This window comes from Uranotaenia lowii, chromosome 2 (assembly GCF_029784155.1).
Source record: "Uranotaenia lowii strain MFRU-FL chromosome 2, ASM2978415v1, whole genome shotgun sequence".
In the NCBI taxonomy this organism is placed as follows: Eukaryota; Metazoa; Arthropoda; class Insecta; order Diptera; family Culicidae; genus Uranotaenia; species Uranotaenia lowii.
Genome location: NC_073692.1, coordinates 248,345,946 through 248,463,011, shown reverse-complemented (window position 1 = coordinate 248,463,011; position 117,066 = coordinate 248,345,946). Strand labels below are relative to the sequence as shown.

General features: G+C 36.3%; 3 protein-coding genes and 1 long non-coding RNA gene across 4 annotated transcripts; 3 read left to right on the top strand and 1 right to left on the bottom strand.

Moving 5' to 3' along the window:
• The first annotated feature begins 8,520 nt into the window (after nt 1-8,520).
• Nucleotides 8,521-33,971, top strand: LOC129747976 (putative ammonium transporter 2). The gene is made up of 5 exons (XM_055742422.1): nt 8,521-9,041; nt 31,465-31,860; nt 32,143-32,375; nt 32,438-32,694; nt 33,442-33,971. Exons 1-5 carry the CDS (start codon nt 8,626-8,628, stop codon nt 33,844-33,846), a joined length of 1,707 nt encoding a protein of 568 aa, XP_055598397.1. The 5' UTR covers nt 8,521-8,625; the 3' UTR covers nt 33,847-33,971.
• Nucleotides 33,972-47,471: 13,500 nt separating this feature from the next.
• On the top strand, nt 47,472-53,283 carry LOC129747089 (putative ammonium transporter 2). Its single transcript, XM_055741105.1, has 5 exons — nt 47,472-49,605; nt 50,601-50,996; nt 51,066-51,298; nt 51,374-51,630; nt 51,695-53,283. The coding sequence occupies exons 1-5, from the start codon at nt 49,175-49,177 to the stop codon at nt 51,908-51,910; spliced, it is 1,533 nt and encodes a 510-aa protein (XP_055597080.1). The 5' UTR covers nt 47,472-49,174; the 3' UTR covers nt 51,911-53,283.
• A 336-nt stretch (nt 53,284-53,619) lies between these two features.
• LOC129746452 (synaptic vesicle glycoprotein 2C-like) lies at nt 53,620-82,994 on the top strand. The gene is made up of 8 exons (XM_055740101.1): nt 53,620-53,890; nt 69,426-69,877; nt 69,956-70,458; nt 70,522-70,809; nt 70,873-71,084; nt 71,153-71,370; nt 71,431-71,590; nt 81,320-82,994. The coding sequence occupies exons 2-8, from the start codon at nt 69,445-69,447 to the stop codon at nt 81,495-81,497; spliced, it is 1,992 nt and encodes a 663-aa protein (XP_055596076.1). The 5' UTR covers nt 53,620-53,890; nt 69,426-69,444; the 3' UTR covers nt 81,498-82,994.
• A 6,540-nt stretch (nt 82,995-89,534) lies between these two features.
• LOC129749759 (uncharacterized) lies at nt 89,535-90,569 on the bottom strand. The gene is made up of 3 exons (XR_008738156.1): nt 90,371-90,569; nt 90,088-90,303; nt 89,535-90,025 (listed from the first exon to the last, which is right to left on the bottom strand). It is a non-coding gene; the product is annotated as an uncharacterized LOC129749759 (long non-coding RNA).
• Nucleotides 90,570-117,066: the final 26,497 nt, after the last annotated feature.

Here is a 117,066-nt window from a genome sequence, read left to right as displayed (position 1 = left end):
GACCAGACACAGATAAGTTGGAGTCTATTCGCAATTTTCGAGAGCCATGTTCCAAAGAAGAAACCCGAAGTTTTTTAGGATTAGTCAATTATGTGGGAAAGTTTATACCCAATTTGGCGACACTAACTGACCCACTTCGACAGCTTCTAAAACAACAGAGTAAGTTTGTTTGGAACCAAATGCACCAGGCAGCGTTCGATAATCTGAAGAGTTACATGACGAATCCTACGACTCTAGGATATTTTAACATAGAAGACCGTACTCAGCTCGTAGCTGATGCCAGCCCGGTTGGCCTCGGGGCTGTCCTTATACAGATTAACGACCAAGGTCCTAGAATAATTTCATACGCCAGTCGAAGTTTAACGGAAGTGGAAAAACGTTACGCTCAAATAGAGAAAGAAGCCTTAGCTCTGGTTTGGGCGGTGGAACGCTTCCACTTTTATTTGTATGGGCAGTCATTTGAATTAATCACCGACCATAAACCACTAGAAACTATTTTTGGTCCTCGTTCGAAACCCTGTGCCAGGATTGAAAGGTGGGTTGTTCGCTTACAGGCCTATAAGGGTACAGTAGTCTATCGACCCGGTAAATCTAACATCGCTGACCCACTTTCAAGACTTGCTGTTACATCCCAAGGAACTGGTAAGGTTTTCGAAGAATATTCAGAGCACTATGTTAACTGGGTAGCCATGAATGCTATTCCGGTTGCCTTAAAGATATCCCAGGTAGAAAAATAGTCCTTTGAGGATAGTACACCGAAAATAATTTTCACTTTAAAGGTAAGTGACATCTGGAGTGAATTTGCGCCATACGTAAATTCATGTGAATTTTAAGTGACCGGTCAAGTGAAATCACTTAAGTGAGCGATCAAGTGAATTTCAAGTGAATGGCAAAGTCAATTTCAAATGTTTGCTCAGGTCATTAATATCTTTCAATTGTAGTGGTTTTTAGGTGAAATTTCGGAATATCAAACATTAATCAACTTTGTTTCTACAAAACAATTATTTATTAAAAATACAACGTAAAAAACGTCACTTTTTCTTCTTCAAAAAGATTTTTCGGCTTCGAAAAATCATTGACTTACTCACTTTGACGAGACATTCGGGTTGATCTTTTCTGAAATAATAATTAAAAAATAAAATAAATTTAACTAGTATTTTTTGTTTTGCATGATACTTACTTTAATTGCATTTGAATATTTCCAAAATAAATCATCATCGGAAAACGTATCCGAAACCTGATTGCTTTAAAAAGGGTCTCTGCGACGTGTTAACCGGTTCACACGATGTTTCTGTCGGTCGACCTATGGAAAATATCATTGTTTTATAACATATAAATTACTTTAATTCTGCATCTACCAACTCAAACAAACCTCTGTTGTTTCTTTTCCAAACAACAATGAAACAATCAATACTGACATTGTTGACATTCGCTATGCAAAAAATCACTTGAATTTTAAGTGATGGGCAAGTGAATATTGGCTTAAGTGACCGGTCAAGTGGATTTCAAGTGAGCATCGAAGACATTCAATGCCGGTCACTTAAAACTCAAGTGATGAGCTAGTGTATATTGATTCGGTCACTTAAAACTTAAGTGAGAGGCAAGTGAAATGTACATGAGCCACTTGAAATGAAGAAATTCACTGCGTTTTCACTTTTAAGTGATTCTTCTAGTGTTTTTTAAGTGTGAATTTGGGTTCAGTGTACAATCTCAGCTGTGAAGACCGCATTAGAGCATGGTTCATGGAATCAAGAGGTCGCTTTATCAAACCTTTCGAGACTGAGCTATGTTTTGCTGGACAGATACTTTTGCGTGGGACCCGTATAGTTATGCCTACAAAACTGAGAATGCATACGCTTGATTTGGCACATGAAGGTCACCCGGGTATGACCGTTATGAAACAGCGGTTGCGTGCGAAGGTATGGTGGCCAAAAATCGACAGTCAGGTGGAAAAGTACATTAAAGGCTGTCGTGGTTGCACACTTGTAGCAGCACCTACTGGTCCGGAACCGTTGAAACGAAGAGAACTGCCTTCGGAACCGTGGCAACATCTGGCTATCGATTATCTCGGGCCACTGCCAACGGGGCACTATCTTTTTGTAGTCGTGGATTACTTCAGCCGCTATATAGAGGTTGAGGTGATGAAGAAAATTGACTCCTGTGAGACCATCAAAAGGTTGACGTCCATTTTCGCTCGTTTTGGGTTGCCAATTTCCATAACAGCAGATAACGGTCCCCAGTTCAGTAGCGATGAGTTTCGAACCTTCTGTGAAACAAATAACATCAAGTTAATCAATACGACCCCTTACTGGCCCCAACAAAATGGTGAGGTCGAACGACAGAATCGTTCTATTTTAAAAAGACTCTCAATAAGTCAGGCGACCAATGCGGACTGGGAAGTCGAGTTGAACAAATATCTTCTGATGTATCGATCTTCCCCACACTCGACAACAGGAAGAACTCCTTCAGAAATGCTTTTTGGTCACAACATACGCGATAAGTTACCATCAACCTAAAGAAACGGATGAGGAAATGGCTGATAGAGATAAGGAGATGAAGGATAAAGGTAGAAGGTATGCCGATGCGAAACGCAATGCAAAACCGAATCCAATCTCAGAAGGAGATAAGGTGTTACTGAAAAAGATGGTAAAGACAAACAAACTCACTCCCAACTTCGACCCTGAAGTGTTCAAAGTCCTTAAAAGAAAAGGCGGAGATGTTCTAGTGGCTTCTGAAGATTCGGGAGTCAAGTACAGAAGACATGTTTCTCATCTTCAGATAATTAGCACTGATAACATAAATCTACAAGCAACATCACTATCACCTCTATTAGACTCAACATCATTGGCCACATCATCGTCATCAGATGCAGCGTCGTCATCGTCAACTAAACCTTTATGCCCTATTATTCAATCGAACTCATCAGATGGCTCAGGAAGATCAAAGAGACAGATACGAACTCCAGCATATTTACAGGATTATTCACATGACATTTAACCTTGACATTTAAGTTTATTTTGAAATAAAATTAGACTAAAAAGAAAAAAAAAAATAAAAAGGATAAAAGTAATGTAGTATCTTGCCCTTCCGTACCCGTCTTACATCAAGACTCAGGCATAGGCTTTAACTGACTAGAGTAAGAGAAGTTAGATGTGTTTTAGAAGGCAAGCACGAAAGACGTGCCTCCCTGACGGCACACTACGATTCTACAGATTATAGATACCTTAACTTTCCAAATTCAGAACCAGTGTTCATTGAGATTAGGGTCGGCATTTAATAGAGGGACATGTTCTACTTTTCCTAAAATTCCTCATTGTTCTTTGTTTACGCAGACTATTATTTACAGAAACAAGCCTGATCCACTAATATTCAACCTCTTGGCTTAATGACACTTTTGATTTCAAAATGCAATCGATGAAATCCTTTGAATTCAGTCCAATTTCCGAAACAACAATCGAACAGAAAGCTTACAAGTTCAGTGAGTAAAAATCGACTAATCGAGTCTAATTTCTCAACCGTAGTGACGATTATTTTCTTCCCGCCCGTCTCAACATAACAATGTTAGCTGTGTAAATTAACGCTTATCGGCAGAAATAATTAGGAGTGAAATTACACTGTTGCCTACATTAGGCATCATAAAAGCGGAGTTTATGATAAAAAAAATGCAATTTTTTACGTTTATTTTTATCCAAATGTCCCGCTTCTCTGAGACTGGTACAAAAACACATGTGTGTACTAAAACCTATTTTTTTCGATGAAGAAATCACAAAAGTTTAGTTTTACGGTTACAAACAACTTTTGTTGTACGAAAAGCTTTTCGCCAAAAATTTTTTTTGACAATTATTTCGAAAATTGCATAACCACAGAGGCTGAAGAACTTACCTTTCAGTAGTTTTTTCCTTAATTTTGAAATACATTTGGACTGGCTCATATATACAATTTTATGAAATTATGGTCAAAATAGTCAAGCGATAAGATAATCTAATTTTGGATGGATTTTTTGTTGATTTTAGTAAACCCGGTTAAAAGGAGGGTTGCGTTTTAATGGCTTAATTTGGTGTCAAATCGAGAATCAAAATTTAATTATCGGACTACATAGCTATATCCGTACGAGTCCCGAAAGTTTCAAAAATTTAAAGTTGTTTTAAATTCTACCAAAAAATGTGGAATTATAGTAAAATGAGGTGAATCGGACAGTTTTTCTTCCACCGAAGTTCAGTAAAATTCCTCTCTTCCAGCCCTTGATTTGCTCAAGATAGTATTCAGTATTTTGTGGACCCAAACGATTGTGTGAAACGGGACAGTGGCTTGAGAAACTCGTTATGTTTAGGTTTTCAGATTTAAACCGCGCTGTTTCAGCTAAGCAAATATTTTTTTGATTTTTCCTACCCCCACGAATCACATTTTTCGTCAACCGTGTTTATATTCATAGAAATGTTAACGGTAGTGTCTAACTTCAGGGGTAACAGTCAAGAAAGACAATTAGCCGGTTAAGGTTATATAGAACCGGATTACTATTTGGGCTGCATCTTCAAAACTACTGGACCGATTTTCATAAATTATACCATTTTGGAATCGTCTACATGTTCACTATCTATTTACAAGAAACAAAATCTTTATAATTTTAAAGGCGCCTGAAAATTGAGCCGAAAGACAAAATGGTCAAAAAAGGATGATGTTTTAGTGCAAAGATCCCGGTTCGAATAATGAAATTTCTTTATTTCAGCTAAATTGATGCTAATTTAAAATAATAAAAGTTTTTGTTATAAACCAAAAATTTCCATTACTTTCTTTTTTCTTGTTGGGTACCTATCACTGCGACCAGTGTAGCATATAATTTGAAGCATAAACTGTCATAAATTAAATGCTCAACAGTTTTATGTTACAGCTTAAATCTCAAGTCACAATTCTCATATATTATTCAAGTATTCGGTTGAAGCAACCAAGTCGTTGACATTAACAGTTTCCAAACAAATTTATTGCTGAAGCTAGTCCTCATAATCGACTAGAGACGTTGACCCATGTCATCGTCACGTATAGACAAAATAACCAAAACACTCTTTCATATTTTCGTTAAGTGCGTAGCGTAATATGATCGTTCTGTTTGTGACTCGGTGCATCGATGCGTCAGCGCAACGAAACCATAACACAAGTGGTCGATTGTTAACTTCGCTTACGCATCGATCTGAATATATATTTTTGAAGCGCCTTATGTAACTCCAGGCTCCTCCTCAAAATAAATGTATGTAGAGTTAAGAATTATGTGTGTAGAGTTAAGTTAGTATAAGAACAAAAAGAAACCAAATAAACGGGTCAGTCTAGTCTATATTCGGACTCCAACCAATTCGGATCAAGTGTATAATTTTGATGACAAGTCCGCACGTTATACCAGTTAGTTGATCTATTGTAATATGTCCCCTGTTTTAATATATGCTAAGTCAAGGAAGATCACTTCTATATATTTAGATAGTGTCCCTATCTTGAGATTTAGCATTTTCCCAATCTGGTATAACCGCTCTTATGAAGCTGTTCATCTTTTTAGGACCAATTGAAAAAACATCGGAGGGATCTAATATGCCACAGCCGATTATTTTAATCCGTTTCGATATAAGAGAAGGACATTCGCAAAGAAGATGCTCTGACGATTCCTTCTCCATACTGTAGAAACGACACTCGTCAGAGTTGATTCTGCCAATTTTATTCATGTGATATCTGCATTCACAGTGACCTGTAACGAGCCCTGTAAACATTTTAAGGTCTTTCTTAGATAAGCTGAGAGCTTTTTCTGATTTTTTAATACTTGGTTGGATAAATCTTTTAGCCTGTTGCCCTACAACAGAGTTTTTCCAATTTGTTGCAATCATACATTTTTCTTTATTTTTCATTTCTAATTTAAAATAGCATTTGGAAATACTGCAAAATGGTTCTGGTCCCTCAAGCGGAATAGAAGACCCTTCTCTGGCCAAGCTGTCAGCCTTTTCATTGCCCTCTATACCGCAATGCCCAGGAACCCAGTAAAGATTAACTGAATTTTTTTGAGTTAGTTTTTCCAGGCAATTGATACATTCACACACTAATTTTGAAGAGCATGTGTAGGACCTAAGTGATTTAAGAGCTGCTTGACTATCTGAAAAAATGCATATATTTGCATTTCTATATTTCCTTTTTAAACAAATGTTCACACATTCTAATATTGCATAGATTTCGGCTTGAAAAACTGTCACCCAATTACCCATAGAAATTGAAATGTTCACACCAGGACCTGTTATACCCGCCCCAGCGACATTTCCAATTTTTGAGCCATCCGTAAAGAAAGAAAGAGACCCAGAGCGTAGTGTAGGACCTCCTTCGTCCCATACTCTCCGGCCAGGTTCTATCAAATTAAAAGAATGATTGAAAACCGGTTTGCTAGGTATCCAATCCTTATTTAACAAAATCATTGGATTTATCTGAAATTGTTCCTTAATTTTCATTCTATCATTGTTCAAATTCATTTGCATTGAAGTTTCTTCGATAACTGTCATTGCTTGTTTATTTGCTTCGAATTGAACACACTGGTGAAGTGGTAAGATATGAAGCATTGCTTCTAATGCCTTGGTGGGAGTGCTACGCATAGCCCCCGTAGTAGATAATAGAGCGATTCGTTGCAATTTTTCGAGGCATCTTTATGTTGTCACCTCTTTAGTTTTCGGCCACCATATCAGCGATGCATAAGTTATTCTAGGTTTAACTATAGTTGAATATATCCAGTGAATCATTTTTGGTTTCAGTCCCCATTTTTTACCAAATGTCTGTTTGTTTATCCATAGGGCACTGGTTGCTTTATTTACAATGTATTTAAGATGGGCATTCCAATTTAGTTTGTTATCTAACATAATTCCTAAGTACTTAACCTCTGATGTTAGTTCTAGGGGACTGCCATTAAGAGTTAAGGCTCCAATTTTAAGTTTCTTCTTTCTTGTAAATGGAATAATTGATGTTTTCATGGCGTTTACATTTAATCCTTCACGATTACACCAGCTTGTTATGAATTTTAATGCACTCTGCATTCTATTAGTGATGATGTCTTGAAATTTGCCCCGGATGAGAATAACAATATCATCGGCAAAGCCAATAGTTTCGAAACCTTGCCTTTCTAGCTGTGTTAACAGCTCATCTACAACTAGCGACCATAATAGCGGTGACAGAACCCCGCCCTGTGGGCAACCTTTTTTAGCTTTTATTGTAACAGAGGACATACTTAATGAAGATGTTATTAATCGATTTGACAACATTTTGCAAATCCATTTTGTGATTGTTGTATGGAATCCGCGGGCAAGCATTGCTTTCTCCATCGATAAATGAGAAGCATTGTCAAATGCTCCTTCTATATCTAGAAAAGCAGCTAAAGCTATTTCTTTACTTTCAAAAGATTTTTCTATTTTTGAAACCAGTGTATGAAGCGCCGTCACTGTAGATTTACCCGTTTGATAAGCTAACTGATACTTATTCAGAGGATTTTTTTTCCATATGGTCTGATTTTATAAATTCATACATTATTTTTTCCATAATTTTTAGAAAAACTGACGAAAGACTAATCGGTCTGAATGATTTTGGCGAGGATTTATCTTTTTTATTTAGTTTTGGAATATAAATTACTCTTACTTTTCGCCATTGTTCCATTACTTTAAATCAGCATCAATTATTTTTAATTTTGATGTCATATGTAATGAATGGAAATATAAAAAATTAAAAATAATTTATTTTCTTCTTGAAAACCATTGTTTTTAATTACTGAATAATGAGCTTTTATTTATAAAACTGAGCCGATAAATTATTTAGTCTAAAAAACAGAAAACTAATGGAAACTGACTAAATCTACCAAGCAAAAATACAAAAATCTCATACAAAATTCAGCTTCAAGTAATACCTCTCCACGATTTGAACTGGATTTGATTTAAATTTTGTATGCTTCGTACTTCCAGTAACAATTTGTTAGTGTTAGTGTCTTCAGTTTTGTTTTCATATTGAAACTAATTTAGGTTGTTTTATTTTTCAATGTTCAATCTCAACCAAATCTTTTCTTTCTAGACATCGCTTCACAGATCAATAAGTAGAGATTTAAATATCAGTTCCATATGCTAAGCATCAAACGCGTCACGTAAATCACCAACTAGCGGGACGCTTTGGCTGGGAATTACTGTAGATTCCGATTTCGATAAGCTTGTTAGTTTATCGCTGCATTTGATTTTATTAAATCATACAGCAGCAACGACTCGCGATTTTAGCTTAATCTAAAAAATAGTTCAGACTACACTTATATAGTAGATAGAACACAACACGGCACAAGTCGCCGGGTAATGTTCATTAGGCTGCGCAGCGCAAGTTCAATGGAACTGTGAAAGTTGAATCACGTGCGTTGTTTGTATTTGATAAATTTACTTGCTTGAAATTATAATCGCAACCGCGGAAGCAAATCATGGGAAAATTACTTTATATCGAAGATTGCTTAAGTAACGCGAGGCAATTGTTGGATTGCGCTTGGGGGAGTAACATCTAAACTTTCGTTCAGTTCTGTGTTATTTTAAATATTTAGAAATAAAAACGGTCGCGGAGTATGAACAGCTGATTCGGACTCTTGATAACATGGATAACCTTGCAGAAAATGTTTCTTTTACTAAGAATTCATCTCAAGTGCCCAAACTGTACGACTTCGGGAGGGAAGACGGGACTTTTATGTTGTTGTGTGCGTTTATATTGTTAAACATACAGACAGGATTCGTATTTTTCGAATCCGGAACTGTCAGTGCCAAAAGTTCTATCAACGTGATTGTGAAAAATGTGATGGATGTAGTGCTGGGGGGCATATCGTTTTGGCTGTTTGGATTTGCTTTCATGTTGGGACGCAGCGATTACCCGAATCCGTTCATCGGTTTGGGAGAATTTCTTTCGGATCCTTCAGTTTCCGAACCCTTGTTGGGACAAATGATGACAATATATCTGTTCCAGATGACATTTTGCACAACGGCAACTACTATAGTAGGCGGAGCGGTAGCTGAAAGGTTGGTAAATACAAACAGGTGTAACAATGCAATGTGGTGGAAAGAGAGGTGATGAGAAAGAAACGTTGCAAAAGTAGAAGTAAAGTTTTTTCTTCGTAAACATAGTTACCCTGACAGAAGTGACGTCACTACCGACCATTTTCGCGACGCAATTGGCCTAGGATAAATGAAGCTTCCTGACAACGACGCGTAGCGACGCAGGACTTGTTTATGTTTATTTTCTTTTTTTCTTTCCGACGTGCAATAGTGTGCGTTCTTTTGCGCCACCTTAGTAAAAGTGTACCTCATTGGTAACAATGCGTCTAAAAAAACAATTTTAGTGTAAATATATTTTGTTTGACAGTTCAAAGGAGTATTTAAATACAATGGGCAATCAGAATACAATATCCAATCTTGAATTCTGCAACCAACCAGCTTACCTTGAATATTGATAGAAATTTGAAATTTAAATGAAACACACTTTTTTTACTTCATTTGGGTGAGTTGAGCTAAAAGCGTGAGTAAAAGTAGCAAGAGCCTGTTAACGCAAAACGAAAGTTACTTTTTATGTAGGTAGTTGTTTATTGTTTTATAAGCAACTGGTTGTGTGTTATGCTGGGAAAATACTTTATTGTTATCAGTTAAGCATAAGAGTACTGCAAGCTTGAATGGAAATTCTAAAATTCATATGACCCATTCCAGCGTGACGTCACAACGTTTAAAAAGCAGTTTTTTGGTAAATTGTATGTAAATTTTACGGTTTATTGAGCACATTAAAAAATATATACCGTCAGAAGTTCAGAATTTAAAACGCTATAGTTTTGGATCAAAACCAATAGAAGTTGTGACGTTACAACGCGTCATTTTTTTTTTACAAAGCCGTACTTTCTGCTTTTCTATACGACCAAACTTTATAAAAATTTCCGAAAGGTATCAGCTTAGAAACTTAACAAATAATGCCATTTGGTGATCAAATAGATCCATTCATTCCCAAAAAACAGATATGGATTGCAACACTGCGAACATCAATTTGTTAATTTGAGTGATCACGTGGATATTATTTAAAAAAAAAACAGGAAAAACCTATTCTTTAAAGCAGGGGTTTTCAGATCGTGCTCCGCGGAGCACTTGGTGCTCCGCGAAACTTTTAAAAGTGCTCCGCGAGACGTACGCAACGAAAATAAACGAACCTTGAAAAACTTTAATTTTTTCTTATCGTTTAGTTTTTATCGAAGCATAAGAAAAAAAATTACAGGGCATGTAGTACAAGCGAATAAATTTTGTTTACTTTGTCTTTACTGGCGACTAGGACTGGGCTTTCCACACTCGGCAACTTGAACTTCAAATTCGGTTGATGAGACTTGTTTTTGGTTGCTATTCGTTCAATCTTTAGTGAACAGGATGACAACACACCTGCAACTGGTGATGCATCAAATGCAGAACTTCCATCGATGGTCGTTGAGCTAACCTGGAGGAAATCGAAGAACCTTAGCCGGAAGATGTATCTTACTTACTTACTTAATGATCCCGCGCCGATCCTCCGGTGCATAGGACCGTGGTAAAAGACCTCCACTGTTGACGATCCGGAGCCAGCGTCTTCACATAGTCCCACTCAAGACTCTCGTTGACAGTTCGGATTTCAGCGGCTAGGCTTCGCCGCCACGAGTTTCTGGCGGCGAAGCCTAGCCTCTCTTCTTCGATGTCCTTCTGGATTCCAGTCCAGCGCCTCTCTGTAAATCTCGTTTTCATCTTTTCGCAGCGTGTGCCCAATCCATCTCCACTTACGTTCCCGAATCTCGATTTCTAGCGGCCTTTGATGACACCGGCGATGTAGTTCCTCATTCGAGATCCAGTTGCCAGGCCACCAAGCGCCGTTGATATTCCGCAGGCAGCGCTTTACAAACACTTGCAGTTTTTGCGTCGTCACGCCATATGTGCTGGCGTGACCGCCAGATGGTTCGGAGACTCGCAAACGCAAATCGGGCCTTTCTGATCCGTATTTCGATGTCTTTCCTGGAACCACCATCAGGCGTTACCTGGCTACCAAGATACTGGAAGCACTCCACTTTCTCAACTTGTTGTCCAGCTACCATGAAACTGGAGGGATTTCCTGTGTTGATCTCCATCGACTTGGTCTTTCCGACATTGACTTTGAGACCTGCTTTTTTTTATTAGTTGTTAACCCAGGTGGTAAATCAATTTTACGGATTGCATTCCAAGGCGCGGCGAGCCATCGCGTCCCCCCAGTTTGCTACTCTGGGTCCATGGGTGCAATTGGACGACTCATGATACAATGCTAAGGAACACTGTACCCCCTACGCCATAAAGTCCACCTGGGGCCACTGACCTTTGTTCCCACCTCGAACTGTTTGACACACTTTACTTCAATAGTGGGTGGTCAATTTGCGCTCGTGCGCTCCAAGGCAATACTCGTTTCCGAATCCTCATCAGCAAAACCTCATTCTAACACAACTCGATGCGCAACCCCTCCTCTGACGAGTTAGGACCCGACATCTCATCGTGTGAATGATGTCCCCACGCAACGCAACTACTAACTTTGTGAATCCAGTCCAAGATCCAGAAACACAAAGCGAGTTGTCGACGACACTTTCTCTGTTCAAACACGCGGGTAGGAGGGGTAAGCCCCCTAAGCCACGTGTAGGACTCAGACTCCTCCGAACTCACAAATAGTGTTGACTTAAGTCACCACTCAGCGCAACTACCCGATCTTCAAGTCGGGCGCTTGACCACCCGAAGCGCAGATCGAGCTATAGAACGCCCTCATAAGGTCACATTTGCGGTTCAGGCGCATCAATTCCCGAAACGCGTGTCGAACCCTGACACCTCCGGCAAAAAGTGCCTCTCGGACACTGACGTGTAAACACGTCCCTAAGTGATCGGCCCACCATGGCCACCACTTTGCGCATCTACTCATTTTGCGAATCGGGTCTATACCCACCGAAGCGCAAAACGAGTTGGCGATCGCTCTCCCTCCGGTCACGTCCGCATATCAGGGCCATGACCCCCCGAAAGCGTGTTGGACCGTCACGCACACACCCAAGTACTGGTACCTAAGTACCCGGGTGCACCACTTCTTCCGCGCGGGTTTGGCAGACCCGTCGACAGCCTCTAGTGGGTTTTGGTGTAGTTCTCTTGGCCGTACATCTGCAATACGCCGGACTTGCAGACACGTTTCCACTCTGCACCACGGGGAGGTGGAACTACGTCGCAGAGCTTTGAGACCTGCTTGGATCTTGGAAGATGTATCCAACGCCAAGAAAATAATAATCGCTGCAAAACACTCTATGAAAAGGCTGTTCTTGCGTCGTACTTAGTGGGCTACCGAGTTACAAAAGCTGGAGAAGCGCATACTATTGCTGAAAACTTAATCAAAACTTATATTCAAGTAATCGTCCGTGTTATGGTTGATGATAAAACAGTGGAATTGGTAAATCCGATTCCTATGTCTGACAATACGGTTTCTCGGCAAATTTGTGACATGGGTGAAGATATTGAAAGCATTTTAATTTCTCAATTGAGAACTTCAAAATTCGCCATGCAGCTTGACCAATCCACAGATGTAGCAGGACTAGCAATTCTAATGGTATTTTTCCGCTATCAAGGTTATGAATGTTTCGAAGAAAATTTGTTCATTGCAAACTTCCACAACGGGGGCTGAAACTTTCAAGCTAATTGATGATTATGTTGCGGACTACAATATTCCATGGAAAAATTGTATTGGTGTATGTACGGACGGTGCGAATGCTATGGTTGGAAAAATTGCTGGAGTCGTTGCCAAGATAAAAAAAAGACCAATGGTTGCGGTTGTAGTCATTGCATCCTTCATTAACATGCATTCGCTATGAAGAACTATCATGATCTTTGAAAGAAGTCTTGGACGAAAGCGTAAAAAAAAATCAACTTTATTGAGGCTCGACCGGAAAAACGTTTTTTCGCCCGTTAGAATTAAGATCGGAAGTAAGAACGTTTTTAATCGACACTAATTTTGCATTTGAGGTCAAATTGAATAATGATCAGTGGCCCTTCAGGTTGACTTATTTGGTTGACAATTTTCATAAAATGAATGACAATCTTCGATTCAAACGGAAAAATGTTGGCCTTCATCAGAAAAATCAAAAGCGCAACATGGAAAGCTTTCCAAATTTAAGAAGCATTCAATCAGAAATAACTTCAATGTTATAATCCGAAAATTTTTGAGAATTCAACGAGCATTTGCAGGGACATATTTTGACAATCACAACACTTTTCGATGATAGCACTTTTTCTGTATTCCTTGATGTAAAGTTGAACTAACAGGCCCACGTATCTAATGAAGTAATTTATAATTACAATTACAATGTTTTTTTCGCAGGATTTGTTGAACAGCTTTCAATAATATTTCTCCGAAGAATATCATAAAAAGATCAAAGACTTAAAATGGGTGTCAACTGAAAAATGAATTTCAAATTTTGTCCGATACAGCTAAATTTTTTGTCCTGCTGTTTTCCACAACTTATCTATGTGAGGATGGATTTTACACATATCTCGCAACGAAGACAAAATATCAATCCCGACTAAACGCGGAACCAAACGTCAGACTTCAACTTACGCAAATTGAACCAAACATGTTACAACTTGGAAAATTGAAGAAAGCGTATTTGTTCTAGTGAAATCATTAATTTTTGATGACACATATTTTGTTGATAAAAACATGACTATTCAAAGAATAGTCATTTATTACTGATTTTATTAACTACGATTACAAGACCCAAGTAACAATTTAAGTTTTTTAAGAAGCTTGAAGGGTGCTTCAAAACATTGTTATAAAACAACGTTTTGTTATATAGACCCCATTAAAACATATATAAAACACCTATAGGAGTAAAAAGGCCCACCTACAGGAGGTTCTGAAGAACACATTCCAAGTATCTTATACAGCCATAAGGAATAAAAAGGGCTTTGCCGAAAGCTGGTTCAAGATAATCAATTCTAGTGGCAGATAAGAAAATCATGCATGAAAAAAACGATTCTGAGAACGGTTTTAAATCGTATTTATTAAAATAAAAAAAAATCGATTAAAAAAAATAAATTTCAACTACAAATAAAACAACATGGTTCTTTCCTGTCAAAATCAAGAGGCATAAAATAATAATTCGATTTATCTGGAAAAAAGGCAAATGATATAATCGAAATCAATGATAAAGTTAGTTGCGCTTCGAAATTTATCGATTCATTTTTAAAAATAGGGGCAAATAAAAAGCGCCCCTTTATAATTTTGCTAAACGAAAGAGCTCAATACATAAATTTTGGTCATTCGGTTTTTGCAAATGGCATTTTACTCTCATTTGTCATTATTTTTAAAAACATATTTGGTAAAATAAAGATATTTCAAGCATTTAATAAAAACATTGCTACATTTTGTGATTTTTATTTTAAATAAATATTACTAAAAAAATGGCGTTTCATCTGCTGTAAGCGACATTTTTCAGAACAGCTGACTGAATAATTCCATTAACTGACAACACATTATTTCGAGCACTTTTTTGTACACAATATTTAATTTTCTCAGTTCTATTATTTGAGTCACTATCACTATTCGGTTAGTCACTTCTTAACATTATGGTGTAGTCTGGCATTGCATTTATGCAGTGCTTTCGAGGATCGATCTACCCGCTTTCCTTTCCAATGCTACGGAAACTCTTCGGTAATGGCAATTCCGACAGTCATACCCGTTTGGCCGTTCTTGCTGCTCCGTTGCTTGAAGAATTATCTTTCGGCGACGGCACATCATGTACATCCGGATTAGATTTTAGATTTAGATTTATTTGTAGGCATCAGTAGTGAATTCATGATATAGCATTCCTAGCGAGCAAGTGATTGCTCTTTTAAAGGAATGTAACGTTGTTATGTTACTATGTTATTCGGATGAGTTTACATAGTTCGTGTATAGCTGGATACATGACGATGAAGCGATGACGTAGATTTTGCAGTGAAGGTATCGGTGTGTGGAGGTTTGGTGGTATGGCGGTATGCTGCGGCGGTGGCGTGTTGAGGCGGTGGTATGTTGAGGCGGTGGTGTGTTGAGGCGGCGGTGGTCTAGGCGGAGAGGTGGTAAATAAAAAGAGGTATACAGAGGTATTAGTATGGCTGTTATTTCAGCGGAGGTAGCGACTGATATGTTGTTTGCAGGTTGAGGTCAACTGTATTTTGAAGTTATGGATTGTTGAGGCTTGTTTCATTGTTTCCGGCAGGCTGTTGTACATCGTGCTGCCAAAGTAACTCAGCTTCCTTTTACCGAATTCGGTGTTGACCCTGGGTAACCGAATGTGGTTGATCTGCCGTGACGCTCGAGCCGATGTCACTCTGTTCAGCACTGTATTGCGATGCGTGTTTGGGCTCGTCAAAAGTTTGTGTATAAACGTTACACTCTGGAACTCCCGTAAACCGCGGATTGGTAGGATTGAATCCTCGGGGTCATTGTACAGCGATACTGAAGGGTACAGGAAGGGTTTCCTGAATACAGCCTTTAACGCACGGTTCTGCAAGCACTGCAATTCCCTAATACGACTCCGAGCTGAGCTTCCCCACAGTGATACCATGTATTGCAGTCTCGAGTGGAAGAGCGCGAAATAAAGTTTCTTGAGCCATGCAGTTGGAATGAAGGAGGACATTTTCCACAGTGCGCCGCAGACTGGTGCTAACTTTTTTTTTAACTGCTCGATGTGCACACTCCAGGTTAGATTTTCATCGAGTGTTAATCCCAGGTATTTGTAATCCCTGACTCGATGTATTTCGGTGTTAACAAGGTTGATCGTTGGCAATTCAGGAATGACGATATTTGGGTTATGATTTAGATTGAACGAATCATCATAATAGCGGCAGGCCTGGCTAAGTAGGATACAGTTTTCCATCATGATTTGAACCTATGGAAGTTTACAACAATTATTATTCCGCAATTGAACGATGCAACGCGATCAAACGATGAATATTTACCTTTTTATTGCTGCAGTGGATGAGAAAACAAATCAACTTGCTGCCATTATTGATGCTTGGATTGGTTCTGACCAAGGATGGAAAAATTCGTTCACTAGCATGAACGCTAACGATTCTCAATCCCCGCTCCGTTCACGATGGTAGCATCGGCGATGCGAGCGTGAACAGACGATCGCCGATTGGTCGGATTGGCAATCCGAATGAATGAACTTTTAATAGGTTTGGGTGAATGAACCGACGGCCGAAACATTCGCCTCAGTTAACTGGATCGATTTTTATTTTCACCACGACGTTCGTTGGATGAATAGATTCGCAAATGATTGTCGAAACACAATCGCCAAACGATTGCACGATTGCATTCGCGAATGTTTCTGTAACCGGTAAATGGATGCGCCATCAGGTGCTTGTTTTTCGGCTAATTTTGTGCGTGTTAAAGCCCCCGCGCTCGCTGACGGTTTGTTTTCTCATGATGTTAATTCAATTTATGTTGGATTAAGCATATAGTTAATAAAAAAAGTGGACTTTTGGACATTGCGGGAATAACTAAACGGAAAAAGGGGGGTTTGAAAATGTCCACTCTTGTTCACGAAGCGTAGGGATTTAGATTTTGTCTACTGGAACCTTTTTTTACAAATACATATTGCCAAACAAAAATTTAAAAATGTTGAGTAAAGCTACTTCAAAATTTGGCTAGTTTCAACATCCTAAAAAGGAAAAGGACATATTTCGATCTTTGCTTCATTCCTGAGTTTAGCACGAAAAATGTTGCGAAATTTTAAAATTCGTAATGAAGTTGTACTCGTCCGATAATTTCATAAAGGTATACATTTCATTCACATCAATAGATTATTCATTCTAAACTATGCGCTGTAAATAGGAAATTTTAATTTTTAAATTCTGATTTCTTAACTTTTAGATTCTAAGTATGTACTAAATTGTCAATTCTAAATATTAAATTCTTAATTCTAAATTACAAATTATAAATTCTTAATTCTAAATTCTAAATTCTTAATTCTAAGATTTTAATTGTAAGTTCTTAACTCCAAATTCTAAATTCGTTATTCTAAATTCTAAATTCTTAATTCAAAATTCTTAATTCCAAATTCTGAATTCCAATTTTTTAATTTTTAATTCTTAGTTCTCAATTCAAAATTCTAAACTCTAACCTCTAAATTCTAAATTCTACATTCAAAATTCGAAATTCTTTATTCAAAATTCAAAATTCTAAATTTTAAATTCTAAATTCTTAATTCTAAATTCTAAATTCTAAATTCTAAATTCTAAATTCTAAATTCTAAATTCTAAATTCTAAATTCTAAATTCTAAATTCTAAATTCTAAATTCTAAATTCTAAATTCTAAATTCTAAATTCTAAATTCTAAATTCTAAATTCTAAATTCTAAATTGTAAACTCTAAATTCTAAATTCTAAATTCTAAATTCTAAATTCTAAATTCAAAATTCTAAATTCTAAATTCTAAATTCTAAATTCTAAATTCTAAATTCTAAATTCTAAATTCTAAATTCTAAATTCTAAATTCTAAATTCTTAATTCTAAATTCTAAATTTTAAATTCTAAATTCTAAATTCTAAATTCTAAATTCTAAATTCTAAATTCTGAATTCTAAATTCTAAATTCTAAATTCTAAATTCTAAATTCTAAATTCTAAATTCTAAATTCTTATTTCTAAACTCTAAATTGTAAATTCTGAATTCTTAATTCTTAATTCTTATTTTGTTATTCTAAATCCTTATTTATAAATTCTGAATTCCAAAATAGAAATTCTTAAATTTATGCACTAAACTCTTGAAATCCAAACCTTTGGCACTAAATTCTCAAGACTTAATTCTTAATGTTAAATTGTGAATTCGAAATGGTAGCTTTTCAATTCTAAATTTAAATTCTAAATTTCTTATCATAAATTTTCAATTCTTAATTTATTCATTTGAGCATTAAATTCCAAAATTAATGTCTTCAAAATCCAGGGTAATATTGATCACTTTTTCCAATATTTTTCGATTATTTTTCCTACTAAGGGGATTGTGGCATGTTTCATATTTTTAAAACCACTACTGGACTCCTATGAACGTAAAACATAGTTGCAGAAATTTATTGGACTACTTTAAATTTGATTTAAAAATAGATTTCTTCGCTGTTCAGGAATTGATGCTTTGAGGTTATATTGCTCAGTCTCCATTTTTACGGTTTTAACGAGTTTTCTTGATCGTAAAGGATACAAAACACCTTCATAATTGTTTACAAATTCTAATTAATCAGTTTTACCTTGCTTTTTAACGTTTTCTTTTAAAAACATTTTTAATCGAAAAAACAATGATACTGCATACATCTAGGGGCAAAAATCATAATAATTGATAAATAGTTTTAGCTTCAAAGTACAAATGAAATTTTAACTTCACACATTCCCCTAGGCCCTCCCGCTATTTCCATGTTCATTTTTTCTTCAAACTTAGTCATTTGATAGGATTCCTTTCCATTTGTCTAATAAGGACTTACTCTTGGAAAATGTCCTTACTTTTTAAATATCAAAAATTTATTATTAAATGACTATAAAAATAGCACTATAACTATTCATATACAAAGAATAGAAGTTGTTCTTTCACATTCAACCACCCATTTGCTTCTAAATACTTTTTGGTATCATCAGGAGAGCTGTTTTTTGGCGAGCCTTGGAAAGAATAGATATTTTAAGATTTTGAAATTTCACTTTTAATAACAGAAAACATTTTCAAATACAAACCAAATTTTGTCTGTTTGATACTCAATTAATGAGCTTTAAAACGTAGAAAACAGTTTTCAAAAATACAAACTATAGACCAAGTTATTGATCATAATGTGGAAAAATTTATAAATAGTCAAAGTTACCCCGGTGATCAAAGTTACCCCGTTTCACGGTACCTAAATCCTAATTCAAATTAAACATTTTTATTTTAAGATTTTAATTTGAACTTCTTAAAGAAATATTTTCATTTTTATTTCTAAATTTCTATTCAAAATTCTTAAATCTTAATTCTTGATTCTAAATACAGGAAGAATTTAGAATAGACAGCTTCGAATGAAGAACCTATAGTGGAGAAATAAGAACATAGAATAAAGAATTTTTAGTATTAAATTTTGAATTTAGTATAAGGATTTAAGATTTAAGCTTTCAAAAATCAGAATTAAGAATTAAGCATTAAGAATTCAGAAATAAGAATTATTTAAGATAAGTTAACCACCGTTAATTAAGTTTTGTAAATTATTTTTTCGGCATATCGGTGAAATGTATATTCTTGGAGAAAGAATATCCGTCCGGGGTATACGTGTTCACCACATGTAGACTTCGGACCAACCAGATTTCATTGTATAGGTTAAGGTAGTGCCACCTCTATCCCGGTACTACTTCTCCTAAATAATGAAATGTTGCGGGGTAAAGTATGGTGTACGTTAATAAGCTTTCCTCGCAAAAATGCTCTTTCGCTCTTTTCAACATCTGTCAAATTTTCTTCTCACTTTTCTATCCATCTTCATAAAATTTCATTTCTGATATTCTTTCTCCAAGAATATACATTTCACCGATATGCCGAAAAAATAATTTACAAAAAAAGAAATAAGAATTAAGAACCAAGAATTAAGAACTCAAAATAAAGAATTCAGAATTAAGAATTTAGAATTTACAATTAAGAATTAAGAATTCAGGATTTAGAATTTAGAATGTAGAATTTTGAATTTTGAATTCAGAATTTAGAATTTAGAGTTTAGAGTTTTGAATTTTGAATTAAGAATTAAGAATTTAGAATTTAGAACTAAGAATTTAGAATTAAGAATTTAGAAATAAGATTTAAGAATTAAGAACTAAGAATTTATGATTCCGAAATTAGAATTTCGAATTTAGATTTAGAAATTTGAAATTAAAATTTGACAAAAAAATGTTCTAGTGGACATAGACCGAACCACTACGCTTCATGAACAAGAGTGGACATTTTCAAACCCCCCCTTTGTCCGTTTAGTTATTCCCGCAATGTCCAAAAGTCCACTTTTTCATTAACTATATGCTGAATGTTCTTAATCCAACATAAATTGAATTAACATCATGAGAAAACAAACCGTCAGCGAGCGCGGGGGCTTTAACACGCACAAAATTAGCCGAAAAACAAGCACCTGATGGCGCATCCATTTACCGGTTACAGAAACATTCGCGAATGCAATCGTGCAATCGTTTGGCGATTGTGTTTCGACAATCATTTGCGAATCTATTCATCCAACGAACGTCGTGGTGAAAATAAAAATCGATCCAGTTAACTGTGGCGAATGTTTCAGCCATCGGTTCATTCACCCGAACCTATTAAAAGTTCATTCATTCGGCATTGCAATCGTTAGTGTTCATTCTGGTGTGTGAATTTTTTCCTTGGACGTTTGAATCGAACAAACTCACCACGGATGGCCAATTGAACGTTCTTCGATGCGATTTTTTCCATGCTTGGTTCTGACTATGGTTGCCACATGACAAATTTATCGAGAATGTGGTAGTCCATAATTTAACATCACCACTGGGCTACGAAGAAGCACCCATCGTTAATACGTGTACGACACAACCGTGGGGCTAGAGTAAAGCAAGCAGAGTAAAAGTGCCGAGGTTCTCTAATAAAAGCTCTTATTAAAAGTAACATATAAAGTGTTTATTCAATCCGGTTTATATAGATTATCACATCTGGCGACGACGGATAAACATTGGAGAGTATTAAAGGTAAGATTTACGAAAAAAATCATCATAAAAATGATGAAATTACAGTTTTTATAAATCGAAATCTGAAACGTTTTTCGAACAAACAAAATGGAGTCGTTAAGACTCGAGAAAAAAATCCAATTGGAATCTAATTCCATTTGTTTTGTTACGTTTATTTTAGCGAATCTTGATTAGATTCGAACACTGGTGTTGGTGCATAGCACGACATAGGTCAGATTAAGACCGGAAATAGGCAGGAAGCCGTTAGGTCAAGAAAGACCGGAACTAGGCAGGAAGCCGTTAGGTCAAGGAAGACCGGAACTAGGCAGGAAGCCGTTAGGTCAAGGAAGACCGGAACTAGGCAGGAAGCCGGTAGGTCAAGGAAGACCGGAACTAGGCGAAAGCCGTTAGGTCAAGGAAGACCGGAACTAGACAGGCTGCCGCCAGGTCGAGGAAGACCGCATCGGGGCCCGAAGCCAAAAGCGAAAGCCGAGTAGAAAGGCTGTGGATATTCAATTTCGGATCTGAAAAGCTGACACGGTGTGTCTGAAGGTAAATATTGTTAAAAAAAAAAAAAAAAAAAGAAATTATAAAAAAAAAAAAATAAACAAAACTTTTTGATTTTGTTAGGTCCAGGAAAAATGGACAAATGGGACCTACCGCAATTCAAATTTAGGTCGATACCAAACAACATCATCCGAGATGAGTGGCAAAAGTATAAACGGAATTTCGGATACATAGCTGCGGCTAATGGAGAAAAGGACAAAACTCGTCTAAAGAATATTTTCCTAGCTCGAGCCGGCCCTGATGTTCAAGAAATATTTTCTTCGTTGCCAGGAGCTGATGTCGAAGAAGATGAGGAAAACGAAATTGACCCATACAAGATCGCTATAGAGAAACTCGATGAATATTTTTCTCCCAAGCAACATGCTGCTTTCGAAAGAAATTCTTATTGGAATTTGAAACCAATGGAAAAAGAATCTTTGGAAAAATTTTTATGGCGTTCACTCGAGACAGCTCAGAAATGCGACTTCGGAAGTACCAAAGAAGAGAGTAGGAACATTGCTGTCGTCGACAAGATGATTTTGTTTTCACCGCCTGAACTCAAAGAGAAACTTTTACAGAAAGACTCCTTAACACTGGATGAACTAACTCGAATGGTCAGTTCGTACGAAGCTGTTAAGTATCAATCGCAGCAGATGAACACTGCTTCATCTAGTACAGATAGTTCAACCTCTAGTTATTGGACAGACAACGGTTCAAATGTGTGCAAGATCCAGGGCTCATCGAAAGGCCCAAACGGTGAGTGCTACCGATGCGGCCAAAAGAGCCATTATGGGAATGACCCTCAGTGTCCCGCAAGAGATGAGAAATGTAGGAAATGTAAGAGGGTAGGCCATTTCCATAAGAGATGCCGTACGATCCAGCGCACATCATATCCTCAGAAAAGAAACGCAGACAGCAAACCAGAATGGCGAACAAAGAAATCGAAACCTTATGGTGTTATGCGTGTTCGGGAAAACGAAGAGCAGGAACCACAAACACCTAATTTCATTTTTAGCATTGGGAATGGTGATGAATTTCTATGGGTGAAAGTGGGAGGAGTTATGATTCAAATGTTGATCGATTCGGGAAGTGCCAAGAATATTCTTGATGACAGAACTTGGGCTTACATGCAAACTCACGGAGTCAAAGTTGAAAAGTTTCGCAAGAAAACAGATCAAACATTTCGTGCATATGGACGCAATTCAGAGCCATTGACAGTAGATGGAATGTTTGAGGCAGTTGTTTCCGTTGAAGATGCTGGAAAACGAGTTGAAAGAAAGGATTGTTTTTATGTGGTTCAAGGAGGATCACAACCATTACTAGGACGATTGACTGCTACAAAGCTTGGAGTGTTGTCTATTGGTTTACCTAGCATGCAGGCAAGGGTGAACCGAATTGTAGACGAGAAGAGACCTTTTCCGAAAATTAAAGATCTAAAACTCAGAATTCCAATCGATAGAACAATAACTCCTGTGGTACAACACGTTAGACGTCCACCTATTGCCCTTCTTACACGCATTGAAGACAAATTGTCAACACTCCTCGCTACGGATATCATTGAACCGGTAACCGGAGTTAGCGAATGGGTGTCACCCCTAGTAACAATCGTAAAAGATAACGGGGATCTTCGTCTATGTGTAGACATGAGACGCGCAAATCAGGCCATACGACGAGAACGCCACATGATGCCGACTATAGAAGATTTCCTGCCTCGACTCAAGGCTGCAAAATTTTTCAGCAGACTTGATATTAAGGAATCTTACTACCAAGTGGAACTCGAAGAAGATTGCCGAGACATAACAACGTTCATCACACATAAGGGTCTGTATCGTTTCAAGCGGCTGATGTTTGGCGTGAGCTGTGCGCCTGAAATGTTTCAGAAGACGTTAGAGCAGATCCTGGCCGGTTGTGAGAACACAATCAACTATATCGATGACATCGTGATTTTCGGAAGGACGGAAGAAGACCATGACCAAGCATTGCATCAGGTTCTAGCAACACTCAAGGAGAAAGAAGTGTTGTTGAATCACAAGAAATGCGTATTCAAGACGACGGAGATTGAATTCTTGGGACATGTGATATCTGAGGAAGGCATACGCCCAACTGCCAGCAAGATAGAAGCCCTGCAGAAATTTCGAGCGCCGAAAACTGCTGAGGAGGTTCGCAGTTTTCTCGGACTGGTGACATACATCGGTCGTTTCTTACCGGACTTAGCAACAGCCACTGCTCCGTTACGTGAGTTAACACAATCTGCCAAACAGTTTGTTTGGCACGACCGTCATCAACAATCGTTTGAAAGATTAAAGAAGATGATCTGCGACATTCGAATTTTGCATTTCTTCGACAATTCTTTGCGAACCAGGGTTATCACGGATGCGTCCCCAGTGGCCTTAGGCGCGGTCCTGGTGCAGTTTGAAGGCATCAATGATAATGATCCTCGTGTTATCTGCTACGCCAGCAAAAGCCTCACTGCAACGGAGAAACGATACTGCCAAACGGAGCGTGAAGCTTTGGCAATTGTTTGGGCGGTAGAACGATTGTCGGTCTACTTGATTGGCCGGAAGTTCGAATTGGAAACCGATCACAAACCGCTAGAGATTATCTTCTCGCCATATTCCAGACCGTGTGCGAGAATAGAACGATGGGTTTTACGCCTACAATCGTTTACGTTTGAAGTTAAATACAGAAAGGGTTCAAGCAACGTAGCAGACTCGTTCTCACGCCTAGTAGAAGATGAAAACGCGGTGGAATTCGAAAAGGATAACAAGTTTCTCATTTTGGCGGTCACGGAATCAGTAGCAGTGGATGTTGGAGAAGTAGAACGCGTGGTAGAAGCAGATCAACAATTACAACTAGTAGTCGAAGCTTTACGGACTGGATCGTGGACCCGACCGGAGGTCAAAGCATTTGAACCGTTTCGGAACGAACTAGGACTTGTTGGGGATCTTTTAGTTCGTGGGAGTAAACTAGTTATACCAGCACAACTGAGAAGGAGAATGCTTGATCTATCACACGAAGGACATCCTGGAGAATCCCTAATGAAGCGCAGGTTACGAGATAGAGTGTGGTGGCCTCGGATTGATACAGACGTCACGGCATATGTCAAGAATTGTGAAGGTTGTCAACTAGTCGGGTTACCGAGTAAACCAGCTCCAATGTCGCGTAGAATGATGCCGGAAAAGCCATGGGTTGACGTGGCCATAGATTTCATGGGTCCACTTCCATCTGGGGAAAATCTTCTAGTCATCGTCGACTATTTCAGTCGATACAAGGAGGTGGAAATTATGTTCAAAATAACAGCCAGAGATACGGTTACGCGGCTGGACCGAATTTTTACTCGACTTGGATACCCTCGAACGATAACACTTGACAATGCGCGGCAATTCGTTGGAAAAGAACTGGAACGGTACTGCGACACCAAAGGAATTTCATTGAACCACTCGACACCGTATTGGCCACAGGAAAACGGTTTAGTGGAGCGGCAAAACCGATCTCTTCTAAAGCGCTTACAGATAAGCCATGCGTTGAATCGTGATTGGAGACAAGATTTGCAAGACTACCTTGTTATGTACTACACAACACCACATACCTTAACGGGCAAGACTCCAACTGAATTATGCTATGGCAGAACTATCAGATCCAAGATACCTTCACTGGAAGATGTAGAAACCGCGCCGCTCAACACGGAATACGCTGATCGAGACAAAGTATTAAAAACAAAACAAAAAGAACAGGAAGACGCCAGGAGGAAAGCCGTGGAATCATCGATTGAGACGGGCGATACTGTTCTGATGCGAAACCTGATCCCGGGCAATAAGCTTACTACAACATTCCATCCAACAAAGTTCAAGGTTGTCAATCGTTCTGGAGCAAGGCTAACAATCGAGAACCAAGACAACGGAAAAGTTTTCGACCGCAACGTTGCTCACGTGAAGAAGATTAATGATTCAATGGAAACATCGGGGGATATTCAAGACCAGGATGTGACATCTCAAGCGATGGTGGCATCGGATTCAGATGAGGAGGACAAAATGGGTTTCAAAGGTTTTGACTTGGAAGATCAACGAAAAGATGTTTCTCCAGCGAAGGAGCGACGTGTTCGGCGGGTTCCAGAGAAGCTGAAGGATTTTGTACTGTAAGAGTTTAAAAAAAAATTATAGAAAAAGGAAGATGTGGTAGTCCATAATTTAACATCACCACTGGGCTACGAAGAAGCACCCATCGTTAATACGTGTACGACACAACCGTGGGGCTAGAGTAAAGCAAGCAGAGTAAAAGTGCCGAGGTTCTCTAATAAAAGCTCTTATTAAAAGTAACATATAAAGTGTTTATTCAATCCGGTTTATATAGATTATCACAGAGAAAACTACAGATTTTTGAGCTGATTTCGGGTATAGATTCTGTACGTGTAGGTAACAAATTTTTGTAATCTGGTACAGATTTTCATCGTTTTCCTAAAGCTTGATTTGAAGTATGGTCGAGTCAAATCGGATGACTATTTAAAGACATAATCAATAAAAGGTACGAAAACTAAAAGAATTTTTTTGAATGAAAATACAGAATTTATTATGACAACGCTGCTATCCCTACATAGGCTTTTTATTCGTCAAAGTTTTTTTTCTGGAATATTATAGGCTTTTCCAATGCAGTCTTGACGTTTTCAAGTGGTTTTATGAAAAGGTTTTGTAAAGGTTGTGTAGCTGCTTTTCAAACCGAAATTAAAATGAATTATAAAAATCGATCGGAATTCGCGTTGAGTTTTGGGAGAGGGTTGTGTTAGGGTTCTGTAGCTATCCTGAAGGGAATTTATATTGTGCTCTTCCCAAAATACGCTTCACAGCCATCAACGCATTCTCAATGCAATTAAAAAACCTTGCGATTTTTGTATAAAACCAAGAAGAGTTTAAAATGTTACTTGGGAGACTCATCTTGTTTTAACGAAACTATGAAGTTCCAAACTAAAGTTTTTCATTCGTTCAAAAATGCAGGTGCTCCGCCAAAATTTTTGGTTTTAAAAAGTGCTCCGCCGAGCAAATGAACTGAAAACCCCTGCCTTAAAGCATTTAAATTTGGAACCTAGATGCACTAATCGCCTCTTGTATTGTGCTGCTCTAAAAATTCCTTGACTCAGACCGATACCGATGAATAAATTTCGTCGAGTCTCAAAAAAGAAACATATTTCGGCAGATTTTGGCTACAATGTTTACGTCTAAAACTGTCATTTTCACATATTTTCGGTAACATTTATAGTATTCCTCTTTATAAGGTCGCATTGCAGATCTTTGAATGAATTGAATCCGGACTGGGTACTGGGTACCGAACCTAAAATTGGGCTACGGAAATACGGTTACGTTCTCAACAAAGGAAAGATTTGTTCGTATTTCGAGGCACAACAAGAATAAAGAGCCATCCCAAGTCCAAATGACAGGTTTGACTATCCCTGATCCACCCGACCGAGTGTCAGAATTAGAACACCAAGTGGAGAAGCTACGCTGTGAAATTTGTATAATTAAACTTAAGAACCATTCATTCTTATGCAACAGTTTGAAGAATTCGGTGCAAACGATGAGAAGTGCAAATATTTTACTGGACTCACTCCCACAGTTTTTCAGTTTTTGTTTAAATTTTTAGAGTTGTATTTGCCTGATTCAGTTTCTTCAGAGCAGGCCGTGACTTTTGCCAACCGCACGCGTTTTTCTTGTCGTCCGCGAAAATTTCATAAAATCCTAAATTTAACATCGGAAAATTGTCTAAAATTGTACTAAAGTGTAGGCTGGGATGAAGTGTAAAAGTTTCCACCGGCGAAGTATATCAAATTTCATGAAAAGAGTTGCTAAACAAGATTTTGGTTACCCAATACCGGCCGTAAATGTGTTTTTTCGTTATCTTCATTTTTCCCGGAAAATTTGCAGTTCTAATGTGAAAATATCAGTTGTATACGCGAAAAATACTAACGCCACATTACTAACGATCATTATCGGGAATGGCCAGAGTGCTTTAGGCATTGTTTTGGCAATAAAGTCTCCGTTATAATTGACTGTATTAAATGAGTCGTCTTGTAAACCTTTGTCCTTCAGTAGCTCCGAGAGATTAATAAACGTAAGAACATTTGTAGGGGAGAATGAAGATACTTGATCCCTGCACAGAAAAAAAATGTAATCCTACTTTACAAGTGAATTTACGTTTCCCCATCATTTCTGACAAAAATATGGAAAAAGACTATAGCATCTTTGCAGTCGCAAAGAAATTTACATGAAAATGCGAGCAAAACACACAGAAACTCAATGGGAATGCATGTTCTAAAGGACATTTACATGAAACTGCATGCGCTCCAAGCTGTCAACACACTTGTTGTTTTGCTCCAATTCCCGTAGGAATTGAATTCCGTTTGCTGCTCGCAGAATATTCTAGCAAGGTAAGTTCTGATCTAAAATCTATCCAATTGTTTGTAAAACGACGTTGTCGAATAGTTGTAACCAATCGTCACTAATCTTTTCACATCGATTGATCTTTTTTTTCAGAAACCATAAGAGCCACAAGCAGCGGCAAATGCAGCTAAGGTCTTAGTAAGGAGTAATTTGTTGTATTCTACAGTCTGCAATCCGATTCCCGGGGGAACTTCAAACACTTATGAACAGGTATAAATATCAAACATAAAATCTGCTAATAAAGTATGAATACCTGGTCAAACTTGTGTTTCCGAACTTATTTCGAAAATTGTAATCCAATAGGAATTTTGAATTGGGGTTAAAAAATGTAAACTTACAATAAACCAAGCACATGAATGCTATTGGGATTTTACATGAAGTATGCAGTATCATCACATGTAAAAGGCCGATTCCCTTCTACCCATGTACTTACATGTAATGCTACATGGATTTTTCTAACTGTGTGGGGATACTTGATTCCTTCGATATATTACGAAACAGGAATATCTTATTAATATCAAATATTCTAGAAAAATGTGCCAAATAGAGCAAAACAACAATGCTGTTATCTCAATAAATTTAAAAAAAATATATATTTTTCGAGTTATTGAACTATGTTTGAAAACTTTACCAAAATGTAATTTGAAGATCTCTTTTCATCACTTTGAAATGTTTCTTACATGAAAAAATTATACTGAACATATTTATTCTAATATGCCTATCGATAGAGTATAATATGAACTTCATAATGCCATATTTTCAAAGCAATAGTAAACTTTCAATGTTTTTATGAAGAAGTTTTCTAAAATGTTATAGGTAAAATTGATCCCTCGAGTTCAAATAGATATATTTTTCTTTTGAACGGTTCGTGATCAACGGTTATCATGAAATAATATCTGTCCAATAACTAATCTTATCTGATAAAAAGGACTAAAAATACGGTATTTATCTAAAAACTAGAAAATTGCGCCTTTAAGTATGCAATGAAAGTAGGATAGTACACAAACTTTAAGAATTCTCTTTGTCTGATACTTACAAACTGTGAAATGAGAACTAATATGGCAAAAAATAGTCAACGGACCTTTTATCTTCAGATTTTACTAGATTTTTGCCTAGGGTCAGGGCACCCTGAATTAAGGATCAAGTCTCCTTTAGAAAAGGATCAAGTCTCTGTAACTTATAAAATATCAGTTTTTTTAGTCTCACGAAAATGCCTCTAGTTCATCTACAATTTCATGTATCGTTCTAGCTGTTGGAGCATATAAACTTGAAATTACACGCTGTCGGAAAATGCGAAAAACAACGAGCTGCTAGATTTTCCCAAAAAGATATGATGAAAATAAGAAAAGGGGACGACGTACTTCCATTCTTCCCTAATTAACATGCTTGATTTAAAAAAAACGAAACACAAAATTTATCATGGAAAAAATGTATACGTTCCATTTGTGTTCGTTCGTGTAATATTGTTCTAAGAGCTCCTGCATAATAATCATTTTAAAGTAACACCTGGCATTCCACAGTTCGCTCATCGTTCCTGTATACTCTTAAATTTAGCAGGTCCTCATCCGTCCAAACAACAAAATCACAATGAAGTACATCAAGTGTATGCATTTGCAAATGAACCCGATAATTATTTATTTTATTTACATAGTATTCCATCTTACGACATAACTTGACGAACATAATTCCTAAAATTCACTCGGTCCATGGCAACCGTTCTCCAATTTCTCGGGCACCCCACGTTCGCCAGATCACGCTCCACTTGGTCTAACCACCTCGCTCGTTGCGCGCCTGCTCGTCTTGTTCCTACCGGATTCGTAGCGAACACCTGTTTTGCAGGACAGTCGTCCGGCATTCTCGCAACATGTCCCGCACAGCGTATCCGGCCAGCTTTCACCACCTTCTGGATACTGGGTTCGCCGTAGAGTCGCGCGAGCTCGTGGTTCATCCTTCGCCTCCACATTCCGTTCTCCTGTACGCCGCCAAAGATGGTTCTTAACACTCGTCGCTCGAATACTCCGAGTGTACATTTATTTTCAGTGAACCCGATAATAATAAGTGTGATTAATGTCCATTATGTATCCATACTCCGTGCGTTTTATGGGGCTTGGTTTTTTTTGGAAAATTTGTTTTAGCGAACTTGCATCTCGTAGGCAGTACGGGCATTTTATTTGAACTGCGCCACATTCCGTGATTGCATCCGGTGAAGCTCCAAAAATGTTTTTTCCCGTCCAAATACAAGCCGGTTTCTGCAGTAACGGAAATTTAAATGTTCGACCACGCTTTCTGACGAGTATGATTTCAGTGCTCTTTTCTCGTGTTCACTTCCATATCTGGTCGCACTCGTTGAAAACTTGTAATCATCCGGATAGCAAATTCTCCTTATGAGGGAAATTGAAGGATTTTCAATGGGGGTCCTTGTAGCTGCTTTTTAAAATTGATGCCGTTACTCTTCCGGCTCTGAATTTCTCCCAGTACCAGTTTGTGCTGTGAGAAACAGTCAGAGTCAAAATATGTCGAACCACAGAGCTAGTGTACATATTGCAAATCATTTGTTTTAACGAAGTTCATCCAAAGTTCTGCCCAGAAAAACTGCATTAAAAAAATTGACAAAACAGGCATTACAGCATGCTTGGATCTGTTTGAAATTCTTTCGATATTTGCATTAAACGTACATAACAAATTTTACTTACATTTTCGCTTTCTGATGTGTGTTCGCCAAAAAATAACTTCCACCATCTTCTATTTTTGTGACATTCTAAAACTAAATTTTAAAATCTTTAAGTTGACCTGAATAAAATAGCCAAATCCGCCATATGTTAGCCATATTAGCGATGAGCAGATGAGAAATCCTCGATAGCCAAAACAACTTTACAGAAACGCTGATTTGTTCGTAGATATCGATGTTGATCAAGTAAAACGGTACGTTGATTTGAAAATCATTGGCATGGAAGAGGCAACCATAAGAATTTTTATAACAATCAGTAGACTTTTTCATCCGTGTACGCATGACATTGAGTTTTCGTTTACTTCTTCACGAGACCAGCGTTCCAGGGCAAATAGCACTAAGCCTATGTGAGAACAAGCTTCATCCAATCCTGTCATGCAATCACAGTACGCAGTTTGGATCATGCCAGTAGAACCAATAAGAAGCAGATTTAAGGTTCAATTTTTGGGAATTTTTAGCGCGTTTGGGAATTTTTAGTGCGTTTATTTGGGAGGGTGCCGTGCGCTAAGCGATTAAGCACCCTTAACATATAAGTGAATATTTCAGATTTTTGGATCCCTCCCACTTCAAAATTTCTATAAGCATTTTAACTTTTAAATGCTCTGAAACCTTCTGTTGTGTATAAGCATTCTCGATCTACCAAGTACCTATTACACTACTTCGAAGTATGTAACATTTTTTGGCAACGAACTTTTCGAATATTTGGTCTGTTTTCACTGGTATGGATTATACCTCCGACAAAACTTTCTTGTTTTTTCGGCGTACTTCGAACGCTGAAAATAAATGTACAAATAAGTTAATGGATCAAATCAATTGGTTTTTTCGAAAAAATATTAAAAATCTTTTAAAAATGTTCGATAATTTTTTTTAACGAAAAACACTCTTGTGGCTCTACACTAATTGTATGTAGCTGTCACTTTTGTTTGCCCAACGGCTTAGTACAAAAATGCGTTCTGCAAAAGCCCTGGAAGAAAAAGCTTGAGCTTATAATAAATTTTAAAATATATTTTGTTTTGTTATTTCCAGATGCAACTTCAAAGCCTACTGTTTGTTTTCGTTCTTCAATACTATCGTTTACTGCATTCCAGCCGGCTGGGTGTGGGGTGAGCACGGATTTTTGAACAACCTTGGAGTAGTGGACATTGCCGGCAGTGGACCAGTGCATTTGATTGGAGGATCGTCTGCCTTTGCCTCGGCGGCTATGCTGGGACCACGTTTGGGACGTTATGTCAAGGGAACAGACCCGCTACCTCTGGGAAATCCTATAAATGCATGTATTGGCCTTTTCGTGCTGTGGTGGGGCTGGCTGGCATTCAATTCAGGAAGTACATACGGTGTAAGTGGAGCGAAGTGGATATACGCAGCTAGAGCAGCAGTTATGACAATGATGGGGTCTTTTGGTGGAGGCTGTTTCAGTATTATGTGAGTACTTTTGAGATAACATGAAAGTTTACGGTTGATTCAGAGAACTGCAATTTTACCAATATTATTTATTTTTTTATTTCGTCAACCGTAACGTAGACAAGTTTGATACATGTGTATTCCTTAAGAATAGGTTTAAGCAGTGTCTGCTTTACAATTTTTCTGTGTTTAGATTTTTCATTTAGTTATTATCGATGAGCTAAATCTAAGAAAAATTTTAAGTCATGCTTTAAAGGATTGATAAGATTTTGAAATTGATCTTTCATTTAATTTTTGTTTCAGATATTCAATGTCTCGCAATAAAGGGCGTGTGGACATTGTATACTTGATAAACGGAATTTTAGCATCATTGGTGTCGGTCACAGCTGGTTGTTTCTTATATCATGCTTGGGAGGCAATCATCATTGGGGCGATTGGCGCTGCACTCTGCCTTCTGACCTTACCGTTGTTTGATAAAATAGGCGTCGATGATCCAGTAGGTGCAAGTGCTGTGCACGGTGTTGCAGGAATTTGGGGTGAGAAAAGTGAAAATTGTTATTACTTGAAAGCAGTCTAACCTTCTTTATACATTCCGTAGGTGTTCTTGCCGTTGGGTTATTTGCAGATAATCCTATTCCCCTGGGAAACACAAATGGCCGGTCTGGTCTATTTAAGGGTGGCGGCTGGTACTTGCTTGGTGTGCAGGGTATTTCAGTATTGTGTTTGATTTGTTGGGCTATTTGCTCCACCATCGCTTTGCTTTGGATAATTAATAAAATAGTTCCAATTAGAATGGATCCGGATGAAGAACGTTTTGGAGCCGATTTGATGGAACATAACATAAGTCATCCACAGGTGAGGAGTTCAAATAATTTTAAATAGAATTACTCGGATTAGAACTTTTAAAGCACTGTAAATGACCATTCGTTTTCAATGGAACAAATATTTTAAAACTTTTCTGACAACACTGTAAAATAGAAGGAACACAATCTCATTGAAATATTATGTTCTTTCAAAGAAATCTTTTTATAGCACTGAGCTTATTTTTTTCGAAAATATAATGGCTGGCATCCTACAAATGCAAAAACCATCAACCCACAGAAAAAGTTCTATGCATGCCATGATCAAGATTCGTTCCCATGACCGTAGGTTTAGTAGATTGGAACATTTTCCATAAACTTTAACCTAAATAAACTGCACTCACTGTTAAAATACTTCACATCTTTATACGATACTTGTACTCATGTTTGTGATCGGTATGAAACAGTATTGTCGAGCGTGAAACTTTTCTTTATTTTAAATTTCTAATTTTGGATACATGTGTTATTGCTGTATTTATCTGTACTGCTCAATTAGTTTTCACTAGGGCAAACAATTATCGTAAAATATTGGAGTGCCTCGAAATTTTAAACTTAACCTCGAATTATACAATCATTCACATTCATATTTCGTTTTTTACTGTTAGCAAATCCCAAACGAAAAAATCGATTCCATAGCAAGATATTGTAAAGAATTTCATCAGAAGTATTTTTCCGTCGTTACATCCGATGGATGTACATAATTGTAATGAAGATATTAAATATTTTTTTCCTTATCCGGCAGATTGAAATCTTCAAAGTCCTATCGGCCCTGGTTCCGCCAAATGTTGACTCAGATGAACCGAAAGGGACGTCACCAAATAGACGAAATCCCGGCCATGATCAGTGTGTGGATGAAATTCGTGCTGCTAGTCAAAAGTTGGCTGAATGGCGAATGTTCATGGATAAAATGTCTCCTCAGAATAAGGTCGGAGTTTTACAGCAGGATGGTCACCAACTTGAAATTGGCAATGGAAGTTCATTCAAACTGCGCAACATAAAAAAGAAAACGAATCAAGAGGCTCAGCTCGGAAATGAAGGAAAGTACACGCACACAGCGGCAAATAATCAAATGTTTGTTATATCTGGAGCTCAGCATAGTAATTTACCAAACAAGAATGGTCAACAAAACTTCGCATGGATTGATTAAGTGAACATGTGAGTGGTTAATATATAGATAATATATAGATAATATATACATTTACTTTGAAAGAATGACAAAGCAATATTTGCTTGAAAAATAAACGTTGAAGAGGTGCATAGGATGTTTAAGTTCATAGGGGAGATAAGGGCATAATGGCCACCTTAAGGAAAACGCTTATTTAACCATAGAGAACAGCTATAATATGTGAATTACATCATTGTTTCGTGTTCAGACACTCAAATAGTCTATTGCCTAATTGGATGAAACTTGAAAAAGTAGATAAACATGTTCAAAAATGCATTTTAAAATTTTTTGCCGAAAGCTGAAAACCAGTCACTGTAGGGGCATAATTATAAGCACCATTTTTCGGGGCAAGATGAACGTTTTCTGCCGGGGAATCTAGCAGCGAATTTGACTCGATGACGTCAACTGAAAAATAGAGCTACAGCTTGACGATTTGGCTTATTGGTAAGGTGTCAGACTCGACTCGAGTTCGATTCCTGGCCAAGGTGATTTTTTTTTTCATTTATCATTCATGATCGATGCATTTTGCACTAAACGGTGAGGCGTAGATTCATGAAACAAAGCAGTAACCAAATAATCTAGGTCTGTTTATAAAATTCAAAGAATTAACATATGCTCATACATTCTGTTTCTGGCGTTTTGTTTGACGGATGATGCTACTAGCCGAATAATGTAACAATAAAAAAAATCAATCATGAATGGTATGTAAAAAAACCCCTCGAACAGGAATCGAACTCGAGTCTACTGATTACCTCTCCAACACCTTACCAGTAGGCCAAATCGACAGATGAAACAAGTCAAGCTGTAGCTCTATTATTCAATTGACTTCATCGAGTTGAATTCGCTGCTAGATTATACGACAGAAAACGCTCATCTTGCCCTGATTAAAAGTGCTCTGTTAGCCCCAGGTCAACAAATTTTAGTAAAACGCGTTTTAAAATTGATTCAAGTGAAAAATCAAAAATTTTATGATGGTGAAAATTGAGAAACAATGTGTAAATCATGTTGCAATGCGTACATTTCAGATCAAGATGATTTAAAGTTCATAAAAGCTTATTTAGTGGTGCTCAAAAATTATTAATTTTTCGTCACTTGAGAGCCTAGCTGGTAATTATATAATATTTCTGTAAAGATGAAAAGCATATTTCTTTTTTGGTAAAAAATCAATACTGTAGGTAGTACGAAACAAATCCTCATGAAAATTTGTTTCAGAAAATGCGTACTTATGTAGAAAAAACGTGTGCTTATTATGCCCTGGATGCTCGTTATGCCCTTATCTCCCCTACATGATTTTTTTTTATATTTCTCACATTTTCCATCAATCCACAATTCCAATTTAGCTCATTTGAATGCTTTTTCATTTCAAAATGTAACTCTTGTTAGTAGGTACGTTTTTATTCTCGACACAATAAGCTTTAAGAGCAGATGTCCTCAAGAAAACAATTGAAAAAAATGCAACAAAATATGGAGATTTGTTGATAAGGCAGTATTGTTTTGCTTGCCTGCGTTTTGCTTTGCAATGCGTTACCCGTTGTCGTCATCACTAAGTCAAAGATTTTAAGTAAATAACAATAATAATTCCAAACGGAGTTATTCTGAGGGATGAGTTCATCTATTACCAATGTTAAAAATCTCGTAATTTAAATGATTTCCGAAATTGTCATTTTAGTTTAAGTTTTTTTTTATATTTTCACCTTTGAAATCGTTAGGTACCTATATCGATAGAGCGCAGTTCAAATCATCAACGTTAAAAAAATTTTTAGAATGAATTAAACAATTTTGACAATGTGAAAGACCGTATATACAAACTCTTTCCATACTTCACATAAAAAGGAGCGTTTGATTCAGCTATCACAAATGGTACCGTATAATGAGGTGAATCGAGACGAAAAATGGGAAGAATTATAATGAAATCAAGAAGTTTGCTAATAATTATTTTTCCTTCAAATCAAGGATGGTCAAAATCCACTCGTTCACTCAATCCCGATGCACTCTTCAACGATTCACTCAAGCGCTCTTTCGGATCTCTCGAATCCTTGTCTGAAACGAACGCTGGGCGGAAAAAGAGTAACATCCCAGTAAACATGAATCGGCAGAGAGGTAACTCAAATCGACAGAGGGATCGCATCGATCTCTCTTGCGATTTTGCATCATCTAATCGGCAGAGAGAAACACACCATACGCGTGCCTTGGGTGAGTGCCTCGAGATAAGACACGCCCTCCAGAGAATCACACGAAAACAACCCGAATCGTGTTTGTATGTTTCTCTTCGAGACGCGTGTCTGCCTGCCTGCGAGCGAAGTCGACTGCTACGATTGAAAGCACGCATATAAAAAAAACACGAAGATAAATGCGACCACACCGTACGAGAGTACGATTCAAACTGATTTCGCATGTACGCATTCGTATTCGTTGCCTCAAGGTATCTCGGCAGAACAAACCGAATGAGAATATTTGCGTTCTTGGAGTGTCGCCGAAATTAACAGTTTTATTCTAAGTTCGGTGACTCAACTCTCAATTTTTTGCATGCTCTGTCGATTTTTGAGAGGACGCGCTTACTGGGATACCGTTGATCGAGTCTGTCTGTGAGTGCTGCTGGTTTTGAACTTTTTGTGATTGCGTACGGGCAGGTTTGAATCATGCACATGCTATGATGCAATCATCGACTTTCCTGGCTCCAGATTTTCGTTCGCTGGTCCGATTCAACTGGTTCAACTGAAAGAAGGAATCGGATCGGCAAATGATTGGCCCGCCGTTCGTTCAGATATTTTTCAATCGCCGCACACAGAGTTTAACAAAAAAATTAATTGCGGCCAAACGGTACACGGTAGACATTTGGTTTCTTCGCAACGTATTCATATTTTTTTATGATCTTTCATATTTTTGAAAGAGAAAACTGATTAAATTACCAAGAGAGATAAAAAATTTATATCTTAGATAAATAAGTTAAAAATTTGATGGAAACACAAAAATGAAAGTTCGGTCTAGTTTGTATGTTATTTCGTACTATTTTGAGTCAAGTAATTGATAACACAAGGCAATGAAATTCCTTTTCCTAGGTGCAAAAAATATAAGAGCTCATTTTGACTAATTTTGGAGCGCTGATTCCAAATATTAACTTAGTTTATCAGCTCTTATTTTCGAGATAAATTTTGAAAATAGGTTAAAAATACATCAATCAAATTTGTGTACTTTTTTGGTAGTACTATAACACTATCAATACATATTTTGAAAATGAAGGTGTCATCAGTCAACTTTCTCAAGACCACTTGTAATTTTGACTTCTGAGAGTAAAGTTTTGAATATTTTGTCAAAATCTGCAAGAACGGGTATTTTGACCAAGTTTTAAAGAAAATTTCAACTGAACAGAATCTTTGATATTTGTATTTAAAAACATAACCAAAACATAATCAAATCACTTCGTTGAATGAGTTCAAATATTCAATGACTACCTTGAATGATGTTAGGAATACCTGTAATCAAATCTTTTGGGTTTTCTTTAAAATGTATAATTTAATTTTTTTAAAGCGTTGTATCTCTGAAACAAGAATATTTATGAAAGATCTTCTTATTGATCAATGAGGTATAATTAATTGATTCAAAAACATCTTTAAGTTTTCATGTACGCTTGTTTTTTATTATTTATCAATGATCGATTGCACCGAACCTGACAGTTATGACCAAAACTATAGGTGATAGACAAAATCTGACAATTTTTTGAATTTAAAGACGCAATTTTTTTCCAAAACCAGTTTTTGAAACAAAGGTGTTCCCCTGTATTATTTTTTTTTATATAAAAATAAAGATTAGTTTGGATCAAAGTTTGTTCAAAAACTAAAAAGGTTAAATTTTGATAAAAATATAACAATACTAAGACAAAATATTGACAAATGTGGTAAATATATGAAAAAATTATGATGAAAATATGATAAACTTATGACCAATCTATCGCAAAGTTTAAAAAAAAATTGCAAAAAAAAATAACAAAAATATAGAAAATAATTGACAACACAATGACAAAAATTTGATAACTGTGGACAAAATTGTGAAAAAATATGACAAAATTAGTTACATATGACAATAATCTTTTTGCTATATTATCTGTAATAACTTTGACGATAATTCAACAAATATGGAAATATGACAAAGTTATGGCAAAAATATGAAAAATATTTAAATCATATGACGAAACTATGACGACAATTTTTCACTTAAATGACTATATAATGCTTAAAAAAGTCCTGAAAGAATGTAAAAAATATGACAAAACTTTGACAAAAAAATTTCACTAAATTGACAATATACCTAATGCTTTATTAAAAGTCCTGCCAGACATTCAAAACACAATTCAACAGTTGAAAAAATAGTGAATGGAATTCCTCTTGATAGATTGGTAGATCTTGGTATAAACTTAGAGGATTGAGCAAGGTTTCCTAAATCTCAGAACAATCTATATTATCACTGAATTTTGAGCAAAATTTCCTCACAAAATCGGTATTACAGATAACAAAATTCATAGATTTTATAAATTTTGTTCAGATTTCCAAAATTATAAATTTTTATGGCATTCTCAACTTTCTATCTCTGACTATAATTAATAAAAATATGAAAACAAAGTAATGTAAATTGTTTTTTTCTATTAAAACTGTAAGCAATTTCAAATTTATTGATGTTCCACTTGATTTTTTCATTGAACTTCATAGAAAAAGCGTCACAGAAAACCATCACAGAAGTTTTGGTTCAAATCACAGAATTCAAGATTTTTTTTTGTCAAAAGCACAGATTTTTTTTTTGAGAACCTTGAGCTTGAGACGCTAGGATAAATTTTTATGCTCATGATCAATTGTTTCTCGTCTCGAATGAACTTGCTTCATGACTTGAAACTTTTTTTCATAATTTAACAATACATGTTAACGAAAACAGTTGAAAAAGGAAGGATACACAAAAAAGTATTAAAAGTATTCAAAGTTAATAATTAGAGATTTTTTTTTTCACCGATGTAAATGGAAGCATCTCTCAAGCTGATGTGTACAATTTCTCATAATCGAAAATGGGTTATATTCAACTTTAAAAGGGATTTTGATACAAACAGTTTCTGAACTATCCATTTCTTAATCCAATCAAATGTGTTGATATTGATACTGCTCCCAATCAAAAAGGATCCACCTAATGCTGACACTCGAGCTACTTTCAAAAGCGCCCGAACGCAGGCAACCAAACTGTAGCAAAACCATCTATGCAAGCAGAACGAACGAATGGATGCAGTCGAAATAATTGCAATCGCCGATCGCTGGCTGATAATGTTCGTTCGCCGATTCTTCTGTGCAAAATCATCTTCAAAAACATTCGCTTGGCGATCCAATCATAGGATGGCAGACAGGCGACACGTTCGTCTCCTAGATGAAATAAAGAGGTTGGCCGGTAAGTCCGATTGGTTCGCTCACTGAGTGCCACCGTGTGTAATTTTTTCGAATGCGTTCGGGGACTACGTTATCTCACAAAGTGAGAGAATTATTTTTTATTTCGTCGTTTGATTCGCCACTCACCATCCTTGCTTCAAATAACAAAAAGTTCCTTGATGTAGGTAGTGAGTAAAAGCAAATATGATTTCTTTTTAAATTATCTAGCTTACAGAAATGAAAAAAGGATTTAGAGCATAATAAATTCTCCAAATTTCATACCATGCCAAATGTTGTTTGGGAACACTGTAAATAGTGACGTGTTAATGTAGTATACGGTGAACAATTATTTCAACATTAAGGAAAGTAAATAAATTTAAACTTCTTCAAATGGTGTCACATTTTAACAAAACATTCTTTGGCACGCTAATCATAGGTTTATCAGGAACAAACAATTTTTGAGGTCCTCTGCGATCGTAGAAAATGATGTAAACCGGGAGCCTTTATTTTAAATTTCTTTGATTTTTCTATAACTATACTGGACAGAAATATATAAAAAATATTCTAAAAACTCAGCCCATTTCACCATTTACAATTTGGTTGTTATATATTGCTAAGAGTGTACCGTTTCTAATTATAGCTCCACATGTTGAATTGGACTAGATTGTTAATTACTCAGTCATCCATATCGCCCGGTATTGACATATGTATGCTCGCTCACATCACAAGCTTTTAATTTACGATTTCACTCATGACCAGGTACGGTTATTTGGTTTCAAAATTTGCATCCATACGTATACGTATACGGCCACATGTGAACGATCAAACACCCTAAACTGTACTAATTGATCGAAATGAGATGGATGAATGCTTGTAACCGATTGGATGTCTGCAAACGACGCAGTTCAAGGCGAAAGATATCAGTTCATATAAAAATAGGCAAAGTCAGGTGGAATATGCGTAAAAAGCTATTAAGAAGAATGCACCATACAGTTTCCACAGTTGCGTTCAAAAAAGAATGAAATCGCGTGATGCAGCGCACTTGCTTCCAACTGTGACCAGCTGCCATTTCTGTCTGAGTTGATATTTTTCAATGAAGTCAATCTAGTTAAACTATCCAACTAACACTGCACAAAATTTGAAGACTGTACTGTGACTGGAAAATAAGATACAGCTTCGTGGTAAAGGCAAATTTAAAATTGCTTCACAAAATTTTGTCTTGACTGATCTTCAACGACAGACAATCGAAGCGTAAATAAAAACTGGAAAAAAGATACAGCTATTCTCGTGTAAAAGGGAAATCTGAGATTGCTTCACTAACTTCGCTTTATTTTTGACAATTTTCATTGAAAATACTTGAAATTTTGCCAAAAGATGTAAAAATGTTTTATTTAGTATCTGGCCGAGTTTCATCAAATCGATTGACACAATCAAAAAATGGGGCCGGCTTGGAAATGAGGTTTATTATTGTCCAGCAGGAAATTTCATTCTGTTTTTGGCGAGTGTTTGTATGGAAGATATCATAATAATTTTTGGAAGATATCATAATAGATTTTTCTTCCCGGTCCGATTTTTGACCACGTCAATCGATTTTGATGTAACTGTGCCAAGTTAAAGATAAAACATTTTTGCATCTTTTGGCGAAATTTCAAGTGTTTTCAATGAAAATTGTCAAGAATATAGCGAAATAAGTGAAGCAATCTCAAATTTCCCTTTTTTACGAGAATAGCTGTATCTTTTTTTTCAGTACATGATAGTACAGTCTTCAAATTTTGTGGATTTTTAGTTGGATAGTTTAACTAGATTTTGGAAAAGCTTCATGAAATAATATCAACCCAGAAAAAATGGCAGCTGGTCAAAGTTGGAAGCGAGTGCGCTGCTTAACGCGATTTCATTTCTTTTTGAACGCAACAGTATGTACATGTGTACCATATTGCATAGAAGTATACGAAGCGGTTAAAATTTAGATTTTTTAACCCTGATAATTTCCTGAAGACGAGGAATGGTCATTTGTTATAGAAATGTTGTATTTTTTCAGTTTAATATCTACAGTACCATTTTTTTGTCAAATCTATACTGCCGCTATTCGCAAGACTGTCCCATATGCATTTTCTTCATTTTTCAGTTTATCTCAAAAATCGTTCAAATACAGTTAGCTCTTCAATTTAGACTAAAAAATTTCTTAACTTTGTTCTCAACATATATGAAAAAAATACCAAGTCATGTCTGTCCCATATGAAATATACCCGCAAAGCTGTCCCATATGTCTATTTTTACAGAATGCTTTAAAATTGCTCCTCTAATTTAAGTTAATTTTACAAATATTCATACAATGTGTGTGACAAGATAAGCATTCATTGAAATTGCGAAAGTTAGACTAGATAAAACAGTACAGTAAAGTTAAAAATAACAATCTCCATAATTTTTACAAGCTAAGTTTAGCCTAATGGGTAAATTCCATCAAACTGTTTTTTTTTTATTTCGCATGAAGCTTATTGAATTGTTCTTTGTAAAACATGGAAAATACATCTACAAATATCATGTCATGCTGTTACTTGCTGCATGGACTTTCATAAAATCTATGAACAAAAATACGCGTACCTGGTAGCACACGCTTAAGTCATATTGAATTGATTTTTCTCATCAAATATGTGCAGCCAAGATACTTTGCTGTTTCTGATTCAGAATTAATTTAATTTGAAGGTATTTATAGTCTTTCTGAAAAGATAATCGACCGAAAAACTTTCCAAAATATGATGGTGATTGTGTTGTAATTCATTTTATTTTAGACCCACTCAATTCTTACGATAAACTTTCTTTATCTTTATCTAAACATATCATAAACATAATTTCAAACTTATTTTTATCAGTAAACAATCAGTAAAGTGAATAATACAACGCAGATAGAGAGAATCAAATGATCAACTGACAAAAGAAAAGCCAAATATGGGACAGCTTTTCGGGTAGGGGAGGAGCGGGCTATATGCGCCTATTAAGCAGAACACTGATTTAATCAAATATCACATCGAATATGTGTACAAAAACTATATACACGTGTACAGGCATCTGTTTTCTGCATCTGTTTTCTATACATTGGAGTAATTTTAAAGTAAAAATTTTCTTATATTTCCAAGAAAACGATTTTATTATAAGTGGTGTCTAAAATGCCGAACCTCAAACCGTGCGGGCTGAATGCGCCTATTCATTTTTTGAACAAAATTTCTGTTTTTTGGGCAATATTTCCGTATAATTTCATTGAAACTGCTAGAAAGTAATAATTTCCGTACGACAAAGCTGAAGTTTTATAAAAATCTATGTATATTATAATTTTATGGAATAAAACAAAAGTTAGGGTTGCTATGGAGGCAGTTCATCCATGAGAAGAACTTTATCAAATCTGTTTTTAGATCTTCAATTCTCTCTTAAGATGTTATTCAGAGCATAGATTTGAAGGTTCATTGATAAAAATCATTTATTTATTCTGTTTAACCTGTTATTTTAGGATGGAGGCATTTTACAAAGATGATGGGGGCATGATTAAACCTCCACAAAAGCTGAAATATGTTTTATTTCTTAAGTTCATTTGAGTAAGAAACAGAAAATTTTTCTATTGAAAATAAACTTAACTAGGAATTAAACAGCAAAATAGTAGAAAATGGTTTATAAGTGACCGGCGGAAGTTGTCTGAGTGTTGTATGCAGTATTTCAGAATGCTAAAGCCAAGAAGGGGGAAGTGATGGCATTCAGATACTATATTTTTGGTGATCTGTGAAGGATTTTTTTTTTCACTCGACAAGTTTGATGTGCGGATAACTAGGTGAAAGCGCACCCTTTCTACCAGATTTAGAAAATTTAAATTGTGCGCGAATGTGAAAGAAACCTGTGAATGCAGTCTCCACAACCGAAAAAAAATGAAAATATTGTGTGCTAATAATTGAATGGCTGGAGCTAACACCAGTTCCAGTGAGAAAAGAATTTTTTTTAGAAGATTATTGGGCTGTTAAAACAAGTGTTTGAAAAATTTCCCGGGGGATTCAGCCTTGATTTGGGAAGGAAAATTTCATAACATTTCAAAGTGAACTGATAAGAGTCACACGAATCAGTGTACAGAAAATTTAAAGATCATAATTTCTGCCGATTCATGTGCCAGTAAAAGTAATTATGTAGGTACCAGTTAGTGAAGTGATGTTGTGTTTTACTATTGTGACTATCCCTGTCAATTTATCAACTGTATCTTAGGAGAACAACTTAAGATTTGAGTATGCGAGCCACGAAAGATAAGTATCCTTGAGAATTTGTCAAGAATAATACATTTTGAATCTTGTTTTAAAACTAAATTTAATTTTATAAGTTTACGACAATTAGACGTTGCTTTAATGACATTATGGGTAACTTTGTTTAATGACTTTTTGGTAATTGCAGCATTCAAAATTTCCACATTGATTCAACGAAATATTTTTAATGAGTCAATTTCAGAATTTCGTGGCTGTACTAATTTTATCTTTCTGTTCCTTCAAAGTTTCTTTTCAAGAGCGAGCAAAGGCGCTATATCCAAGGTCATTAGAGGACCAGAGATGATGGTGCACGGAAATCCAAAACATGCAATCCTATGAATACAGATGTCATGCAAATTTTCAACAAGAGATTTGACTAAATCCAGCACTATTTACTATCTATTCAAAATTAATTAAATATGTAGCGAAGTTTTGGATTTCTGTGCAGAAAAACCTCATTTCCATCCGCAGAAGGAAGATATCTCAACGAACATAATTATCAAGGAGCACAATCAATTTTAGCAAATGTGCTTCCAACGAGATAAACATAAACTCTTAATAATACTGGGAACGTATGGTACTGTTGTCCACGTTTCTTCCTCCCTGTGTTCCAGTTGTCTCTGCGTCCAATACTGCACAGTGGGCCCGGCCGAGTAAAGATGAGTAGTAAATGTACTTTTACTACTCACCGGGATGCTGACAAGATCTGGCTGTGTATGTATCATAAGCATAAGCATAAGCATTAAGTTCATTTGAGTAAGAAACAAAAACCATCCTAGTTTTTTATTTAAGCTTCTTTACGTATAATTTTTAAAAGTCGAAATATTACATCAAAATGTATCAAAACCTTGTATGATTTTTTAATTTTTTTTTGAGTTTGTAAATTCATAAAATTCTTTCTTGTCTTATGTTCTAAGCGTATCACCCTCAAAATGCATTGGTCAGATAAGCTGTCTAGTCAGCCATTTCATCAAACAGCCGTAGGGTCATTTAACCCGATAGGCCCATTTAGGAAACCTTTCCCCTATATTTAATCCGCATGCGAAATATACTCGCAAGGCTGTCCCAACATTATTTTCTCCTCCGCATTAACAATTTCCAAATCAAAAACACATTGAACGAAATTCTACAACAATTATCTTAATATCTGTGAAGAAAGAAGTAGAAAAGGTAAAGTTTCAACCGAGAAATTTTCTCGGTTCGTTGTTTTTGCATATGGGACAGACTTGCCGGCAGCGGCAGTATAGTAGGGTGCATAATTCCCAAAATTGCATAACTTCTGGGAATCTGGAGGCTCACCCTCTAAATGGTAGATTAGGATGTGGAGAACAAACTTTTGTATGGGACCGACTAAAAAAATCATGTTTAGAGGTTCCGCAAGCGCGATCTTTGAAAAAAGCCCACTTTCAAAAGATTTGATTTTAAATAAATTCTAGGTAAAAAATTTTTCATATTTTTTTTAAATTTTGTTTGGATTAAATTCTACACATAAAAAAATGAAAAATGCACCAATTTGTTTTAAAATTTAAAATAAGCAAGCTATTTTCAAGAAAATAAAAATTTTTGGTCCAAAAATTTAGCATTCATCTGACCAAAATGTGTACCTAGCGTAGAATGTTTTTGATATCAATGCCATCTGCCAGGACAATTTGCTTCCAAAATACAATCTTTGAACCATCATAGCTGTTTTGTTTTAAGTCCAATCGAGTTGCAGTCCTCAGGTGAAATGTTAGTCTTAATTCAAATTTTCATAAAATCAACATAATTAAGCAATCGATTGATAAAGAAAAAAATATTTAATGAAAAACCAGGTTTTTATGCTTTTTCAGAACACAATGTCTCAGAATACTTTTACACTTGACCCGTTCCCGTTGTAAGATTCAGCTCAAATTTGGCATATGGCCTCTTGATGATTCCCATAAACCATCCAAGTTTTGTTTTGCAAGTGTTTTGATTTTCAAGTAGGTATTTGATAAGACAAATTTGATAAATTAAATGAAAAATATCCTCAATTGTGATTTTTATTAAAGACTAGCTGATCCCGTACGAACTTCGTTTCGCTTTAAATCATTGGTACGTCAAAATGAGTTTAGAAAATGAATTCGAACATTCTTTCGACAATTTTGGGGAAAAAATTCAACAGTGTTTAAAGTCGCTACTGTTACTATTACTTGAAATTCAAATTAAACGGTTGATTGGCTTTTTATTAAAATTTATGTGAGAGTGTTTTCTTCTCGATCGGTTGCAAAATCTAGACATTATGGCAAAAACATGTACTATTTGTTTATGTGCACGACTCTTTTGCTTGACCTTCACACTTAAATTGGTATCAATTAACTGCCTCCAACAAAATTATTGCACAAAACACTGAACTTTCAATGAAACCCTCTTTTTCTGTCCCATGGCCCGAATTCGATAATTGAAACCAATTTTACGTTCCTCAAAACTCCCTTTTGCCATGGACGGCCTTCTTTTGACCACGATTCAAAACTTGACACCTGAAATCTTTTCTGTTAACCTCCCATGTGTCAATTTCCATTACAATTCTATGCTCAATCAAGAGAATATCGTAAAATCAGTGAACAGATAATAACCCCTTTTGCCGACCCCTGAGTCAAGATTTGAAACCTGAAAGCAAAAGAACGTCCCTCAAAACTCCTATGCGGAAATTTTCATCTCAATCCAATGTAGAATAACGTCAAAATCGCAAAAACATTAAAGTTGGGTATGGACGACTCCTTCAGCCAACTTCTGATCCGCAATTCGAAACTCGAAATCGATTGCTGGTCCCTCAAAACACTCATGTGCTAATTTTCATCACAATACGATCTATAATTACGCCAATATCGTAAAAACATTAATCAGTGGATATGGATGACCCCTTTGGCCGACCCCTGACCCTAAATTTGATAACTGTAACTGATTGTTCGCCTCTCAAAACACTCATGTGCAAATTTTCATCACAATCCGGTGTATAATAACGCCAATATCGCAAAAACATTAATCAGTGGATATGGACGACCCCTTTTGCCGACCCCTTACCCTAAATTTGATAACTGTAATCGATTGCTCGTCTCTCAAAACACTCATGTGCAAATTTTCATCACAATCCGATGTTTAATAACGCCAATATCGCAAAAACATTAATCAGTGGATATGGACGACCCCTTTGGCCGACCCCTGACCCTAAATTTGATAACTGTAATCGATTGCTCGTCTCTCAAAACACTCATGTGCAAATTTTCATCACAATCCGACGGAAAACAACGTCAATAAGGTGAAAACAAAATTTGTCTTGTATGGACGACCCCCTTCAGAAGGGGTCGTCCAAAAATCTAAAAACATTTTTCATCATTCCTGGTCCTAATGAGCATCCATGCCAAATTTCAGATCTCTAGCTCTTAAGACGGCTGAGTCTATAGAGGACAAACAAACAAACAAACAAACAAACAAACAAACAAACATACAGATAATTGCTTTTTATATATATAGATTAAACCGTGAATAGCTCTTCACAAGATGATACAAACAACAAGCTTAGTCAAGCAAAGTTTAAGTGCACAAAAATCCGCATCTTTTGATGGCATTGATATCAAAAACATTCTACGTTAGGCACACATTTTGGTCAGTTGAATACTAAATTTTTTTACCAAAAAATTTTATTTTCTTGAAAATAGCTTGCTTATTTTAAATTTTGATACAAATTCGGTTCATTTTTCATTTTTTATGTGTAGAATTTAATCCAAACAAAATTTAAAAAAATATAAAATATATAAATTTCGTAAAATCAAATCTTTTGAAAGTATACTTTTTTAAAAAAAAAATCGCGCTTGCGGAACCTCTAAACATGATTTTTTTAGTCAGCTCCATACAAAAGTTTGTTCTTCACATCCTAAGCTACCATTTGGAGGGTGAGCCTCCAGATTCCCAGACATTATGCAATTTTGGGACACCCTAATCTATAGTTCTTGTCATTGTTGTCATTTCTATAATTCTTGTCACTGTTGTTTTCTTGTCATGCTCTAAAAATAAGGAAAATATACTTATCGTTTTTATTTACGCTTCGATTGTCTTTCGTAGAAGATCATTCAAGAATAGGGGAGATGGGGGCATAATGGCCACCTTAAGGAAAACGGTAATTTAACCATAGAAAATAGCTATAATATGGAGATTACATTATTGTTTCGTGTTCAGACACTTGAAAAGCCTATTCCCTAACGGGCTGAAACGTGAAAAACTAGATGAAAACGTTAAAAAATGCATTTTAAAACATTTTGCCAAAAGCTGAAAACCAGCCACTGTGGAGGCATAATGAGAACCCCCTCTGAGGCAGTATGAGCACCATTAATCAGAGCAAGATGTGCGTTTTTGCCGGGGAATCTAGCAGCGAATTCAATTCGATGAAGTCAGGTGAGTCGTAGATTCATCAAACAAAGCAATAACAAAATAATCTAGGTCTGTTTGTAGAATACAAACAATTTACGTACGCTCATACATTATGTGCTTTGTTTGGCGGATGATGCTACTAGCCGTAGAATGTAACAATAAAAAAATCGATCGTGAATTGTAAATGGAAAAAAATCACCTCGAACAGAAATCTAACTCTAGTCTTTTGATTACCTCTCCGACACCTTACCAATAGGCTAAATCGTCGGATGAAAACTAGTCAAGTTGTGGCTCTATAAATCAAGCATCATTCGCTGCTAGATTCTACGGCAGAAAATGCTCATTATGCCTCGATAATATGGTGCTCTATATGCCCCTAGTCAACAAATCTAAGTAAAAACGTGTTTTAAAGTTGATAAAAGTGAAAAATCAAAAATTTTATGATGGTAAAAATTGAGAAACAATGTGTACATCATGTTGCAGTGCGTACATTATAGATCAAGGTTATTTTAAGATCATAAGAGCTTATTTCGTGGTGCTCAAAAATTATAATATTTTCGTAACTTGAGAACCAAGCTAGTTTTTTTTAAATATCTCTGTAAAGATGATAAGGAGATTCCTTTTTTTGTGAATAATTAATACTATAGGAAGTACGAAACAAATCCTCATGAAAATTTATTTAAGAAAATACGTACTTTCGTAGAAAAGCGTAGTGCTCATTATGCCCTGGGTGCTCGTTATGCCCTCATCTCCCCTACTGATTAATATTTGGTATCAGAGAACATGAGAAACTGCATTGTTTGAACTTTTCATAGTGTTACCACAAGACCGTTTCATCAGTACATATATCAATAATTCAAGCATTGAAACTTCGATCAGTTCAATCCTTTTATTTTATTTATTTGAAAAGCCACAATTTGAGAGTTTAATTTTTTGGCGGCAATAGGAACAATAAACTTAACTTCTACATTGGTGAATTGAACGTGATCCAATCAATCAGCAAAACCTGATCTGATGAACGGGCAAAAAATCTAAAAATCTGCGCTTCTGTTTCACCCAATTAACAGTGATTATAGAAAATTCGCAAATGCGTAGATGGACCGATCTACGGGAAGATGTAGAGGTATTTAAAGTTTTCATCCATGCTACCGGCCAGTCAGAAGAATACTAGTTTTCGACTCTTAAACTTCCGAAAGCACTCGGATTCTGTTTGTTGCGGCAGTGAAGAGTTTCGATAAAAGTGAAACCGGCATGGCGAACGCCACGTATCCCGAGGTCTACATAGACTTCATGACCATAAACTCTACGGTTCATATTCCGGCGCAGTACGATGTTACGATAGCGGATGCGGCTTACATTGTGACCAACGCGATCATCCTCGTTACCATGCAAACCGGATTTGCCCTGGTCAACGCAGGAACTGTGACCAAGCAGAATAGTGTGAACATGATGATGAAGAATACGGTTGATACGGCCATTGGTGGGTTCGCTTTTTGGTTGGTCGGGTTTGGATTGGCCTACGGCAGAAGTGCGGCGAATAACATGTTTATTGGCTGGGGTGACTTTTTGGTGGACTGCGCGAGAACTGATCCTCTCATGGGAGGCGTAATGACGGCCTTCATGTACGAGATATCGTTCTCTTCGTCCTCTACAACGATCACCAGTGGAGGCATGGCAGAAAGGTAAGACAATATTCATCTATTAAATTTGTGCGTTCACCTTGGACATTAGGAATTAATTTAGTTGAAGAAGTATTCTTGAGTGAGTTTTTCACCAAGCTTAGTGAATGTTGCCTTTTCGAATACCTGCGAGCTTTGAGCTTAGCCTCACAAACATTGAGCGCTTGTAATTTGATGGTCAGAGGTTTTTTTTTGTTGGAGTGGGTTTTTGTATTAGCACAACAAATATCAAGAAATTGCAACCAGTTAGAATTCTTGGCCAATTTGTGTTTGTTGTTGATTATTAGGTTAAATTTTAATTTTTTATTGATAGAGAAATTAAAGTCTTTTGTAAGAAAATCATCGAAACTTCTGCGTGTCTAAATTAAAGAAGCTAAAATCACTTTTTAGTTTTATTGATTCTGGTTTATAAGCTTTACAGATTTCGTTTACCTGCATAGTAGAAAACATTGTCATATTAAACACGAATGACTCTAAAAATGCTGATGGCATTTAGTTCGGTCTGGTTGAACCCCAACCATACATTTGAATTTACATGAAATTTGGGACATTTTTGTTCATTGTTTTACTTACAAGATTGATACTTTACTGTGGCAAGAACTTCTAATGCACCAAGCTCGTATTTTACATCCTTTCGCCTTTCAAAATTGATACTTGCACTACCTTGCACTTAATTTTGGGGTTCACACTGAACCTGGGGATAAAAAAAAGCCTAAAAAAGGGCAAGTGCTAGTTCAGCATTAACGAATATTGACTGAAATGTAATCAACATAAGGTTACAGAAATGCATATTAGATGCTAGGCTGCAATAGCTTTCTGGAACATTCAGATTGTCTTGCGCTTACCTGTTATGTGACTTAAAGAGGGGCAACGAAGCGACTCACGAGAATTTTGGCAACGGGTGACACTTTTTTAAATTAAACGTCTAATTATGTATTTTAAGTTACCTATTCACAAATGTAAACGTTAATCGATGATGTTTTTGGTTCGGCCTACAGGTTCAACTTCACAGCCTACTGCGTGTTCGCATTCTTCAACGCACTCGTGTATTCGCTGATAGCAGGTTGGGTGTGGCGTGAGAACGGTTTTCTCAGCCTACTGGGTGCAGTTGACATCGCCGGTGCTGGTCCCGTCCATATGCTCGGGGGCGTCGGATCGTTTGCCGCTGCTGTTTACCTTGGTCCGCGAATCGGTCGCTTCGAGAAACAAAAGGGACATCGTCCCATGGGAGATACCGTGATTGCCTTTTTGGGCTTGTTTATCTTGTGGTGGGCATGGTTATCGTTCAATACAGCCAGCAGCTATGGATTGAGCCGCGGTCGCTGGGGTTATACGATTCGATCTGCGGTGATGACGCTGTTGGGTTCCATGGGAGGTGGTGTTACGGCTTGCGTGTATGTAACGACAAAAGTATGAAATTGATGAACTCTGGTGAACGATTGTTTTTTTTTTCAATCTTTCAGATTCTCATTGATTGATCACAAAGGAGAAGCTCAACCATTCCACGTTATGAACGGAATTTTGGCATCCTTGGTATCAGTAACAGGCGGTTGTTACCTATTCTCATCGATTCCATCCGTATTTATTGGTGCGGTTGCTGCATTACTGTGCTTATTGAGCATGAAATTGATGGACAAATTCCAAATTGACGATCCTTTGTATGCCTGCACTGTGCACGGCGTTGGTGGAGCATGGGGTATATACACTAAATGCAATAATCAGTGGATAAATCCTTTTCAAATAGTTGTATCTTGTTTAAATCTGTGTCTAGGACTCATCGCAATTGGACTGTTTGCTGTTGATCCAATACCCCAAACTACAACGGGAGGACGATCTGGATTGTTCTATGGAGGAGGATTCTCTTTGCTGATCAGTCAAGTTTATGAAGTATTGGCAGTTCTTCTATGGGGATTGGGAGCCACCTACGCTTTGATCTGGATCATCGATAGGTTCATTCCGGTCAGGCTGACGCCAGAACAAGAGGCTCGCGGAGCGGATTTGGCTGAACATGGAACAGATCATGCCAGGGTAATTTTTTTCAAAACAAATCGTCCAATAAACAATTTTAATATTTTGTTCATTTGTCTTTCAGAATACTCTCTCGAACATGATGCCTCTGTGGAATAAAGATATAGAGCTGGAAGATGGCTTGCGCTACCGATTGGCGAAACAATCACTAGTGATTAGAGAGTCACAGGGTGAAATGTACAAAGGCAACTTGAATTCGGCATTTGCTGACAGCAACACGCTTCCGATGGGTGTATTGCGAAAGGCTGATCAAACGAATTTGAATATGGGAGTTAACTGAAACATGTTTACAAAATCTGATTTACTCTTCGTCAGATAACGAAGGTTATATGTGTACCAATAGTCGTCGTTGCATCGTATTTTCAAAAAGATTTGTTAGCTCATCGTCAATACGAGATCATTCGGTCTAAAATTCTTGAAGTTGCAAAGTTTTGTTTTCAGCAGAACAAACTTGGTGAGAATCTGTTTAGATTGATTATTAGCGTTACTCGCTTATCTGTGATTGGAAATAAATCGAAAGATTGTCAGCTGAAATTCCAACTTGATGTTGACGTAAAACTTGCAGCTTTGTAGAACAAATCTGAGAAAAAAAAACAAGATGCCGTATAAGAATTACGACGATATTCTGATATTGGTACGCATAATGCCTTTTGATATGAAGAGAAGATTAGATTTTGTACAAAAATGTAGATACTCAATTGTAACATTAGGTCACAGTTCTAGACTTCTGAGAAAAAAAAGACGAGCAAGTGTGATTGTTTTCTTTAGAACTTTTGTCAATTTCCAATGACATTGATCAGGTTAATTTTTTTTACAACTACCAGCAACGACTCTGGAGGTTTTATGAAATTCAACAGTTATGGACAATTTTTCCTTACAAGGAAAAATGCTAAAGTGTTGCATCGGACGAAATTGTAGGAAATTGTTATGTTTTCTAGTTGACTCAATACTTAACATGGTTGTTCATTACAAAGTAATACTGCTTTGATTTTTATAAATATCTGTTCAATTTATCAATTTCAAGCTTTTCGCTGAATGGCTCATAACTGTAAGTTTAACAACAATAACGTGTTTAATTTAAAGAGTTGATTGACACATATCAGATGAAACTTTTCTGCATTTTTTTAAATTTGAAAACACAATTCTGCCAGCTAGAGCATAACGAATAGAAGAAGTAAATGGTAGAGGAAAACTAAAAAAAATCATTGATGGATAATTTACAAACATATGAATTGTTTGCAAATGTCTAAATGTTCAGCTGATGATAGCCGATTATCCGAGATTTTCGCAATCTTTTTGTCTGAGTAAACCCCAAGTAACACCGATAGTTTTATTGGACTCCTCAAGTCACTTCTAAAAGAAAAAAATATCTAGTAGCCGGCTATAAAACTTTAAATGTTACTTATGAATTTGAATCCGTACATTTTAAATTATAGCAAATCAAGTGTTCAATATCTTTTGTTTCCGTTATTTTTTTTAGTTTTGTTAAAAAGGCAGTTGAGAAATGAAGTTGCACTGTTTCTTATATTTTATCATTTAGTACATGGTTTTTCAACTATCAGTAGATTTTTTTCCCCGAAAACATTCGTTTAGAAAAGAATATAGAAACATAATTCAGTAGATTATTAGAGCTCCAAATAAAAAAGTGTGATTAAATATCAGTATAAGAAGTAAGCTTATCTGCTTAAAGTCGTTGAACGACTATCGAAGAAATAAATAAGTAAAAATATATTCGTTTTACCTTTGTGTTTTTGAGAAAAACTCCATGAAAAACCCAAACAAAGCCAGCTTTGTACAAGTTTTGATTATTTCAGGTTCAACTCATTTTGCTTCAGTTTTTCGCATTATTCTCAACGTTCAGTTTGAGTCCTGCTTAACACTTAAAAAATTGGATGCACTTTCTGCATTAACCAACGTTTGTTTTCGACGATTTGTTTGGGAGTACATCATGGGCAGACATGCGCAATTCAGCGCTGATATTTTTGATCGATATTTTCCTTTCAAAATATGGAGTAGTGTGTTGATCTGACGATTGCGTTTCCAAATGCTAAAAATTACTGGTCGCGAATATTAGCACTTTCGGGATAATTAGGCGATCAACTAAGCAGCTGAAACTGTTAACTATCGGAAACCAAATAAGTTATCGCTCGATCTCGGATAGTGAGCTTGAAATTTTAGTTTCTTTCGAACCGAACAGTGTTCTGTATATAGTACTATTAGTACTAGGAAATCGGCACTGTCTGAAAAAAGTTACGTCCAAGTAAGTAGAACGAAAAAGTGTTCAATGACACATGCAAAATCTGTAGACTAGTATGAACGATTTTATTCTGGATTAGATGACTGATAGAAAATCGTAAAGGGTACCCAATACAATATCCTCCACTAGCATCTATCAGACACCTAATCTAGAAGAGATTTATTGTAATTACAAAACAAGAGAGTTGTAATGGAAATCTTTCTCAAAGGAAGTAAGGAATAAAATAAATAACACTCATTAATATTACTTATCGATTAGTGCCAAAGGTGAGGCAGTTCTATAGATTATGGTACGATAAGGAGCTGAGCATATTAAATCAATTATTTTACTTTTTTACAACTCGATTTACTTTTTGCAAGATTCTTTCGAACCAACCTTAAATTAAGTGTATCTAATATCACGAAGTGTAAACTATTTTTTTCGTTGCGTTGTATTGAGTTTTACGTCAGTAGAGCTTTGATTTATTTGAATTAAATTGAATTGACTCAATGTTCTTACTGCCTGGATAACTTTTTCAGATTATCTCGCTTCCACTTGTTTCTTCCAACTTTGCTCACCATATCGTAGACCTCTCCAATTTTACATGTCTCCGAGATAGAATTTACCTTGTTTCGAATTTCATTATATAGAGTTATGCTTTGTTGCATTACTCAATCAAATAAGTACATATTCACAATAATCTTTGCAATTCAAATTTTTATAGACGAAAAAATAGCAAGAAGATTGACAACGTCGAAAAAAAAATCAATTCAATAATGTGTTGTATTGTAAAACGAATAAATTGAAGCACCAAATAAAAATAGAAAATAACCGTTAACGCAGCCTGCGGCCTTGGCGCAGTGGGTAAACTTCAAGTCTTCTGCGTCAGTGGACTCATGAGAACAAATCCCGATCATGTCATGCATACATAGTACCGTAAACTAGGGGATCTTTGATCACCGGGGTAACTATGATCCTCATGACATTTTTTCAGATAATCATCAATAGCTAGGTCTAGGTACGTTTGAAATCCTTTAAATTGAGTCTCAAACAGGCAACATTTGGTATGTATTTGAAAATTTTAAATTTAAAAAAATATAATTTCAAAACCAATCAAAATTTGTTTTTTCGAAGGCTCTCAAACAAACACCTCTCCCGATAAAATGAAAGCATTTAGATATGAACGGATTATTTTATGTAAAAGTTTAACTTTTTTTTAATCTTATGGTTTCAGTGCAAGAATTTTTTGATAAAAAATGGAATGTTTTGCAAGCGTAACCCTGTATAAGAAAAATGGCTTTATCCAAAGGTGAAGTTAAAAGACAAAAAGAAATTGAAATGGTAGAAGGACCTGAGGAATTGTATGGAGTAAAAATTTCATTTGTTTCATGGTAACTACGATCACCCAAAAGATTTCGAGCCCAATCACTGTAATGATATTGTTTGATACAAGTTTATAGTGCCATTCAACTTTCAAAGCCTAAAAATATCAGTTGCAATGTTTTTTTTTGGTTCAAGTCGTTTTTTTGATATTTTGAGCCACCAACGATTATATTTGCTCTAATTTGTGTAGTGAGCCTACTTGATTGAATAATTCTACTGAATCAAAGCAATCGAAAGATTTTATTTAATTCAACCACGGTGCCCTTGGACCTTTAGAATTATTCAACTAAGTAGGCTCACAACTTATATAAGAGTGAAAAAAGAATTTTTTATCACGTGTTCTCCGAAGTCGTTTCGCGATCTTTAGGAAAGTTGATCGTTGATTTAGAAGCTTTTATTTTCAAAATATTTGTAATATTCTACCGTGGTTGAATTAATGGGATTATATTGGGAAAAGCTTAATTAAATTCTGTTGTGGTATGAGCCTACTTGGTTGAATGATTCAGCTGAATCAAAGCAATCGAAAGATTCCTTTTAATTCAACCACGGTAAATGAAAAGTTCATATACCAGTATTTCGATAGCAACTTACTACCTTCTTCAGTGAACGTTTTCGATTGATTCGATTGATCAATCGAAAACGTTCACTGAAGAAGGTAGTAAGTTGCTATCGAAATACTGGTATATGAACTTTTCATTTACCGTGGTTGAATTAAAAGGAATCTTTCGATTGCTTTGGTTCAGTTAATTAAATTATATACATTTAGGAGTAAATTTTGTTATAGCAATCTTCAGCAGGGATGAACAAGGCACGGCTCGTGGGCCGCCTTCAGCCGGCCCTTCAGACGTTCTTGTGCTGTCCGCAAACCTTTTTTTTTCAAATATATACTATTTTTCAACTTGTTTCTTCGATTGAACAAACAAAAATTCGGCACAGGCTTTTCTAAGTCTGTTCAAATAACAATTGGCAAACAAACAAAACCATAAACAAGAACACTATTTTTGTTCTTGAATATTGAGTATTGACATGGCTTAGCATCAAAATCATCGACTGAATTCTGAGTTCTTGACATAAACCAAATCTGTGATTGGCTGAAAAAGACTGGGAAAAAAGAAATTTCATAGAGAAACAATGCCAAACATCGATAAATTGAGGTTGTGGTGGTATCTAAATTAAATTTAGTAAATCCATGAGATCTGTTGAAAAAAAAACAAGAATCAAAATGTAAACTATTACTCATGATAAAATTTGTATAACAATCTGAAATATTTTGATTTTTTTCTAAGATTTCAACAACCTTGCTGAATATCTAAATGCAATGATCTTATACGGAACTTCCAATTATTTTACAGTTTTTTCATCGTTTGTAAGAAAAAATCGGTGCTTCCAGGACAAAGTTAAATTGCAAGAAAATTTTTCGAAAATGCTCACAGAAAAAAGTAATTGAAGTCAACAAATTTCTGTAACGATTCAACGTCATAAGGAGGCAGCAATTTCTCTCAAAAACTGAAAATATATTTTTTAAGGCTATTGGCGATTTGCAGCGCAAAATGCGACGCTCAAAGGGCACTGCGATCAAAATGATGATTTTATGGATTCAAATGTCAAAACGCGTATAGTGCTAAACATTAGAGAAAATTAAGAAATCTCGGTGTTAAATGACAATTTTCCTAGGATTGGATCGGATAGTAATGTAAGAAAAATTAAATTTTTAATTAAAGTTTGATTTTGTTGAATCCCTTTCATTGTTCAATCTTCGTTAATTTTAGTTCTCCGAAAAAAAGTGTTGTGCAACAGCTTAAGAGCCAAGCAGATGTTCTCTTGTGCGATCACGAACATCTTTGCAATATCAACACTTTAGAGTGTATCTCGCCAAAAGAAAATTCGGAGCGAGAAAGAGCGAGAGGAACTCTGATACTGGAGAAAGAGCAGCAAAGTTTAAGGTCATTCAGTTAACCAAAGTAATCGCGAATGAACAGCTTTTCCCTGTGCGAAATTTATAGTGGAGGTTGTGAACATTTAAAATGTCGACAGAAAACGAAAACTACGACATTAACGACAGTAAGATCGTAAGACTTCAATCATTTTTAACATTTATCTGTGCTTAAAAAATAACATGTTTCCAAAACAGTTTTTTAGTTGTTTGAAGAAGAAATCTATGAATGTGAGGAAATCACTGAATAATTCAACATCCCTGAAGCAAACGGTTACCGGAAAATAAGAAAAGTTGATATTGATATGAAATGAAAATATGAAAAATCTGTAATTTTCATTGTGTGCTGTAAAATGAGCTCAAGATTTCATTCTGTACTATCTAAAAAATTTTTATTTAAATAAAAAGTTTAGAAATAACTCCAAATGTCAGAAGCCTACTGAAATACTCTTGATTGATTTAAAATAAAATGAGGAATAAAATAGGAGGAATTCCGTTCGGATGTGATGTCTGAGTTATATAGCATGTTAAGAAAAGTCGTAAATTTTATATTCAATAACACCAAACAATCTTTGGACTTTTCAACTTAGCCAAAAGATCTTATTTTGTTTCGAACATTGCCAACGACTTTTTGATTGGCGGGCAAGAATCATTTAGGACATCCACCAAATTCATTTTCATCGAAATAGTTTCTTCTTGAATCGAGTGTTTATAACAGATTGATTTTTTTCAGAAAATAAAAATCGTTAAAATTAGGGGAGATGAGGGCATAACGAGCACCCAGGGCATAATGAGCACTCCTTTTTACTACATAAGTACGTATTTTCTTAAACAAATTTTCATATGGACTTGTTTCGTACTACCTACAGTATTAATTTTTCACCAAAAAAAAAATATCCCATTCATCTTTACAGAAATATTAAATAATAACCAGCTAGGTTCTCAAGTGACGAAAATATTATAATTTTTGAGCACCACCAAATAAGCTTTTATGACCTTTAAATCATCTTGATCTGAAATGTACGCACTGCAACATGATCTACACATTGTTTCTCAATTTTCAACATCATAAAATTTTTTATTTTTCACTTTAATCAATTTTAAAACGCGTTTTTACTTTAATTTGTTCACTAGAGGCGAACAGAGCACTATCAATGAAGGCATAATGAGCATTTTCTGCTGGGGAATCTAGCAGCGAATTCAACTCGATGAAGTCAACTGAATAATAGAGCTGCAGCTTGGCTTGTTTCGTCTGTCGATTTGGCCTATTGGTAAGGTGTCGGAGAGGTAATCAGCAGACTCGAGTTCGATTCCTGTTCGAGGGGATTTTTTTTTGCACATACCATTCATGATTGATTTTTTTTATAGTTACATTATACGGCTAATAGCATCAAAGCATCATCCGTCAAACAAAACACCATAAACATAATGTATGAGCATGTGTTAATTCTTTGAATTCTACAAACAGACCTAGATTATTTTGTTATTGCTTTGTTTGATGAATCTACGCCTCACCGTTTAGTGCAATCATGATCATGAATGATAAATGAAAAAAAAAATCCCCTCGACCAGGAATCGAACTCGAGCCTATTGATTTCCTCTCCGACATCTTATCAATAGGCCAAATCGTCAGACGATACAAGTTAAGCTGTAGCTCTATTATTCAGTTGACTTCATCGAGTCGAATTTGCTGCTAGAATCCCCGGCAGAAAACGCTCTTTATGCCTTCATTAATGGTGCTCATACTGCCTCGGGGGGATTCTCATTATGCCTCTGCAGTGACTGGTTTTCAGCTTTCGGCAAAAAATTTTAAAATGCATTTTTAAACGTTTTTATCTACTTTTTCAAGTTTCATCCAATTAGCCAATAGACTATTTCAGTGTCTGAACACCAAACAATGATGTAATTCACATATTGCAGCTGTTCTCTATGGTTAAATAAGCGTTTTGCTTAAGGTGGCCATTATGCCCCCATCTCCCCTATACTTCTTACTTTAAAAAATCAAACTAGTAAATTAAATATTTTCTTAACGAATGAGGCCGTTTTGTCCGTACAAAATCAAATAGTTTCTTCAGAAATCACAATGTCGAAAACCATTTTTATTCACTGTCTTGTTCAAAACCAGCTATCATCACCTTTTTGTTAGTTCCATAAGTGAAAATCAGTTGGCGCTTCATGTCAAAAAGTTTAGCTGCAAACCGCCAATTATTTACCGTTGTTGTATTAGGTACTTCAGAATTTCAAATGGAAATAACTTTATTTACCTTGCTCTATAGCTAAGAAGTTTTTCAGTAGTTTTAATTGAGATGAGATCATTTTTAACCAGTTTTTTTGATTTTATGAATTGTTAATTGTTTATTTCTCGCATTTAACTAGTTTAACACGTTCGTCGCCACGCTCATTTTGATAGTTTTATTAGCCGGGCCCAAATAAATTTTCAGAGAGAGAAAGCAAAGTGGGAGAACTCCCATACTTGAAACGTGTGGCGAAGCTGAGCGGTAAACTCAAGAAAGAGAGCGTCACACGCTTTTTGGTGTGACGGGGCCCCCCAGGAAATACACCCGTCACCCGAATATGGGTGCCGTGGCGACGAACGTGTTAAAATGTTTCACGGTGCTGAAGTAAGCTTATAATGTAAAAAACTTCAAAACCTAACTTTTTTAAAACTTTCACCAAAATAAACCTATAAACGCCCTTTAAACCATTTCTTACTGTGGTGGCAACGGATGCTAAAGTAAAATTTTATATTTCGGTGTCGTGTTAAACTGGATTCTAGAATAAGGTTACCATATCTTGCAACGCCAAAAAGAGTACATTGAGAATTTTTTTCAAAATTATAAAGACTAACACCATTTATTCAAAAATCATGATGTTCTAGGTCATTCAAATATCGCCAATTTGTTGCAGGATATGTGACTTACATGACAAAAGCACAATATTTAAAGTTGGATTTCTCAAAGCTTGATTAAAAAATTGCATTTTTAAAGAGTTTTTCATGGAGTCTTTTTTTATTCTTTAAAACATTTTTGCTGATTCGTGCGCTTTGGATTTGTGCACTATGCTTTTAAAGAAATTGTAGTAATGCATATTGTCTACTGTCCGGGAGTTCATTGCATACTCAAAGGCGCTTATTTTGAAAGAAAAATCCCGTTTGAAATCGTGAATGTACTCGTGATTTCTTCTATTGGTAGCCGTGTTTTAAAACATTCGACAAAAGAAGCAAAACTGCAGTGTTGTGCAACGAATGTATAAAATGTTGGATCTCTTGGATTCATAAGAATACAATCTTCATGTATCAGAAGAAATAAGTTAGTTCAGGGATGAGCAACCTTTTGAAGCAACAAGCCACTTTTGATTTGAAATTCTCTACGCGGGCCGCATTAAAAACAAAATTCAGGTAAAAATAGACTGCAAAGCTTCACGTATTTTATTATAAAGGCAATTTTTTATCAAAAATAAAACTGAAAAAGGATGAATAAAACAGATTCATGTCTTTGCATAAAATTTTTTTTAAGTATAAGCTGATAAGACCAGACGAAATTGAATAATCACTAATCTTGATAAGAGATCCATAATGTTTGAATTGATTTGAAATGTTAAGCAAATTTTTTTTTGTCAAAAAGTAAACATCATCTGTTTCCCTTTTATTTATTAAAAATAAAAAATATTGAAAGACTTTATATGGTTCGTAAAAAGATTTGAATCATTTTCTGAGAACACCCCGTTTTTGTTCGAATAAATGCGATGGTATTTTTCGTCATCACTTCCATATCATGGAACTTAACCATAGCGATTTTTTTCTGTGCCTTTTTTTTTTAAAGTTTTTTTTCACAATTTATATTTATTATTGTCGTGAAGCCTCAGTTTTTTTTTCTAGACACGGTGATTTTGTTTTTTAATTTGAAGTTGCGTATGAATTCATTGCATTGAGATATTTAGCAAGTATTAAAAATTATGAAAAATTCATAATTTCACAGATTTTTATTCAGATTTTTTTGTCATTGTTACGGTTAAAATTTTTGATTCTAGAATTTTTTACAGATTTTATAAATTTTCTCAAATAATTTAATTTAAATACCTTTAGAATAGGTTTTCTAAGGCTGAAACATGAAAATCTTATAAATTTGGTAATGTGGATTGCTAATTTTCAAATAAAATGACTCAATTCAATCGATGTTTGGCATGATTTGCCAATGAAGTTTCTTTAAATAGCACCACAGCGAGCAAAACAACGAAATTCACATTTTCCCGGGTGCAAAGAATCTCAGAATTGATTTTGACTAACATATTCGGGGGCACTGAATCCAAATATTCAATGAGTTTTTTTTTTGTCAGCTCTAGTTTTCGAAAGAACTTTGAAAAAGAGGTGAAAAATAAAAACAAAACTGTAAAAACAAATCCTTCCCAAAAATCGCGAGTAATTTTGAATTCTGAAAAAAAGTTATGGAAGTTTTCTGTTTGTTATTTTTTTTCCAAACCTACAAAAGCGGGAGTATTGATGAAACTAAAAAAAAATTAATTCAAATTGAATCTTTGATATTTTTAGAAACGTAAGTCATATAATCTTTTATATCTAATTTTCAATAACTTTTTGAAATGAGGTCAGAAGAAGTTGTAATTTTTTTTTTTTTCGAATTTCTATAAACTGTAGAATTCAATTTTTTGTTTTAAAGCGTTGTTTATCTCTTACGAGAATATCTTGGCAATATCTTAGACCTGAATGACGGATAGTGAATTGATTCAAAATCAGCTTTTGATTACTATGAAGTTTAATTGGTTTATCAGTTATGAAAGATCGAAACTGATCAATTTTAAAATTTCCACACCGAAACCAGAAGTGATTTACAAAATCTGTGAAATGTTTTGAATTCAGAACTCCAAAATTTAACAAAATTAGTTATTGAAACATAGGTACCAAAAATGCTGCTCCTGAGTAGTCGTTACAAACTGTTTGGTTTGAATCACAGAACTACAGATATTGTTTTTGTCGAGAAATCCTACAAAAAGGTGAACAATCTGAATGATTTTGGGGCTAATGCAACTGCAAATAAGCGACGTGCATATTTGGTCAAGTTATTAATATATTATTTTTTGTTCAGTAGGGGCTGCTATTTAATGATAATAAACAATCTTTCGTAGAAAAAAAAACATAATATAAATATAATTTGAGATAAGCTTCGCGGGCCGTACAAATATGTCCGAGAGCCGAATGCGGCCCGCGGGCCGCGAGTTGCTCATCCCTGAGTTAGTTCATATGAGAAAATTTTATTTAAATCCTTTCACCAAGAAAAGAGTACATTTTGTAAAATTTCACAAAAAGAAGTGTACGCTCATTTTTCGATCGAAAAAGAGTACATGTACTCTTAAAAGAGTACGTATGGTATCGATATTCTAGAAGAGCAATTTTAAATTCAAGTAGTGATGCGCGAGCGCTCAAGAGCCGCTCATTTGAACCGGTTCTTCAAAAAGAACGAACGACCCGTGGCTCTTAAAAAAAGAGCCGCGGTTCAAAAATGAACCGTGACCCGCCGCTCAACACCGATTGAAATATTTGACCGCTACAATATGCAAGAGCGGAAAGTGGAGAGCCGTCTGTTCTTCGAATCAAACGAGTCACGGTTCACTTCCATCTGTACCGTTGAGCCGTCAACACGTACGCCGGAGCATCGTATCGTTGCTGTGTACCTGCAGGAACATTTTACATTATTGATTTTTTCCTTACCTGTATGTCAATCAGCACTTTTCAGTGCTAAAATTATTTTCATTTTCTTTTATTCATATTTTCTCTTTTCTTTCCAGCATGGGGAAGTCTTCAGCCGGCTCAAGGGCCGGAAGAAAACGGATTGCTGAACCTAATCCAGGGCCATCTGCCAAAAAAGTTGAAATTTCCAATTCATTCGATGTCCTTCATAACATCGGTGATGAGGAAATATTCATATTTAATTCTGATAAGAGTACTAAGAAACCTTCTTCTTCTTCTTATACTCTTAAAAACGAAAAGATTCCACCAATAACGGTCACGATTCCTGACTTCAATGCCTTTCGAAAAGAAATCGTCACTTCCGTCAAGGATGTGAAGATTTCTTTTCAGATCGGTCGAAGGGGAACTGCTCGTATATTGGCGGAATCTTTTAATGATTTTCAAAAGGTTTTAAATTATTTGAATAATAAAAAACATCAATTTTTTACTTACGACACTAGAAGTGATCGTCCTTTTAAAGTTGTACTTCGTGGTCTCACCGGCGATCAGACACCGGATGAGATCACAGCTGAATTAAATTCTTTGTTAGGTTTTTCTCCGATTCAAGTAATTCAAATGAGGAAAAGAACCAACACGAATAATATCAGTAGTGTTGGTTTTGCTCCTGAACTTTATTTGATCCATTTTAAAAAGGATCAGGTTAATAATTTGCAAATTCTTGAAAAGGCTCGTCTTATGTTTCATTGTCGAGTCAAATTCGAACCTTTTCGTAAATCTTCTACCAATTTTCTTCAAAATATTACGCAATGTCGTCGTTGTCAAGCTTTTTGTCATGGCACTAAAAATTGTAGAATGAATGCCAGATGCATGTTTTGCGGCTCATTCGATCATGAAAAATCTAAATGCCTTTTTGGTGGTGATAAGCCAAAAATAGAATTTTTTAAGTGTGCGAATTGCGCAGGTAATCACTCCTCGAATTCGCTAGATTGTCCCATCAGGGCAAAAATTATTGCTTCTAGGAAAAATCCCAAAGTTTCCAGAAAAGTTTCTTCTCCTCCTTCCTCTTTTTCGTCTTCACACGTCGGGCCGGCAAACAACCTGCCTGTTCGCGGTCAGCCTCGGTCGACATTGGAATCACGGCTGGGTAATACCCGAAGTGATTTTAATGTTACCTGGGCTGATTCTGCGCCACAGACTCGTTGTTTATCGTTCTCAGAGGTGGTTGAAAATGGGATTCCCTCTTCAGGTTTAACTAATAAAAATGGGAAAAAACCAAGTCTCAACGTTCATGCGAAGGCTTGGGAAAATCCCCGAAATTCAAATACTTGTTCTTCTCCTTCATTTTCTGATCCTAACAATTTTGTTGATTTGGGTGAGATTACTGAGGAAAAATTAAAATTTTTGCATCAAAATTTAATGGAAATGATGCAACTTATGTTGAAAGCAAATTCAATGTTTGAAGCTTTCCAAACTTCTTTTAATTATGCTAACAAAATTATTATGACTTTACGATTCCCTCATGGATCCAAATAGATGTTTAAACATTATGAATTGGAATGCTAGATCTTTGCTGGCTAACCAAGATGAATTCTTTTTATTTTTGAAAACTCAAAACATACATATTGCTGCCATCACTGAAACTTTTTTAAAGCCAGACAATAACTTGAAAAGCAATGCTTTCTTTAAAATTTTACGAAATGATCGACTTGATCGGCAAGGTGGGGGTGTAGCTATTGTCATCAATAGTCGTCTCAAATTTAGACTTCTTCCTTCTTTCAATACAAAAGTCTTAGAAACAATTGGAATTGAATTAGAAACTTCTATGGGGAAAATTATAATTGTTGCCGCATATTTGCCTTTCCAATGTAGCGGTGAACAGAAAAATTTTTTGAAGGGAGATTTACAAAAACTCACCAGAAATAAATCTAAATTTTTTATTATTGGTGACTTTAATGCAAAACACCGATCTTGGAATAATATTTCATCAAATTCAAATGGGAATATTTTGTTTAATGACTGCTCTGCAGGTTATTATACTGTTGAATATCCTAATGGGCATACTTGTTTTTCTTCAATTAGAAATCCCTCCACAATTGATTTGGTTCTAACGGATTTAGGCGAGCATTGTAGTCAATTAGTTACTCATGCGGACCTCGATTCAGACCACCTTCCAGTAACATTTTCTATATCTCAAAGTCCCATTGAAAACCCTTTAAAATCAACTTTTAATTTTCAAAAGGCTAACTGGGAGCGATATATGAATTTTATTGAACGTAATTTAGATGTAAACGTTCCATTGAATTCAATAGAAGATATTGATTTGGCTGTAGAAAATTTGACAACTTCAATAGTCAATGCTAGAGCCGCTTCAATACCTAAAGTTAAACATAAATTTAATCAACCTTTAATTGATGATGATCTTCAGTTTTTGATACGACTGAAAAACATTCGTCGACGCCAATATCAACGTACTAGGGATCCTTATTTGAAATTAATTTATTGCGACCTTCAAAAAGAGATCAAACGTCGTTTAAATTTCATTCGTAATGAAAATTTTGCTAAAGCAGTAGAGGATATAAAACCCTACTCAAAGCCATTTTGGAAATTAACTAAAATTCTGAAAAAGCCCCAGAAGCCTATTCCTACTTTGAAAGACGGGGATAAACTTCTTTTAACGAATGCAGAAAAAGCTCAAAAATTGGCCCAACAATTTGAGTCTGCTCATGATTTTAATTTAAACGTTGTAAGTCCAATTGATGCTCAAATTTCCCTAGAATTTGATGATATTCTTTCCAAGCAAAATGTGTTTGAAAGTTCTTGTGAGACAAATATTGATGAACTTAAATTGATTTTCAAAAAATTTAAAAATATGAAAGCTCCAGGGGAAGATGGGATTTTCTATATTCTGATTAAAAAGTTGCCTGAAAGCACTTTAAATTTTTTAGTTAAAATCTTCAACAAATGTTTTCATTTGGCTTATTTTCCCAATAAATGGAAAAATGCCAAAATAACTCCAATTTTGAAACCTGGAAAAAGTGCTTCAGAGCCTTCAAGTTATCGACCAATTAGTTTGCTTTCTTCTTTAAGTAAACTATTTGAGAGAGTTATTTTGAATAGAATGATGATTCACATTAATCAGAATTCTATTTTCCCTGATGAACAATTTGGTTTTCGTCATGGACATTCTACTACACATCAACTTTTGAGTGTAACTAATATGATTAACGCTAGCAAATCTGAAGGTTATTCAACTGGTGTTGCTCTTCTTGATATTGAAAAAGCTTTTGACAGTGTTTGGCACAAAGGTTTAGTAGCTAAATTAGCTCGATTTGATTTTCCTGTATATCTCACCAAAATTATTCAAAATTATTTGACTAGCCGAACCTTACAAGTAAGCTATCAAAATTCATGCTCTGAAAGGACACCCATTAGAGCTGGTGTCCCTCAGGGTAGTATACTTGGGCCAATTTTATATAATATTTTTACTTCTGATCTTCCTGATGTACCAGAAGGAAAAGGTAGAAGATTATTTGCTGATGACACTTTGCTTTCAGCCAAAGGTCGAAATTTACGGGTGGTACGCAGTAGATTGCAACAAAATTTAAATTCCTTTTTGAATTACTTGAAAATGTGGAAAATTTCTCCTAACGCTTCCAAAACTCAACTTATTTTATTTCCCCATAAGCCAAGAGCAAATTTTTTAAAACCTAATGAAAATCATTCCATAACTTTTAATGGGGTTTCATTAGAATGGTCTGATCACGTGAAGTACTTGGGACTTACACTTGATCGGAATCTTACTTTTAAAAATCACATTGAAGATATTCAATCTAAATGTAATAAATACACTAAATCTCTTTATTCTCTCATCAACAGGAAATCCCGGTTGTGTCTGCGAAATAAAATGCTCATCTACAAACAAGTTTTCCGACCAGCGATCATGTATGCAGTTCCGATTTGGTCTAGCTGCTGCGCGACGAGGAAGAAAGCCATCCAGAGGATTCAGAACAAGGTTCTGAAAATGATTTTGCGGCTTCCACCTTGGCACAGCACCGAAGATCTTCATCGGATTGCGGGCATTGAATCGATCGAAGAGATGGCCAACAAAATCATCTCCAACTTCAGAGGCAAATCGATGCAGTCTTCCATCGCAGAGATTCGTTCTCTTTATGTTTAGTTTAATTTTAAGATAGTGTTTAGTTTTAAGTATAAAATATTTTTGCTATTACAGGATGTTCTCCTACATTAAAAACTTGATTGCGCTCAGCAAATTTAAATCTTATAAATAAATTTTTATAATCTAGTTACTTATAGGGCTATGAACAGTTCATTATTGAGCTGAACACCTAGTTTAATGCAATAATGTAATATAAGTGTAATGATGATTTGATACAAATAAAGACATATTTAAAAAAAAAAAAAAAAAAAACGAGTCACGGTTCGTTCGTTCTTTCCAAAAGAGCCGGTTCGAATAAACAGCTCTTGGTTGCTCTCCCATCACCAAACAAGCAACACAAACTGAAGAGCGGAGAACAGCAGAAATCCTTTCGTTCTCTCTCCCGAACCAAAAGAACCGAGGTGGGTGGTGGGTGGTTAAAAAAGAGCTACAGGACGGCTCGAAAAAAAAAAACCGAACAGAGCATCCGAGCCGAGCCGTTTATTTGATCAAATTGAACGGCTCTCCATACTCCGCTCTTGCCGTTCAGATTGTGAACCAGAGTTGAGGGAGTCGCGGTTCTTTTTTGAGCGGTTCTTTTTTGAGCGGTTCTTTTTTGAGCCGTTCTTTTTCGAGCCGTTCTTTTGCGAGCCGTTTTTCGACTCTTTTTTGAACCACCACCCAGCACGGTTCCTTTGGTTCGAGAGAACGATCGAACGGCTTTCTGCTGTTCTTCACTCCTCAGTCTATGTTACCTGTGATTTGATGGGCGAAGAACCAAAAGCTGCTTATTTGAAGCAAAAGCAGATCAACACACAAAAGAGGGATGCGCGGGATTCTTTGATTTTTCAGCCATATCTCGTGTTCCGTATACGTATTCGTATACAAAATTAACAAAATTCAGACACTCAAAAAATGTGAGCCTATAATGTAATTTTAACTTTAATTTGGATAATGTGAGAAAGCTGCTAAAGTGTGCTAGAGGTAAATGAACGAAAATTGAGGACTCCAGCGGACATGTTTCTGTGTAATTGAACATGTTTTTTTATAACATTAAACATTAATCTCGAGTTTATATTCGTAGTAGAAGTTTAATACGTAATGTTGCTTTGAATTTAGCACTTTAAAAAAAAGTTATTTATAATTTTCATTAAAATGCTAGATATTTTAAAATATTAATTACAATTTCATAATATTTATTCAATGTTCAAAAATATTTATGGAGTGAGTATGTCCACGTGGACATGACTCAAACTCCTACCCCCCTCTACATGGAAATTACCAAACCACCCCCCCCTCCACACCTCATTCCCTTAGGTTGACCACTTGACCGCTGCAAGCTTTGTATGAAAATTTCAGATTCTTAAATTTGTACACCTCCCATTACTTTTTTTGGTTTTTTTTTGCACCCAGAAATAACAATAAAATTTGTGGAAGCGATCCATCCATTCCTGAATTAGCGCAACGAGTTTTAATTTTATATGGACATTTGTATGGGAAAACAAAATTTTTCATTCAAAAATCGCCAGAGATGTTCTGAAAGTTCCAAAAAATAAAACTTTGGATGAAAAATGCTCCTTAATTCTTGCAGTACATTTCATGTGAACAAAGCACAAACCTAAATTATATCTCAGGAAAGATATTCAATGTTTAATAAAATGTTTGTTTTCAAAATTCATTTTTTTAATTATATCGTTTTTCACTGCTTGTTTGAAAGCTGTATAACAGTATGACGGAAATAAAAAATCTCAAAAAACTGCTTTGCATTGCCAGAGAATTTATTGACATATAAAGCCTTTGCAAAAACATTTCATGCAATTATTAACAGCTCTAGCAAGCAAAGTCTGCCATTTTTGAATACTTTTCAATGGATTCAGATTTTTTATTTTGAAATGGTTATAACTTTTTTCATGAAATTCTTAGCTGCTTGTCATGTAAGCAAAAAATGAAGCTTAAGAATAGTCAAAACTAAAAATTAAAGACCGACTTCATTTCAAGCTTATTTGAATTTTCTGGATGATTTAATGTGCTAAAATTTCTTCTTCCATACAAATTTCCATACAAAATTGAATCGCGTTGCGCTAACTCAGGAATCAACCAAATCATCTCAAATTTTACACTGATGCTTGGTGACCCAAAAGGTATCGAAAAAGAATATGGGAGCAAAAAGTCATTTTTTGCAGCGGTCTATTGACCACGTGGTATGTGAACGGCTCCAGTGTTAGCCACGTGACACGGTTCATTTTTGAGCCGTTCAAATGAACCGGCTCATTGAATTGAGCGAACGGCTCTGAGCCGCTCATTGAAACGAGCCGTTTTGCCCACCTCTAAATTCAAGTTAATTTTTTAAAGGCTTACCAACTAAAATCAATTCTCCGTTTTGCAGATGTTTTGTTCTTCTCAAGATGTCGGACGATTCGGAAGAAGCCTGTCTTGTTAGACCTAGATCTCCATCCTTGACTGGCGTGGCTTCTGGAACCATGCAATACACCCACGGAATCGGAAATAGCCAACCACACCACAATAACAGTGGTAATAACAACAACAACAACAACAGCAATAACCACCATTCGATTCACAGCCAAGGCTCCCATTCGACGGCTCGAGGATCCCAGTCGGAATCTGGCGAGCTTATTGACTACGGAGACGATGTGGTTTTAAGCCAATTCCATGCCGACGCCATCAAACAGGCCGGATTTGGTAAATTTCAATTCATTGCTTCCATCATCAGTGGACTTGGTTTGGCAGGTCACGCGATCCAGGTCTACGCCGTGTTCTACATTATTCCATCCGCCGAGGTCGAATACTGCATTCTGGACACCGAGAAAAATTGGCTAGGTGAGATCATGAGTAGAATTGGTTAAACGGTGATTTGTCAATTTCTGAATGTTTTTACCTTGTGTGATGCTATTATAGGTTCCATCACCCTACTGGGTATAGCATTGGGTGCACTTTTATGGGGTGGACTTGCTGGGAGAACTGGAAGGAGGAAATCATTGCTGAGTTGTCTGGTAGTCTGTGGAGTTTTCTCAGTGATTGCCGCTTTCATGCCAACCTACGGTCCGTTTATGATGGCACGATTTTGTGCGGCTGCAGGAATCGGCGGGGCACTTCCTACTGCCTCAGTGTATTTGTGTGAGCTAACACCGGTGAACTTCCGGGCACGCATACTAGGGTTGCTCGGAGCTTTCGGTGTAGCAGGAGGATTACTAGCCGGTGCCATAGCCACCATCACCGTCCCAGCCACGGGTCAAAAAGTGATGCTAGAAAACAAAGAACATTTCAGTGCTTGGCACCGGTATTTACTTTTGAGCACACTACCGACTTTTGCATCCATTCTCGGATTGTTTTGGCTTCCTGAATCACCCAGATACTTGCTTGAAAACTCCAGAGAAGTAGAAGCTTTAACCATCTATCAGGTAAGATGGGTGATTTTAAATCCTCACTATCTCCTCTACTAACTGTTATCTACACTTGTTCAGAAAATTTATCAAAACAATCGTACTCGTGGTGGATATTCCTTAACCGAACTCGAGCTACCAGGTACCCGTACGCATCGTAGTCTACCCACATCGGTTCTTCAGGAGATGGCCAACAGCATTTCTCTGTTCTTTGGAAGCTTTTTCCAGCTGTTCAATAAGGTCAACATTAAGCAAACTGTGTTTCTCTTTGCCGCGTGGACAGCTACTATTTTCGTTTATCACGGATTGACAATCTACATTGCGGAGTACTCCAAGAGTATAGAATCGGAAAATTACTACAGGAATACAGTGAGTGGAGCGTTTCAAAACTGCTCGAACTTCGGTCGTTTAACAACCCTTTCCCTTTTTCAGATCAACAAAGACAACTTGTCTTTCGAAAATACCGGGTTCAACAAATCGATTGAGAACATGGTTTACAATAATTGTCGTTTCGTGAACTGCACTTTTAGGAGAATGTTTATGAGCCACATTACATTCAATAATTGCACCTTTCAAAACACGGAGTTTACCAATGTCAAAACTAGTCGAACGCAGTTCAAGTTCAGTACATTCGAAGATGTTGGGTATGTTGTAATGATATTTTTTTTTTTGTAAATTTCCACATTAATCCATTATTTGATGTTATCGCTAGCCTCATCGATACTGATATGACCGAACGGCATTTCGTCGACTGCTCCATGAATAATGTGACAACTCTGAGGTTATTGTCGACTTGCGATCGCGACTTCGAGTTCAACATCTACCTGGACTCGCTGTGGAAATCACACTTCGGAGCTCTTCTTCCGGGTATCGTGCTAATGCTCATGGTGGGCGAAGGAGCGCATCGTTTTGGACGTAGCCGTGCCGCAAGTATGGTGTTTTGTTTTTAAATGTTAACGGTAATGTATACATATAAAGTGTTTTTTCCAGCTTTGTGTTTCGGATTTGCCATCAGTTTGAGTATCACCTTTGGCTTTCTGTACCACGATATTCAAGTAATCTGGACTGCTGGCTCAGCCCAGGGTTTGATGTTGGCAGGAATAGCAGCGCTGACTCTACTGGCGATAGAAAGTTACACCACTACTCTAAGGTAAGTTCCAGATAGAATGGTTTGAGCCCTTGAAGAATTGTGATTTAGCCTTTAAAAACGTGGTGGAAATAACATTGAAAATCGGCAGTCAGTCAGCATTTTATTACACATTTCAAGCTTCAAATAGAAAAAACAACGGTTTTCAATAAGATTTTTGACTTGACAATTAAAATTTCTAAAAATATTTGTCATTTGAACATCTTCAGATGAAATGGAAGCATTTTAATGAACCAGTTTGGTTTACTCAGACTAAACCGGTATGAAAAAGAACACAAAAAAAACATATTAAACGGTAAGAATTTAATTCAAAAGGAAACCAGATTTTTTTAAGTCCAAGGAGACTTGATCCTTTGATCAAGAATAATCGATCGTTCATTCAGGGACGCTCAACCTTCATAAAAATCAATCAAATTCGACAGATATTTATAAGATAGATTGATTGTTTTTTTTAGCAATATTACTTTTTTTCTCAGTTTATAAGTCTTTGATAGAGCGAATTCTAAAAGTTCGTCTACCATTGCATACTTTTAAACGTAAATTTCTATTTTTTTTTGAAAAAATCTATCTTTTACGTCATACTTGCAAATGAAATCATTCGACAAACATTAGTTATTGAATAAATTTAAGTTATTTCTTGCTAACCGATGATCACGATGCATTTAGATGAAAAACATGTCTTTTCAACTCGGGAGATCAATGGTCATCATGAGTAACATTGTAGTAAGCTTTTTCCATTGCTTTGTAGTTAAATCATTATGAAGTTCATATTATTTTACAACGATTGACATATTGGAATAATATTTTTGATATGTATATTTTTTCCGTTGAAATAATGATGAATATATAATGATGATGACAAATTATCTTACAGTCACATTTTACTAAATTTTTCATTCAAAATTCAACAACTCCACGTTTTTTGTTTTCTACAGTAAGAACTTGTTGTTTTGCTAAATTTGGCACATCTTTCTGGTACATTAGATTTTTGTCAGAGATTTCAGTTACGAGATATCGCTGAGGGGTAAATCACCAAACCTTTCAGAGGATTTTTTCCATTTTTGCTTCTTCAAAGTTTTTACACCAAATTCAGAAAATTCGTGATGTTTCGAAAATCAAATTTTATGGTTCATAGATTGTCAACCCTTCGAAATTTTTCATCCTTGGGAAAAAAATTTCTGGAGGCCTTATGAGTTTTCATGTGTACTTCAAAATAAGAAAAGAGTGACCTCAAAAATATTGTGTGTGTAGGTCATTGGCGCATGTTTTTTGTACGCCAATAATTGAAATATTGGTCTTTTCGGTAATCCAATAATTGAATTGAACCCCTCAATAGGCATAAGAAAATATAGCTAATGAATGCTGCCACTCTACCAGAAATCATCAAAACCGTTATTGATTATTGCTGAATGTTATTTATCTTTTATCAAATTTTTCTCCCAATCATAAAAGTCTGTTATATTCACTCATTTTAAAAACCAAGTCAAATTTTAAACATGAATTCTCGTTTCGCAGAATGTGACTTTAAGATTCCGAAGCTCTTGGAAGATTTTTGAACCGATGAAAAATATGCTTAAAAATAGGCACTGTAGTATCGTAGCTTATTGTCATATGGTATTTCATACCATATTGCCCTTTCTTATTATGCATGAAAATGTGGAGACAAGTATGCCATGCAAACTAATGTATCATGAGCCAGGAAGATACATTCGTAGCTGGACAACCAACAGTAGTAGACGTCATGTGCATTAGCTCCGTGTACAACACTATATTGGCGACGAGGTTCCAAAATGGCGTTTGGTAAGTTAATTGAAACAAGATGATATCGCTTAAATGCGAATTGAATGGATTGTAGTTGCTTAAATGCAGGAAAGGTTGTTCAGGAGCTTAAATGCTGATAGCTTAAATGCTGAGAGCTTAAATGCTGAGAGCTTAAATGCTGATAGCTTAAATGCTGGTAGCTTAAATGCTGATAATGTTAATATTGAATGTGAAGCTGACGGGATTGAGAAATTAAATTTTAAGAACCAATTACTCGAATGTGGTTTATGTGGATGCATTTTGCAAACTGGTAGAGATTGTAAACTTTAATGCTGGTGGTTTGAAGTAAAGTGCAATCTAGTTGGTAAAGATGAAGGTAGCATGAATTGACTTGGAGGAATTGTAGTGCCTGAATGTTGAAGAAAATGACAAAGCGGATGACTTCCTAGCCGAAGATGGCAGGAATTATTGGTGAAAGATGGACCGGAAATGTTGTTTGGTAAAAAAAAACATTACGGAGTGAGGCGCGCCGAAGACAGCATGAAGGAATGCATTGGGATTTCTCTTCAAAATGCTGTGGGAGTGGCGATGAGAGTTGAATGTTTCCGATGCTGAGCTGAGGAGTGCTGATGTGAAAGATATTGGAGGAGTAGGTGAGGAGATGTGCGGTTCTGTGTCATGGTCATAGCAGCTGGTCGTTCTGTTGAGGTCTTGAGTGTAGCCTAAGTCTTTGAGACTGCTTTTTAATGTGGTGAGCGATTGTACCAGAGAGCGCTGCCCTCTAAAAGGATGGAATTGCAATAAATGTTTAGATGGAGATGATTTAGTTAGTATGTTGGTGACTTGTTCGGATATCGCTGAGATTGGCGTGTCTAGTTCCAAGAGATTCAGTCGATTCCAGGTACAGTGGTGATAAAGCGTTTATGACGACGAAGACCACCAAGATTAGAAGTATTCAGCAAGCCGTGGTGCACCAGAGATGAAATGTGAGATTGAAGGTGTTGTGTTTTCCTGGGGATCTGGGTGTAGCAAGGTGGGCGAATCGACTAAATTGATTGAAGTTTCGATACAGGATGCAAGTTGCTGGAAAAACGGCCAAAGATGACTCAATCTTTCGACTGTGATGGTTGACAATTTGTGTTGGTCGGAATGTGCATTGCCGCCTTGCCTTAACATGTGATGTTGCTCTAAATAGAATTATGTGGATGAAGTGGATATGTCGAGGTCTAGAATGTTAGAAGTTGAACATGTAATGTAATTTCAGTAATTTAGTTACTGTTTTTGTTCGTACCCGATATGTTTGTGACAAGTATTTTTGCATTGTGTATGGGTTAGTATATATTTAAACAGGCAACGTAGAAACATTGAATTGGCACACGCGTTTGCATCATGTTAAGATTGTCTGTGAAAAGTAAGATAGTGTAATGGAAGATTTTGAGAACAACTAGAAATTTAAATGTTTTTTTCATCCGGTAGTAAAAAGTTTGGTTGGGTTTTACCGATAAGATGCGCTCATTAGAACCCCCGCTGGAATTATTTAAGGATGGATGGCTAAGAAAATAAGAAGATTGGCAATATTAGATTGAAACTTGAAGTCAGGTTACTCATTGGAGTTGTTGATTATACCCGCTAAGTATAATTTTGAAGTGAAGTTGTTGTGATACACGGAATAATTACTCAAGGTAAACAATTGAGCGAGCGAAGTCGGTTTTTCTTGAATTTGCTGTCAATTTTCATACCTGTGAATGGTAAAAAAAAAGAAAAATGAAGCTAAAGGATAAAGGAATTAAACGGGAAAAATGTTTAGTTTGGAGGAGACTCTCCGTAAGTCAGGCATTAGAACAAACAGGGAAACAAAGATATAAGTACCAATGTTCTCGAGAATTGAAGGAATTTGAGCAAATATTGGATTTTAGCTGATAGAAATAAAAAAAGGAATGAGAAATGAACGGATGTATTACGATGAAAAACTATGCCGGAAAGTATACCATCAGGAGAGAAAAATGCTTATATTCTTATCACATGAAAAAGAGGTTTTATTGGAAAAGAGGAACAAGCCTATACCAAATGATAAGGCCCTGAGATGTTCAAAATAAGAGGGTGTGTTGGTGCTATGAGCGGCATCACATCCGTTAATGCGCACAGCAACGCCACGTTGCTACTGGATCATTTCCTCATCAGGGTGTTTCATGATGACCTGTTCCTTCCGGAACACTATGCTCTGTAATTCAAACATGGTTGTGATATCCGTGGATAATTCATCAAGATGTGGATTTGTAATCATGTAGAATAAATATAAAATAATTCAAATGAAAAAAAGGAAAGTAAATGTAGTATCGTAGCTTATTGTCATATGGTATTTCATACCATATTGCCCTTTCTTATTATGCATGAAAATGTGGAGACAAGTATGCCATGCAAACTAATGTATCATGAGCCAGGAAGATACATTCGTAGCTGGACAACCAACAGTAGTAGACGTCATGTGCATTAGCTCCGTGTACAACACTATAGGCACAATTATTTATTCTTACTTTTCTGCTGTATATCTATTATAGGTTTTATTGGTTCAAAATCAGATATCTGTTTAATAACTAGTGTTTATACGCTTATATTGCGATTAAAAACTAAAGTGTTCAAATCAAGAATCCAGTTTTGTGTGAAAATTTATCTGTAGCTACTCCAGACGTTTGAAAATTCTGTGATCACTAAACAGGTTTTGAACTCTTTAATTCAGTAACTATTTTTATTATTTCAAGTGAGAACAAAATATTGGAGTAAAACCAGAAATTTTGTTCGTTTTAAGCAAAAAGGAAACTTTTTATTTTTTATTTATTTCTGATCAACGGATCATATGTTGATCCAAATGATATCTTAAAATTAAAGTTAAAAACAAAACATTTCAATCTAACTATGGGGTTCTCAAGGCCCTAATCAATTTTCTTCGGAAAACATCCCTCGAAATGTCGAAGTCAAAATGCTCCGAAAAACGGTTGAACCGTTGAGAGCGCTGTTAGCTCCGTAATTGTTCATTCGGAAGGGAATGTACAATTGAAGATCCTGATTCCTAAATCCACGGGGTCGTGCACTAAGCGGAATAGCCTCCAGTAGCGTGGGACAGTCGATTCGCGATGTCAGGAGGTCGGCGACAAATGAGGCACGTGTTGCTTGTCTGCGGGCTTGAAGGGTGTCGATATCTATGAGGCGGCATCGATTTTTGTAGCTGGGCAAGCGAAAGGGGTCTCGCCAGTACAGGTGTCTAAGGGCATATCGCAAGAATCGCCGCTGAATGGCCTCGAGCCGATCGACACCGTTCTGGTAGTAGGGACACCAAACAGCTGAAGCGTATTTAAGGATGGAACGAACAATGCAGCAGTATAAGCTTTTCAGGCAATACACGTCCTTGAAGTCCTTCGCCACTCTAAAAATGAAGCCGAGACTTCTGGATGCTTTGTCAATCACGTAGTTGGTGTGTGCCTTGAATTCCAGCCGCTGATCTAAGATTACGCCAAGATCGTTAACGTGGTTCACACGTGAGATAGGTTCGTTTCCAAGGAAGTACTCCGCAATTAAAGGCTGGCGCTTACGAGAAAAGCTGATGGCAGCACATTTATTGCGGTTTAATGGCAGGCAGTTAATGTAGCACCACTCAGCGAAGAGATTGAATTGACATTGCAGAAAATTTATGTCGTCGTTGTCGTTTATGGAGTAAAATATTTTTAGGTCGTGACAACACGTCGTTAAAATAAATTAGGAAAATAATCGGTCCGAGATGGCTACCTTGAGGCACACCGGAGGTGGCAGAAAACTGCCTGGAAAAGGTATCCCCCTTTCGAACAATCAATTTACGACCAGTTAAGTAACTGCGGAACCAGTCGAGTAAAGTACCACAGAATCCTAAGCGTTCGAGTTTTCCGATGGCAATCTCATGATTCACCTTGTCGAATGCAGCAGACAGATCGGTATAGATTGCATCGGTTTGAGATTTGGCAGCAAAACTTTCATGCACAAAAGAAGTGAACGTTAGCAAGTTACTTGTCGTAGAGCATTTGGGCATGAATCCGTGTTGATCATTCGAGATGTTATTTTTGCAGTACGTGAAGAAAGGATCCAAGACCAACAATTCGAATAGTTTGGCAATCGAACATAAGGCAGAGATTCTACGGTTATTGTTAACATCTCTCCTATTTCCTTTTTTATGTACCGGGAACATGTAAGCTTCCTTCCATAGTAGAGGGGAGGTGGCTCTATCTAGCGAAGCTTGAAAAATGAGCCGAATAGGGGTCAGCAAAACAGGCATAAAACTTTTTAAAAAAGCAGCTGGTATCCCGTCTGGGCCCGTAGAAAAGGAATTCTTAAGCTTCGCTGCTGCTCTAGAGATGACTGCTTCCTCGATTTCAATACCATTTATTGAAAAGCCCAATGGAAAAACGTTCTTGACAGCGCTAGCTAAATGTTCTGGGGTTGTTGAAGCTGATGTGAAGATACTGGAAAATTTTTGGGCGAAGAGATCGCAGATTCCACGGTCAGAGGTGGTCAGAGTTCGCCGTTATGCCGTCCAAAAACATGTTTGAAGGTATACCAGGTTCTTTCCGCTGACTTTTTACGTGTTTCCAAAAGGATTTTGGGCAAGACTTGAGGTTACATTGTACGCGACGTAGATAGTTATGGTAACAACGTTCACTGGCTTTTTTATAAACGGAGTTAAGTTTACGATATATATCCCTAGTGTAGGATGATTTTTGCTTCTTGTAGTTTCGAAGAGCACATCTTTTTGCCGTCTTCAGTTGTCGCAGTTCAGTCGTGATCCAGGGGATTCGCGTGTTTCAACCGCTAGAGCGTTTTGGAACGTGGCGATCGATGACATAATTCAGAATGTGTGAAAAGGTATCAGCTGCAGCGTTGGGATTTGAAAGATCAAGCTCAGATACCCAGTCGATAGTGCCCAGAATGTTAGAGATGTCGTCGCACAGTGGTCCAAAACCCAGAAAAGCTGGCAGAAAGTCGATTTTTGAAGCACTCATAATCATCTATCCAAATATTTCATCGTGTTCCGGCATTCTCAAGCTTCATGAAACCATGAAAATGATAGTCATAAGTTTACCCGTTTAGGAGTTCTCAAAGAAATGCTGAGAAAAGTTTGAATATTTTTTGAAAATTTCGCAAAGATTTGCTTACATTGAAAACCGAATATATATTCAAATGGTGAAAATATTTTGCTTTGCAATTATTTTTATATTTTTGTTAGGCATATTTTACACATTATGTAATAAAAATTTTTGTTTTGGAATAAATTTGAAATTTTTTATATGGAATCTAGTTCCAAAAAACGATGTATATTTAAAGTTTTTTAACTTCAAATAGAGATTAAAAAAAAAACTCTACATAACTCCACTCTAATTTTACGTTGGATAGATTCCCACATTTCTGGACTACAAAATATTGCAAATTGGGCTGCCTTTTTTGCCATTTTTTGAGAACGAATTCAACGAGTTGAACTACTTTTTTCTTCAAATTTGACTTTCGAGTCAATAACTTCCAGATTCACGAACTAAGTTGAATTTTATTGGATCTCCATTTTGAGTTTTCTCAAAAATCCATTCATAAAACATCCTTTTAATATTTTGAAGCACTATCAGTATGAATTTCTGTGCAATTTTTTTCAATTAGGACTAACTCCCAAAACACAATCAAATGACGGTTTCACAAATATTCTTCTGATTACTGAGCAAATCATAGAACCCTTTTTTGCTGGTCAAAATTCATGAGAATCAATTGAAACTCGAAAAATAGTTAAAAACTTTTATGGTATTATTTGAAAGATATGCAATCTATATATATAAAAATGAATTTCTGTCTGTCTGTCTGTCTTTCTGTCTGTCTGTCTGTCTGTCTGTCTGTCTGTCTGTCTGTCTGTCTGTTCCCTATAGACCCGAAAACTACTGAACCGAATTGCTTGAAACTTGACAGGTGGGGGTATTGAAGGCAGGGGAAGGTTTCTATTATGGTTTGAGACCCCTCCCTCTATCATGAAGGGGCAATTTGGCATGGGATGGTATTTGAATACGAGAAATATTTCTATGTGAAACAATACCTTTCTTGGAATAGGATGATAGAATTTGGAATATAGGAAGGGAAGAGGAAAGCTTACATTTAACTTTTTTTTTACAAAATCCGAGAAATGGACAAAACTTAACATGGAAAATCATTTTGCTATGATTCTATGATTATCTGACACACCATCCTCCTTTCAGTACATTGGAGGTACATAGGAGGAGGGAGATGAGCCCAATACAATTTTGTTAACACCAGTTCTCAATTTATGCTAACGACATAAATGGAAGCCAACAAATGGAAACAAATATGGCATGGAAAGGTACTTGGTTACGAGATATGTTTCTACGATTGTTATCGACCCTTACGCTGTATGGGTTTGGCTATAATTATTAAAGATCACGACCTCCATTCGGCAGGGGGTGAATGGAAGGAAAGGCGGGGAGAGGGGGATCTCTTATCAGTTATTTAACATAAATCCAGAACATATCAAGCAAAATCAACCATATTTAATAAGTGAGATTATTTGCGTACAATTTATTTGAGACCCTTCTTTTTCAGGGCGAAGCTCAAGGAAACAGATTAAAACTACCAGGACTTTAACACAAATTTATAGATCAAGATTCAGAATATTAGTTTAAGTTATCTTTGTGTTGCAATTCGAAACTCCAGCTGCAGCTCTCATTTTATACCGGTTGCTCATGAATTGTGTTATAATTTGATTTAAAATAAAGCCAACAAAACAATAAACATTTAAATAATTTCTGAAAATATCATTTGATTTTGAAAGGCTTAGCAAAGCGCACCGGGTCAGCTAGTATGAAATAAAATCAAAAATTAAAACTAAAAGTTAAATAAAAAAATTTAAAAAATATGAAGCACAAGTTTGTTTTTCTCGTTTCAAATGTAAATTAAGTGTTTTGTGTTAAACAGCCATTGATAGAATGGATGATCATTTAAAAAGAAGCCAACATAAATCGATGCGAAAATGTTAATTATTTTTCATCTGTCATAAAAACTCTAAATTGACTCATTTATAAATGAAAAATTAAAAAAAGTAATCAGCACCAGAGCGTTGTCAAGTCAATCTGTTTTGATTAAATTTCATATGTATTTTAATTTTGAGATAATTTTAGATTCAATGAACCTTTCTAGGATGTGAGAGGTTTTGCAGCAATCTTTAGGAAAATTTTAATACGAGAATTTACTTACTGAGCTTCAACAAATTTTTAAATTCTTACAGTAACAACAACAAAAAAGCAATTTATCAGAAAATATGAAAAAAAATATATTTTTTTTCGTGATATTACGATTATTGAACAACTTTAAAAGGTTTCAGAGCGAAAAATGTTGAAAGCAGACTTTTTGCCAGGTTTTTTGAGAATTGGACCACTGTGCGTCGAAGTTAGCGTTCTTGAAGTCGAGGAAGAAGGTCGCTGGTTTCTCTACTGTAGTGTTCAGCCTAGTTACTTCAAGCGATGCCAATAGAGCAGGGTGATGTGGGACTACTTTAACAAGCGGTGCAGGAGCGAATTCGATGGTCGGTAAACGTATTCGTTCACCACGTCGTTGATCTGGCGCAAGGTCGCTGCACTTAGGGAGTCCAATATGATGTTTGAAGGCGCCGAAAAAGTAGAGCGTGCTGGGTCCGGGTACAAAAAGCTGCCATGGTTGAAGCACCACTTCAAACCGGGCATATTGAAGTCGCCAATGACAAGTAAATCATCTTCTGGAGCGCAGAAGGAACTAACTTCGAGGATGCAGCGAGAAAACGACTCAGCGAGGGCAACATCTCTTAGACTACAGGCTTTTAGAAATACGAAAAAATGCTATTGGACACTACCTATTGCTCATCGCCATAACCTAATGTACTTGATTGTGGAGAAATAATTTCATGTACTGTTATTTTTTTCACAGGTGCACAGCTGTCGGCTTCTTCGTTTTCGGAGGTCACTTGGGAGCTCTGATCGGAGCGCCCCTTTACACAGCGCTCCCAGTTACATCGTCCAAAGCTGCAGCCATCATTTCGACGATATTCCTAGGTGTTCCAATTTCGTCGGCAATCGTCCTGAAAGATCCCTGTCTGCTGCTATGAGCCAGAGAGCAAACCTTTCAACTGCAACAGCATAATTTCCATGAAAAGACATCCAATCCGAGGGTTAATGCACACAATGAAAGTTTCTGCTTCATTTGAGATGTTTTCTACCGTTCATATACAAACATGTACTAAGGAAGCATTATTGTTTCGTGTTGAAATGTGATATCTATTAATTGTTGTGATTTCGTTTAACACAATTGTTGAAAGGCAGTTTGTTCATTATCAAATCATAATTTTATTTGTAATGAAAGATCCTATGTCCTACATTCCTATTGAACCTTTTTCACGTAGGAATTTTATTTAAAATATAAGAAAAAATGATAGAGATGTTAAATGATATTATTACTGAAGGAGCTTAAAGCCCAAGAAAAGTAAAAACATATATTAAAAAGTGAACCTAGGGAAATGATAAAAAAGCATCTTGCAATATTTTGCCGTATAAATTTTATATTCTTCAAAATTAATCAAATCGCTTCAACCGATAGCAATAGACACTTTGCTGTAAATAAGAAGTAAAAGAATGCTTCATGCAACGAACAATATCAGTGAGCAAAACCTATCATCCTCCAGACATTCGTATCTCTGGTAAATGACTAACTCATATCTTCCATGTTGTGCTTTGTATGCATTCGAGTTTTGATTTTGAACTATGAATAGAATTAAAATCTTGGAAATATTTGGTCACGCGTTTTACTTTCGGAGCTTATTATGTCTACATATATAAATGTATAAGTGAAAGTTTGTTATGTTGTGTTAACGTCAAGCCAAATATCTCTGTTTTTTTTATCAAAAGAAAAATAATTTACTTTTGCTAATAATTTGTTTTATAAAACAACAAAGTCTGATGATGCTCACAATTAGATAACGCCAATATGCCATTTTCACACAACACATATCTCACGAGTCAAAATACCACAACAGGAGTGCTCATGCAATTATAGGTGCCAGTAATTTGTAACAAAACAAATTTACCCAAGACATATGATAATTTCCTGTCTGGTGATGTCTAATTGTTTACTGACAAACTCAAATGTCCTAATTTCCACTCATGGGGTTGTTTCAATGGATTAGAATTTATTTATATAAAATAGAAATATTTGTATCTTTAGGTTTGTGTTTATCATGAAAAAAATCTGTGTTTCCCCCAGATACGAGTTGAGCTAAGTTTATTATAAGATAATAGTGAAAAAATTGCGTCTACAGTTTTGTATAAACTTATTGTGTCATAGTTATATCGTTTGTATTCAATACTGCAAAAGATTAACAAAAAACATAACTCACTTAAAGGTTATAAAAAAGCAAAATTGCACCAATCGTTAAGCCCACAGGAAACAGACAACGCGGAAAAGTTATTAAAAAAAATTGAACGTACATATTTGCAAAAGGAAAATTTCAAATGGAATAAACACATTTTTAAAAGACAACTTGTACAATGGCTTCATAATCTGTACATCAAAACCAAGATTGTTACTGAATAAAAAGTGTAGCTGAGAAGTCTTCTTTTTTTTAATGAAACCGAAGTCTACTACCGAACTTCACTATCCAATAACATGCGATTGACATATTTATGTATGTAGGTATGCATATATTTTTTGGAAATTTTACCGGGCGCCTCAATTTACTGTTTGTTCACAGCATCAATAAGATCACGTAGATTCCCCATAAAATTCTTTACAATATCTGACTGACAGCAATGGGCGGGTTGAATCGCTATCAATTTCATTAATAAATTTAATTTGTTAGCAAATATTTTTTAAGTTGTACCAGACTTAGGATAGCATAGCATAGAATGGGAAGACTACATACACATCTTGCATTGGCTGATACAAGAGGTTCAACTGATAATCATAACTAACACAAGATGCCAAAATACGTACCTGCGAACGTTCGGAGAACTAATACGACCCAGAAAGCTGTTTCAGAAGGTATTTGGAAATCCTACTTGCGGATAGGTTGCGGAAAAGTACCAAGATAAAACAATCTAACCAAAATCCATCGTCAGTCGGCAGTGACTTCACGCACTTCTCATCTTCGGCAGCGTAGATTAAACAAACAAAATATTTCAATTTACCGGACAGAGAAAAACACCAGTTGGCTTTTCGAAAAAAAATTATAGCCTTTTGTAAAGTTGTACCAGACTATGCAGAGGTAATATTCGCGTATGATTGATTCCGGATAATTCCGGATTCCTCGTTATAATTCTCGATTTTTCTGCAGCTCCGTTATTTATAGTGTATCGGAAAAGTCATGACAAATTTTCTTAATTGTTTAAACTAACTAAATCAACGTGATTTGAAACATAGACAGCAGAATGCAAGATCATTGCACCACGGTGGTCCTCTAGACTAGGGTTACCATATCCTGCAACGCCAAAAAGAGTACATTAAGAGAAAATTAAAAAAAAATGTTAAGACAAATGCCATTTATTCAATACTCATTTCAGGTTTTTCAAAAAACCGCCAGTTTGTTGTAAGATACATAACAAATGCTCAGAATTTTAAGTTGGATCATTCAACTGAGAAAGGGGCCGTTCACTAATTACGTAAGCACGATTTTGGAAATTTTCAACCCTCCCTCCCCCCCCTGGTAAGACAACGTAAGATTTTTCAAAAACCCCCCCTCCCCCCTAATAAGATCTTACGTTTTTTATTCTTTGAGAAATTGATACGAACAAGAAAACATTATTTAACCCTTCGTTTCATAAAGTAACAAATCTGCAACAATTAATGTATGGAAAAATGGAAAAATCGTATTTTATTTTAATTTCTTTTCTTAATGTACACATCATTTCCAACTGTTTAAAATAATTTTTGAGGAAAAATAAAAAATCATGAAACGAAGGGTTAAGACATGTTTCGGATAACAATATAATTTTCAATAAATTTCCACAATCTAATAAACACTAAATTCCGATTTCAAAAAGAGAGATCTGGTTAGCTCAAGGTACCATACATTTTTTTAATGTTTTTACCTGAAAATTATAAAAATATTTTTAAAAAATATCGTTCTAAACTACTAGAATTGGGGCAAAATTGTTTAACGACAATCACGTTGTCAACTAACCTAAAAGCTCAGACTCATTCAGCGGTGAGCGATAAAGTTTTAGGATTTTTTTTTTGTAAATCTTTTGTAAAATGTAGAGTTGGTAGTGTCTATCACTGAAAAAACTGTCCAGAAATTCATTATTTAAAGCGCCTTATATTGGTTTTTAAAGATTTTTTTCTACCTACCTACCTAAGGGTCCAGCGCCGATTGACCGGCGCATAGGGCTGAGATAAAAGATCTCCACTGCTGGTGATCCGGAGCCAGCGTCTTCACTTGCTGCCAGCCAAGGTTCTCGTCAACTGTGCGGATTTCAGCGGCTAGACTTCGCCGCCACGAGCTTTTGGGCCTGCCTCTTCTTCGATGCCCATCTGGATTCCAGTCAAGCGCCTCTCTGCAAATCTCGTTTTCATCTCTTCGCAGCGTGTGCCCAATCCATCTCCACTTACGTTCTCGAATCTCGATTTCTAGCGCCTTTTGATGACACCGGCGATGAAGTTCAACGTTTGAGATCCAGTTGCCAGGCCACCAAGCGCGGATGATGTTCCGCAGGCACCGATTCACAAAAACTTGCAGTTTTCGCGTCGTCACCGCATATGTGCACCAAGTCTCACACCCGTACAGCAATACGGATTTGACGTTTGAGTTGAAGATTCGGATCTTAGTTCGTAGAGAGATCTGGCGTGACCGCCAGATGTTTCGGAGACTCGCAAACGCAAATCGGGCTTTTCTGATCCGGGTTTCGATGTCCTTCTTGGTACCACCATCAGGCGTAATCTGGCTACCAAGATACTGGAAGCACTCCACTGTCTCAACCTGTTGTCCAGCTACCACGAAATTGGAACGATTTCCTGTATTGATTTCCATCGACTTGGTCTTTCGACATTGATTTTGAGACCTGCTGCCTTGGAGCTTTCGGTGAGGTCATCGAGTTTGCTCTGCATGTCTTGTTGTGTTTGGGCGAGCAAAACAATATCGTCTGCCAGATCAAGGTCGTTCAGTTGCTCCATGGTTGAAGGATTCCACGGCAATCCTCGGTTTGGTCTACAGTCAATCGATCCAGTCAAGATCTCATCCATTACGATGAGAAAAAGCAGCGGTGACAAAATACATCCTTGTCTCACTCCAGCAGTTACCGGGATTGGTTCGGACAAGACACCGTCGTGCAAGACCTTGCACGAAAATGCCTCGTACTGTGCTTCGATGAGATGGACTAGTTTCTCTGGGACCCCCCGTCGTCTAAGAGCAGCCCAGATGTTTTCGTGGTTCAGTCGGTCAAATGCTTTTTCGAAATCAACGAACACCAGCAGAAGAGAGTCCTGGAATTCGTTGATTTGTTCCAGTATTATTCGTAGCGTTGTGATGTGGTCCACACATGATCGTCCGGATCGGAATCCAGCTTGTTGCCGTCGGAGTGTAGCGTCGATTCTCTCCTGGATCCTGTTCAGGATCACTTTGCAGAGTACTTTGAGGGTTGTACAGATCAAAGTTATGCCACGCCAGTTACCGCACTCTGTCAGGTCTCCTTTCTTTGGGACCTTTACGAGGATACCCTGCATCCAGTCGGCCGGGAATGTTGCAGTATCCCAAATGTCAGCGAAAAGACGGTGCAACATTTGTGCTGACAAGGCAGAGTCGGCTTTGAGCATTTCAGCAGGAATGCAATCGATTCCAGGCGCTTTGTTGGATTTCATGTCCTTGATTGCCGCTTCTATTTCAGCCAGCGAGGGCGCTTCCGAGTTGACGCCATTAATGCGACTTACTGTGGGCGCCTCGAGCTGCGGGTTCTGTTGGCCATTGCTATTTGTAACTCGAAAAAGTTGATCAAAATGCTCAGTCCAACGCTTGAGCTGATCTGTTCGATCTGTCAGCAGCTGACCTGCTCGGTTTTTCAGCGGCATTCTTGCATTAGTCCTTGCACCACTAAGGCGGCGAGAAATATCATATAATAATCGGATATCTCCAATGGCGGCGGCTCTTTCTCCCTCTTCGGCTAGGGAGTTTGTCCAGGCTCTCTTATCTCGTCTACAAGCTCGTTTAACTGCCTTTTCCAGCTCCGCATATCGTAAGCGGGCGTCTGCTTTGGCTGACCCGGTACATGCCTGCTCAATTCCGACTTTCGCCTTTCTCCGATCATCGATCATCCTCCAGGTTTCATCCGACATCCATTCACTTCGTCTTCCACAAACTTTACCGAGAGTACCATGGCTCGTCGTGATAAAGGCATTCTTGATTCCACACCACTGTTCTTCGACTGTTCCGTCTGTCGGCAGCTCCGAGGCTCGGGATTCTAGCTGTTCAACGTATGCCCTTTTCACCTCTGTATTCTCCAACCAGCGGACGTCGTATCGACACCCGACCTTCTCCTCGCGCCGTTGGACACGCGCAACTCTCAGTCGTATCTCGCCAAGGACGAGGTGATGGTCAGATGCAATGTCTGCGCTTCGTTTGTTGCGAACATCAAGAAGGCTCCTTCTCCATTTTCGGCTGATGCAGATGTGGTCAATTTGATTTTCTGTTCGGCCATCTCGGGATACCCAAGTGACCTTATGTGCTGGTCGGTGGGGGAAGAGCGATCCACCGATCACCATGTTGTTGTTGCCACAAAATTCTACAAACAGCTCTCCGTTTTCGCTCATCTGTCCTAGGCCATGGCGCCCCATGATGCGCTCAAGGTCCTGATTATCGGAGCCAATCTTTGCGTTGAAGTCGCCTAAGTGGATTTGAATGTCACCCTTCGGAATTCTCTCAACCACGCTGTTCAATTGACTGTAAAACTGCTCTTTCTCCTGCAAATCGGCAACGTCAGTTGGCGCATAACACTGGACCATTGTAAGGTTTCTAACCCGTGTTCTGAATCTGGCTACGATTATTCTTTCGTTTATCGGTTCCCATCTTATGAGGGCCGCATGGGCCTGCGGGCTTAACAGGAAACCAACTCCTCGTTCCCGAGTAGCATGTTCTCCTCGTATGCCAGAGTAAAGCAGTACTTGCCCGGACTGTGTCTTGTGTTCTCCAGTGTTAGGCCAACGGACTTCGCTCAGTCCCAATATCTCTAGCTTGAGGCGGCTAGCTTCTCTAGCAAGTTGAGCCAGCTTTCCTGGCTGGGCAAGGGTCAAAACATTCCAAGTTCCAATTCTAGTCCGTGTTTTCATGCTAAAAGTCGTTGCCAAAGTTCCAAATCGGTTATTTCTTCTCTCAGTTTCTGTAACAATACAAGATATCAGGAGCAGTAGGTTGTTAGCCTAAAGTCCCTATCCCGCGATGGGGCTGCCATCTTGGACTTAGCTGGCGGGAGCCGCATTTCATAAATTCAGCCGCTTGCTGCAAGACAGACGCTGTTTGAGCCGCCCCTGACCTGGAGAACAGACGCTCGGTTGTTGTTGCACGCCGCCCCTGACATGGGGAACAGACGCGTGCGGCCACCTTCTCAGTCTGCATGCGACCAAAGCATTCACCGGGGTTGGGTATCCGATCTCCGCTTAGGTTACTCGCACCCCAGCCGGCACCACGGGGAGGTAGAGATAGGAGTTGTGAATAAGAGGTGATATGACCACTATGGGGTCTCGTGTTGCACATTATCCACCGTTTACCAGCCAAGATTTTTTTCTGGATGAAGTCATTTTCGAAATATGATGGATTCAAATCGTGCTGTCACAACGCGCCATTTTCATTTATGTTTCTGTAAATTTCTCATTTAAAATGATGGTTATGATGGAAAGCGAAAAACAAAGATCTTTTTAAAAAATGTCATCTAGTGATTTTGATGACATGTTGGTTTGAATTGGTTCTCTATAAATTTTATAGAACCTGCAATTTTTTTATTAATTCAAAGACAATAAAAGATAAATAACATAACATAAAAATTAACCAACAAATAGGTAGTGAGTAAAAAAAACCTGAGTAATATGGTTTTGTATGGCTGTGGCTGTAATGAATTTTGTAATATTTCTTACGTAAGATTTTTGGAAACCCCCCCTACCCCCCTAGTAAGAGATCGTAAGCAAATGTGAAACCCCCCCACCCCCCCTATGTGCTTACGTAATTAGTGAACAGCCCCAAAGCACACCACAGTTGATAAAACACTGCCTTTAATCCTGCCTTAATCTTAAAAAACATTGTTGCAGATTCGTGCGCGTTTGTTTTGTGCACTATACTTTTAAGCAAGTTGTTGTTTTGCATATTGTCTACTGTCAGGGAGTTCGTTGCTTTTTGAATGAAAAATCCCGATTGAAATCGTGAATGTATTCGTGATTCCCTTGGTAACCATCCTTTGAAACATTCAACAATAGAAGCAAAACTGAAATGTTGTGCAATGACTGCATAAAAAGTTGGATCTTTAGTATTTATAAGTTTACAATATTCATGTATCAAAAGAAATAATTTAACTTACATGAGAAAATTTTATTTAATTCCTTCCACAAAAAGAGCACGCTCATTTCTTGATCGAAAAATAGTACATGTACTCTTAAAAGAGTACGTATGGTAACCCTACTCTAGTCTATCATCGACCAAACCGGAACCGGAACCAAACAGGTGGTCAAGCAGATGGCTTTCCACCAAGAAAGCTTGCTGAAGCTGCCTTTTATAAAGCAGGAATGCCTGAGACGGTATAATATAATGTTAATTTTTAGCTTCTGGAGGTTGAAATTCAAAAATTTGGAAAAGAACTAACGGTTATGTAGGTAGGTAACCAATCAAAGAAGCCGAACCGGTTTACCTACACGCTAGAAATTATTAAACCATTTATCATTCAAAAATAACCATTTTTGACCTTTTCCCGGGAAATGTCATTTTATGAGTTCTCCATGAGAAGTCATAAAATGACTTCTACGGGAGAACTTCGAATATGGTTATTTTTCAACCGAACGGGGTTTTGGAGGAGAAGTTAAAAAATGGTTATTTTTCAACCGTTCTTTTCAGGGCAGTTTTTAGCATTTTTTAAAGTTATCGACATACTTAGGAAAAATACGGTTTTTCGTATTAGTTTCTTTATTTCTTGTGAGTAATAAATGCCATTTCAATAACAAGATATTTTTATCGAAGTAAATAAAAAATAATCTGAATTTTTATGCAGGAACAGAAAATTTCAGGCTGGGAACAGCAACAAATAGCCTTAACACCCGTGGTAACAGAAGTTCCCCCGTGGCGGAAGTGGTGATCTCGTGTACCTTGGTGACATTCTGTAAAGCCGTGTAGCTCTAGCGGATAGGCTATTCCAATCTGCTGTTATTCAAGGAGGTTCCGGCAGGTGATGGTTTTTGCTAAAGTGATGGCCCTTTTAAGCTCCTTCCGGATAGTAAAAAAAGTTCGTATAACAAAAACTTTTCTTCCACCTGCTGCTGTTGGAGAAATGATCGAAGGATGTGTGCTGTTGGATTGCCCTAACGGAGGCGGCCTAGTTGGAGCGTTTTGATTGTGTCATTCCAGAAGACAATCATTAGTTTTTTTAGGTTGAAATTATCTGGCGCTACTGACGTGTTCTGAAATACAAAAAAAAATCATGTAGTAACCAACCTTGTTAATCCTGTGGAAGGGCTATCACATTTGCAAAAATAATGGGAATAGTTATCATCGGAAGTATCCTCCAGTCCTCGATTTCGTGAGGTACTTAAAATCTTTCACAAAGAACGAGAAATATGATTTTTTTTCTTCCGTCTGCTGCTGCTGTGGCCAGGTAACTTTAGTGAGCCCTCGCAATCTGGTTGTTTCGATGCTATCAGTTTTTTAATTGGACCTGAAGCGATGTCCATTCGGTGTCCTGAAATTGTTTTTTTGTTGATTATAGAGATTATTGTTATGACAAAAACTTACAGCACATCACTTACTTTTCATGATCTCCTACGGATGCAATAAAATAAACTTGATAACTTAATTGAGTCCGGGAAAAATAGATTTCTAAAATGCGTTCGGCTGCACCATTGGACGCTTTCAAAATGGCGATGAAAAGACGTCAAATTATTCAACCATTTTATGGTTAATACTCGAGAACTTCCAAAATGGTTGAAATTTATCTTGGAAAAAATCATAAAAAACAACCATATTGGTAGTTTTGAGGCAAATGTCATAAAATGGTTATTTTTGAGCCAAATATGGTTATATAAATATGAGCGTGTAGGTAGCAGTTTTTCATTTAGATATTGCAGCCTACGTTGTACGCGAGCTACAGTGCAACTGAAAGTAACTTACCCGGTAAGTGTTTGAATCTTTGCTAAGTTTCGAAATCCTAGCGGTCGCTAGTGAAACTAACAATTGGATATGTGTTAGCCGATATGAAAGAGGCGTTACGAAATCCTCAACGTTGCTCTGAAAGCCATTTATCTAAGGACTGCCTTTTTAGCGGTAAAATAAGAATCGGTGATACCTCATAATCGGTGATAGAATGTGAAACAATCCGCGATTTCGAAGCTAATTTTTGACGGATCGTGTGTGTGTAAGAAAATGTAAACAATTGAGTGGAAATACTAGCCTGTTATAAATTATTATTTTCTCTGATTTGGTAAGGATTTTCAAAAAATTGAGAATACATGCTTAAAGTAAAAGGTTCAGAGATTATTGTGAGCTATAGGAGAAAATCTGTATGTGCCGTGATGCATCGTAAATCGACGATAAAAAATGTGTTTTTTTTACTATTCCAAAAACCTCTCGGAGTATTTCACATATTTTTGAATGAAAAATTAAGCCAAGTGCACATTTTCAATTGAAATTTGTTAAAAGAGAAGTCAATTAACATTTCTTCAAAATTTGGAAAAGCCCCAACAATTGATAAGCTAGAAATTTCTATTCTAAAATCCATAAATTTTTGCTATTTTCTACTAAGTTTTTTTCTGCAGCTGCATACAATCAGGCGTAATAATTTGAAAGCTGGAGGGTGGATTTTGATATTTGATGGTGGTTTAAGTGAATAAAAACAAGATTCTCGAATTACTACACAATTTTATTTTACTTTTATGCTATTCAATTGACATCGTTCAATGGTTATTATCAATTTTCTGCGTTTTATCGGACCTTATGTTCTGATATTTTTTTTGGCGAAACATATTGAAAATTTAATTAATGCAACCACAAGCCGTAAAGAATTTCAATTAAGAATTTAACATTTTATACTGTCTTAAGCTAAAACTTCATTCATTTTTATATCTAACTTATTTATGAAATGTTATATCTAAACTTAATCCAACTGTTAGTTGATAGTAACAACGAACAAATCGTTCATGCATACATACCAGCCAAAATGACATGAAGTTCAATATAAAGATATAATATAAAAATATAGATAACAAATTTGAATAAAAAAAGTCTTGAAAATAGGCGCAAACAATTATTTTACATGTTCGTTTTTTCTCACCGGCTGACTAGGAAATGGATCATTCACATAAAATTGACTCTTCAGCCGGGCAAATTTATTATGATTTGAGTGGAAAAATAAACTTAAATCTTCAAAGGAGTGTTTTTTATTTTTCATAATCGTTTGGATTAATGAAAATTTTACTCAAAAGATTATAAAGTCTTCTATAGTTTATCGTTTACTCAGAATGTTGCTCACGCATCATCGTACTACTCCAGATGGCAGCAGCGCAGCTTCGAAACAGCGAATAGAAAACCAAAAAGCGTGGGCCCTCAAATTTAGATTTAAAATTTCAGTCTAAGGTTAAATCATAAAACTGGAAATGGACCAATTTTTTGAAAAATCAAATCAGATCTTAAACTGACTTACTTCAGAGTTGCTAGCGATTTTTAATTTTGAAATTCCAAAGTTTGTCCCGGTTTTCCCGGTTATAAATGATGGTTTTCCCATTTATTAGACTCGTTTTTTAATATAAAATCATGATGAAAGCTTCAAACTGTATCAATTGTACCGCAAAACTTGTTAACCGGTTAGAAATCATGACAAATACTTTAGCGTCTTTCAACACGTAGTCTTTTCGTATCCAATTGACAGGTTTTCATGGTTTGTTTAAACAAATCAAACGAAATTGGCATCTATTCGTTGTTTTGATCCACAATTTTTACAATTTCAACAGTGAAAATTTTTAGATTTTTTATAGAGTTCTAGAAAAAAAATGTATCGTTTGTATAGATACATGTAAAAAAAATACATCGAAACATAATATCAAATCAGCTAGTCAACTTGAATGGGGATTTGTCTTACAAAAATTAATATTATCAGATTGCAGGGAAATATTTAAATATTTTCTCAATGCAGTAATATTCTTTTTGTACCAATCCAAATAGATGTTTTAGAAAAAAATGTTTTTTAATAAATAAAAACAATGAATCACCTTAGCAGTGCCCTAGTCATTTGAACAAAAGATTCGTGAAAAGATAGAAAACCTTGTATAAGACAGGGCTGAACTTCAATCGTTTGAATGTAAGATATTATTTTGTATCAGGGTAAAGTCCTTAGATTTCGACAGGAGTTTGTTTTTGATACAATTTTTACATAAGACATACATATGTTCCAGCGTAGGAAACTTTAAGCAAAAGTTTAACGTAGGAAGAATTAGAAACTAAACACTTGCAATATAATGCTTCGTTCCTCAGGCCAATTCAAACGAAATACACAACATAACATTGAAAAACCAATATCTTTTTCTAGTGAAAAAGAGGTGCAACTATGCTTTTTTGTACACTTATTTAACAAGAGTATGTAACATATTTTTCTCGATAGATTTATGTGGATTGGAAAATGTTGCTACGTTAGGTAGAAGAGATGAAAGGCGGGTTTGGGAAAAAACCACAACAAATCGATAAATGTGTACATGGGTAGTGTGCTTTCTGTATAAGTTGAAACATATAAGTTATTTGTGGATCATTTTTAACTTAAATTATAGACAAATATACTGCCGCTGCCGGCACTGCTAGATGATACAGCAGAAAACGCTCATCGTGCCCCGATTAATTGGGCTCTGTTCGCCCTGAGTCAACAAATTAAAGTAAAAATGCGTTTTAAAATTGATTTTAGTGAAAAACCAAAAAATTATTGATGGTAAAAATTGAGAAACAATGTATATAGCATGTTGCAGTGCGTACATTATAGATCAAGATGATTCAAAGATCATAAAAGCTTGTTTCCTGGTGCTTGAAAACACTTTTCGTCACTTGAGAACATAGATGTTTTTGTTTAAATATTTCTGTAAAGATGTGAAAAATTAATACTATAGGGAAGTACAAAAGTATTCTTCATAAAAATTTATTCAAGTAAATGCAAAAATAAAAGAGAAGTGCTCGTTATAACCCGGGTGCTCGTTATGCCCCGGTGCTCGTTACGCACAGTGCTCATTATGCCCCAGTGCTTATTATGCTCCAGTGCTCATTATGCCCCAGTGCTCATTATACCCCATTGTTTATATGCTCATAATGCCCCGTTGTTTATATGCTCATTATGCCCCGTTGTTTATATGCTCATAATGCCCCGTTGTTTATATGCTCATTATGCCCCATTGTTTATATGCTCATTATGCCCCATTGTTTATATGCTCATTATACCCCATTGTTTATATGCTCATTGTACCCCATTGTTTATATGCTCATTATGCCCCGTTGTTTATATGCTCATTATGCCCCATTGTTTATTGCTCATTGTACCCCATTGTTTATATGCTCATTATGCCCCATTGTTTATATGCTCATAATGCCCCATTGTTTATATGCTCATTATGCCCCATTGTTTATATGCTCATTATGCCCCATTGTTTATATGCTCATTATGCCCCATTGTTTATATGCTCATTATGCCCCGCTGTTTATATGCTCATTATGCCCCATTGTTTATATGCTCATTATGCCCCATTGTTTATATGCTCATAATGCCCCATTGTTTATATGCTCATAATGCCCCGTTGTATATGCTCATTGTTTATATGCTCATTATGCCCCAGTGTTCATTATGCCCCGATGCCCATTATGCCCCGGTGCTCATTATGCCTCGGTGCTCGTTATGTCGTGTCCATGTCATATATATACCAGACCCCGTTCGTTTTTGGCAACATGCCCGAACATTGTCATTGTTGCCAAAATCGAACGGTTTTTTCTGAAAAGTTTTTCTTTTATTTTTACAAAATAACTATTTTTTTAACTATTAACGTTATTTTAAGACAATTTCCGACCATTTTTAGAATTTTTATAGTTGTTTTTCTCATGTTTTTGATGCATTTTACACTATTTTGGTTTTGTTCATAATCTTTGTTTTTTTGTCAGTTTTGCTTCATAATTTTTAAGTTATTTCATAAATACATACAGTTGCGTTCAAAAAAGAATGAAACATGTGAAGCTGCGCACCCACTTCTAACTTTGACAAGTTGCCATTTCTCTCTCGGTTAATATTTTTTCATGAACTTTTCACACACATTCAACTATTCAACTAACGCTCTGCAAAATTTGAAGTCTTTACAATGACTGCAAACAAAGATACAGCTATTCCCGTAAAAAAGGGAAATTTTGGAAATGCTTCACTAAATCGGCTGTATCTTTGACATTTTTTTATCTTCTTGTATCAAGTTAGTGTTGATTTTCGACATATATTCAATGGGTACTTTTACTACGTGCGTATCACAGCACTCGGAGGAAGCATCATTCTAGCTAGAAACCATTCCTGATTGCTGTTCTTGAGCGATTTTCCGACCATTGGCTCACTAGTGGTCAAGGGGTTAGCCACCTTGACTTTCATGATAGAGGGCGTGGGATCAAAACTCGGCTGTTTGATGAAATTTTGTCAAATTTTCGATCGCTTCCGTAATGAATTTAGCGATTGCTGGCTACCTTTTTTGGAGCCGATATAAGCTTAAGGAATAGAACAATTTTAGACAATATTTTTTTGTTGTTGTTTAAGTAGGACCTGCAGAAGAAAAAATCCACTTTTTAACTAAATTCTTCAAAATCGAACCCAGAATAGGAGAAAGGGTTGTAAGACCATTTCAATTGCATACAAATTCACAGACATCTTCGTAACTTGTCGAGCTGAGTCGATTGGTATATATAAGGTGAGGTCTTGGACCCTTAATTTATGGTTGCCCCAACTGAACGTTCAATATGCCTTTCTGTGTAAGAAAGCTAAAAATTGTAACAAGGTAGAATCGTTGCGGAATCGTTAAAAGATGCCATTCGAGCAGTCATAAGTGTTGAAAACTCCTTAAAACGGTTTTTATTTCGATTTCCCTGAGAAATGGGAATCGGGTAAATCGAATTAAAAACATTTCTTAAAGGCTACTGCGTTTGTGAGTATTTTTGTTGTTGAACAACGAATCCGCAAAAAACGAGAACTTTTATGAAATTTTAAAGACAATTTAAACTAAATTGAATCTTTGATATTTTTAAAACCTAGGTCAAATCGTTTTGCAGTTTTCAACAGAATTGTTGAATGAGTTAGAATCTTTTATAGGTGCTGCAATTTCTAAAAATTGTAAAATTTATTTTATTCAATGCATTGTATCTTTCAAACGAGAATCTAGTCACAATCTGAATCCTTGATTGAACAAAATATATTCAATTGATTCAAACTCAGCTTTGAGTTTGCAAATATTTGCATTAGTTTATCAGTTTTACGAAGATCGATTTAACCGAAAACTAACCAATTATAAAATTTTCGCATATGAGATGATAAAACTAGAGGTGATAGCCCAAATCTGAAAACTAATAATCAGTGATTTACCTTTCAAATAGGTTTTTGTTATTTGTTTTGTTTTCGCATATTATGAAGTAAAATGGATTTTCAAAGAACTGATAAATTTCAACAACAAATAAGTATGTTGGCCATATTAACATTTAGTCGATCATTATGTTTGTTTATAAATCAACATCAATTTATAATTAATTTCATTTAAGCAGATTTTTGTTTAAACTTGGCAAAAATCTGTATTTAAAAGAGTATAACAATAGGGGAACCTACACACTAAGATTGAATTTTTGCGCTCAGGATAATGACTCTTTGAATCACAGGGAAGTTGGTCAATTTCGAATGGGAACCCTTCCGAATCTCGTGAAGCTTCACAATTCCTTCATTACGGGATGAAATTCCTACGAGTGCACAGTAGACTGCCCCAAATGTCCCGACTTTTGAAATAGTTATACGCTGCAGGCTAAAATTGATCCTGGGCCTAGTACAAGATCTCATGCCAAATCTGGCCCAGATCGGACCACGGGAAGGGGTCGCTCAACGAGCCTGAAGTGTATGGGATTTTGAGACATTTTGTTCGAGAGGAACATGAAAAACCAGTTTTTCGTCAATAACTTTTGTCTTCTTCGACCGATTTCTTTCAAAAACGGGTTTTCTCAAAGCCTAAATTATGACTAATATTTCATCCGAACGTTGCATTTAAATTAGAGTTAAGATAAAAAAGTTATTAAGCTTCAAAAATTGGCTAACTTTTTTAAGGGTGATATTCATCACTGTTTTAATGAGGCGACTAAATGTCCGACCAGAACACTCAATGTGAAATGCATGCCGTTTCGTCAAATAATGACCGATTTTAACCATTGTTGTTGCGCTCGATTGCAATTTTTAATGTTTTTCTAAAATTTGAGTTTGGATGATATTCACTTGTTAGTTCGGAAGAAGTAAAGGCGGAAAAATGCTTGACAATTTAAAAAAAATTGCATAACCACAGGGGCTTGGGAACATGACTGGACGATTTATGATGCCAATAAAAAGATAAATTTTCGAAAAACAAGTCCATTTACAGTCTTTTTACGTTTATCTTTAATTTTAGCTGTACTTAAAACTAAGTACATTATTTTGTTTAGAGTGTTTTTAATGAGGTTGACACGTGAATTTATTTCCTAGTAGGTTTTGAACTAAAAAAAATTATTATATTTCAAAAACTTTTTTTTTTGTTTATAGAGTAACTAACAAAATTCAAATTTTATGCACAACATTTCAGATCAAATTATTTTTTGTTGGAGATTTGAATTGCAGTTATTCTTCATTTTTGGTTATTTTTCCATTAAACTCCGAAATCAATGCAATAACTCATTCGGCACAGTCGTTCACTACGGTTACCATCTTTTAAATATCTCTGGTTTTGATTCCATTTGTTGGGATTTTCTTTTAACAAGTCTTTTGATAAACCAGTTATTTCAAAAAAAAAAAAACTGTTCGTGTTCCTAGAAACGAAACTTGCAAGTTTGAAATCTTTGAGCAGATCAAAATTCTCGATTTTGTCTATGAGGCTTCGATCCTTATGTGTTACATTTTGTTAATGCGCTTCAACCATATCTTGTTTTTCTTCCAAGGAAACATTTTCGTCAAAAAAAGCCAGAGCAACTAATATAATAAAAACGTGAGAAAAATGTAAAAGGACCTTTTTTCGAAAAAATTATCATTTTGTTGGCATTATAAAGCGTTGGTCCATGTATTTTTCGATCTAAAAAAAGTTGTTGGCGATTGGGTCTGAGAGTAACAATAATTCTGAATAGATTTTTTGAGAAAAAAATGATCCTGAGTTGGGTAGATAAGATGAAACATAAACCCCGCCCAAAGGCGGAAATTATACAATAGACTTCCCCAAATTTGTATGAGGAATTCAAAACCTGTGAAATATTATGCGCTGCAGGCTAAAATTGATTCTAGTCCTAGTCTAGTACAAGATCTCATGCCAAATTTGGGCCAGATCGGATCACGGGAAGGGGTCGCTCAACGAGCGGATTTTGAGACATTTTGCTCGGAAGAAACGTGAAAAACCTGCTTTTCATCATTAACTTTGGTTCCCGTTGGCCGATTTCTTTCAAAAACGGTTTTTCTTAAAGGATAGTAAAGCATGGATCACTACAAATCTGGACGCACTATTTATTTTACCATAGTGCTCCTAGTTGTCGGATCTGGAATATTTTGGCAGCACTTTGTAGAGGAATAACTCTTCTACCAGTGCTGAAAATTTCATTACGATTCGTTTTGTTTCAAAAAAGTTACACGTGATGGAAGCCGCGAGATGAAAATAAATTTTGAACACCCACGTCAAAAACCCGACGTGGTCGGGTTCAAAAATCGCGAAATCGTTAAAAATTGTCAAATCAACCGGGTGTAGCGTTCTCAAACGTCTCCGTGAGATGCGTACTATAGATCGGCAGGTTCATACCAAGCGTTATAGTGGACCTAAGAATCAGAAACTGCATTTGAAGGTGTTGAGAACGATCAAGGAAAACACAGGGTAGTCGGACTATGACATTGCCAAGAAATTCAACGTCGACCGGTGCACCGTCAGCAGAATTCGTCTACGCGAAGGAATACGATCCTATCGGACCAGTAAGCAACCAAACCGGACATTGAAGCAGAATTTAGTAGCCAAAGGACGTGTCCGCAAGTTATACAAGAAGATTCCAACGAAGTTCGACGGATGCATCCTCATGGATGACGAAACGTACGTGAAGATGGATTTTGGGCAGCTTTCTGGCCAAAAATTATGTAAAGCCACTGCAGTGGTGCACTGCACTGGTCATGGTGATGTCCCCGGCAACTTCAAATTCGTTTTTGCTGATAAGTGTGCAAGAAAGTGTTTGATCTGGCAAGGTATTTGCAGCTGCGGACGAAAAATTCCTGTTTTTGTGAAAAACAAGACCATGGACTCCGAAATTTATAAGGAGGAATTCCTGAAAAACTTTTTTTTTTTCGTACATTAGATCTCACAAAGGACTAGTTAAGTTTTCGCCAGATTTGGCAAGCTGCCACTACAGCTAGGAGGTTCTACAGTGGTATTGGGCCAACGGGTGGATTTTGTCGAAAAGGACATCAACCCACCCAACTGCCCTCAATTCCGCTCTATCGAAAAATTTTGGGCAATTGTCAAGCAGAAGATGAAGAAGAATGGTAGGACGACTCGGGAAGCAACAGAGATGAAGAGATTGTGGAACGAAATGGCCGCTGAGGTCAGCGAATAGGGTGTTCAAACTATAATGAGTGATACTCAACCAAAAGTTCGAAAATTCATCAAAACAACATCGGAATAATTTTTTTCTTATTTTTCCTTTAAAGTGCAATAAAAAACCCTACATTTCAAGTACAAAACATTTTTATTTCGTTTACATAGCTCCGAGATAGACCCGTTTTAATGCGTCCAGATTTGTAGTGATCCATGCTTTTTCATTAATGTTAATGAATCGGGCGGTCGATCATATTGATGTCTCATTAACAGTATTGAATACCATTGTAAAAATGTTAGCCCATTTTTGAAGCAAAATAACTTTTAAATCTTAATTCTTATCGAAATGCAGTCTTCGGATAAAATATTAGTCATAATTTAGGCTTTAAGAAAACCCGAAGAAAGAAATCGGCCGACGGAAACCAAAGTTGTTGATAAAAAACTGGTTTTTTTTATTTGGCATCATAAATCGTCCAGTCATGTTCCTAAGCCCCTGTGGTTATGCAATTTTTTTTAAATTGTCAAGCATTTTTCCGCCCTTACTTCTTCCGAACTAACAAGTGAATATCATCAAAGATCTCCAAGTATCAAGATAGACGGGTTGTTGTTTTTTCGAACAAATCGTTGGCGTCACCTACACAATGTTTATGGTGCTGCCGCCCTGCGAGATAGGATCCAAGCTTTGCAGCTTTCCGTACAAGTATTGCAGCTTTGTATTCAAGCTTTAAGTGAAACCACATCATCATACCAATACTTAGAAAATCAAGCGTAACTTCACTCATACAATGTTTATGTTTATATTGTTTACAACAATGCAATTTGCACTGGTGCATGTGTGTGCGTGAAAAAAAGATCGAACTGGAGCTTGGATCTCAACCCGTAAACCCTCATTTGGCGCTAGTGTTTTGTCGCCAGAATTCCGTGGAAGCCGATAGCGCCTGATATCATCCAAACTCAAATTTTAGAAAAACATTAAAAATTGCAATCGAGCGCTAAAACAATGGTTAAAATCGGTCATTATTTGACGAAACGGCATGCATTTCACATTGAGTGTTCTGGTCGGACATTTAGTCGCCTCATTAAAACAGTGATGAATATCACCCTTAAAAAACTTAGCCAATTTTTGAAGCTTAATAACTTTTTTATCTTAACTCTAATTTAAATGCAACGTTCGGATGAAATATTAGTCATAATTTAGGCTTTGAGAAAACCCGTTTTTGAAAGAAATCGGTCGAAGGAGACAAATGTTATTGACAAAAAACTGGGTTTTCATGTTCCTCTCGAACAAAATGTCTCAAAATCCCATACAAACTTCAGGCTCGTTGAGCGACCCCTTCCCGTGGTCCGATCTGGCGCAAATTTGGCATGAGATCTTGTACTAGGCCCAGGATCAATTTTAGCCTGCAGCGTATAACATTTCACAGGTTTTGAATTTCCCATACAAATTTGGGGCAGTCTAGTGCACAGGAACTCGAACATTCGTCCAGAAATCGGGACAGCAATCGCCTGTATCACGTAAGGCTCATCTGTCATCGCGCGTTTTTTGTTGTGTTGTATCTTTCTGTCCTTCACTATCGTGTGCTGTCCCATATGCAAAAACAACGAACCGAGAAAAACGGCTTTAAAGATTTTTATAAACTTTCGTGGATTTCTCGGTTGAAACTTTACCTTTTCTACTTCTTTCTTCACAGATATTAAGATAATTGTTGTAGAATTTCGTCCAATATGTTTTTGATTTGGAAGTTGTTGATGCGGAGGAGAAAATAATGATGGGACAGCCTTGCGAGTATATTTCGGATGCGGATTAAATATACCCGCAAAGCAGTCCCATATTTGGCTTTTCTTTTGTCAGTTGATCATTTGATTCTCTCTATCTGCGCTATATTATTCACTTAACTGGTTGTTTACTGATAAAAATAAGTTTGAAATGTTGTTTATGACATGTTTAGATAGTCAAAGATAAAGAAAGTTTATCGTAAGAATTGAGTGGGTCTGAAATAAAATGAATAACAACGTTCCATGAATAAAACAACCGGTACCATCATATTTTGGAAAGTTTTTCGGTCGATTATCTTTTTTTAAAGACTATAAATACCTTCAAATTAAATTAATGCTGAATCAGAAACAGCAAAGTATCTTGGCTGCAAATATTTGATGAGAAAAATCAATTCAATATGACTTAAGCGTGTGCTACATGGTACGCGTATTTTTGTTAATAGATTTTATGAAAGTCCAAGCAGCAAGTAACAGCATGACAAAAACCTTAAAAACATGGCTTTGTAGCTGACTGTTTTCCATGTTTTACAAAGAACAATTCAATAAGCTTCATGCGAAATTTAAAAAAAAACACACAGTTTGATGGAATTTACCCATTAGGCTAAACTTGGCTGGTAAAAATTATGGAGATTGTTATTTTTAACTTTACTGTACTGTTTTATCTAGTCTAACTTTCGCAATTTCAATGAATGCTTACTTTGTCGCACACATTGAATGAATATTTGTAAAATTAACGTAAATCAGAGGAGCAATTTTGAAGCATTCTGTATAAATAGACATATGGGACAGCTTTGCGGGTATATTTCATATGGGACAGACATGACTTGGTATTTTTTTCATATATGTTGAGAACAAAGTTATGAAAGTTTTTAGTCTAAATTGAAGAACTAACTGTATTTGAACGATTTTTGAGATAAACTGGAAAATGACGAAAATGCATATGGGACAGTCTTGCGAATAGCGGCAGTATAGCTATGAAGCAGTCTTAACACATTAACACGTGCGTCGCCAAGCGTCACCAACTAACAAAAGTCCAACTTTGAAAGCCATACAATCAACTAGAAATAATGTTTTAAATTTCGGCTAAAGTAGGGAGAAAATTTTTATTGCGATCCGAGATAATTTGGTGTTTTGACTTTTCAAACTTAGACGTTTTTTTGTCCCACTTTTGGAAACGAACGTGTTAAGGACCGCGAATAAATCTAAGCCGGGAAACACCGTAATTTGGCAGCCTCAGAAATCAATGAACAAAATTCTACAAATTTATTATCTTTAAGTTACCAAAAGTGCTGTGTTCAACTTTGTCGAATATAGTTTCTTCTTAGTGTATTACACTCGCGCCAAGCGAAAAAACGAGATATCTCGTATTTGGTCCGCAATGTATCAAAATTTATGAAAAAAGGGTTAACGTGTGTAAAACTACAACCGAAAAAGTCCTGAAAATTACTAGCATATTTCACAAAAAAATTGGTCATAAATGCGTGTGTGTGTGTGTTATACACCGGTGCATGCTATAAATCGTAAAATATGGCCCCTGTGGTTGTGCGATTTTTTTTATAAAACAGAAGTTGTTTGTAATCATAAAACTAAATTTCTTTTTATTCTGTGCACCCAAGGTGGATTATCAACATACATATATAAAACAAAATTTCTTTTTATTTTCCATCGAAAAAAGAATTGGGTTTTAGAGGGTTAGTATTTATTTGGTTAGGTATTCAATAAAAAAAACAAACAACTGAAAATTAAATAAGCGTTCAAGCATTACGCCTTCTAAATCGATATCAGTTGAGTTTTATTCTGTGAGAAAAGAAATATCGATTTCATTTTCGTCCAGTAGAGCCACTTCATGGACTTCCGCATCCAGGATTTCAGTGTCCAGCACTTCTGCGTCTCCACCTGCTCTTGAAAGATTACTTTTTCGTCGCTTTCGTCTGTCAGTGTATCATATATTCCGAACTGAGTGTCTTCAATTTGAATTATTGTTTATGTCTTATATTTTCACAATTTAGATTATATTTGTAATCTTTCGAAGTCCGTATTGTCCAGTGATAAACATATTTGTGTATCACTAATTTCTTCGCGCTCTTATATTAAAAACAGTTTTAGTTTAAAAATCCTTATGCAAATTTTTTAAAGATGGCAGATTTTGCTGTTATGTTTTTTTTTTCAAATAGAAAATGTACTCTGGACGTCAATGTCAGCTGAGTTTCAAAATTCTGCAGTTTTTGGTAAGTCCAATCAACGGCTTATTGAAGCTGGAACATTTTTGCTTTTCACTGTGTCCTTTGATTACTAAAATGCAGAAGTCGTTCCTCGTCCCCTCGTCTACGATATGTTGACAAATCCCGTCGACTGCCCAAAATTGCTCCAGAGATTGAAATTGTAAATACGTTCCAGCACGCCGACTGCGTAATCAAACCATGTTTTGGCTGCCAAGAAACAGGACAGTCTTCGGACAGAATCACCCCCTCTTTCGATGTTGTGAAGTTTTCAATGATGTTTCGCACTTGTTTGATTGTTTGACTATCATGTTAATGAATTTAAGTTGAAATGTGCAATCCGTGACGTCATTTAATTGCTATTTAGTTTAATTATAAGCTTATCTTAAATAGTTAGTCTGTATGACAAGAGTACAAATACAAACGTAGACTTTTTTTTGCACATTTGTGATGAACATGAACTGCCAATAAAAAAGCATTTGAAACTTCAACAAATCTCTGTTATGTTTTAGATACTAATACTATGAGACTTAAAAAAACTACAAATAAACTTTTCATCCATCTCAACATTTGAAAGTTTTTTTTAACGTTCCTCCAAATGAAAGAGTAGATACTTTTATTTCCTCGCCTTTTAGTCATGGATGATCGCCTAATAAATGTTGATCGTCGACGCCGCCGCCTGTCTCTTCATCCCACACACAAAAACCGCTACAACCGACAGATGCCACTTGTGCCTTACAGCTAGCGTCTTGATGGAAAACGTCGTCGAATTAAATACATCGCCACCATTTTGAAAGCATTCATCATGTGTGTTTGCTGCTACGGTTCGGAGGATGCATTTATCGCTTTCTCACTGTGCGGTCTATATTTATGCTCTTCCCCCATCGGTTTGCGTTTCTTTTTATGCTTCTACTCATTTCGGTTACACACACCCCAATCAGAATGGTATCGCTCGTAATTGCTTGCCGCTTGGCGCTGATGGAATGATTGGTGCTTTTTCCTTAAGGGGATTTTGTTTTGGTGAACGAGAAGAATGTTTTTTTTTCTTTCTGTAGACATCTTACACCAACCGCATTCATTGAGGATAGAGACATGCTAAACGTTGAAAAAATTAAATAATCATTAAAGCGGTAGGGACCATTCAAATATTACGTAAAGCGTTTAGAGGGGGGGGGGGGGGGGGGGGGGGGGAATGGATCGTGATCTTTGCTGATCACGAGATTACTAATTTTTATCCAATAATTGATATTTATCCAACACTGTCTGAAGAAAAGGGCTAAAATAATTAATTTTCTCTTAATTATAGAAAATAGCGCCTTTAAGTATGCAATATCATTAGGGTAGAGATAAAGTTATAGAATTTTCTTCTTCTGACAGTTATAAATTGAGAAATAAGAACAAACATGACCAAAAATAGTCAATTGACATTCTATCTTGGGGTTTGAACCATTTTCCCTGAAGTTTGAAACTTATGAAGTCTGACTCATGCTCGTCAAATAGTTGTCATTAGTATTGATTAAGAAATTAACATGTTTTGAAATATTCTTCGCTAAAATTTATTTGAGTAAATGGTTGGTTATGTTTTTATGCCCATTTAAGTAAAGTTTACTTTGCAACCCCCATCTAAAGGCTGTACTGGATTTTAGAGGGTTAAAGTAATTCGGTAGTAAGTTCAACGTTCAGATGGTGCATTATGGCAAAGGGCTCATTTTACCACAGATGAAAATTTTACTCATGATATAATATAAATTAATGAAAATCGATTAACATTAAGTTTTTTTCGCGAGCAACTGTTTATTGAGATCAGGGCTAAATTATTAAGTTAAGCTCATATAAACATGAAATTGGTCAAAGTAAAGCTGCTAGAATACAAAACTTGTCTTACTATCTCAATTTGGCGTTTTTAACTAACTGCTCATGAATGTATACAATAAAACGTGTTGCAAAGTTGTAAGCGGGATTGTGATATAGCTCAGTTGGCAAGTCTGTTGTCTCCGCGATGTCTGCGAGTTCGAGCCCAAGAGTAAACATCGAACACATTGTACCAGATAAGTTTTTCAATAACGATCCGCCAACTACAACGTTGATAAAGTCGCGAATCGGATAAAGATGGTAAAACGAAACAAAAAAAAAGTTGTTAGAACAGAGCTTGTACGTAATATATTTTGAAATGTTCGATAAAGATATGTTTAGTTTTGTTGATAAAACATATTTTTATCATAAACATGTCCATCCAAATCTATTCAAACCCTTAACTGATGTTTTTTTCAAATTTGTTTCTAAAAAATCGATTCAATGAGATAGGAATGCAGTGTACAATAAAAAAATTGAAAAAAAACTATTTTAAAAATTTTCGATGTATTGATTTCTTTTTATTTTATAATACGACAATATTAAATATTACGATTTCAAGAAATGGTGTTTGAAATCTAGTGGTATACAATATGTTTATAAACTTGATTCCTTTTTTTTGTGTGAGCAGGGAAAAGCCCCTGGGAGTGGAGATAAATTCTAGCCACTTCTTCCAAAGGCATAAAACCTCCTCATCACTCTTTTATTTTTTTTATCTTCCCAACTATTTTTTCAATGATATTTTTGTACAATATTTTCATTTTCAATTTCGGACTGAACAGTATTTAGAAAACAGTTTTTTCACTAAAAACTTTGATTGAGTGGTTGAAAGTGGCGCTGGTGGTGGCGGTGGGCGGAGGCGGCGGTGACTGGTGGCGAAAAGATGAAAAATACATATGTGCAAGGCATCAGTTTTTTTTTTATAATACGAGTTTCTGGTGGCTTGGAGAGTGATGAAGATCCAGGAGTTTGAGGCGTTCCCAGTGAGACAAATCTCTTTTAAGGGAACGCTGGCTAGTCAGGTTACCAGAAACCGGACTGTTGGTCTAGTTCACTGAATGTATGTTTCTATGTTAGCTCTTGTGAATCTCTTGATGAGATGTTTGAATTTGGCGATGTTCCTTTCTGATCGTATGTTTTCAGGAAGTCGGTTGTAACAAATCTTACCATGATAGGTAGGGGAGAGGCGGGCTATATGCGCATATTAAGGAAAGCATTCATTTTCTCCCATATTCCAATAAATAGGAGTCTGAAAACTATATACACATGAGCGGACATCTGTTTTATATACGTTAGAGCAATTTTTCTGTTAAAATCTCTTACAGTTTTTGTGAAAATAATTTTATAATAAAAGAAGTCAAAATAGCCGATTTCCGAAACTAGCGGGCTAAATGCGCATATTTATGTTTTTAGCTATATTTCATTAACACTTGCAATATTTTGATATTATTTAATTGAAAATGGTTCAAACGGATATTAAGCATACGCCAAGGCTGAAATTTTGATGAAATTTTTTACATCACTAGTTCTTTTGCATGAAACATAGTTAGGTATGCCATATGGCCATATTTCATGGTCATATTTTGTTCTTATCGTATTTTTATCGGATCAGTATGAAGTTCTTCTTTTTTCACTGTAAGATCGTGATTTGAGCGTAGATTAAATGTTTGAATGATAAAAAGTAAAAATTTTATAAGACTAATCTATTTTTCTTGATATAGGCATTTAACCTGCCTTGATATGGGCATTCAGAACCTGTCTCTTATTCAAATATCTTATCATTTACAACTTTGCCAAAAGCTTCAATTTGTTGAATTTCCGATTTCCAAATGAATAAGAAAGAAAAGCCATTAAAATTTTTGTTCACAGAATCTGTACGCGCGATAATTAAAGTTCAACATATTTTAACAAAACTGACAAAAATCTTGTTTGAATTTTTAAATTATTTCAACTGTATATAACAATTCATTTTTTTCATGCCATGTGTTAAAAGTGTTTTACCCTCAAACTGCACTGACTAGATATGATGAATCTCCAGCCATATGGTCAATCGGCCGTATGCGCATATTACCCAATATAATACTTTGGTGTCTCAAAGAATACCTGTGATCCGGGTAGTCGTAAGTTTGATTATGATGTGCAATTGAGTTATGCAGGTGATTATGGATTATTGAGACAGCTTGTAGCTCCCTCAACGCGTTGATTGGAAGAGTAGATTTATCAGCTTCGAGGTACAGGTTCTTGGTAGGGTATAAACGAGGACGCTTATAAACGACTTTCAAACATCGGTTTTGGGCTAGCTGTAGAGGTTTGAGCCGTGTTTTGGTAGCAGCTCTCCAGATGAATACGAGGTATTGAAGCTTAGATTGTACAAATGCATGGTACATAACGCATAGTTGTTTTGAAGGCACGAAGCTTTTAATTTTCCAAAACAACCCGCATGCTGAAGTAACTTCACTTTTTAAGGATTGAATGTGGTGAGTCCAATTCAAAGCTGAATCGATCGTCAATCCGAGATAAGTGAATTTCGACACTCTTTCAATTTTTACTGAGTCGACAAGCCGTTCATGTAGTCCAATGTCAGGAGTGCGGAGCGGGTTCAAAATCATGTGCTTCGTTTTCGATAAATTCAGGGATAACTTGTTTTCGCTGAAGTACTGTTGAAGAAGTTTCATGTCTTCTGCCATGTGTTTGATTATCGTGACGGGGTTTTCCTCGGTGTAAAGTAGGTGTCGTCGGCAAATAACCGTGGTTTCCCGCGGAGTTTCAGATTCGGCAAATCGTTTACGTAAATGAGGAATAGCAGAGGACCTAAATTACTTCCTTGAGGCACTCCCACTTTGAGAGGGCGGAGGTTACTTTGAAAACTGTTTAGCATCACATACTGGTTTCGATTTGACAAGAAACTTTTTATGAGATCGGTGGCTTGTCCCCGTATTCCGTAGAAATCCAGTTTTTTTTAGAAGTATAGTGTGATCTATAGTATCGAAAGCCTTTTTTAGATCCAAGAAAAGAAGACCAGTGTGTTTTTTATCCTCAATTGCGCGGTAAATTTCAGGTACTTGAACCTAAGCGGAAACCGTATTGATGCTCATATAGTAAATTATTTTGGTGAAAGAAAGTGGTGATGATACCAACATTTTTTCTTAAAGCTTGCTCAGAATCGGCAGGACTGAGATTGGACGGTAATTGTTGGGATCTGTTTTTGTACCCTGCTTATGTACTGGCACAACTCTAGCGATTTTGAGGCAATCAGGGAATCTTCCATTCGAGATAGATAGATGATGATGGCCCACCTCCACTCCCCCGTACATGGGACTTGGGCTAGTTATCTTTTGAGATATTTGATAGTCTTTAGCCAATGTTCATTTTATTGTCCACTTTGAATTGCTTTATTCACTTTTGTTTTGCCCATGTACGTCCATCCTTTTTATATTTACTGTTCGTGCTACTACTGTCTTTATTTCAACTTTGGAACAGGGACCATCTGGGAAAAGGGTTATTTTGGGATACATCCCGCCCACGCACATATGAGTCCAAGAAAGGGTTTTACCGCGCCCCGAATCGCGTTGCTTTTGAATAATGTGTCATATGCGGCCCAGAGACGTATGTTCAGTTGATCATCATCACCAGGTAACTATATTACACACATTTAAAACACGTACTTATAAACTAATGCTAGTTTTCACAAACGTCAAACACTTATTCTTAAATCTAGCCAGGACTTGTTCATTTTTTATTTCACTTGGTAGAGTATTAAACATTTTCACACCACGGTAAAATAAAGAATTTTGTGACGAAGACAGGAGGAATGCGGCTGATCTAATTTCATTCGAGAAGCGGGTTTCATAGCGGTGCAGATCTGTACCTCTTACTATCCATTGTTGGAGATACTCGGGAGCGATGCCTTTGGTAATTTTAAATATAAGGAGCATGGTGAGGAATGTGACGCGTTGACGAACCGAGAGCCATTGTAATGCATCCAACATTATGCGAACTGGAGTTCTTCTATTGCAGCGCAGAATCAATCTCATGACTTTATTTTGAAGCCTTTGTAGCCTAGTCATTTGTTTTTCATTGGCGAAACATATAATTGAAGGACAAAACTCAAAATGTGGCGATATTAGTGCTTTGTATAAATAAATCAAACTCCATTGCGACAGGTCCTTCCGGAGTCGGCAGAGGATTCCATATTTTTGAGCTACTTTTTTTACTGTGAAGTCGATGTGTTTGTCGAAATTCAATTTTGCGTCTAATATCACACCAAGGTATTTCATTTCACTGACCAATTCTAAGCGTGTGCCGTCTATCTGGACATCAAACGAATCACAGTTGACAATACTATTAGACACAATCATACATTTAGTCTTTGACACATTTAACTTAAGTTTCTTAAAGTTTAACCATTTACTTAAACTTAAAAGATCACAGTTCAGTTTTTCTGTAGCAGCACTATCATCATCACAGTTTATAAATATCACAGTGTCATCAGCGAAAAGGTTTATATCACAGTATTTTAGCATTCTCTTCAAGTCGTTAATGTATAAAAATGATGCTTTCGTTGAATACGTCACTTATCAAACCCGAAAAGAAATTAAAATGTCACTTGATGAATTGTGCTGAAATTTCATCATCACCCACACTTTTATTAGTATCGAGGTCTTTAATTTCTAAAACAACCTCCTGGGAACTGGCAGGCCGGAGAAATATAGAATTTGGCTGTGGGGCAAGGGTCTCAAATCTATTAACGTTACCTAAACTTGTGATCGTAGCTGCAAGCTTGGGTCCGATGTTGCTGAAGAAATCGTTAAACTTTTGGGCAACTAGTTGTTGATGATCGATTAAGTTACCTTCAACGTTAAGTTTGATTTCTTTGTTTTCGTCCTTTGAATCTCCTGTGAGGTCTTTAAGGCATTTCCACATGTTTTTCGGATTAGCATTGCGGAACAGGTTTTTGTAGTACTCTTTTTTAGTGGTTTCTTTGAGGTTTTGTAGATTTTTAGAAATATGTTTTAAAAGATCACGGAGATAAACACTGTTTGGATTTGTTTTAAATTTACCAAGTATTTTGTCTTTTATTATCATCCACTTCCAGATGTCTAACGTGATCCATGAACAAAAGCCTTTAACTTTTGCTTTGATTTTGTAAGTCGTCGTACATTCTTTTTTAAGACTTTTATATTTTGCAATAATTTTGTTCAGGCGTTCGTGGGCTGAACAGGGGTTCATATTCATTACGTAGGATTCGAATCTCTCATTGAGTAATGTATTATTTGTGGTAACTCTCATTCGACATACCTGTTTCTTTGCTTGTTGTACCTTCTATTTTTAACAAATCTGCCGCAACACCAACCTCACTCGAAATCCCATATGCACCTAATACTGGACACATCTTTGCTCCAGAAATTTGGAATACAGAATGACCATCAAAACTCATTCATTCGCCAATCTCTTTTGTTCATTCATTCTTCTCCAAGTAACTCATCCTTCCAAATAGATCATCCGTACAACATGAACACTTAGACAAACACACGCTCTCAACTTTGTAATCATGTAAAGTATACTTTTAAATCATCTTACTTTTTTTTAAACACCGAATGAATAATTTCTCCGTTTACACAGAACATTAATGCCAAATTCTTCAGAACAATTTAAATCTACTGATAGAAGGCTGGTCTTTTTAATGACTGTTCCTGTCCTATTACTTTTTTTTATTGTTTTGTTCATTACAAATCTTCTCCCCATGACATATCTACCACATTATTGACAACTTTTTTTTCAAGCTCCCGTACACACACGCTTCTTCGCAGGTTTATTGATGTTATTATACAACAGTGGTCACTAATATCGGTGAACAAAGTTTTGTTTATGATTCTTAGACTAGTTCACTTTTCGGCTTTTTTCGCTGATCACAACGCCACTTACAGGGTTTGATCCTCATTCATTTTCAAGAACTCTGGCCGAATTTGAGCTCATTTGAGTAAGTTTCCAGCGTGCGCTAGGAGTTTTATTGAAAAAAGTCCATTTTTCTGGAAAATTTCCGTAGATGTGTTCTAGCAAGCTGTTGTTAATATAAAATGATAATTTTATAGTGCTCGGTGAATGGTATGACAAGCATTCGTATGAACCTGTTTTAGATAATTGACTAAATCAAACCGAAAAAATTTAAAAATTCATAAACTACCAACTTTTACAGAAAATTTACTTACAAGTTAAGAGCTTAAAATCAGTAGTTAATAGAAAAAAAATATTTTCGATATAAACTTTTCATAACAAGATTGCCTTATTTATAACCTTTAATTTGATGTATAACACTTAATGATCGCAAGAGTGCTAGCAAAGTTATTTAAATATCTATGCAATAAATTTGATTTGATAAAATATTTTTCATTCAAGTTTGCTCCACACCAACTTGTGCACAAGAAAGGATATTTTATTTTATCAAGTACCCCATGACGGGGCCAGGAGTTAAAAAAAGCGCGCGCTTTGATCAAGTTGTAAGCAAGTCCTCTTGATGCCACGTTTTGCAGGTTGCATGATGCTAAAACTTGAATGGAGACAACATTATGATTCAAAGAATGTGATGTGAATGTTTGAATATCTTTGCTTGTACTGTTGCGATAATTAAGTGCTATACATCAAATTAAAGGTTATAAATAAGGCTATCTTTTTATGAAAAGTTTATATCGAAAATATTTTTTTTCTATTTACTACTGATTTTAAGCTCTTAACTTGTAAGTAAATTTTCTGTAAAAGTTGGTAGTTTATGAATTTTTAAATTTTTTCGGTTTGATTTAGTCAATTATCTAAAACAGGTTCATACGAATGCTTGTCATACCATTCACCGAGTACTATAAAATTATCATTTTATATTAACAACAGCTTGCTAGAACACATCTACGGAAATTTTCCAGAAAAATGGACTTTTTTCAATAAAACTTCTAGCGCACGCTGGAAACTTACTCAAATGAGCTCAAATTCGGCCAGAGTTCTTGAAAATGAATGAGGATCAAACCCTGTAAGTGGCGTTGTGATCAGCGAAAAAAGCCGAAAAGTGAACTAGTCTAATGATTCTTGATTGAACTGCTTCGGAACATAAAACGTGGTCTAATATGTTGCTACTTATAGGTCTCGTAATATACGTATTCGTTACTGAAAAAATTTATGATTTGAGCAGATCAATATACTCAATTGTATTTGGAGCAGCCACATTATTTACAGGAATATTTATATCTCCAATTATCACGAATGATGATCCCTGCTGTGTACTTGATAGAATAGATTCAAGCTTAGCAAAAACGTTCATAATACTGTATGAGGGAGGTCTGTAGATTGCATGTACATTAAAAAGCTGTTCATTCAAGTTCAAATTAATTTGAATGTGGTGAAATCCAGCTTCATGTTCACACCTGATTTCATCGTATTTAATGCTCTCTCTTACATAAACAGCAAGTCCGCCACCCGCGCTTTCACTTCTGCAAGAGAACATGCTTTTGTATCCAGGGATTTTCAAAAGGTGTGTACGATTTTCTTTAACCCATGTCTCCCCGAGCACGATTACATCCATTGTTTCCGTTAACTGTAGTAGGATTAGTTTGAAGTAATCAAATTTGGCCAAATTGTTTAAACCCCGTGTATTAAGTTGAAGAATATTTAGTTTATTGCAGTTTATTTTTATATTTGAAGCGTTTTTATTCAATTCATCGACATTGTTATAAAAGTAATTATTTGTTGTGAAATCCATGATAATTTTATTTCAATATATCCGTAGTTTATTCTGGCTTTTCAGTTATTCAGCTGCATGCGTTTCGGCGACGACACGATAAAAGACGAATTAGATGAATAATTTAAGGCTCACTTATTTTTTGTTTCCAACAATGCTAGCAATTCTTTTTTTGCTCCGATTTTCTCCACCTTCGCTCCATCAGTCTTCTTGAGAAGAATTTTTCCGTCTCGTCCCGGCCAAACGTATTTGTATCCTAGCTCGTCCTGCATCATCCTCGATTCCTTTAGCAGCTCCTTCCCAAATGACGTCATCTCATCCCGTAGAGTTACTGACTTGAACGAACCGCTGTACAAATCCCCGATATCAGAAGCCTTCAAAATTCCGTGAATGCGTTTCTTATAGAACAATTCTTCCTTTTTCGACTCCGCTTGAAAAACAACCAGGACCGGAGCAGCGTCTCTCTGAGTTTTGTTCCCGTTCAAACGTTTCACGCTGACAATGTCATTAGTTTCTAATTTGCAGGCAACTTTATTTGCAAGTGCAACTACGGCTTCTAGTAAATTTTCGTTTTCAGTTGATGGTAGTCCTAATATAATGGCGTTGTTCGAAAGCCCTTTGCGATTAAGCTGATCGAGTTCAAATTCTAGTCCCTCAACACGCTTCGTAACTGACTGGACTTGTTGGATGACTTCTTTACAATTCGTAAGGCATTAAAAGGAATCAATCTCCTAGACACGAACAGTTGCGTTGTGAACTATTTCCTATTGCCTTGAATTTAATTTAAATATAATAGCTTCTAAATAAATGACGTACATAGCAAATGCAAAAAAAACATGAAATCGTCAGACAGGCACCTTGTTGATGGATTTCTGCCAGATACTGCTTATTAACGATGATGCGCATCTCAAATTCATCATATCGCATTACCTCGCTAGCGCCCACTAAACTGGCGTCAAATTGGCATGTGCCAAAATGTGTTCCGAACCACTTGAGTGTCATAAGATAAAACAGATGCTGCTGCAATCATCTTGCTTGCTGCCCTCGTCTTCTTCCGCACTCAGCAGGCACATCGGCCGGGCGCAACAACGACTTTCAGGAAGCTGCCGTACGGAAATTTGTAGCTCCTGGACCGGAGACGAGAGAGCTATCTCCAGTTATTCGACATATTAGAACTTAAGTGACGTGAACACCATTTGCAGAGTCCTAATTTGCTTCCGTTTGTCTGCGGCAATCAAGCTGAACACGAAAAAAAAATACAGCAAGAGACCACTTAAGCATGTCTGCGAGTCTGGTCGCCGATCGAGAGCATCCATAAAATCGACTTCCCGTCTTTTTTTTCCTGTCTCGCTTTAATAAGTGTCTGTATGTAAACAGAACATACATTTATGCCATGGTCGGCAATGATTATGCTAGTTTCATCGCACTTTTAAGGAGTAGAAGTTCATAATCGAAGTGTTTTTCTTTCAGCGTGCCGACCGATGTTCAATTTTGTCTCGTCTGGCCCAAGGGACGACGGAAACTTTTCTAGTACCTACCATCAAAAGATCGGAACGGAAATTTGCGTTCCAACACCTACGTTGCCGCGGTTTTCCATTAGGAAGCTAATGGTTTTGAATTAGATTGTCAGAGGCGTAAGCTATTGTTCATTAAAAGCAAACAGTGATTTTTTTCCGAGGAATCCAACGAAGCCTGTTTACTCCTATTTCCAATGCGTGCGGATAAAATCACACGAAAAACGTCTCATTTGGTTCAAAATGTTCAAGTCCGAATATGTGTTTTCTTAACTATTTGAAAAATATAGGGGAATTGAGGATAAAACGGCCACAACTCCATTTTACAAATCTTGCGGTGGCCCAAGCAGCCTTCATTGGATTCATCGGAAAAAATCACACATAATACGTCCCATTTGGTTCAAAATTTTGGAGGCCGAACATGCTTTTTTCTTAAACAATTGAAAAATTTAGGGGAATTGAGGGTAAAAGTGGAGGGTAAATTATGGGTGCTCCATTTTTCGAAGCACGGGGTAGCTCAAACAGCCTCCATTCGAATTCTCAGAAAAAATGGCACAAGAGAGGTCTATTTTTGTTCACAGTTTTCAAGTCTAAATAAGTTTTTTTCTGGATTGTTTACAAAATACAGGGGAATTAGGGGTTAAAAGGCACAATAACTCCGTTCGTAAGCTCGTTTCATCGAAATACACGCGCAAACATTGTCGAAATATAAAATTTGAATTAGACACCGCTGATGTGACTCAATAAAGAATAATTTTTCATGTGTTCATTTTTCTTTTTTTCTCTTGAATTTTCATGGGATAACCCTGAATTTTGGTCTTATTTGCACGGACATTTTTCCGTTTTTGTCTGAAATTTTTGGAAGTGCAATGCTTGGATTTTGCCAGGTTTTTTTGTAAAAATGTCCGGATATTTCAGGCCCCAATACGCTCAAAAAAAAATTTCTGGTAAGCTAAGAATGATGTACATGATTACTATAAAACTTCTTATATTTTTTTCTACTGATTACCCACACCACCAAATCCAATAAAATTCTTGTTTAAAAAAAAAATAAGGCGTGTTTATTCCCTTTGAAAGAGAAAAAACAATATATTTGTGCTCAACAAAGCATTCCAGTATATTGGTTTTGTGCTCTTTAATAACTGTTCCGGAATTTTTTGCATACTCAACGGCGCTTATATTGTACTCACTGCAATATTCAAAGATGCCTTCACGAACACGGAATATTTAGGTAAGGTATAGAAAGTTTTTGTCAGTTTTAAAACGTCCTTTTATAAAATGTGCTAAACACACTTCATATTCTAAAAGGAACAGTTCATATTTCTGATTAAGTGGCTCTCATAAAAAAGAGTACATTTCGTAAAATTTGACAAAAAGAAGAGTACGCATTTTTTTTGATCGCAAAAGAGTACATCAAGAAAGAGTACGTATGGTGACCCTAAGCTAGTACCAATATAAAAAAGCATCAACAGAAGAGACCTGCTTATCCAAGCTCCGGCTATCCCAGCCCAGCTTTCGCTTTAACCGAGCCTCCTAGTTCATACAAGATCCTCGAATTCAGCGAGTTATGCGCCCGGATGATATGCAATACCGGAGGAAAAGAGAAACCCTTTATTTCGTGTTATACGAGGTGATCCTTCCCTCTAGGATAGGTGGTGATTTACTGTATGTGCTGTATGTCCATTAGACCTCTGTAAAAATTGACTGTTTGCTCCCATATGTTTTTTTTTCGATGCCTTCTGGGTCACTAAGCATAAGTGAAAAACTTGAGATGATTTTCATTTTAATTTTTTTTATGGAAGTTTGTATGGAAGAAGAAATTTTAATACATGGATATAATCCGGGAAATCAAATAAGTTCGAATTATAATTTGTCTTTAATTATTGGTTCCGTTTATTCTCAAGATTAATTTTCTACTTACATGAGAAGAAGTTAAATATTCATTGTAGCCATTTTAAAATAAAAAATCAGAGTCCACTGAAAAGTATTTTAAAAATGGCTTGCTAAAGCTTGCAATAATTTCTTGAAATGTTTATGCCTACACACTACGGAAACAAATTTGTAAAATCACATCTCATGTAATATAAATAAAAAGAAGCATGAAGCTTTTATTTTCTTCCTCTTTCAGAACCGCATCCCTGCTTCTCGAAGATCTCCGGGAACCATCAAAACTAATAAAATTACTCGCGGGAAAACTGCTTACACAAAAAGCTTTGGTGCACGACTTGACTTAACACTTTATTTACATTTGTCTGGTCCGACCCGCGGCTCAATAATATTTTTATAAAGTGCCTTAATAAATATACCTAGAATTATGATTTAAAAAAAAGCTGTTCAATGTTAGAATAGAAAAAAAATTATGAAAAGTGTGAAAAGTTCATTCGTATTGGTATGTGAGGAATATGCTTCAAAATCAAACTATCTTCCATAAACAGTCAAAATTAAGACAAAGAAAAAAAATATGACAAATTAACTTCGCACATTTTCAAAACATTTTATTTCTTTCAATCTGCTATCGTTCTTTTAAAATCCAACGAACTATACTTACTGAAAGAACTTAACTTTCCCCGGAAAAGTCGATAAAAAAAT

Coding starts and splice junctions, on each gene's coding strand:
- LOC129747089 (XM_055741105.1), top strand. CDS start 49,175: ATGGCGAACGCCACGTATCCCGAGGTCTACATAGACTTCATGACCATA. Junction 50,997..51,065: donor GGTGGTGTTACGGCTTGCGT/GTATGTAACGAC, acceptor TCAATCTTTCAG/ATTCTCATTGATTGATCACA. Junction 51,299..51,373: donor CGGCGTTGGTGGAGCATGGG/GTATATACACTA, acceptor ATCTGTGTCTAG/GACTCATCGCAATTGGACTG.
- LOC129747976 (XM_055742422.1), top strand. CDS start 8,626: ATGGATAACCTTGCAGAAAATGTTTCTTTTACTAAGAATTCATCTCAA. Junction 9,042..31,464: donor GGCGGAGCGGTAGCTGAAAG/GTTGGTAAATAC, acceptor TGTTATTTCCAG/ATGCAACTTCAAAGCCTACT. Junction 32,376..32,437: donor CGGTGTTGCAGGAATTTGGG/GTGAGAAAAGTG, acceptor TACATTCCGTAG/GTGTTCTTGCCGTTGGGTTA.
- LOC129746452 (XM_055740101.1), top strand. CDS start 69,445: ATGTCGGACGATTCGGAAGAAGCCTGTCTTGTTAGACCTAGATCTCCA. Junction 69,878..69,955: donor CACCGAGAAAAATTGGCTAG/GTGAGATCATGA, acceptor ATGCTATTATAG/GTTCCATCACCCTACTGGGT. Junction 71,085..71,152: donor AGTACATTCGAAGATGTTGG/GTATGTTGTAAT, acceptor TGTTATCGCTAG/CCTCATCGATACTGATATGA.